Genomic DNA, 144179 nt, shown 5'->3' with positions numbered 1-144179 from the left:
CTACAGTGCCGTTTAGAACCGGTTCCGGCTCCCTCCCCCCGCCCATCCACACACCATCAAGATGAAGAGCGAGAGGAAGAACTCTGGGAGTTGAAATCCACAAGTCTTAAAGATGTCAAGTTTGAATACCCCTGGGGTTTTATTTCTAAAGGGTTAGGGAGCAAGGGTCTTGTAACTTGACAGCTTTAAGACTTTCATGCTTCAAATGCCAGAGTTTCTGAGCCAACATTTTGGTTGCTAAGCAAGAGCATTGTTAAGTGAGTTTCACCACATTTTAGAAGTTGGCCACGCCCACCCAGGCACATGATGGCCAAGCCATTCCCACTCGGTCACATGGCTGGCAAGCCACTCCCACCTGGTCACATGGCCAGCAAGCCACTCCCGCAAAGCAGGCCACACCTACAGAAAAGGTTCTAAAAAAAAATTGAAACCCACCACTGACATACACATACACATAAACAATGTGTGTGTGTGTATGTGTTTGTGTGTATCTCATCTCTATTTGCACTCTGATACAGGTGATCCTGAGGGCACAGATAAATCACCAAGTGGCCGGATGGTTGCAAAGAAATATGATCCTTCCAACCCCCACCCACCCACCCCGCCACCTCCATCCTGTTAGAACTAATTTCTTCATAGTCCTCACCATCCGGCCAAAACTGATGAAGCTTCTCAGATGATAAGCAAAGCATCTTCTTCTTCATATAATGATAAGAAAAAAGGTGCTTGAAAAAGTACCTGTAAGATATCTGGGCTAAGTTTTGCAAGACACAATTCAATCCACAGTTCCATGGGGATGTTCTAGATAACTTGCATTGAGATGCAAAACTACATAGCATTTTTGTTGTTGTTGGAACAATCACATAAGCAGCAGCAATACATTGCTTGTAGCTAACTATATGAGCCAGTGGTATATTTTGGCAAATGAAATCTTAGGTTACATTAATAGAAGTGCATTTTCATATCATGAGAAGTAAATGTTTGACTTATGCTGCTTTGATCAGACTTCACCTCATGTATTATGTCTTATTTTGAATACTATACTTTTCTGGTCACTGGTGAAATTGGAACAGGTTCAGGAAAGTTCAAGGAGGATGATCAAGAGATTAAAAACAAAGTCCTATAAAGAGAGATTGAAAGTGCTGATTACATATGGGTTTGAGAAATAAAAGAATGAGAGGGCAGAGGTATATGATAGCATTCTTCAAATATCTAAAAGGATGGCTACACAATAATGCCAAGACTTGTTATCTCTCATTCCAGAGTTCAAGATGCATAATAATTAATTTAAGTTACAAGAACACAGATGGCAACTGTTAGAATGTCAGCAAACAGTTCTTAACAATAAAGCAACTTGATACTTTGAGAGAATGTAATACATTGGAACCAGAGACAGAAATTTGCCATAGACACTTTGCATTCCTGTACTGAACTAAACTTAGATGACCTCTTCCGGGTCCATAACCCTATGATTTATCAACATACTTATATTAGTTGCATGTACTGTTATAATTATTTTTATCTATGGTTGAACAAGAAGGAGACACTTGATATGAAATGTTTCAAGTTCTTTGCTTTTGCACTGAGGTGTAGTTTTCGCCTCTGCAGACCCATATGGCAGTAGTCACCACCGCCATCATTATGGAGAAATTTGAAATAATTATCATAGTAATGCTTTTTTTCTATTTAAATGCAATTAATACATAAAAATTAAGGCAGTTTTAGTTAAAAAAACACAAAATGTATCATTAAAATACAAACTATAAATGTAGTTATCTGGGCCATTATGGAATGAAATCTGCACACAACTAATTTAAATTGCTTGAATGATGGAGGTATATTTCTTCCTTGAATAAAACAAATGACAAATGAATTACAGGTAGTCCTTGGCTTGCAACAGTTTATTTAGTGACCATTCAAAGTTACAACGGCTCTGAAAAATGTGACTTATGACCATTTTTCACAGTTACGTCTTTTGTAGCATCCCCATGATCATATGATCAAAATTCAGACACATGGAAGCTGGTTCATATTTATGACCACTGCTATGTCCCGAGTTCATGTGATCATGAACTGCGCTGAGGTGACACAGTTGGAGTGCAGTACTGCAGGCTACTTCAGCTGACTGCTAGCTGCAGTTTGGCAGTTCAAATCTCACCGGCTCAAGGTTGACTCAGCATTCCATTCTTCCAAGTGGGTAAAATGAAGATCCAAATTGTTGGTGGGGGGGCAATACACTGACTCTGTAAACTGCTTAGAGAGGGCTATAAAAGCAGTATGAAGTGGTATATAAGTCAATGCTTTTGCTATCACCTTTTGTGACCCTCAAGCAAAGTCAATGGAGAAGCCAGATTCACTTACCAACCATGGAACTAATTTATCAACTGCAGTGATTCACTTAACAACTGTGGCAAGAAAGGTAATAAAATGAGGGCAAAATGCACTTAACAAAAGTCTCAATTAACCACAGAAATGTTTGGGCTCCATTGTGATAGTAAGTCGAGGACTCCCTGTACTGGATGAATCTTATATTTCACTCCTTATTGAAAGTAGAACAATCGGTCTCCCAAGCAAATGTTTCCAAAAAGGTTCACTCATTCTGACTGGAAGAGAGAACAAAGATTTTGAGGGTGCTTTGACTTGAGGGAACATAACTATCATCAGTGTGCATGAGATGATGATCTCTGTTTGTGCCAAGAATCCAAAATATTCAGTCAGAATCAACTATCGCTAACTGAACTATAAAGCAAACTCACCCATAAGGCAAATGTATAGCAGGATTTTTTAAAAAATAAATTTTGATCACAATTTATGGGTTTGTACAAGATGCACAATATTCCTTCCTTCCTTCCTTCCTTCCTTCCTTCCTTCCTTCCTTCCTTCCTTCCTTCCTTCCTTCCTTCCTTCCTTCTTTCTTGTGGTAAACTGCTGAATTTGTGAAGCAAGGTTTTAAAAAAAAGGTCACCAGAGGATTCTACTGAAATAACTGAAGGAATTCTCAATAGTGAATTAACAATAGAAAGCCATCAAGGCCATCTGAAAGTCTTGTAATAGTGTGCTTGAAGAAATGTAATATTTGCATTTCTCTTACTGAGACAGATGGGTCTCTACAGATTTGTCAAGGATTCTAAAGGAAAAAAAATGAAACAATAACCTAAATGAAGTATTCATATCTTTCTCTGTTTGTCTTCAGTGTCTCTCTGGAATAAAATACAGTTTCAATTTTTCTGAAGCCAGGACTGGATTATTATGTGAAAAGGGAGGATTAGAATAGCAACAGATTGCTGCACAAGAATGCCTGAGGAGAGGGTACAGTTGCTTAACACATCAAAGTCTAGGGCGAGGGGGGGGCACAACTAGGGTTTTTAATGAATATACAGCAGGCCTGGGAGCAATTTCTGTTACAGATGCATAAAAACTCAGAAGGCAGAGAATAAAGAATATCTGGCTGAAATTAAAACCCTAGTTCTCCTACTGCAGACATGCCTGGAATTAAACACAAGTCCCAAGGTAAGACAGCTATACATGCTCAGGACATTATTTAACAAAAAGCTTGTGCCTGTCTCCATGATGTTATTAATCCACCTTCATGCTATCGGGGAACAATCATTGGAAAAATATGCAGGAAGAATGAAGAGTTCCAAGAAAAGTGCAAAGCTGCCTTGAATTTTGGCCAGGCAGTGTTGTCTAGTATAAGCTAAGGAACAGCAGGACTCCCATCTAGGCATACTTGAAAGATCTATCAACATTCTATTCATTTCAGCAGATTGTAAATAAAATAAAATCTGGCACACACTATTTTCTGCCCCAAGGATGCCTCCAAAGACCTGCTTTCCATTGGGAACAGTCTGCTTGCTGGCATTTTGATAAGCTCTTCCATATGGAGCAAAACCATAATAAAATGAATAAACTCAATCTTTTTCACGTTGCTCCATTTCAGATTTTTAGGAAAAACTCCATGGCTACATTCACATCATACAACTCACTTAGTGAAGATGTTCCTTCTGATCATAATGTGAGCATAGCTTGGTTATCCTAGGATAACCTTCATTAATATCCCACTCTTCATTAATATCCCACTCTTTTTAACATAGTCTAGTTGTTGTCTTCACCCTCCATTACCGCATAAAACAAACAATCACTCAGTTGAATTCAAAGGCACCATGGGCCTATTTTCACTTTTATGCCCTGTTTCATCCTCTACTGAGTTGGGTGGATGATTAAAAATTAAAACAAAACTAATGAGATGGAGTATCAATTTAAGAATTCTAAGTTCCCACTAATCGGAAAGCAGCCAGGACTGACTCTATCTTGTGTGTTTCCCTAACATCACCAGTCAGAATAAGGTACATTGTCAGTCTTTCAAGGTAATCCAGATTAGGAAGCAAATGACATATAAATCAGCACTATCTTTACTATAAAGCTATACTAAGAAAATCTTGCAAGTGTGCAGGGCTTCCCTCTCTTTATTTTTGTATGAACCAGAGAGGGGGTTATCTGAAATACTTATTCATGTTATTTTCTTGGCCTAGGTTCAGACCCCTTTTATCTAGTCCTAACAAAATTTGACATTGTTTGGTTTAAAGCTAAACCTTTTCTGCTGCAGTGCTGAGTAGGTTTTCTGTTTACATAATTCTATGTTAGACAGTTCAATTTTTCATGCAATCTTAATTGATGCATGATCACATGGACCGTCAAAGATAAAACATGCATGAGACATGTAGAAATGGCTGTGTTAAATATCCCATATCGAGGAGCTCATACCGCAGGGTAAACATAACTTGTTCCTGAAACTCTGTGATAAAACAAAGGACATTGTGTCAAAGTGACATACAATCTGACTTGAAAGTCTTTTCATTTATTACAGGACTTTTGTGAATAGTCTATTTTTGACACTTCATAACCTCTGCACAGGACTAAAGTAAGGTTCCTTTGACAACTGAGATGACTAATAAACTGAATAAATAAATACGATTGTGTGAACATTTACACTCTACAGCTTGTTTTACCTTATTTGGGGGCTGTAAGGCAACACATAGTGCTAGTATTTGTTGATTTGTTGTTACATGTGTCTTTACCACTCTAAAGTCTATTTGGCTACTCACATTTCTTGATCTGAAGGGGCCTCTTGGGAGGAATTTTTCCATGGTGTCTTCCTTTGAAAATGAGGAAATGCTACAGAGAGATGACTGCACAAGGAATAGAGCATTCACAGAATTCACAAAACAGCACAATAGATGGGATAAATTCCAGAATTCCTCATCTTATCTACCAGCATTTCACCATTTTTTCATAGGGAAATGGAGAAGAATCACTTTTCTGCCATTAAATGAAATGAGAATGATTAGAAGGAAAAAGGCATGGTACTTTTTAAGCACAATATAAATGTTTTTATGTGTGGAGCTGAATTATGAAAGCAAAAGAAGTTTCTACTTTCTGTTTCCTAAGGAATGAAGAATGTTCATTTTCATGTTTCTGTCAAATTATGATGAAGATGATGATGATCATCACCACCACCATCCTTCTTAAGTACCGTATTTTCACGACTATAAGCCGCACTTAAAATCCTAAAATTTTATCAAAAACCGGCAGTGCGGCTTATAACCCGGTGCGCTTTATGTGTGAAAAAAGATCGAAAATCTCTCCCTCCCGACGCTCAAACTTGAAGCTCGCAAGCATGCACACGTCCCTCGGGTCTCTCCCTTCAACCTCGCTACTTTCTGAGTTGGAGCAGAGAGCCACCCAGCTCCCAGCCCCTATGGACTGGGCTGTTCCGTCACCCCCGCCGCCGCAAGAAGGGACGGCAGACCGGCGCAGCCCTTCAGGATTTGCCGGCGCCGAGCACCCCATCCGCCCCGGCAGTCGCCCTGCCTAACTCCGCTCCGCGCCCCAGCCGGCTCTGCGCTGCCGGTCAAGGGCGTGCGGGTGGCCGGTGCGGCGCCGGTCTTCCCAGCACACCACGCTGGCCGGGCAAGAGCCGGGAGAGCAGCGGAGCCCGAAGCCTCCCGCGCCAGAAATGTCCCGCTAGCCGACGCCTGCCACGTGCGCCCACCCGCCCGCCTCGGGGACCGCAACCCGGGCGCCCTGCCCGCCCTCATCCCCCCCCCCCGCCTGGCTCACCGATGCGGATGACATGGGGCATGCCGCAGCAGGCGTGCAGCCAGAGGACTCCGAGCAGGGTGGCGGCGGCGGCAGCGGAGGCGCAGGAGCGGGCCAGTGGCGGGCGCGGGGCATGGCAGTAGGTCAGCATCCTGGGCGGGCGGGCGGCGGGCAAGGCGCGGGAGGCGGAGAGGACAGAGCGACCTGACCGCGGCGCCCCAGGCCCCCGCGCTGGCGATCTCCCGGGGTGGCGTGGCTGCGTGGGGCCGCTCAGCGGAGGAAGGCGGCCGCCTGGCGGGAGAGGCTCGGCCGAAAGGTGCCGGGGCTGGAGGCTGCCTCCCGAAGAAGCCGCCGGAGCGTCCCAAGCCAGAAAATGCCCCAACTCGGGCAGACGGAGTTCCAGTTGCAACCTGCGCACGTGATTCGATGAGGAACCAAGGGGAGCCGGGTCTCTGAGCGCGGCTTATAACCCAGTGCGCTTTATATGTGAAAAAAGTTTTAAAAATTAACATTAACTGATACTGCGGCTTACAATCCGGTGCGGCTTATGGTCGTGAAAATACGGTATATATTTTTTGTCTTCGATGTCTTGTGTTTTTCTGCTGGTTATCCATATGGTTCTTATGTGAACTTGCATTCCTTTGGTCATTGCCATGTTCCAAGACACAATAGGTTATATAAGTGGAAACCTGATTTATGACATCTAGTCATCCAACAGGCTTGTATACTGTATTGTACATCCTTGACAAGCAATTAGATGTTTATGAAGACACCGGTTGCTTATAATTATAATCCTGCTAATTTCCTTCAGTCCCCAAAGCAACATTAGTGTTTGCTAATGAACTGCAGATTAATTCACTTTGAATTAGTCTCCTTTTTTCCCTCCTGCACATACAAGACAGCACTAATTTTGCTTTGGGGACTTTAGGCTTCTTTGCTAGGAGGGGAAATTCATTCTGCCTATGCTAAAATTATTTAAGATTTTGATATACCTTAATTTAAAACCCATGGTTTTCTAATGTTTTTCTATACTTGGAATATGCATTAATAGATGAAAGTATGAATGGTAATAAATTCAGCCATAAGCAAGCTGAAAGTCAAGTAGTCAAATTTACAGGAATCAATCATTCCATCATTTTGCTGGTTCTCCTGCCACTTCTCCTTCTACCAGATAAGTCGTAGGTAAATAATCAATAGATGAAAATGTTCCTGAACAGGAAATTTTGATGGGAAAGATTTCATTCACAGAATATCTTTGTGCCATTCAGTCATTGCAGCTCTGTACATTAAAATGGCAGCTGTTCTATCAATAGGAATATTTGAATTTGTCTTATTATAATGGAAACTTCTTACATGAAACTACCTCCAATGACGTTTATAATACACCCATTTAATTATCCCAATGACAAATGAATATTGAATCCTAATCTTTAAAGAGCCTTCAGGACTGAATTTACTGTTACTGCTGCTTTCGTTTAGTGCTTGTCATGGTATCTTTGTTTCCTTCCATTATTTTGTAAAATAGTTTTGGGAACTGTTGTGGCCCAGCAGGAGCTGTTGGAGCTGCCGATAGACTCCGACAGCGAGGACCCCTATGAGTCTGCTATGGAAGATGTGGAGGACCCTGGGCAGGATTCTGACTCAGAGCAGGGACCAGAGAGGCTGGTTGGCCACCAGGAGGTACCTGAGGCATGGAGTAGTGGGGAAGATCAAAGGGAGTTTGTCTCTGATGCCAGGCAACAGAGGGCAGAGAAATGGAGGCAGCAGTTATGGAGACAGACTCATAAGAGATAATCAAGCCCAGGTGGTTGTGGCTTGGCCCTTCCCGAGAGAGTATATAAGAAGAGACTTTGGGAGGAGTCCTTTTGCAGGACACAACCATTCATACTAATCTGGAGAACTTCTTGTCTGGTCTGCCTTGTGTTCCAGTGTCTGTTGGAATCTGGATTGCTGCCAATTTATTGCCAGTGAGTCGTGTGTGGGCTTTCAGCCAACAGGATTATAATTGCTGTGAATAAAGAATGGCAAACAGCTAAGCCTGTGTCTGTGTTCATTATCGGATGGAAGGGGGGGCAGAACAGGGAACTATAGGTGGAAATAGTTTTGTGGACTTTTTCCTTCTCCTCTCTCTTTAAATGCATTAATATTAGCTGGATTGAAGGCCTTATAGCTCTTAAAAGATTTTAAAGGTGAGATCCAAGGGATGGATAGGAAAAGACAACATTGAAGTTCTTGAGGCACTTACAGTTATTTTTGTTCAATAATCACATATAAAGAATAGAACAAAACATAACACAATTGACTTACTTTCCAGGCTGCATGTCTGAATATATGTTATTTATAGCAGTTGGGTTAAAAAAAATGTGATTACGGTTATATTGATTGTGTGAATCCTTCCAGAGATGTGGTTATTAGAGATACAGGTGTTCCATCACATTACAAAAGAGGATCATTTAATTAAATGTTGATGTGATGCATGCCCACTTTATGCCCACAACATGTAAAGGCATGTATAATTGCCCTTCTGAGTCACTATTTTTGGCCCAGGCTTCTGGACTTCTGCCCTGGCATGAGATTTATGTATTTCTTTATGAAATTCAGCAAAAGGAAGTTATATTGCAGACCCCGCCCAATAACAGTTTTTTTCAGAATACATGGACTTCTAATCCCATTATTATTTATATCATTTTAGCAGTGCATTTCATATTAACCAGTTAAATATAATGTAACATATAAAACAAAGTCATTATCATCATCGTTGTCGTCTTCCTCCTCCTCCTCTTAACATCCCATTTCTGGATTTCCTCTAATGAAACCCTGGCCATTTTTTCTGCCCTCTTACTTATTCTTGCATTTGTAGATGTCTTGAATGGAACATTTCTATATCCCCCCACCAACCTTAGGTCTACACTCTGGCATGTAGACAGAACTCTTCTAAACACACCAGTAAACTTAATGAGAAAGAGAGATGGAGGAGGGAGGGAGGGAGGGAAGGAGGGAGAGAGAGAGAGAAAGAGAGAGAGAGAGAGAGAACATAAAGGGAGAAGAAGACAAATCTGAGATGTCGGTAAAAACATAAACTATAATCTCTGTGCCTGCTTCCTTCTCAACTTTTCTTTCATTATATGTATCCAGGCAGATTGTACCTATTGAGATGGTTCCCTTCTCCAAATTGATACGTGCCTATGTTTGTAACTGATTTTGATTCTCTTTAGTTAATGCAGTATAAATCTAGACAATTAGAAACACAAAGGTTAGACTAGGCAGAAATATAGGCAGAAATATATGCATTTGTCGGGCTGTGGGAGAAAGAGCTTGGAGTCAACAGCCACAGGTACATCATTTTCAATGGTTTCTGGAATTGAGACTGGCTGCTAAGAGAATTAACTTGGATATTGACTCCTGTGGGGACTTGTTAGGTTATACAGAAGAAATCCTGAAATGGCTCTGAATAGCAAATAAGCTTGATGGACAGAAATCATTATTATGTCTGTGGATGCTCTAGCTAGCATCTCCTTGCAAGGTCACTTGATGGGGTGGTGAAAAGAGCATGGCAAAGATTTAGAGGGCAATGTTGCTTAGAAACTGACAGAGCCTCTTCGGCGAACCGAATGTCGTCTCTTGGAGCCTTTCAAATCTTTTGTTTCTTTTCTGATATGCTTACGTCCTTTGTGAGTTCATGGCAATCTCAGGAGAAGAGCTGTTATTTATAAAGCAAGGGCACGATGCAAATTTCCTGAATGTAAAAATCCATTGATTGCAAAAGACCTACATGAAAGGCACAGAAGAAGCAACATTTTTACATGAGTTTTATGCTCTTCCTAAATCTGATTTGTGCTCTCTGTATCGTTTTCATCATTTGTCAATTTAAAGGCCTGCATCAATGATTCAGCCATTTGCAAGCTGACAGGAATGACACACAAATACATGAATATATTAAAGTTTAGGGAGCTTGCTAGATATAGATTAATGAGTGCTGTGTCTTTCCTAAATGTGCTCTTGACAAGATTTTTAGAGTACAGCCAGCAAAAAATATATGATTTGTAAACAGCATGGTAAGATACATTAAAAAGGTATGCTGAAAATAACACAACCTAGTTACAATATAAAGCATTTAACTGCTTCTTTAATTGCCTAGCTTCAATACACAGTTGATCAATAGGAGCCTGTAAAAATACCATTCAGTCAGTGCCAGGCCTCAATCTGCAATATATACATGAGAAACAAGTACCACAACTCCAACTCCATGCAAAAAGAAAATAACCTCCCCAACAACATATACATGCACACACACTGCAGTAAAATTACCACTGAGAATTGTGGAAGTACCATGATGTTATCTATTACCAAATCTGCAACCAACTGCTTTCCTTAAAGACTCAGCTGTGGTTATAAACTACCCTGGTAGAATAAGAGAAAGAAAGTAATACATTCCAAATAATGCCTTTGTCTGATAATTTGCAAAAGAAGCTGGGCTATTGTAATGTGCTGGTACTGCCAAGCTACAAAACCATTGTCCTGATGCCTTCCAAATCACCCAGGGGCTATCGAGGTGGAATGATTTCATGTCACCAGTTTTGCACCCTAACTCTTTTCTTGGATCTTCTAAGCTTGGTTGCAGTAGTAGCTGAAATAAAGGGAAAGGAATAATTATATTCTAAAACTAAACAAATACCTTCCAAGCTGCTGCAACTGAAACTCATGATAAGACACTTCAGCATTCCAACAGTTTCCTCCAACTACCTTATCTTACCACCCGTACCTCATAAAAGGGGAAATAAACACAATTTAAAATAAATAAATAAGAAACAAGCAGCTGTGTGTTTTGCAAGCTACCCAAACAGAACTCAGATTTATTCTGGCTAAATCACCGGCATTACTTTTAAAGCACCTGCCTGAACATTTGAAATTCAGAAGCTGCTAGGAGGTGAGACAACATTTCTCTCCAGCTGGGGAAATGGATCATCCATAAGCTCTGTAGAAAAAAGCTTCTGATTGTCTAACCTAACTTAGTACAGGCAATGTACTATTTAAAAACCTTTGGTTTCTCTCAACATTTACTGAGACTGCACCAAATGTTAAAATGTGCCAGTTCCTGTGCCAATTCAACATAAACAAGTGCCCTATCTGAAACCTTATTCATTGTTTAATGACCAGTGATCTTTCAAAGTGATATTGAACTAGTGGTCCTCAAAGTTCCAGATGTCTCAGGACCTTATGGTCACGTGATCAGGATCTGGGGACTTGGCAACCAGCTCACACTTAGGAGGGTTGCAGCATCCTACAGTCATGTGATCACCATTTGCAGTGTTCTCTGCCAGTTTCCCACTAGCAAAATCCATGGGACACGGCAGGAAAGGATGTCAATTGTTTTGATAAGTCTCTCGCATGCTTCCCTATCAGGTAGCATCCATCCCTAGCCTGGCTGCACTTGTGTCACATCTCATCGGGTACACATGCACTATTCCCACTCAGTAGCAACTATCCCTAACCCTGCCTTGCCAATCCTCTGCCCACTCCCCTCTACCTGCAGGAGCCATATATCTTTTCTGCCAATCTGCTTACAAGCCACCTGGAACTTGTGATTTTCTGTCTCTTTCACCATTGATTTTGCTTGTTGACCCACAATCTTCACTTAATGATACTAAGTAATGCAGTCACTATCATGTTGTACAAGTGTATTCTATCACTTTGTGATAGAAACTCTGTCCCCACTTATCATGGTTAAATGAGAACTACATGTAAATATATTAGCTCATTGCGAAACCATTATTTTGTATATTGTTGATGTTTTATTATGGATGGGCTGGTATATAATATTAGTATCAACTGATGGATTCATTACTGACAGAATCACATAGAAACTGCTGGCTTCAGGAAGGAAAAATAACTTCAAAAATGTATTTCCTCTAATGTCCTCCTCTATCCTCTACACCCTCTGATAGTTATGGCCTTATAGCTTTGGACGAGCATGGATGAGACTGGTTTTGACTGATTTTTATACCCTACAGGCAGTCCTTGAGTTATGACCCTAATGGAGCCTGTCCATTAGGGTTGAAACTCAGAACAAAGTTAAATGAATTATGTCAAGTAATGACCAGACATCCTTGTCCTCCCCAGTGTATTCATTAAATAAATGCACTGGTTGTTAAGTGGAGTTCAGGGATGGGGGAGATTTTGAAAGGCCTATTGCACCCTGAGCCTTCCAACATTTTAATGTTGGGGTGTGTGGCAGTGGTGGGTTTCAACTTATTTTACTACTGGTTTGCTTGAGCGCATGCGCAGAAGTGTCTGTGTGGGTGGGTGGAACCTCCCACCACTGCCACTACCGGTTCACCCAATCTGAGGCGAATTGGCAGAAACCAACCTCTGGTATGTGGCTATTTACCAAATTAGTTTAATGGGGTGCAGGTTGAACATTGTTGTTTTGCTAGGACTGTCAACAGTTTTGGAGGGGACACTAAGGAAATTATTTTTGGAAAGAAAAGTTCAGATTGGGCACACAAAAGAAGAGTACTGATTAGTTCATGTGGGTTTTTTTTCTGTGAATTCTTTACAAATGGGGATCAGCAACAGTAGAAATGATTAGAAATCTACATTCCATTTAACTAATAAATAACTGGAAATAGAAATGGGGGCTGTATGAAATTTAGTCTCCTGTGTCAAACTTCAAAGAGCTCTCCACTATTAATAAACTGCAAACTAAAGTACAGAACGAATGTATGCATGATTATAAAATGCCCAATAGGGTCTATAAATTATTAGTATCAAAATGCTCCGAGAATGTAATCAACTAAATTTCAAACCCAGATTCAAACTGAGCATTGAATCAAATTACCAGTTATAATATGGCAGCACAATCAAAGAAGGCATCCTATAAAATTACATCAAGAGTAATAATATAGATTAGATTAGAATAACAGTATTGGAAGAAACCTTGGAGATTTTCAAGTATAACCCCCGGCTTAGATAGGAAACCCTATACCATTTCAGACAACTGGTAGTCCAATCTCTTCTTAAAAACTTCCAGTGTAGGAGCATTTACAACTTCTGGAATTGAGTCGTTCCACTGATTAATTGTTCTAACTGTCAGGAAATTTCTCCTCAGCTCTAAGTTGCTTCTCTCCTTGATTAGATTCCATCCATTGCTTCTTGTTCCGCCCTCAGATGCCTTGGAAAATAGTTTGACTCTCTCTTCTTTGTGGCAACCCCTGAGATATTGGAACACTGCTATCATGTCTCTCTTAGTCCTTCTTTTCATTAAACCACACGTACCTAGTTCCTGCAATCATTCTTCATATGTTTTGGCCTCTAGTCCCCTAATCATGTTTGCTGCTCTTCTCTGCATTCTTTCTAGAGTCTCAACATCTTTTTTACATAGTGGCGACCAAATAAACAATCTAAGAAATTCTGCCCTCTTCCAGTCTTGCCTCTTTTTCTCTTTTCAGTTGGTTGTGTTGGCTATAAATGAGAAGAGGCTGTCTGAAGCAGTCCTAGCTTGCATGTCTCCTTTCACTCTACCTTTTACTTATGATCTCTTGTTTTAAGAGCCAATTTAATTAAAATGATGTAATCACTTTGATTAAGAATCCAATGCTGTCCTGAAATAATCAAAAACTTATAACTAAGTGGAAAGCTAACATAAATATTCAATTTTGACTGCAGAATGGACAAGATATAGGTCTGCCCCAAGTAAATTTGCTGAATGAAGCAGAATACAAATGGTGGTTCCAAATCAAAATGTATTAGAATAGTACCAAGGTGATTCTTTTTTTTTAACAAAAGAGATTATGTAATAGATATTATCTTTTAATGGTCTGTTTAAATAAATTGTTGTCAAATCAGGTTAGATAAATTTTGAGAAATGGCCGTATGATGCTTTGGAATAACAGCCTAAGGGATGAAAATTTGTGGCTTTTGTGCTTTGCACCAAACCAACATTGTTTGAACTCAGAAGCTAAGGACAGAATCTGGTTTTTACTGCTATGGGTGCCCACCAAGGAATTCCAGTGATATAGATTAACCTGGAAAGTTTGAAAATGCACCAACACTTTCATATTATTATAAAACAACAACACTCTAAATAGATGTGTTCATGTAGTCATCAAAAACCAACCTTAACTTTAAGGCATCTGTAGCATTGATGCATTTCTAGGCTGCATTAACAGAGGAGTAGAATCAAGATCATGTGAAGTGTTAATACCACTTTATAATGCTTTGGTATGGCAAAGCCACACTTGGAAAACTGTATCCAGTTTTGATCACCATAATATATAAAAAAAAGATATTGAGACTCTGGAAAGAATGCAGAGAAGAGCAATAAAGATGATTATGGTCTGGAAGCTAAACCATATGAAGAATGGTTGCAGGAATTGGCTCTGTCTAGTGAAAAGAAGGACTAGAGGAGACACGATAGCAGTGCTACAATATTTGGTGGGCTGCCAAGAAAGAGTCAAGCTGTTTTCCAAAGCACCAGAAGGCAAGACAAGAAGCAATGGATTAAAACTAATCAAGGAGAGAAGCAACCTAGAAATAAGGATAAATTTCCTGACAGTGAGAAGCAGTAGAAAGGCTTGCCTTCAAAAATTGTAGGACTTCATTACTGGAGGCTTTTCAGAGGAGATCAGAGAGCCATTTGTCTAAAATGATATAGTGCCTCCTGCCTTGACTAGAAAATCTTTAAGACCTCTTCTCATTTTGTTAGTCTATTCTGTTCGGTTCTGAATGTGCTTCTCATAAAAAAGCACAGCTTGGCATCTTTATTGTTCAGGTAACTAGTCTCAAAGTGCTTGGATTTATTTTTGACTGATTTAATAAGTATTGAAACTAGGCTCCCAACCATATTCTTCCTATTGTATATCTGAATCAGTGGGTGTATGAAAACATGACAAAATATGGCCCAAGGCTGTTTGCTTATATTCGAAAAAACAGAAAACATTTATAAGTTGTTGCCATCTAGGATTTTTAAAAGAAAATGTGCATTTTTCATAAACACTGTATTGACTAAGCAGGTGGGATAAGAAGGGAAAGGGATATGTCCCATTTTTTTTTTAAAGTCATAACAGTTTCTCTGAATACCACGATTCATCATTCAAATGTATGTAAATGCCAAAGACTTGGGAATAAGGTGGGTAGTGAAAGAAGAGAAAAAAGTTCTAGGAAGAAACCATATTTTCAGCACTTTGCCAAATTAAACTGTCTCCCAGAACTTTTGCAGCCTTAAAAAAGGTCCAGGTATTATAAACAACTAGTTCATTAACATGACAGTTATTACACCAAAGGCATTTCTGTATGTGGTGCCTGATGCTTAATTCTCATGAACTTGGATTCATACAAAAATGATTTCTGAAAAAAAAAATTATTCTATTGTTCTTTGTTGGAGGACACAGTGAGATTTTGCAAAGAAGAAATTTCAGGATGACCACAAGGGGGAACCTTATCTACATCAGCTTCCAGTTAAATTATTAACACTAATATCTTTCTAATTTCTAATGGGATAGCCAGAAGTTCACATGGATTACACCTTTTGAGACCAGAAATTTGATGGTAAACTCAGAAAGAATCCATCCTCTCTCGCTTCTTAGGTCCACATATCCACTGCTCACACCATGTCCCTAGAACACTGTGATGGCCTTTAATCATTATGAATTTTTCCTAATGTTCAGTGTGAAAATTCCTTTCTTCATTAAGCTGGTCCACATGGTATAGGATTTCCTTCATGAGCAGGGGGTTGGACTAGAAAACCTCCAGCGTCCCTTCCACACCTGTTATTCTGTTTTGTTATTTTCAGACAAGTTTTCTAAAATGTCAAGTAATTTTGAATGTTATTTCAACCTTTGGGTAAATTTTCTGTTTCACCCAATTTTTTTTTTTTTTTTTGCCATTTGTAAATTTATCAGGCACACCATCCTTCACTTTGTCCAATTTATAAGTAAAAATAACGAGTACAATGCCAAGAACTGAACCTTATATGACTTCACTCAGTTTTCTAGTTTATTTAAGAATCTTATTGAATGTTGAGTGGCATTGTCAAATCAGTTATGAAACTTGTTATCAAATCTAGACTGCACTTAATTTGCTTGCTAATCAAAATGTCACGCAGTACTTTGCCAAATCCTTTGCTCAAATCAAAATACGTTTCATCTATAGCATTTTTACAATTTATTAAACAGGTTAGCTGGGAAAAATACAAAATTGTTCATGATATATATGCTGAGAGATTACTGTATTATTTTCAAGGTGGTTGCAAATTGATCTCTTTATGATCTGCTTTAGTACAGATAGTTCGCAACTTTCAAAATTACAAGGACACTGAAAAAAGTTAATTTACAAGTGGTCCTTATGCTTACAACCATCATAGCATCCCTATGGTCACGTGATCAAAATTCAGGTGCCTGGTAACCAACATATATGTACTATCACTGCCGCATCCCAGGGACATGTGATACCATTTGCAACTTTCCCAGATGACTTCCAAAAGCAAAGTCAACGGGAGGAGCCAAACTTGCTTAATGACAATATGATTGAGTTAACAACTACAGTTTAACAACCATGGCAAAAAAAGTAAAAAAAAATAGAGTGCAGCTCACTTAGCAAGTGTATTGTTTAACAATTCTTATCCCAATTATGGTTGTAAGATGAGGGCTACCTATATTTCCCAGGTATGGCTGTCATTTATCTGTAGTTTTCAGCATCCTCCTTTCTCCCCTTTTTGCAGGTAGGCAGGTTTGCCCTTGTCTAACTATCATTCACCCAGGATTTCTCAAAAGTGTTTGGCTAGATAATCAGCAAATTCCTTCAGTATCCTAGGACTCAATCTATCTATAATGGAGACTTAAATACATTAAAATAAATCAGTATTGATGTATTTCTATCAACCTCAATCTTTTTCCTTTGTCCTGCTTTTTACAATTATCTGGTGTAATAATGTCCTCTGGTTACAAAAGCAGGTTAAAGCGAGAACTAGGTAAGTCACTTTATCTTATTTTTTGAGATAAAATAACGTATTTCCAAAGGAGCTTTTTTGTTCTCCCTCTGTGTGTTGTTTTTAGCATCCTTCAATAACCTCAGCTTACTTTGAGCTTTTAGTCTTTCTCATCCTGTTTCTACAGTTCCTGGCTATTTTTCTGTATCCTTTCTTGATTATTTGCTGCTCTGTCCACTTGCTATATGTATTATATTTTGTCCTCATATCTTGTTTGTTTTCAAAGAAAACTCAAAAATAATTTGATATACTATGGAACAATAAAAAGCTTTTGTGAACTATGGTCCACTTTGTTATAGCTATGTACCAGTCTGTCAGATATATGAATAGAAGACAAACCCAGACACAAACTTTCTCTTATGATGACTAGGAAAACCAAAAGGTAGGTTACAAAATAAGGAAGAGAAGAAGGAGTAGTACTTTGGGAAATACAGCTAATGATATTTATTTATTCATATTAGCCATTTTCAAAATTGACTTTTTAAAATATATTTGTTAGATTTATATATTGCTCTCTCCAGAATCCCATGTTTTATTGTTGCAACACCCTTGTGAAGTGGATTGGGCTGAGAGAGAACAATTGATATAAAAGGGGGTGAGAATGGAACTGAATCTGGAGATTCCTAATCCTAATTCTTGAGTGTGACAGATATTATTGAACTGAAATTCATTTTATCCAAAGCTCTACCTCCAGCTGAGCACTTACTAGATAGAAATTAAAAGGCTACATTTTTACACATACCCTATTGGGGATTGATATGGTGAGTTCCCCTTATCAACACTTATTGTTTTTGGAGTCATTCTCTTGGCTCTGAGGAACTAATTTTGAAATTGAACAGCTAGGCTTTTATTACATCTTACTCAGGATGCAACACACAACCGCAAACAAAACAGTCAGTTTTCAAATAATTTACTCAGTATTTATACCTCTATTGCACATGGTTTGATGAAACAGCTATTCCAGACTCATTCTCAGGCTAAACTTAAGAATTCAACATTGATTCACATATATCCTTGAATGGTCTTGGAAAGCTTAAGCAAAATATTAAGATGATGATGAAGCTAAATTTTCCATTTTTTTTTAAATCATCACATATACCTAATTCTCACTGATACCTGAAATATATGTCCTCAGAAAGGTGTATTTGATCTGTGTTTTATTTGCTAACTCTGATAATTTGGTTCCACCACAAAACCGCGGACGACAAAATCACGGTCGATGAAAGCGCGTATGTGACGTCATCACAGCGCGACGAAAAAGATCGAAAAATGTAAAAATAAAGCGAAAACCTTACCCTAACCCCCCAAACCTAACCCTAAACCTAACCCTAAACCTAACCCTTAACCTAACCCTAAACCTAACCCTAAACCTAACCCTTAACCTAACGAAAAACCTAACGCTAACCCTTAACCTAACGCTAACCCTAACCCTAAACCTAACCCTTACCTTTATGTGAATCGGCTTGCTGTAATTTAATTTTTATTTCAATTTTTCGATCTTTTTCGTCACGCTGTGATGATGTCACATACGCGCTTTTGTCGACCGCGCTTTTGTGGAACGCGGTTTTGATGGGTCACGGATAATTTATGTTTTTTCTATGATAGTTTTGCTTCTGCAAATTAAGAAATTAAGATGAATACATACATGGGACATTTTATTATGCCCAATACAATCATCCAGTACTTAAATATTGGATGTATCCAGTATTTTCTTACATTGTCCTGTTTGCAAAGTAATTGCTAATGACTACAGGAGGTAAAAGAAGATGGAAAGTATATTGAAAGAAAAAAAAACATTTTGTTTATTCCACAAAGTGCATTTATTAAACACCACTTTTCTATTTGAGGATATTGAAAGAAAGAATTGTACAACCTTCAAATTTAAAAAAAAAATCTGTCTCTTAATGTTGGTTTCTAGCTTTGTTCTTCATGTTTCTATAATTAAAGCCGCTTGCTTTACAAAGCTCATGCCTGATGCAAACTGGGCTGTTGCTAGGATTCCTGATTCAATAAAATGCAAGGCGTCTTCATAAAATCAGCTGAAAGAGGTTCCAGTTTTAATGAATGAATAGCAGATAATCAAAGTGGTTTAGCTCCCTTATAATAGACCTACCAGAATAACAACTGAAAATGCTTTAATTATGTTGACAAATAAAGAATCTTTGTCAGGCTTGACTTTATAAACATAATAGAATTTTTAATTATGATTTTTAACATCAACAATATGAACAACACAAGGATAAAAGCTTCTGAGTCTAAGCTGATAATATCAAATACGGCTTCCTCTCCAAAGTAATACTTCATTTAAAGCTATTTGGAAACAGGATGGACACAATATTCTAATAGTATTATAATATAAAATTAGAATAGCAAGGCAAATAGATATTCTGATAGTATATTTTCCCTGGAAATGACTTCATAGGTGCTCCTTGTGAATAAAGGACAAATGGAAGAAAGGGAAATCTAAAAAGAGTATTTGCCCTGAATCAAACTTATTAAGGAAGCTCAGGTTAGTATTCCTCACTCCCTGGTCTTAGATTAGTTGGTTTTCTCTAAATCACATGAAGTTAACAGAATGGTGGTCTTTTTATTTCAGAAGAACATCAGCCTTTTTGTGAAAATTGGATTTCCCAAGAACATCCTATGCTTGGAATTGTCTTGATGAGATCAGGATTTTAAGTCCACAAAATGAAGACAGCAAACAATTGCCTTATCATTAAATTGCTCCAGCAACCATTTTTATACATTGCTTTTACTTTATTCATGGCTTCAGCTAAAACAGAATGAATTAAACTTCAGTTAGTCCAGTTTTAAAGTTGCATTTTCCCTCTTGTCCAGATAATTATCTATGTACATAACATAGTATAGTAATAGTAGTAAATTATTATAAATTGATGATATAGTCAGTGACTGGAACTTCTAGGATTACTGAAGGACTTTTCCTCCCCTCCACTCTTCACTATGTCCCCCTCCTCTTAATCTTTTGGCTTCAGCCACCACAGAAAAACTGAATGCACAGCCTTGGCAAAGGCAGCTGCCTATATAATCTCTGACCAGAACTTTCCAAGACTTTGTCGAATCTTATGGGTTTCTTGTATACATTGAATTAGACCTAATGCAGAGAAGATCAGTTTGAGACAGACAAGAAAGGTAGATTTTGCTACTTATGCATTGCTACTTCTGTCATCAATGAGCTAATTCCAGTTTTGTTGTTGTTGTTGCTGCTACTGCTGCTGCTTGTGTCAACAAGTGGTTTCCTCTGGCTGTACTTTTTATTTGGTTAGCAAGCTCCAATTTTCCAAACTCCACAGGCTATTTTATGTAGGTGCTGCTGATCAATTCCAGATCACCCTAGCTACCATTCTCTTGCAGTACTAGTTGAAGGCACTCTTTATTCATTATTAATTGCTCCTTCCCCTTCCCATTTCATCTTCTGTCCTTTAGAAAGACTGTTAGCCCAAATAAGAACAATATCTCCAATTTTGACTAGGCAAGAAACTGAAAATTTAATATAAATTGTTGCAGGATGCCCCCCACCCCACCCCAGTAGGAAGTGGTTAGGATTACCAAACTAACATTGTATTTTGCAACATTGTTTAGCCTGGATGAAAGAGTGAATGACTTGAGAAATAGGAGATTATTGGAACTGGAAGGACACGATCTAAGATTTGACTAGTATAGCTATTTGTGGCACGATAGAGTTAAGGTCAATGTAGATATTAAAATCATGTTATTAGATGTGTCCTACTGGTAATTTGTAATAGGGATAAGGCAAGATTCTCTTCTAAAATCCCTTTATGGTTGTCACTTCAAGAAGCTTTTCTTAGAAGATAAATGATCATTAAACAGTGCAGGTTAGCCTACACTGATGTACTAATCTTTTGACAAAACAAAAGAAGAGAATACCTTGAATTGAAAAGTTTCATTTCATTGGGTTTCTTATGTACAACTAATGGAAAGATTTAAATTTGATTAAAACTATGAGTTTGAAAATGATAAGACTGAATTTCATGTGGAATTGGGTACAAAAGAGGATTATATAATTATGGCTATATATAAAGATGTACATTTTCTCCTGAAAATGGAAACAGTAGGTGTTTAGTTTAACCTGTCATGAAAATCCCAAGTGATATGAAGTCTCAAAACAACCTATATGAGTTTCATTGTGAGCAAATTTCTTTAACTGTAATCCAGTCATACTATTTGCTTGTGATCTTATCTGTTTGAGATGAAAAGCGAAGTTCCCAAATAAAAACAAAGAATCTTCCACGCAATGAAAATTGATGTGTAATGGTTTATAAAGGAAGGTTGATGCCAAATCTTGAAAGCCACCATACTTTTAGTTGATTTATACTAAACTACCTGTATAATATTTTAACACATTTAAAATGTTTTCATTTATTATTTGTAAATGGTTACAAGTTCTATAACTATTTTGGGGTCTTTGTTCATAGTGTGGTACCTGTACATGAATGATGCATAAGGTCCTATTTACTAACCACTCCCCAAATTTTCAGGCTTTACGACTACACAATTCTTTATCCCCGTGAAGGCCCCAGAGGCATGTAAAGATCCTATAGGCAACATCCATTCCTTATTGGAGAATTTTCAAGTGCCCAGAACTGTTTTTTTAAAAAAAAACTTGGCAACTTTAAGATGTACGGACTTAGAATACTTGCATTTAATGTATTTTTCATTCTATTTTCTTTTCTTTTCTTTTTAACCTGATGGTCATTGACCATATTTTTTATTATATAAATACAACTAGCTGAATTCCCATGCTCTGCTATGAAACTATGTGTTTGGGCTTGATAAATTGACACTTATAGCTTGAAAATTAATGAGTAGTTATGATCGGCCTTTCCTCTCCCCTTCTCTCCCTCAGGCTTGCCCCACAGAAGCCTCCCCTATCCTCTCCCCTTCTTTCTCTCAGCCTTGCCCCACAGAAACCTCTCCTATCTTCTCTGCCTCAGGCTCTTCTCCAAAGTCGCATCCAGCAGGCCAGATGAGTCATGTGCTGGCCATTTTTCTGTTCAAAGAAATCTTTCTTTGAACAGAAAGATTTCTGTTCAAAGTGGCAGTTTGAACAGAAATCTTTTCAGGTGGGGACAGGGGAGAAGAACTCCGTAGCATCAGAGCATGTTAATAATAATAATATAACAAATACTAATGATCTGATGGTCATTTCGAAAAATCCTTTCTAAGTGAGCACCTAGAAGCCAAGAGGAACATATGTGCCACATTTCAAGTTTGTAGGCTTTATGGTCCTGGAGATTTCATGATCTGTCGTGAGTGTTTTTTTTGCTTTTTATATATAGATAAATGAAATTGGCTTATTTAGACCAGTCATTCTCTCTCAACTTGATCCACCTAACAGGTTTATTATTGTGGGGAAAACAGGAGAAGAAAGGAGTATTGGATTTGTCCGCTTTCTTGAATTATTTATAAAATAATAAAAGTGGGATAAAAATGATTAACTAAATAATATTACACATTAGTAATGGTAATAAAGCTTTTTAAAACAATCCAGCATTTTTTAAAGCATCCCATACTAATAATTGTGTTTAATATCACTGTTTAACGGGGCACTTTTACACTTACCTAGGAATAAAGGTACTAAAAATTATTCAGCCAGTCATAAATCAAGCATGGCAGTCCATGTGAACTTTAACTTCCTAATGTTTTCATGAAAAATTGTCAGGGAAAGGTATTTTTCTATATGATTAAAATATTATATTTTTTACTTTAAAGCAATCTAAGTTTTAAATTTAAAATATAAAATTGTCATCCGAAATAAAAAGTAATAGTTTAGAAATCACTTAAACATCACTTTTAAATACTAAAAGGTAGATTACATCAATGACACATTATCTTACATTATATTGTATATGAAAATTTTCCTAGCAAATCAGCTCTCACTCTGTAATTTTAGTATTTGATTTTAGAGGAGACTTTTAACAGTGCATCAGAAGTGGATTGCTTGAGTAATAAATAAGTTATTAAAGAACTTTTATATTTTCCATTTTTCTCATGTGTATTGTCTACATCTTAATGAAGCAATAAACAAGAAAGATGATAAATTTGACTGCTTATTTTCCTTTTGTCTTTTGCTGTCTCTTCAGTTGTTCTTTTAGGAGTTTTTAAAATCAGCTTCTATTGAAAAGTTCCATAAGAAATACATTCTGATCATACTGTTATATGCCTTATGCACAGTACTAATGAATTTAATTATGAAAGCTGTGCCCAAACAGCTGTTGCTGTTTTGGTGTTGCTTTGGGGGTTTCTGAAAAGGCCAATTGAATATTTGTTTTTCTGCATTTATTCCCACAAAATCCCTATTCTTGTTTGTTTGTTTGTTTGTTTGTTAGAGCAGTGGTGGGTTGAATGGTCTTCTTACAAGCATTTGTGGATCAATTAACCTCTTAACATCTGTATGTGTGACAGGGAAAGGGAAATGTGGACAATGGATCTACCAACCATCAAAATTCCTCAAAACACCATGTTTTGCAAAGTGCCGTTGAGCTATGAAACTCTGAATCTGAAATAAATAAAGGAGATTTCTTTGAATTATTTCATGCTGGGCCTCTAAGGCTAAGTGTGTCTTTGACTTTTATTTCATCCACCCTCTTTTTTTCCTAGATGGTTTTATCTGAGTATTTTGATTTGATGATCATTTTTTTCAGCTGGGGAAATATGTCTTCTAGGAATGTGTTTTCTTGAAAAGTTATTTGAAAGACATATTTCAGACCAACCATCTCTTTGCTATTTATTAAAGCACCCTGACTTTTCATGGTCTGAGAATGAAAAAACATGATGGTGATGCTTTAAGGAATCAACTAATTAAGGTAACATGACTCCTAAAACAATAGGACTTTATCTTGGGATGAATTCTGAAAAATGGTTTGTCCTGATGAACTGAAAGATCTTTTGCATGCACGAGTTCCAAAGCATTTCTTCTGGATCATTTTCAAAGTATGTCCTTGCATAGTATCTTTCTCTTAGAGTTGGAAACATGATCTCTTCGCAGCCAATTAAACTCAAATACAACTTTATAATGATAAATTAATATTGTTGGCCAAATTCTGACTCCTTTCAGATTAGAACTGGCTATTACTTTTGCATTCAGGACATCAGGAGAGAATTATTAGCTTGATAATACTAGAAATAGAGCAAATACAGTTGTGAGTGAGCCTGACAATCTTTCATAAAATGTTAATGCATGCAAAATATGACACAAGTTGCCTGCTATTTTGTTAATTTTATAAGCCAAAAAATTAGAAGGAAGAGATGAAGATTTTTTTTCTTCTCCTCCTAGAAATGGCTATTAAATTGCAAATTTAAGTTTCTACATATACTATGTAAGTTTGTTTTAAAATTGTCCTTTTTAGAAAGTAAGCGTCTAACAACTTAATTGCATTGATATCTGAATAGGCACATATTGGATGGCACTATGCCAACAGCTATTTAATGGGCTAATTCAAGCTTGGAAAGCATGCTTTTCTTCAAAGTTTGTTTGAATGTAGCCTCTTTTCAGAGATACTTCATGAAGAAATTCTGTCAATGAAGCAAAATTCCCATGTTGCCTCCATGTTGGGCTTCCTCCAGCAATTAGGAAAGGCTTCTATATGTGGTGCACAGGGACTCTTACAAAACCAAGATGTTGAGCTTCTGGGCACACCACTTCAGATTCGGGTTAATGTCAGGGTTCCAAGTAACACCACTGACAAAAGAAGACTCCCAGGTTTGAAGTTCCTCAAAGTTCCATTTTATTAGAGATGTCATATTGGAACATCTGGGAAAACTGAAATCTGAAAGTTTCCAGGTTTTCCCCACCCAAAAGAAAGTTTAAGTCCCTGCCCAGCACCCACATGTCCATCACATGATCCAATCAAGCACTATCCAAGACAGGAGATGCCTCCCAGTCACCTCATCACAGCTGAAGGGCCAGATGACCTTGACTTTCTGAGAAAAATGTTATTATGGCTATTTATCACCCACACTCTGTATAATCTTCCCCTTCCATATTCCCACAGTAGAAAATGTGGCAGGCCTGATGTTCCAAAGGTAAAAAGATGGCTTCCAGGTCTGAGAGACTATGTATGTGTGTGTAATCTTGTATGTATGTGAGTTCATTTATAAATGATGATAAAAGGTGATTCAGTTGAACATCTTAACTCTGATTGGTTTTTAGAAGTAAGTTTAAAAAATTAAGCCAACGTTAAGTCACTAGTTTGGACAGTCATCATAGGCTGATGCTGATAACAATGACTGATTTATATCATTATTATTATGGGATTGTTTGCTTGCAAATGAATTGGGACAGCCTTTAAATATTTCAAATAAATAAACATATACCTGTTTGCATCAGGCTCTCATAAAGACTATCAGTTTAGAGTTTGAGCAAACTGCTGTTAAACCTGATTTTGAATATGAAAGTATAGTATCTCACTTTGGAAGGATTAGTTATGCGTTATGAAAGTGTTTGTGCCTCTATGAATGAGTGTGTGTTTGTGTGTGTATGTGAAACAGAGAGTAAAGCAATGAGAGTGAACTTTTCAAGATGAGCTTTTTAAAAACTTTTTTTCTGATAAAAACCATTGCTGTCACATTTAGCAGTGCCATTGCAATTTGAATGCTATGTTCATTTTGGATAGACAGTCTGATACCTGTCAACATCAGTTTGCCTTCATGCATATCTTTCAGTGCCCAGTGGTTTCCCTGTTTAATCTGAATACTTTAAGGAAGAAATATGAAAACTCCAGCCCCTAGCAGTTCCACTGGGGTTGTAACACAGTATTTTAGTGGCACAAGAAAATATATATTTAAAAGCATATATATTAAAGTAAGCAATTAGACACATTCTACAGTAAGATAAATGTAAATGTTCCCCTTGCACATATGTGCTAGTCATTCCTGACTCTAAGGAGCAGTGCTCACCTCCGTTTCAAATCTGAAGAGCCAGCACTGTCCGAAGACATCTCCATGGTCATGTGGCCGAATGACTAAATGCACGGTGCACTGTTACCTTCCCACAAAAGGTGGTTCCTATTTCTCTACTTGCATTTTTACATGCTTTTGAACTGCGGTTGGCAGAAGCTGGGTCAAGTAACAGAAGTTCACTCTGTTACACAGAGCTAGGAATGCAAAGTGCGTAACTGTTAACCTTTCTGATTGACAAGCTCAGAATCTTAACCACTGAGCCACCACATCTCCAGTAGAGAGCCACATTTAAGTCTTATTAGTTTCACTCAGTAATGTTAGCTATGAGCAAAACCAAAGAAAGTATTTTGCATGGCTAAATTGTTGCTCTTGTTCTCAAAGTAGTCAACTCCCAAATAATTCCACGCTCCCCTATATTTTAAGCTGCAAGTATTGAGAAAATGTTCCTTCATGCTCCTTGCTGTTTTTAGAGGCTCAAAGAATTAATGACTAAGATGCTAACCTTACCTTCACTTGGGAATAAGTGCTACTGAATACATTTTTTCTAAGTTAAATGTGTTTGATATAAACAAAAATAAAAGTCCCATACTATACAAAAATAAGTGCCATTATATTTAGAGAGATTCATTTTTATATAAATATCGGTAAAACTGTAGCATTTATTTTTTATTTCCAATTAGGTTTCACTTAAGATTAAAATAACTACTCCCATTAATCAGAATTGTTTTATTTATAGAAACATAATATACATATATGTATAATATAACACATATAAATAACACTGAAAAATACAAATGAAAGGGCATGATAATATTTTTTTTAAATGATTCGTACCTAAGTCAAACATAAAGTCACATTCTGCTAGAAATTGTAAATTATATTTGGAAATAAATCAATTATGACCTTGCTTCATGATAGTACCTTCTTTATATCGCTTAAATTAATTATATTTAAATTGTCTTCCTGAATTATTAAATGAAAACCAATGAATAATGAATACATTTGAGGAAAATGAGCCTCCAAAGATAGAAGTAGAAATATTATAAAAAGAGAGAGAGAGGGAGAGAGAGAGAGACTGACCATCTGTAATAATGGCTGATTTAGTGTTTAATTAGTTCAGTTCACAGAAGGAGGTTGCGTTTATGTAAACCCTTCAATGCTTGACTCTGCAGGCTTCAAGCGCTGCTCAAAATTGTGCCCAAATCCAGAGGAAGAAGAGGAACATACCACTTGGAAAATGTTCAGATGTTTATCTTACTACTATCAAGGAAATAGCGTTATTTAAGAGTATTTCACATATTCAGGCAAATTCAGCCACATATTTATCCTGACATATCCTCCCATACTTATAATGTAAAAACAAAACAAAACCTCCTGGTGTTTCAATGGTAAATGAAAATTTTGGGATCTGCCCTACATTAAGCTTAGTGAAACACATATTTTAAAATGATCTATGATGGAAATCATCAGAGATTTCAGTAATGAAGGATGGCTTTATTAAATGGTTTAACTGGAGGTCCATTCATCATTAATTCCCTTTTGCTCTTTCCACCATTGGATGCTGCTGTCCCATTTATGATCTTTCCTTCCATTTCCTTTTGTCATCATTAGATCAGCAAATATGCTTGCTGTCTGTAATGCCTCTTGACCTTTTGTTCATAAATGAATGATTGGTTGATTAAATAAATAAGCAGCCTTAAATTAAAAAGTGGAGCTTCTCTTTTTCCTCCTGCCTCCCCTCCTTCTTTTTGACTTTCTTGCCATCTACATAATGTCAGAAAAACTTTTCTATGGGAAAAAAATCATTTATATTGTTGCTTGCCTTATCCACAGTCATTTTAAAACAGAATATTTTGTAACCTGAAACAATGTATCCCACTTCAAATACTTTGGGGATGGGAAAAAAGCCAAGGGAAAAAAACCTAACATAACAGCAGTAGTATTTAGACTTACATATCACTCCATAAAGTAAGGATGCAGTGTAGGGACATTGTGGCTCCGTGGGTAAGATGCTGAGCTTGTCAATCGAAAGGTCACCAGTTTAGTGGGTTGAATCCCTAGTGCTGCGTAACGAGGTGAGCTCCCATTACTTGTCCCAGCTTCTGCCAACCTAGGAGTTAGAAAGCATGTAAAAATGCAAATAGAAAAATAAGAACCACCTTTGGTGGGAAAGTAACAGCATTCCATGTGCCTTTGGCATTTAGTCATGCCAGCCACAAGACCATGAAGACATCTTCAGACAGCACTGGCTCTTCGGCTTTGAAATGGAGATGGACACCTCCCTCTAGAGTCAGGAACAACTAACACATATGTGCAAGGGGAACCTTTACCTTTTCACCACCCCATAATGCTTTACAACTCTTTTCTGAATGCTTTATAATGTTAGTATATTGTCCCCCCCACACACACAATCTGGGCCCTCATTTTACTGACTTTGGAAGGATGGAATGCTTAGTCAACCTTGAGCCCGTCAGAATTGAACTCCTGGCACCACCATATTCAACAAACACAACCCTTCTGCTCCTAGTCCTACATGTTAACAAATCCTGCATAGTAAAAAATAATAATAATACAATTTCTGATTCATGAATGGAAAGTCCAGACCATTGTGGGACATTCTGCTCTTTCTTAGCACCATGCCTAACCACTTCTAATTCATACCATTTTGAAGGTGGTTCTGTGTTTTCTGGAATAAACAGGAAAATCCCTAAACTGACTTATTTCTTTTAGAATACCATTTGGAGGATACCTTGAACTGCTTTTACTTTCATGATTTTTTACTTGCAGAAATTACTATGTTATCCCCAAAATGGCATGGAATTAGTAGGATAGGGAATGTTTCTGAATTCTCTGGAACATTCTATACCTCAAGCTTTGAACATACCAATGCAAAATCTCTCTCTCTCTCTCTCCCTCCCTCCCTCTCTCTCTCTCTCTCTCTCTCTCTGTTTGTGTGTTTGTGTGTTTGTGTTGTTTGTGAAAATTCAAAACTGAGGGGCAATGGTCTATTTGGACTGATTTAATGCCACTTGTTTATTTTCACCCAAAATCAAAGAGAATCATGCTTCCCATCTATCCAAACCAGGGCTACAAGCAGTGGGAATGTGACTAACATAAAATGTCCTCTCATATTGATTGCACAGAAACAAGAAGATTTCAGCTTTCTGCAATAGCAATAGCAATAGCAATAGCAATAGCAGTAGACTTATATACCGCTTCATAGGCCTTTCAGGCCTCTCTAAGCGGTTTACAGAGAGTCAGCATATTGCCCCCAACAATCTGGGTCCTCATTTTACCCACCTCGGAAGGATGGAAGGCTGAGTCAACCCTGAGCCGGTGAGATTTGAACCGCTGACCTGCTGATCTAGCAGTAGCCTGCAGTGCTGCTTTTAACCACTGCGCCACCTTGGCCCCAAGCTGTACCACCATGACCCTGCCTTAATAGAAGGATTGTCTATCATCAGCCAGTGATGCTTAGAAGGATGGAGGATAACAAAATTGGAGAAATTGCTTACCACCCATTACACATCACAAAATTGGAACACCTTTACCCATTTATAAGCTAGAATAGAGACAATCTGGGCTGAAAATGGAGACAGAAAAATGCATGTTCACTTAAACCATGAGATGGGCACCATATAAAAATAAATAAATAAACAAACAAACAAGTTGGTTGAGGTTTTGGTCAGTTCAAGAACAATTAGGAGAAATGAGGGCAGACTCTTGGTAATGACAGAGACAACTTTACATGAAACCGCTGGGTGAGATCATTCGCAGGCACGGGATAAGATACCATCAATATGCGGACGATACCCAGTTGTATCTGTCCGCCCCATGCCAACTCAATGAAGCGGTGGACGTGATGAACCGAGGTCTCGAGGCCGTTATGGACTGGATGAGGGCTAACAAGCTTGTACTCAACCCGGAAAAGACCGAGTGGCTGTTGTGCTTTCCTCCCAATAATTCGACCAGTATTCCATCGCTCAGGCTGGGGGGGTCAAATTTTACACCCCTCAGAGAGGGTTCGCAACTTGGGAGTCCTCCTGGACCCACAGCTGTCCTTTGACCATCATTTGACGGCTGTGACCAGGGGGGCATTTGCCCAGGTTCGCCTGGTGCGCCAGTTGCGACCCTACCTGAATTGGGAGGCTCTCACAACAGTCACTCGGGCCCTTGTGACCTCTAGGCTGGAATACTGCAATGTGCTCTACATGGGGCTGCCCTTGAAGAGCATCCGGAGACTTCAGCTAGTCCAGAACGCAGCCGCGCGAGTGATTGTGGGTGCACATCGGTTCACCCACATAACACCTATCCTCCGCGAGCTGCACTGGCTACCTGTCGATCTCCGGGTGCGCTTCAAGGTGCTACTTGTCACCCATAAAGCCCTCCATGGTAGTGGGTCTGCATACTTGAGAGACCGCCTTCTGCCAATTACCTCCCTGCGACCAATTAGATCTCATAGATTGGGCCTCCTCCGAGTTCCATCTGCCAGCCAGTGCCGGCTGGCAATTACAAGGAGGAGAGCCTTCTCAGTAGTAGCTCCGACCCTTTGGAACGATCTCCCCGTGGAGATTCGTACCCTCACCACCGTCCAGGCCTTCTGCACAGCCCTTAAGACCTGGCTAGCCCGTCAGGCCTGGGGACAAAGATAATTGCCCCCTCCCGAATGATGAATGAATGTTGCTCATTATTTTATTCTATGTTTGTCTGCGTTACTGTTTGTATATCCCCCCCCTTGATTTTATGTAAGCCGCCCTGAGTCCCCTCAGGGAAAAGGGCGGCCTATAAATGTTAATAAAACCTCTAAACCTCTAAACTTTAATCATTAATACTGGTAATCTTGGTAGCAGTTATCAAGAGACCTGGGGTAGAATCAAAATCATACTGAATAAAATTACAAAAAGTTACACAGACACAGTTACACAGATTGAAAATCCTCCTAGGCCCAGATTTATCTATAGAAGCATAGGTATTTGTAGTGGCTAGGCACACCTTTTAAAATCTATGTATTTCATCAACCTACTGGATCTGGTTAATATTAGTTGTATTCATATCAGACTATTGCTATGCTTTCTATGTAGCACTGTACAAGTGCTGTTACCTTCCCACCAAGGTGGTTCCTATTTTTCTACTTGCATTATTACATGCTTTCGAACTGCTAGGTTGGCAAAAGCTGGGACAAGTAACGGGAGCTCCCTCCGTTAGGTGATACTAGGGATTCGAACCACTGAACTGCCCACATTTCTGATCAACAAGCTCAGTATCCTAGCCACTGAGCCACCATGTCCCTCTTAGGACTGCACTAATCTGATATAAAAACAAAAAACAAAAAAAGAATCACAATATGAATCACAAGCCAATCGCATGCCAACTGACCAAGACATTTATAAGCTAAAGAGAACAGGACAAGAAAATCCTGCAGATGATGTTACCTAGTATGGTAACGAAACGTGCAGAAACTAAATTGAAACAAGTTTGGAGTGAAAACCACCACCAAAATCTAAAACCCCGAGCTACAAGTATTTTTGATTTTTTTTAAAAAACGAAGAATACCTGTGGAGCTAGTTTGTGAGAATCAAAATTTGTATTACTTCAAGTGGTTATTGAACACCTCTCATAATTCTATTGTAATGTATTTTTACTAAATTTTAAAATTGTAAACAGCCCAGGATCAAACTTTTTGAATAATAACTTCTGCTATTAGGAATTTATTCAGGTCCTAAGATCAGGTTCTCAGATTTTCAGCTCATGTGGAAGTTTTTGGGTTGACTGAAAGCCTCCTTGCTGCACATACTAATGACGACCAGCAATTCCTGATATCTCTAGCATGATAAACAGAATTTTAGTTAAATATGTATTGATTCAGAACTTTGGTTAAATATTTATTGATTCAATTATGAGACATAATGAGTAGTAGATCACCAATTCTCTTAGCCAACATATTAAATTTCCATTTCTTGGACCTACATTGAGGTTTGATTTTTAAAAATCCAGATGCACCAACTGAGTCTAAATTACTGAAAAAGTCCAATTGCTTCCATGTGTTTGGAACAGAATTCTCCTAAATAACTGAAGTTATATGGGATATATTCAGTATCTCTGAGACCGTGATGTTGGGGACAGTTGATATAAGCTACAATAGCTTCACCATTTGTTTAAGAGTAGTTATTTTAAGATATGTGCTTAGAAATGCATATATTGAGTAGAATATTTTATGGCAATCTTTAACATGGGAAGAAATGGGATTGAACAGATCTGTGGGAAACACATCTCACAAGCAACATAGATTTGGAGTCATCATTTTTCTAATCCTTTTACAAGACCCAGGATACCTGCACCTAAATTTTATTTACTATTTCTGCATTTTTTTTATTTTTAAAGGGACAACCCAAAGTCTCCCCACCCCACATCCCACACCCACCCCACACCATTCAGAAGGTTCTGACCAGTTCTGGAGAACTGGTAGCGGAAATTTTGAGTTCAGAGAAATGTTGAGTAGTTCAGAGAATCAGTAAATACCACCTCTGACTGGCCCCATGACAGCCGAGGTGGCGCAGTGGTTAAATGCAGCACTGCAGGCTCCTTCAGCTGACTACAGTTATGCAGTTTGGCTGTTCAAATCTCACCGGCTCAGGGTTGACTCAGCCTTCCATCCTTCTGAGGTGGGTAAAATGAGGACCCGGATTGTTGTTCGGGGCAATATGCTGACTCTGTAAACCGCTTAGAGAGGGCTGAAAGCCCTATGAAGCGGTATATAAGTCTAACTGCTATTGCTATTGCTATTCTCTGCCTCCCAAGTCCCAGCTGATTGAGAGGGAATTGGGGATTTCGCAGTATCCTTCACCTGCCATGCCTACCAAGCCACACCCACCAAGCCATGTCCACCAAACCACTCCCACAGAACCAGTAGCAATTTTTTGGAATCCCACCACTGCCCCACACACACTTGGTCAAATAGGTCTCTCCTCTTCACTGCCTGTTACATTCTCCATACTCTTTTTTGCACTTGATTGATGAAATGTAGCCTTGCCCACTGAAAATCAAAGGGTGATTATGTTGGTCTGTCTCAAGAAAAAGAAAGGATCAATGAGCAATATGCTTCTTCATGAGTCCCAAATTTGTCAATTCTGTAACCAGAAAACCAGGAACAAAAACAGCCACTCACTTTCAAAGTACAAGTGTTTGTCTGAATAATGATATAACAGGGCCTGTAATTCAGAATGTATAATGGCATATACTTACCACTCTTTTATGTGTAAATGTGCATAGTTTCCTCACTTTCTTCTCTTTGCATAGCCCTCTAGTGCTTACAATGTTATTTTTCTTTGGTTTCTGAACTCATCCTACTAATGCTGCAAATTTATCTATTTATCTTTGACAAATAATTAGCATTTGCATAACTGCTGGTAATTTGATGTTTTATCCACAGTGACTTCAAAATGTTGCCCTGATGGAATACCGCTTTTATGAATTTCAAAAAAGGTCGCTTTTCAAAAATAAAAAAAGAAAACTGCTCCATTTTGTTGCATGTATAATACTATAATTGCTCAAAAGTGTGTCAGAATTAGCCCCCAAATCAGTCGTGAACTACTTTCTTTAATAATGAAAGGAAAATGTACAGGTGTATCTGCATTTTGCAATGGAAATATTTATTTTTCCTTATCCTTTAACCTAGATTTCTGTTCTGAGAATATAGTGAAAAATTAGTATACTTTAAATCCAGCTGGCTTCCTGTTAAACAGAAAATGAGATAGCAGGATTGGTCAACTTCCGCTTCAGAAAAGAAAAGAAAAAGTAATGTGGACTATAATGGACAAAATTATTTTGTTTTAGAATTGTTGGGAATGTTTATTGCACAGGAGATTTCCTTTGATATCTTCTGTGCAATAAACATATCCAATCATTTTTAAACAAAATAAATTTAAAAAAAATTAAACATGAATGTAAAATTAAATGAAGTAGCCTAAACATAGATTTTTAAGGAACCCAAATTTAGGTCACAGGAAGTAAAAAAAAACCATCGAGATAAAATGAATTAATAACATTGAATTTATTATTTTTATAATTCACGCAATAACAGAATTCTGGGATAGAAGTTGTTACTGTTCTTGTGTGAATCACTCAAATTAGATTTCTGAAGGTAAGAAACATTGATACCTATCCTAGTAGTCTGCAGACTAATTAAACTTAATGTGTTAAAATGATGATGATGAATCTTCTTTTTTCTATCAGTTCCAGAGAAATTAAACAACCTTAATCGGCCGTATGCACTTTTTTGTGTTGAATCATCAAACACCATTGCTTATGTAGCATCTTCAGCACAGAAAGTGTTGTTCCTTTCATACAAAATGATGGCATTAATGCCCAGGGTAAAACTTCTTGTGTTGCCTAGTACCTAATTATCTTCTTGTGCCACTTTAGGAATAGATTCTCAGTATCAGGTTCCTATATCCTGGACTGAAAACATCATGTTTTTCTGTCATCCCTCCACTTTCTAGCAAGAAGAATAATTTTGCCCAGCAGGAAGTCAGAACTGAACAAGTGAACAGTTAGTAATGGTGGATTAAAAATGGCAGTACCTCTGAAATGTTGAAATGGTGAGGCTCTTTGCTACAAAAATGAAATCTGGGCTTAGAGTTGTTTCACTTCTGTTCTCTGCACAAGCCCTGAAAATTATATTTCAGTATTATATTTGTCACTGGTTTTCCAGGTTCTATAGTCAATTTCTTAGGATTCTATTTTGACCAAATAGATCAGGGTATAGAAATAGATGTCAAAATTTGGTGGTTCTACTCACAATTTAAGGAAAGATAAATAAATAAAATAAAGTAAATAAAAGATGGATACCTGTTGTGGCTCGGTAGGAGCCTTTGGAGCTGCTATCAGACTCTGACACAGAAACCTCCTGTGAGTGGTTTCAGGATGCTCACAGGAGACGATAACAAGCAGCTGTGGCTCGTTAAGGATCTCCTCCTGCGGATAAAAAACTGATGGTGCCATGCCCTAGTTGCAGAAGTCAATGTTCGTTCCATTCCGTTCCTGTTCTAGTCAAGGTTCCCTGTTCGTGTTCATGATTCAAAGAAACCAACTTGGAAAAGTGGTTTGCTGTAAGAGTTTGTTTTTGCATTTGCTGTTTAACTTTTTGCCAGAGAATTTATCTATGTTTATTTTGGGCTCACAGCCAGCAAAAGCCGGGACTGATAAAGACATTCCTTTGCAAGCTTCATTTGGCTTTCATTTCTGAACGAACAAGGTGGGGGTCAGAACAGATAGCTATTAAAGATTAGATCACTTTTAGATTCCCCCACCCAAATACTGTTGTTTGAGCTATGATGGCAGTCTCTTGATTAATTTTCAATCATTAAATTGTGTGATGACAAATGGAAGCTGTCCTACTTCAACCTTATATTTATATTTTCAATGTAGTTTAATTTAATTTAGTTTAGTTTAGTTTTATTGATTTTGTATGCCGCCCACTCCCGAAGGACTCTGGGCGGCTTACAATAAAACAAGGGAAGGGGATAATACACAAAACAACATATTAAAATATACAACAGTCACAATTTCTGAGGGGCTGGATATTTCGAGAGCCCCCCGGCCTGCTGGAGTAGCAAGGACTTAACGGCTTTGCGGAAGGCTGGTAGGGTAATAAGGGTCCGGATCTCCATGGGGAGATCGTTCCAGAGAGCTGGAGCTGCGACAGAGAAGGCTCTCCCCCGGGGAGTCGCCAGCCGACATTGGCTGACAGATGGAATCCGGAGGAGACCTAACCTGTGTGATCTAATCGGTCTATGGGAGGTGATCAACAGGAGGCGGTCTCTCAGGTACCCAGGTCCGATGCCATGAAGGGCTTTATAGGTAATGACCAGTGCCTTGAAGTGGATCCGGAGACTAATGGGTAACCAGTGCAGCTCGCGGAGGATAGGTGTGACGTGGGTGTACCTGGGTGCACCCACGATCGCTCGCGCGGCTGCGTTCTGAACCAGCTGGAGTCTTTGAACACTCTTCAAGGGCAGCCCCATGTAGAGCGCGTTACAGTAATCCAGTCTTGAGGTCACAAGGGCGTGAGTGACTGTCTGAAGGGCCTTCCGATACAGGTAGGGTCGCAATTGGTGCACGAGGCGATACCATCGAAGGCCGCTGAGAGGTCAAGGAGCACAAAGATAGAGGGGTGACCCCTATTCCTGGCTCGCCAGAGATCATCGATCAGCGCGACCAAAGCAGTTTCTGTGCTGTAACCAGGCCTGAAACCCGACTGAAAGGAGTCGAGATAATCGGTTTCATCCAAGGACCGTCGGAGTTGAGAGGCCACCACTTTCTCAACAACCTTCCCAACAAAGGGCAGGTTGGAGACTGGACAATAGTTGCTCAAATGGCTGGGTCCAGAGATGGTTTCTTCAGGACGGGTCTCACCACCGCATCCTTTAGGAGGAGCAGGAAAGTTCCCTCCCGGAGAGAGGTGTTAACTATCATCCGGATCCAGCCGTGTGTCACCTCCCTGCTGGTCAAGACCAGCCAGGAGGGGCACGGGTCCAGTATACAAGTGAAGGCACTCACCGCTCCCATGGATTAATGTATTAATTCAAAGTACTTTTACCATCAGTTCTAGTCTTTTACTCCCTCAGTCATTCAAAGTTAAGAATATTTCTTGCCACACAATTTTCTCCTTTTCAATTCATCACATCTTTCTCCTCAAAACTTCATCTTTGTCTTAACTGCTCTTACACTCCTGCTAAAATTTGATGATTGAATAATTGCACCTTCAATCTTTTCCAAGTGCAATCATGTAGAACTGAATCTGTTGCCCTTATAGTAATTATTAAGTACAATGGCAGAGAATATCCCTATTCTGATGGATTTCATATCCTGTGCCTTTTTACTGACTATGCACATATTTCTTTCCAAAATTTAGCTCTGGAGAACTGTAAAGTTGAACAGGATTTTAGGTGCAATTTAAATATAAAATAATACACATTTACTTTTATGTGAGTCCCAAAGTGAGAACTATGACCAAATATATACTTTGCTTTGTTCTTACAACTTTTATTCATAAAATAGTGCCTTAACCAAGGATAATTTTCAAATTCTCTACTTTATCTGAATTTTAAGTATTAACTAACTAAATTGGAATGAAATAAACAAATGGAAAGCAAAGATATCACAAAGCCTAAAGCACCAACATTACCTTTATGCTGAAGAAAGATTTGAGTTTCCACATGAGTATTTTCAGAAAATCAAAATGGACACCATTGCTTTACAGAATAGAATAACAGAATGACAGAGTGGGAAGGGACCTTGGAGGTCTCCTAATCCAACTCCTTCCTCAGGCAGGAAATCCTATAGCATTTTAGACAAATGGTTGTCCAATCTCTTTTTGAAAACTTTTATATTGAAGCATCCACAATTTCTGGGGGCAAGTCATTCTACTGATTAATTCTTCTAACTGTCAGAAAATTTCTCCTTAGTTCTAGATTGTTTCTCTCCTTGATTAGTTTCCACCTATTGCTTCTTGTTCTGCCTTCATATGTGCTTTGTTTGCAAGTATGTTCCTCTTACTCAGAGAAAACAAAACAAAACAAAAGCTATGAGAATGGTAAGTATAGTACTATGGAATATCTTTACCAGTTTGTCTTTTAGTGTCTTGTGACCAGGTACGTTCACTCAGATAATTATTTAATGAGAATACTCAATATGTGCTCTCTAAATTCCAGATATGCCCCTCAACCCCTAACATTTAAATGCTGCTAATTCTAACCTTTATCTCATGAAAGAAAGCAAAAAGTACAGTACATCAGGGAATCACTAATAAAACTAATATGAGAGACCTAAGAAAACAGAAAAGACAGGTTGAACAAAAGATGTTTTATTAGAAGAAGTTATGGGGATGCAGCTGCTACCTCTGACCAATGACTTGATACAATAAGACGCCCGTTATGATCTGTTTATATAGATCATGTGATCTGTTTATGTAGTTTGTGGATGTGATCTGTCTATGTAGTCCATGGATTATTATCTGAATTCATGCTTGAAATTATTTATTTGATTTTTTTAATCCTGCCTTTATTGCTTTATAATTAACTCAAAGTGGCAAATATACCTAACAGTCCTTCCTCCTATTTTCTCCACAACAACTCTGTGAATTGGGTTGGTTTGAAAGAGAGTGACTGGCCCAAAGTCACCCAGCCAGATTTCATTGAAAAGGCAGAACCAGAACTCATAGTCTCCTAGTTTCTAAGTCAGCCCCCTAACCATTATAACAAACAGATTCTTACATGATCTTGTCTGTACCTAGTGCATACTGATTACAGGCTAAATCAACTCCATTGTCAGTCTTCTCAAGGGAGTGGCCAAGGGTATTTGCTTTGTTCATACCAATATTTGTCTGTTAGATTATATGCCTCACTCTGCTCAGTTTTTATTACAAGATCCACTATGGATTCTACCCAGCCAGTGGTCACTCACTTCATTAAGTCTTCACATCTTTATAGGCAGAATTCCTTGTTTTGATCTAGAGAGAGTCGTTGCTTAAGAAGCTATAACTGCTGTCAATTAATTCTAGCAACTATTGGAGTGCAGTATTCCATAATTAATCAAGCTGCTGAAGAAGACATAGGTGCATCTTCAGGAATTCTTAAATTTAACGTATTCATTTGATCTTTTCCAAAATAGATTTACACCTGGATTCAGCATACAGGCAACCTTGATATACTTGTTGCATTGGGTATATAAGGAAATTGATAGAAGGATCATAATGCTGTTGTTACATCAGTTTGGCTTTTTAATCTTAACATTTTGTTTGATAATTTAGAGAAGCTAGAGGTTACAATGCCACTCTGCAGTTCTTCTGTTTCTATATCTCAAGATATAAGATATAGAACCGAGGTGGCGCAGTGGTTAGGGTGCAGTACTGCAGGCCACTTCAGCTGACTGTTATCTGCAGTTCAGCAGTTCAAATCTCACCGGCTCAAGGTTGACTCAGCCTTCCATCCTTCCGAAGTGGGTGAAATGAGGACCCAGACTATGGGGGCAATATGCTAACTCTGTAAACCGCTTAGAGAGGGCTGAAAGCCCTATGAAGCAGTATATAAGTCTAACTGCTATTGCTATTGCTATATAATCATAAATAATATTGGGAGGCTTTCGCTTAACATCTTGGGACCTGCATGGGAGATCGTGGAATCTATAACGTTTTTAATAACTAGTAGGTATACTATGCTTAACATTCAAGTCTAACAAAAGTACTTGTGGCTGTAACACTATTGCAACTTCTTAAAATCTCTGAGATTATATAGTAGCTATGGAAAGTAATATAGTCTTATTAAAGACCCTACAGAGTAACTTGTAGTTATGGTCTTACAATTAGCCGCCCGGAGTCCTATGGGATTGGGCAGCATATAAATTTATTAAATTACAAATTATTAAATTAATTATTATTGATCCAGAATATAGCAGCATGAGTGGTAAATGGGGTCTACATGGCTTCCCATCTTTCTGGTTGTTAATTGAATCCTGAACTAAATTTTAAACTGCATACTATGATGTACAAAGTTTATGCTGCTTAGACTCAAATTATTTAGTGGACCAGTGATTTGTGTATAATCCATCTAGAATTTTGGGGTCATCAAGGGACTTTTTTTTTCTGTGGGACTACTATAGACAGATTTGGCATCAATTAATTTACTTTTCTCAATGGAAAGGGCCATTCCATTGACTGGAATGAAATTGCCACTGGAGTTGAAGCAAAAGCCTTATTTTCTTGTGCTCATCATTCCAGTTTAAACTAATAAGGATAATAATGTGGCAAGCAATTATTTCTGTTCTTCCTTTTCAATTTTTCATTACATTAGTTTTCATTTTCTGTTGAAAATCCTTAAAATTATTATTTTTAAATCAACTATTGAGAACTTATCTGTTAAAAGGTTATACTACTCATTTTTGGTCCTTGGTTAAAAATGTGTAATATATGGGCAGCAAGCAGGTATTTCTACTCAGAGAACATTTTTCCACACCGTAAGGAATTTAACAGTTACTTAATCCTTAGTCAAATGAAATTTATTTTGGGATCTACCAGTAAAATAGTATTAATTTTCAGAATCTTTAGAGCTGCTATTAAAGAATTGTCAAAATGGTTGCTGCTGCTATCAAATTTAACATCTCTTTTTAAAAGATCCAAAAATTAACATGTAGCTTTTTCTTCCAATTTGAAGGTTTCTGTTCATTTCAAACATTTAAAGAAAACATATGGAAATCAGCTGTTTGTATTTAGCAAACATTTTTATTACGCATCCTACTCAAAATATTGAGTGTGCTAAAATCTTATGAAAAAAGCTTTGTTCTCATTCAATAAAAGAAACACAAAGGGGAACCTCTTCTCACTTTGTCATCTATGTCACAACTTAAATCCCAGCTGTTGCCTTTAACTGTGCAAGACAGCAAGACAGCACATTTTGTAGATTAAACCAATAAACTTTCAAACATAAAAGAAGCAAATTTCATAATTGTGGATTTCAATTAAAGGAAGAGGATCAAAGCAAACATTCTGCTTGAAATTGCACAGCTGCTGTCTACACCAAACTAAAAAAGAACATTTGTGGCTGGAAAAGAAAGAGAAAGAAAGAGCTGAAAAGCCTGCAGTGAGTCGAATTGGGAATGCACCTCACGTTCAATCAGTAATACAGAAATAATGAGTAATAAATCCCCTACCTCTCCTGTTCCCAACATCTGTGAAAGACAATTTGTAACAGCCTCGGCGTTAACACTGTGTAACACTCAGAAATTTGGTGACAAATAGGAACTATGTTTAGAAACAAAGGCTCAACCATGGTTAGTAGGAGAAGTGAACCCTTTCTTTTAGTTGGAAGATTTTCAAGAAAGCCAATGAGCTTGTTTAGTTTGCTTCCCCCTCACTCACCACTCACACGTGCATGCACATGCTTTGTTTTTCAAACCTGAGCGGCATTCTGGAGATTTCACACCGTTGGCTACGTCGGTGGGCTATGGGTGTAGGCCTCATCCAAATGTGTTGAATTATTATTGATGGCTGAGGCAGTTCTGCTCTGCTAGTGAACCAATAATGTCAAGGCAGTACCTGCAAGATTAATTACAGGAGAGACTAGGCTGCAGTTTCCAGGGACTGAGACATTAATAGAGACTGAGCATTAGTTTCAGTGGTTCAAGATGGAGAGGAACAAATGCCTCAGACAATGTTATACATGCGAAAGTCTGACACTTACTGTTGAACAGCAATGAAAACTTTAGGACAATGTTGTTTCACTTGGAAGTGTGAAGCCTCACAAAACGGGAACAACAAAAGGGAAACAACATAAAGAAAGATGGCAAGGCAAGCTTACCTCTTTTGAATTGCAACAGGCTAAATAAAGAGATGGGAAATGGTTCCATCTTGTATATGGAGTGCAGGCAGAGGGAGGGACCAGACCCACTTTCCTGGATTTATTAATATAACTACAAATCTGTCTGGAGTGCGTTCTTTATGAATTACCTACCTTTGTAAACAATGGCGTCTGAAAAGCAATACTAAACATGAGGGTGGAAATCAGATTACGACTTGAAAGGATTTGAGGCAGTTTTGTTACACTATTACCTGACTTCTGCTGCAGTGGAAATTTATATTCCACAAAGAGTTTAGCTATAGAAAACTGAAGTGATGCAGTGGATGGAATTGCAGCCATAGCAACAGCAGCTTACAGTTTAGCCTCACACTATGAAATATAGGCACCACAATTCCCACGTTGACATCACACTTAAAACCAGATGCAGTAATACAAAACCACGTCGAATGCTGTTGGTTGCTCTACATGGAAGTTTTATTTTACCCAACATAATATTGAAGACCCTGATTTTGAATTTTGTTAGCCACTTCGTATTTAACAATATGTCAAGTTTCTGTAAAATTAAAAATATATTATTTTGTATGCTTTCTTTTTGCCTTTCAACATGGCTGCTTATGAGGCAAGCTCATTTACACTCTGTGTAGTTGAATGTTCAATGTCTGATTTTCCTTTTAGATATTTCTAAAGAAGGTTTTGCAAAGCATTTTTCCTTTAATCTGTGTTAGGATAGGATAACTTGAGGACAAATCCCAGGAATCTGCTCTGCTATTATTAAATAGACTTGGCTGCTATATACATTTCCATGACAAACTTCTTTGTTGTGCAGTGGTGGAATTCAAATTATTTTACTACATGTTCTGTGGGTGTGGCTTGGTGGGTGTGGCTTGGTGGGCATGGACTGGTGGGCGTGGCAGAGGAAGGTTACTGCAAAATCCCCATTCTCTCCTGATCAGCTGGGACTCGGGAGGCACAGAATAGATGGGGGCGGGGCCAGTCAGAGGTGGTATTTACCAGTACTCCAAACTTCAAAATTTCCATTACTGGTTCTCTGGAAATAGTCAGAACCTGCTGAATACCACTTCTGGGGTGGATGTGTATCTCTGTGTTGTGCAACACTATCCAGGTAAAGAAGTTAACCCAAATCAGCTCACACAACCAAAACCAATGTTTTTATCATGCACAAGGAGACACCTTCGGTTTCAATGATTCACATTCAGGATGCTGAAATATGCAACATTAACTGTCTACTGGAACTCACACATTTTTATGATATTGGTGACAGGATTCCCTACACACATATACATCCTTCCTCTACCACTTTCTGACTCAGGAATTTCCTTTCCTTTCAGCCATAGTGCAGAGACTTGCAATTCTTTTGCATAGCAAAAATAGTTCACTGCTTTCACTATGCCTGTAGAACAGATTCGATTCAGTGCTTCCTGTTCTGTTTTGTAGTATCTCAATTCATTTCAACATTTGTGAGTCAATGTTATTTTGATCTATTTGCAGTCCTATTTATATTCATTGAGAAGTTCTACTTTGCTCAACAGGAATAGTGCAGGTTGTGTTGTGGCTTCCCTTCGAGTATTTTGCTGCCTGAGGTCAAGCAAAACTGAAATCTTAGGCAGCCATCAAGGTGTATAGTTCAAGGAAAGTCAAACTATTTTATCACTTAGGCAGAATAACCAGCAAGTACCTCCCTCTATCCCTGATAATAAGAATACAAAAATAGAAAATCCAATAAAGGACAAGTTGTGGCCTTTTCTTAACATCCAAGATTTGTTATTTGAGGCAATCTCCTCATTCTTCTTAAAAGTAATCAGCCCTAGCTATAGTCTGCATGATCTGAGCGCAAAACAGGTAGTCCTCAATTTGCAACCACAGTGGAGAACAGAATTTCCATTGCTAAGCAAGGCAGATATTAAATGAGTTATGCCTGATATTTTTTACTCATTTATTAATTTTCTGCACTGCCCATCTCTCTAGTGCAGTGACTCCAGATGGCTTTTTATTACCTTCTTGCCATGGTTGTTAAGCAAATTATTGCAGTGAAGTGAATCCTTCAGTTGTTAAGCAAATCCAACTTCCCCCAATGACTTTTTTGTTGGAAGCTGGCTGAAAAGGTTGCAAATGGCAATCACATGACCACTGCATGCTGCAGCCATAGTAAACGCATGACCTTTACTGCATTTTGATCATGTGACCTGGGGATCATGTGACCTGGGGAATTCAATGGTTTGCCAATACAGTATTTAGGGCAGAATCCATGGTTCTTCTCAAAGAGTAAGAAGCAGAACTCCAAGATACATACCATAAATTTCTTTCATATAAGTATACATGTCAGGACTGCAATCATCTTTTGCATTGGGTCTTCAGGCCTGCCAAATTTAATGCTGTGGGAAACTAGGAGAGGGGATTATATGTATGGGAGATCTATATAGTCATAATAACATTCCTTTCTCAGAGAGTCAAGGACATCTTGTCTTCCACCCGGAGGGGTATGACTAGCAGGCATCTCCAGTTGGGACGGCGCCTGATGGGGCCATGTGATGAACATGTGGGTGTTGGGCAGGGGTTTGGACTTTCATTTGGGTGGGGAAAACCTGGAAGCTTTCATATTCAGGTTTTCCCAGATATGCCAATATGACATTTCTAATAAAATGGAACTTTGAAGAACTTCAAGCCTCGGAATCTTCTTTCGTTGGGGGTGTTACTTGGAACTCTGACAGCACCGTTTTCTCACTACCAAGAAAACCTGTCCATGGTGCATTATGTTCCCTTATATTCTTCCCTTCACTTTTCAATGAGCAGTGTTATGTTTTGAAAACTTCTCTGATTTTATGCTGCAATGAGCTAGTTTTGGTCTTGCACAGAAATATTTCTTTATGAATGATAATCTGAGACACATTTTCTTCAAATTATTTTACTAATTAACTTGGTGTTTCCTATATGTATTTTATCCAGGTAGCAAGAAAAAGATGGATATGTTTACTAAATACTTTCACGATGGAAATAGTCCGGTCTAATGTACATTATTTCAGTGCTTCGCTACATTTCCATTTTCTCATTTCCATGTTGAATTCGAACATTCAAGAAATAGTTTTATACTTGTCAATTCTACAAAACTTTACTTTAGGACTTATGTTGCTTCTATTATGCAGACTGTCAGATATTTTTTAACATGCCATCTTAAAATCCTTTTTCTGAATGTAGGCATAAATGTTTAAAAGAAATAACGCATAAATAACATCAAAGTGAAAATATATGCATTTTTCATTACAGTAATTTGAATCTATTCCCCCTTTGCTCCACAAAATATTTGTCACTTGCTGTTGTTCTGTTGTTTTTATTAAATATTCTGCAATATTTAAAGTGCTTCATGATTTGGGACCTTAAATATTAAAGAGCGCATCCCAATGTATGAATAATTTTTATTAAGCCATCATCCAATTCCATATGGATATTTGCAAATGGCAGAAGTGGGTGTTTTTTTTACTCCAGGTTGTTTCAATACAACAAGGAATGGGGTAGCCAGTGCAATAGGGTCATACTAAATGATGTTTGTTTCCTCTGCTGTGCTATTTACACATACACACATAACACACACACACACACACACACACACACACACACACACACATGAAAGTAACAGAGAAAGGAACATTTTTAACCCGCAGTCCATTAACATTGGTGGATATAAAAATGTTCTTCAGTGATAAAAATCATCCGAATTTATTATATATTTTTAAATTTTTTCCTCATATAAGAAAACTTTATATGGACATTTGTGCATTATTGATTATATTGGATAAAGGAAAGGAGGGTTGAATTTTTGGTTTAGGTCAACATATTCTCTTGGCTGAGACAACCATCATGAAAAAATATAGGTATTTAGGTATTTATTATACATTTATAGGCCGCCCTTTTCCCTGAGGGGACTCAGGGCAGATTACAATAAAAGGGGGAAGGGAGTGTAGGACAAATACAAAAAGAAATGTGAACGAGAATAAATTAAACAGTAAAACACAACATTCACTCGACATTCGGGAGGGGCGAAAGTAAAAACTTATCCCCAGGCCTGCCGGGCTAGCCAGATCTTGAGGGCTGTACGGAAGGCCTGGACGGTGGTGAGGGTACGGATCTCCACGGGGAGATTATTCCATAGCGTCGGAGCCGCAACAGAGAAGGCTCTCCTCTGAGTAGTCGCCAGTCGGCACTGACTGGCGGATGGAATACGGAGGAGGCCAGCTCTATGCGATCTGATGGGACGCAGGGAGGTAATTGAAAACAAATCCTTTCCTTTGGATCAACTCCATGTCCACCATCATCATTATCTTCATCATCAATCATCAACATTGTCATAATGCTAAAGGTAATCAGAGAAATAATAAAAGTATTGCTTATGGCTTTGCAAGTGAAAATCTAAAATGATTGCACTGATTTTTTTTAATTAATCAAAAGTACTTTGGCAGTACTTTTCATTAATGTCTTTTGCTGCATTGTTTTAATTGCTTTAAATTAAAATAGCTTTAATGATTAATGATTATTGATTAGTTGTATTAGGTTCCTTGTACAATCCTGAGAATCACTTTGAAATGATTTAAACAAAGAGAAAAAAACATGAGTCTGGGCTTTCATTTTTAAAAATCATTTTATATGATATTTGACACGTCTTTAGGATAATCAGCTTATTGTTTTTGCATTATAAATGAGAGCATCTATATCTTTACAATAATAATTTCTGCAGATCTCTTTGAGCTATAGTGAATAGTTACTGAAGCCCTAAAGTTAAAAGTAGATCTAATTCTTCAACTGCAGTTTAACATAGGAAACGAAAGTGCACAAAATTATTTTAAGGATGAAAGAAATGAGATTTTCCTAGCATAAAGTCAGTTTCTAGGAAGAGATATGGTAGAAACGTTCACTACAAAACGGATTAACTGAGTAAAATAATCTTTAATCTCTATACACTTTTTCTTCCCCTAGGGAATATTTGAAAACTCTTGCCAACTCAATCTGGCATACTAAATACAATAATATGGCCCAGATTCTGGGTGTGTTATAATTGTTGTTTATAATGGACTACTCAAAGCTACCTGACTACATCTCATCATCCATGGTAGATTAGGTGCACTCATCCTGTCTTTATCTCTTCCCCCCTCCTCCGTACCTCCAGCTAATTAAGAAAGAAGGAAAAATTGTACTGCTCAGATTAAAAATAGGAGAGAAAGCTATTAAAATTGTAGATTTAAAATACAGCGAAAGCTTTCCTTTCCCTAGTGCCATATTTAAATCAGGTCAAACAAGTAGATATTTTGTTGCATAAACATATATCCAAAGTGATGCAATTAGCATGTCGGTATATCAGACAAAGCTATGCTATAAATAATACAATAGATTGGTTATTTGTGTCATTCTTTCACTATAGCAACTGGTGTTTGATATTCAGGTTCTTAAGAGAATTCTCTCCTTCATGTGTTTCTGACACCAATTAAAATAATTTAGAATTACAAAAGCCAATAAGAATGATTTTTAGATATTTAAATGTTGTAGTAAAGATTATTTTCTAAGAAATGCTGGTATAATTTTGGTTTTTAAAGTTTTCACTTCTTGAAGTTGAAGAAGTGAAAAGAGAGACATACCAAAGTAAGGGTATAAATATTTTAGACAATTTTTTTGCCAATCAAGTTTCTGAACCATTTGGATTAGGTATCTCTTAGGTATTGGTTTAGTTGCCCAGAAATGAGAATTTAATAATGTGGCTACATCGTGTGTAACATCTATGTTCTCTGTAACCTTTTGAGTTGTTTATTATAATAAAAATTACAATATTTTTGTGTTTTTATGGTATTATTGTATGCCAGCCAGATTCATGTTGGATGAGTGGCATATAGCTATCATAAAGAGATAAACAAACATGGGGCTGAGGAATAGCTAAGATGTTTAGAATACTATTAGTGTTTATCATCTAGCTAAATTAAATCCTTTGGGATGTCTAGTTGCTTGTATTGCCATATCAAAAAAGAAAACTGTAGCTGAAAATGTAGAATTACAGTAGAACCATGGACTGTAACAAGGAAACACTAAGGAGAAGGAAGATGTTATAGTGTAGGAAACCAAAGTGAAACAGGAGCATCAGTTTGGTCCAGTCTCGGGATTTTCTTGTTTCTAACATAGTCTTCAAAAATTAAAAAGATGCTGATATACTGTAAATGGACATCATATGGAATGTACAGAAATCACATTGATCATGTTGCCAGGACAGCAAAGATGTGAGATAAGGGTGTATATTTTCTTCATATTGAGTCAACCTATATGTTAAAATATATATTAGAAAAATCTGGATTAAAAGATTAGTGTGGTTTCAAATTTGAATAAAGAAACATCAGCAAACTATGTTATGCTGATGACATTACACAGATAGACAAAAATGCAAAATATCTGTAAGGTCCAGTAATATAAATAAAGGAATACAGTAAAAATGAGACTACAGTTAAATAGATGGATGGCTAAATAAGTTTGATTAATAAATACATATCATAACTTTTCATATTGTACATTTTTTTCTTTTATTTATTGTTCTTATTGTTTGCCACCCAGAACTGCCTTTGGTGAGATTGGTAACTATAATTGATTAATAAATAAATATAAATAAGACCAAACTAATGGCAACAGTTTTTGACACTTTTAACCTTTAATGTTCCAGAAGACTCATGAGAATACAATGATAGCTAAGAAAACAATCAGATGGATCATTGAACAAATCAATCAAGAGTTCTCATTTGAGGTCGAAATGAGCAGATCACAATTATCAAATGTTGAGTATATTATTAAATTTTGGATATATTATGTGATTATTCTGGATAAATCTGCAGTGCTGTGGAAGGAAAGAGGATAACTAGCAGCAAATGAACTCATCAGCAATGGATACACCATGAAAGATTTGAAGGTCCTGGAGAAGATATTTGCGATTAATAAGAGTTGGTCCTCTTATTATGTGTCATTAAGTTGGACTTGATGACACATAACCAATCCAGAGAGACTTGGATTGCCTAAAATTTTAAAGGACAATATATTCCATTAAAACAAATCTTTATTGCACAATTTGGTCCAGATGACTTAGCAGAAGCTAAAACCCTCCATTGATTGTGTATGGAATGTATTTTGGTTAATTTTAAGAATTTTAATAAACAAAAGTTATCACTAAGGCAAGGATTAATTATGCGAAAGAACTCTAGAAAAGTTGTTTTAATGGAATTGAGTTGCAATATGACCTACCGACAAATGAATGTCAAGTGATTTTAAGGAATATCAAGCATGCTTCTTATTTATATATTTATTTGTTTGATCAAATTATAAGCAAACTCAATTGTTGCAGCATCTCTAGGCAATGCAAAGGAATAAATGAATGGGACTTAAACCAGAAATAGATAGGAAAAATGTAATAATGAAAGTATGAAGAACTCATATTAGGAAATAATATGATTGCACAATACACCCAAGCAATATCAGTCAAATCAATTTGATAAGAGAATCGGCTCTCAAAGGATTCTTTCCTGAGACCTGCTGTAACAGCCAAAACTTCAGGCTTTCCTAAAAGATAGCATGATTAGGGGGATATAAATAGGCAGCACTAGATAAAACAAGACCAACCCATCACAATCCATATGCCTTACTTTGAACTAGTTGTAGCTTCAGCATGATCTTCAACAGCAGACAACAGTCTTTATGTAGAAAGACCACAGTCTTTATGTAGAATTCATTTTATTATCTTAAAATGAATCTATTATAAAGGTTGGGTTTTTTTCCACATTACAGGTAATCTTCAAGGTACAACAGATAATTTAATGATCTGTTACTAGTCAAAGTTACAACAGACCAAGGGTGGGTTCCAGCTGCCACTTCTGCCTGTTCACTTAGGGACATGCTCCTCATGTGCGTGCGCTTGATGTGCGCTGTGCCCACCTGTTCAGTGCAACAAAAATTTCTCTGCGCATGCATAGAAGGCAAAAACTAGATGAGAGATCCAGTTCGGGGCATGGCAGGTCTGGGTCGCTGCCGGTTCCAGTGACCGAAGGCCACCAAGTTACTACTCATTTGGCTGAACCAGTCTGAGACAATAGGAACTCACCTCTTTAACAGACCTCACAAAAGCCATGATTTGGAGATAAGAATTTTACAAAAGTTATTTGTTTATTTGCACTTACAGATGACTGGACAATTTCATAACTTTGCAGAGATGCTGAAGGATGCCCCTCATCTCTTCTCCCCCAATCATTGGCCTTCTGGGTCCATGGGAGACTGGGCCGGCTTTGCCTTCCTGTTCTACCCCTTAAAATGTCTTGCTTATCTTCCAGAGATCTGCAGAATTCAGTATTATACATAGGCCATTCTTACTGGTCCATTTGCAAACTGACCTCGGCAAAGCAGCATTTTCCCCACCTTCTGCCTTTATTCATGGCCCCTTTAACTCAAAACAAGATAATGAGCTACAAGTTGTGCTTTGCAGTTTCTATATTTATCTGTGAAAAAAGTTTTAAAGGGAAGGGGAGAAACAAGAGCAGTTAATGGACAACAGACAATGAAGGTGTTAAGAAGAGCGATGCAGAGGGAGGTGAAAGAACAGCTTTGTCTTCCAGATGAGGTTTCAAACAAGCATCTCCCTCTGTATCACTCTTTTAGCACTTAACCCTTCATTGTCTGTTCTGTTTTGAGTTAGAGGTCATGCAGAAAAGCAGAAGTTGGCCTATAATATGGAGTTCTACAGACCTCCGGAAGATAAGCAAGGCATAATATGAGGGCGGAGGTGGCTGTGGAAACCACAAGGAAAGAAAGAAGAACATGGGGGTATCTCAGGGGTTGGAGAGGCAACCTTGAGGCATCTCATGCACATTTAATGATCCCTACATTTAACCCTATATTAATTTAACATATTCATTGGGATGATCCCGGATGAGAGTTCTTTCACTTAATGAGTTTCAGTTAACATTTTCCCACCTTACTACCAAAATGAGCAGATTCTATTACTGTCATAAGTCGAGAATTACCAGTAACTGGAAACATCACTATATGTTTTTTTTTTTTTAAAAAAATGGTGGTTAATCTCTGTGAAATCTGTTGTGCTAATGATGTGTGTATGTATGTATGTATGTATGTATGTATGTGTGTATGTGTGTATGTGTGTATGTGTGTATGTGTGTATGTGTGTATGTGTGTATGTGTGTATGTGTGTATGTGTGTATGTGTGTATGTGTGTATGTGTGTATGTGTGTATGTGTGTATATGTGTATATATGTGTATATATGTATATATGTATATATGTATATATGTATATATGTATATATGTATATATGTATATATGTATATATGTATATATGTATATATGTATATATGTATATATGTATATATGTATATATGCATATATGCATATATGCATATATGCATATATGTATAAGGTATAGATACCTTTCACCCTGGCTTCGCTGATAACGGATAAGAGCCTAATGGCTAAGATGTCTGCCTAGTATGTAATATAGCCCAGGTTCAAATCCCAGTAAGGGTATGGCTAGCTAATGAGAGCTAAATAGCTTGAAATAGATCTATACTAGTCTCCCTTTATTTATTTATCAGCACAAATTTTTAAAAAAACACAAATATAACAAAGGCAACAGTAAAAATATTGGGTTTCTGTCGTGATGGACTCTTGTGATGAGCCGATTGACAGATAATGGAAGCAGTTAGCTTCCTCCCATAATTGGGGCTTACCAGGGGTTGTAAAAATCTAATAGATATATGTATATATGTATATGTGTATATGTGTATATGTGTATATGTGTATATGTGTATATGTGTATATGTGTATATGTGTATATGTGTATATGTGTATATGTGTATATGTGTATATGTGTATATGTGTATATCTGTATATGTGTATATGTGTATATGTGTATATATGTATATATGTATATATGTATATATGTATATATGTATATATGTATATATGTATATATGTATATATGTATATATGTATATATGTATACATGTATATGTAATAATATTTAAACATGTAATGTAATTTGACTTCTATGCCAACATTTAGAATTTTTCACTTTATGAACAAGTATGGAATTATTGACCATAGCACAAGCAAAAAAGATTTTTTTAACACCTGAGAGCTAGATTTATGTCCTAGGACTGGTGTTTATTTTCTTTGTGTTTATTAATTTGCTTTGTGATTATTAATTGGATTTCTACTAATATAGTGACAAATTGAACAAAATTATTATATTTTTATGACATGTTTAAAAATCTGTGTGAGTGGTTTATATATAATTTATTCTATTTTTGTTATTTCCATTTCCTTTTACTGTTTAATCTTCCTTCCTTCCCTCCCTCCCTTTCTTTGTTTATTAAAGAAATATATATATTATAGGTTGAATAAACATACACACCTTTATGAATCATTATTATAAGCAATTTGGAGGTCATTGTATACTTGCAGCTGATGAATTAAATAAATAAAATGCAACGTTCTCTGATGTCGGTATACTAAATTAAAATTTCCCTTTTGAGATGAAGTCTAGGAAACTTATTTTCTTTGATTTTAAGTATATCAAACTTAAAGCAGAACTAACTTTTAGTTTAGAAGGAGATTTTATTTGGCAGAGTAATTTTAACATTTCTACCATTAGGTATCTTTTTCAAAGCTGGCCTTCCAGCTTCAACGGTCCTTGAAGGAAGCCAGTTACCTTGACCCCTTCCAGTCGGGCTTCAGACCTGGTTACAGCACAGAAACCGCTTTGGTCGCATTGACCGATGATCTCTGGAGAGCCAGGGATGGAGGCCATGCCTCCATCTTGGTTCTCCTTGACCTCTCGGCGGCTTTCGATACCATCGACCATGGTATCCTTCTGCGACGACTGCGGGAGGTGGGGGTGGGAGGCACTGTCTTGCAGTGGTTCTCCTCCTACCTCTCGGACAGGTCGCAGTCGGTTTTGGTTGGGGGACAGAGATCGACCCCTAGGCCCCTAACATATGGGGTGCCGCAGGGGTTGGTCTTGTCCCCCTTACTATTTAACATCTACATGAAACCGCTGGGCGAGATCATTCGGAGGCATGGGATAAGATACCATCAATATGCGGACGATACGCAGCTGTATCTGTCCGCCCCGTGCCAACTCAATGAAGCGGTGGACGTGATGAACCAGGGTCTTGAGGCCGTTAGGGACTGGATGAGGGCAAACAAGCTTGTACTCAACCCCGAAAAGACCGAGTGGCTGTTGTGTTTCCCTCCCAATAATTTGGCTTGTGTTCCATCGCTCAGGCTGGGGGGCCAAATATTACACCCCTCAGACAGGGTTCGCAACTTGGGAGTCCTCCTGGACCCACAGCTGACCTTTGATTACCATCTGTCGGCTGTGACCAGGGGGGCATTTGCCCAGGTTCGCCTGGTGTGCCAGTTGCGACCCTACCAGAACCGGGAGGCTCTCACAACAGTCACTCGTGCCCTTGTGACCTCTAGGCTGGAATACTGCAACGTGCTCTACATGGGGCTGCCCTTGAAGAGCATCCGGCGACTTCAGCTAGTTCAGAATGCGGCCGCGCGAGTGATCATGCGCGCACCTTGGTTCGCCCGCATAACACCTATCCTCCGCGAGCTGCACTGGCTACTGCTTGATCTCCGGGTGCGCTTCAAGGTGCTTCTCACCACCTATAAAGCCCTTCATGGTAGTGGATCTGCATACTTGAGAGACCGCTTCCTGCCAATTACCTCCTCTCGACCCATCAGATCTCACAGATTAGGCCTCCTCCGAGTGCCATCTGCCAGCCAGTGCCGGCTGGCAACTACGCGGAGGAGAGCCTTTTCAGTAGCAGCTCCGACCCTCTGGAACGATCTCCCCGTGGAGATTCGTACCTTCACCACCCTTCACACCTTCCGCACAGCCCTCAAGATCTGGCTATCCCACCAGGCCTGGGGGTAAAGAGTATAATCCGCCCCCACCCGAATGTTGAATGAATGTTGCTCGATTTTTAATTATATATTGTTATATGTCATTGTATGTTCCCCCTCCCATATAAGTTGTTAGCCGCCCTGAGTCCCCTCAGGGAAAAGGGCGGCCTATAAATAAACTTATTCTATTCTATTTTATTCAAAGCAATTTATTCACTAAGAAAAGTTTGAATTTCTAATGGAAGTATAGCCCATCAAAAAGTATTCTGTAATAATTTCTAGGATTTACAATAAAGATACATCATAAATAAGCATCTTTACCTCCAGATATTATTTTTATGCACAATAAAAGATTCATATTTTGAAGCATTCTTATAATAACCACAATTTCAGAGAAGTCAAAACAGGAAGTCTATACCCAAACAATAAGCATTTATTGTATATATAAGATAGTGAAGCATATTGACTAGGCTATACATGAACACAGCATTCTTCTGTAGTCCAGTACAATTTTGCAAGGAAAAGTGTGATGGATAAGTTAGTTTTTTTGGAAAGTTTTCCTTTCATAACTAAACTTTACAGAAATATTTGCTAAGCTGTTCAGGACATCCACTGATTTGTCCAAGACAGAACTTTCAAATAACTCTTTTAGGAAATAGAACTTATTTTTGCTGGTTCACTGGCTATCTTCAAAGGTCTTGGATCATGAAAAACATAAAATGGCAAAAGCATCAAAAGCATATATATTATTGACCTATATTTTGACCCCAAATATACTATGAGGTATGAAAAATGACTTCAGCTGGACATGTGCCTTGAACTATAGAAAAGCACATAATAATTTTAAAAAGCCATTTGAATGGAAATTCTGAAAGACAAAGAAAAGTTAAAAGTCCCTGAAATTGTAATATTCAGAATACACCCTCAGATTATTCTCATGAGCAGAAAAAGAAATAGGAAAATTTAACTGAGAAACAAGACAATAAAATATTCTGAAAATATAAAAAGGTTGTCAGGACGATGAAGGACAGGATTTAATGGAAGGGGCATTGGGAAGGGCATTGCAAAGAACACAATGGGTATATTTGGTGATCTGGCACATTTCATGAAAGGCCATAGAAATCAACAATATTTTTCAACATATATACATGAGCTACTTTTCATAAGAAGGAAGTTAAGGGTGAATTAGCTGGTGTAAGAGACCAACAGTAATTAATATACAGTAAACAATTCAAAACAAGTGAAGATAATTTTAACTGATTATGCATGCAAAAAAAGGCTATGCATTTTTAGCATGTGTTATCTGAGCAGTTCTTAACAATAGCTAAACATTTTTAATTTTAATCTGCATTAATGTTTATATCAAAACTGAATGAATGTGAAGAGGACAACATAGATGTGTGAACAACATGAGATTTTTCTTTTTTTTAATGTATATGCCAGATACACCAACTAAATGCCTTTCACTTAGTTAAATAATTGCTGCATTAACAGCTCTTTTAGTGTAGATTGCCTGAATCTACTGGATACATTTCCTTCCTGAATTGGCTTCTTTTCATAAAATGTAGCAGGTTTTCATAAAATGTAAAAGATTCAAAGACATCTAGTCCTCCTCTGTGTCCCTATTTTCTACAGTATTTTCAGTATGTCATCCAGCCTCTGTTAAACATCTTCAGCAGAGAGAAGTCCACCAACCTCCCAAGGCAGTCTTAGTTGAATAGATCTTACTGTAGGGATTATTTTTTCCAATCAAAATCTACTTTATTGTAATTTAGCATGCTGTTTTTTGTCCTGTTTTCTGGAGCAATTTTGAACAATTCTGTCCCGTCTTCTACATGTCAGAAGACACTTGAAGATAGCTATCATATATTGCTACAGGCCAAAAAATACAGCAACCTCAATTTTCCTTCCAGACTCTTCTCATACTGTTTTGTTCTCCTTTGGGATATTGTACTCTGCCAGTATTTTACTTAAAATGTGATTCCAGAACAATCTAGAGTCTGCAAAAGTCTAGATGTAGCTAATATAAATGTGGCTAACATAGTGTAAAGAAGAAAATTGACTGTTTCATCCTAACACTATAGGTTTTTTTTGTGCTTCCTATGGCTAAATTTGCATTTTTGTTGATGTTTTATCTGGTTGGATCATATTCATTACATGATTCACAAGCCATACATCATTTCTGAGTGTACTTATGGACAGTGTAACACATACCAATGTATTATCCTGCTAGGTTTACCTCGGTGCTCAAGCTTGTCAAAGTACTCCTAAATCTTAATGCTATTCTCTGAAGTGTTTGTTATCTCTTTGTGTCATCTGCAAATTTGATAATCATATTTTCTAACCCCTCATCGATGTCACTTATAAATATGCTGAACAGCAGGGTCTAGAACAGTCTCTAGCAATACATCATTCAATGCTTCTGTCCTGCTTGATATAGAGCAACTGATGTACGCTCATTGGGTACAATTGTTCAGTGAACTTTGTACCCATTAATGTTGGCATAGTGTAGCTGCATTTTGACATCTTTTGTAATTGAAATTCATGGGAGACTTGGTTAAATGCTTTGCTGAAGTCATGGTATACTATGTTAGCTTATTGCAATTTATTCTTCTGAAACCCATTCTAGCTCCTGCCAAGAAATTTCTTGGCAGAATGACTAGACTGGAGACCCTGTGGCTCTCCAGATGTTTCTTTAATAATTGTCATTACCCTTAACTATGGGTTTATCACAGTGCTTGGTATTGATGAAAATTTGAAATTCAACAGCATTGGAAAACCACAGGCTCTTCCTGGTGAATATAAGAACTTGGAATAATATTCTGTCTTTTGCAAGTGGAATAAAAAGTACAGAGACATTCTGTTTCTATGGATTAATGCAACATGATGGTCCCATGAATTTGGGATAAGTTGGAAGACCAAGATTGGAAAGATTTAATTTAGTGAAAAAAATAGAATTCTAGAGATTTAGAATTCTTTAGAATTGCTATTTACTTCTATTTACTAATTTCGAATTTTATTCTAACACTTTAATAATTGTAATGTGCTATCAACAAAGATACTTAAAGTACAGTAAGTATAATAAAGATTAGTTTACTTTGAAAGTGTATTTCATTATTCATTAATGTAATTTACTGTTACTTTGAAAAATGAGATTTTGTGCAATTTCTAGTACCTGCTTTAATAGTTATAAAACTATTTTACTAAGTGATAACGTTATCTTCCAATAACTTTGGTTTATTTTTTTCATGTTAATGAATAGAGTATGGGTTTTGTTTTTGGAGTTTGTTTGCTCTTTGCCCTATTTATTTTAATGTGTATTAGATGTTAGGTGATTTAAAAAATGATACAATTGTTCCATATTTACTATCCATTATATTATTAAAATTGTTATTTCAAAAAAGGTTTTCCTTCCTTGTCTCTTTATCATGGATCCCAAATCAAAGCATTGTTTTCTATTATTGCTTTTAAAAGCTGGATTGCTTTCAGTTAAAGTAATAATTTATTATTTCATAGGAAAACAGATTGTACTTCAACTGTTTGTACTTGAATGAAACAGCTTTGATGATTAAAAAAATAAATGACTGCCAACTCTTACATACAGTATCTTACAAAGATTTACAGATTTTGGTTCTTATGCTTAAAATTTGTTTCGGAGTATGATCCTCAAAATCTATCCATGAATTTACAGAATAAGATATCAAGATAGATATAAATGGAAGATTTTGTAACTTGATTTGTAACTAACTTCCTACTAATCAACCCATAGTTTTAATATGGAAAATCAATGAGATTTTCATATTTTAAGATGAAAATCAGGATATGTTGACTTCTGCAAACTGAAAAATTAACCACAATGCATCTTAATAAAATGGCACAGTACTTGTATTAAGTCTAGCTAGAAATAGTGTCTTTACTCCATTGCAAATATCATTAGTACAAATCCCTTGATGAGTTACACTGATGAAGAAGTTTTAAAAAGTTTTTTATATTTCAGTAGGTACCAATGTTCTGTGTGTATTTCAAAAGTCCAGACATTCAAGGAATATACGTACGTACATACATACATACATACATACATACATACATACATACATACATATATTAGGCCCATGCACTTTTTAAAAGTAAAGCAGAAGTACTCAGATTTTTCATGAAAATAGAAACATTTGGCTATTCTATTTTAAAAAACCTTTTTTTTTCAAGAAAGCTGGGGAAAAAAGCTTAGAAAGTACTTTCAAATAATTTTGAAGCTTTCACTACCCTAATAAATGTTTAAGGAATGGATGATTACTTAAAATCTTCTCCTCAAATGGAAACTCTCTCAAGTCTTTTCAGAAAGAGCTCACCTGGTTTAGAAAATTAATATGTTTATATTGGTCCAAAAATCAAGGAGGAAGATCTTGCATATCCATGAGGAAGCAAGTCTCAAAGCCCAATTTACACTTAGAGATCTTAACTAAGTCATGCATATATATATATATATATATATATATATATATATATATATATATATATATATATATATATGTGTGTGTGTGTGTGTGTGTGTGTGTGTGTGTGTGTGTGTGTGTGTGTGTGTGTGTGTGTGTGTGTGTGTGTGTACGATATGTATGTATGTATGATATGTATATATGCATGCATGCATGCATGCATATATACATATCATACATACATACGCAGGATCTAACTAAAAATGCTATTGAGTTCTCTAGTAATACATTTTCAGCTGAATATGAAATTATACTTTCAGTCTTTTTGTATTTCTTGAATATCTACTTTCTGAATGAAGATGCTGAAATAAACCAATCATAAAGATATGAACTGATGCACTTGTGCTTTACGCATAGCAACTGGGGCATACAGCCAATCCATGCACCTGTGTCAATGTGCTTAAAGCAGATCCTATAACTTTTCTTTAACATGAAGGCCTGAACTGCATAAAACCGTGGGTTATTATTATGCCTGTCATGTCAGAACTTTTCAGGACTATTCAGAGTGAGGTGAAAGCATATTATGTAGCACTGTAGCATCTGGCCTCCCCTGATATTCTGATTTGCCAAACACCATTTGCCTGAATAAAAAACCTCAGACAGCAATCTGTAGCCTTAGAAACACCCATTCACACTCATATCTCAAAGGAAGGATCCTTTCAAATTGAGGGCCTGTTATTTCAGGTGCTATAAACCTTTTCTCCTCAGTCCTAGCAATTCTCTGGGCAATAACAAATCTGATCCAGGATAATAGAAATTCAGAATGCCATGAAAGATGGGAGATGTGAGATATTGCCTCCTTTAAGAAACAAGTTTGGTGTAAGACTTTCTTTAAACTCTGAAAAGATTAAACTAAATGCTCCAAGGTGTCCTTTTTTCATTTCATTCAATTCACCTACTACATAATATGGACTCAACCATTTTTTAAAACTTTTAGTCCAAGAACACTTGATTCTTACAGTGTGAATGAGGCTAGCAGGCACTGTTACCTATATAAATGCACATAAACCTACTTTGCATTTGTTTGTTTGTTTGTTTGTTTGTTTGTTTGAAATTCAGTGCTGTCCAGTTTGTCAGCCAATTTTGGTGTCTCTGGAATCCAGCAGCCCAGGCAGTGAGGCTGCAGAACAGGCAATGACTACTGTTCCCTAGAGCACAATTTCAACTAGAAAGTCTCATATGGTGTTTGTGGAGCAGGGTTCCTGAAAACACTCTACAACATGGAGATAACATGTCACTTCCCTTCCCCTTCCTAGTCAAAACAAAGGAGGAGAAAACCCCTCTCTTGGTCCATTCCGATTTTCAGTAATGCAAGCCACATTGACTATGTCAAACAATGGAGCCTGGAATTAGCCTGGAATTCAATGGCAGCAGTCAGAGGCCAGGCCATGAATCATTTGGTAAGCTTCAGTTTTGGATATTAGAATCACTTCCAGCCAGTGAAGCAAATGTTTCCAGGTACAGCCAACCCTTAGGATCCTGTCATATTTTGGTTGTGATGTTCTTGTCCCCTCTCTTCAATATCTCAATCCAAGGTACCACTCCACCCACCGATTGTATTCACCCAAACAACTATCATAATCATTCTTCTAAACTGTGGCTAATTTAACCCTTCCCCCAGTACAAACACAAGTACCCCAGGCAAAGCAAAAAGCATTTTATCAAAATTGGTGTGTGTGTGTGTGTGTGTGTGTGTGTGTGTGTGTGTGTGTGTGTGTGTGAGAGAAGCCTTTACATAGGGTACAGAAACAAATGATGCATACATTTGCTATATGTGATGTGTCAAAAAGCAATATATCGAACAATGAAATACATTTATTAGAGGGGATATGTTGCATCTCCTCCTTTCCCACCCAGATTTATTTACTTAGCACCTAAAGGATTTTAGAACACAGACCTGTTATTTGATTGACTGTCCCTGAAAGAGCTATTTTTTGCACATCAAAGGAAATGGCTTTGACTCAAAGATTCACAAAGGAGCATGGATGCCATGCTAAAATGCTAATATAACCTTTATTAAAATACTAATAACAAAAGCCTAAAATTCTACATACAACTCCTAGCTTTCCCTCCACAGGACATATCTGCCCCTGCACTCAGTAGACCTTGGTAGGGTCTTGCTGCCATTGTAGATCCTAATATACATTGTCAATTGAAATGCAAATCATGGAACACAGAGTAAATGGTATTGCCCAATACCTCAAATCCCTACAAGTCACCCCAAGTCAAAAAGACCTCAAGGAACCAGAGCACCAACACCAACAGTTCATGAAATTGTTCCTAATAGGAGATAGACCAGATATGTGGTATCTCAGATAGCAGAAGTAAAGCATAAAGGGTGACACTGGGATGACCAAAGCAGATCTGACAGTCAAGCATGGAAAGTGCTGATCCATAGAGTGGTCAAGAACTGGACATGATTGAATGGCTGAGTATGACGATGATGTATTCTAGTCTTAATTTCAGTTGGTCACATATTTTATTTCCTTCTCAGTAGTGGTTTATTTTATTTGGCATCTCATTTTACATCCCCCCCCCCAATATTCTTATATAAAAAGTACAAATGTAGCACCTCCTCTTCATATCCAGTGTTTCTACTTTTCTCAAAAAGCTTAGGGCAAAGGATTTTTGGGAGCAAAAATCTCAGAACCTTTTAAAGTTATCTTTCTCAGAAGAAGAGTAAATATTTTCTTCTCTTCTTTTTTCCTTTGTAAGGGATTTTGATTTTCTAATCTAAGTCTCACTACAGTATTCAGCTGCTCCTTTGACTTTTTCTTGAAAATCCAGAGAGAAAGATAACTACAATACATAACATGTAATGCTTTGTTTGTTTGTTTGTTTTTGCCAAAATAGCAAACAAGAAGGACCTGGGTCTTTTTTGAAACAATATAAAACAAAGCTACCTAGAAACAGAAAAAGATATGAGATATCAGGATCATAATCCCTACTGCTTAAGTAGATTCTCTAGCCAATATAAACGGGTGAAAACAGCTGTTGTGAGCATACCAGCCTGTAGCATCAAACAGAAGAGTCCCAGTCGGATACAAGAGCACAGCTGTTGCTCTCTTTCCAATGCTGGGAGGGACCTGACCAAATGCCAGCTAGAGATGTTTCCGAAATACTCTTCAACTGAAATTCTCCATGGATTTGGAGTCCTAAATTACCTTGTCTTGTTTTTTGAAGTAGAAACAATGCATTAGGAATTTTCCATTGTTTACTGGGGGATGGGAAAGAGGATATTTTTTTGCATAAAATAGGTCAGTTTATTTCCTAAGATCTCTAAGTAGAATTGAAAATGGTACCTCAAACCCTGAAATCCATTGCAAACAGAGCTACAGTAAGATTGCAAAAGGCAATAATCTGTTTCTTCCCTTAGTGGTGAAATGGGCATCTTGTCTACCATACTTGAGAAGGTTTTGAAGGCTGTGGCTCTTGGACCTCCTCCCTAGTATTGTCTCAGGATGAAAATAAATAAAGACTTTCCTTCCTTCCTTCCTTCCTTCCTTCCTTCCTTCCTTCCTTCCTTCCTTCCTCCCTCCCTCCCTCCCTCCCTCCCTCCCTCCCTGCTTGTCTGCCTCCCTTCCAGCCTCCCTCCCTCTGCCATCCAAGAATTAAATAACTTCTTGTTATTGAATACTTGGACATTAATGCAAGTCAAAAATTCTGCCTGGCATTTTGATATTATCAATAATTTTTAACAGCAATTATCTAGGCTTGTTTTAGAGGAAGAGAGGGATTTCCCCACTAGGAGAAGAAACAGATTACTGCTTTTAGCAATCTTACTGTATCTCTGTTGGAAATGGGTTTCAGGGTTTGAGATACCATTTTCAATTCTACCTAGGTAGGGATGGATGGATGGATGGATGGATGGATGGATGGATGGAAGGAAGGAAGGAAGGAAGGAAGGAAGGAAGGAAGGAAGGAAGGAAATAATATTATTAAAAATATTATCCTATCCTGAAGATTGTTAAAGGTACCACCTTTTTATTTCTATTCAAATTTCAGTTTTCTTTTCAAGTGAAAAGCCTGATAATATACCTTTAATCACCCCTTAATAATAAAAAAGTAAATTGACCTTTCTTGTATATTTCTTACTAAAGTTTTATTCAAATATCAGAAGTAGCCATAATAATGTATGTGGGTAGATACTCTGGTGAAAATGGGAAATTGATATTTTGTTTCACCAACTTAAGAGTTTTGTAGGCCAATGATATTTAATCAGTCAAAGACCATCTATATGATACTTGTGTACTTATTTTATGGAACAATTTCATAAATTTGGATATAAGTATTCAAAATCTGTTATTTGTGTTATCAGCATAAAATGAACCAAAGTTGCACAGTATTTGCTGCTGTACATCCTTGCCCCTTTTCTTTTCTAAGCTCTTCTTCCTTTCAAACCAAGAATGGGACCAAATTCAATAAGTTATTCTTTCTTTACTGTCCTTTGGGAATCTTCCATACTTACTTTTTGTTTTAAGCTGATTCACATTACACCATTAACTGGGATTTGTGTACATGCTTCTCTGATTTCAATCTGTGGAAAAAAGTTAAGATCTATTAAGAGGAATACAAGGAGAGGAAAGGTTGTAATTAATAAATGAATGCAAGAAACGGTGGTTATTTGCATTAATGAAGGCAGCTGAGACAGTTATAGTGCTTTCACTTAAATTATTGAAAATCTGATGATAGAGTAATATTTCATCTCTGTTTTTAGGTTCTACTCAATAGTAAAAAAAGAGTTAAAGATTCTATTTTGCTCTCATTGTATAAAAGCAACTATTACTAATAAGAAAAATAAGCATCTCCCAAATAAATTGAATTCCACTATGCTGCAGCACAGTTTAGCTATATAATGTTTAAGGCACTTTCCACAGCTATGCCCATCTCTCTTTATTCCTACCTAGGGAAATTACGTTTTCAAAGGATAAGACAGTAAATCTCTAAATCTCCATATTTACTCAAGTCTTTGCCTCTGCAGGGCAAAAGCTGCCAGACCTATGAATTTACAATGTTTTTATGTTAATGATATCCTCCAAGGAGTAACTCAAGATGAAAAGACAAATTAATTTATCCAGTTTTATCTGCCCACTAAAGTTTATACTTTGTTCCAGGAAGCAAATTCAAGGAATGAAGATTATATAATTCAACTAGAGTGACTAAAATTTGATCAATGATACACAATATTCTTGAAGCAAGCCCATTTGCTATGAGGTTGAGGAGACATATTGAACTTCTCAAAATAGTCCTTCTTAGGCCTTCAAAAAGCACCGACTGAGTTGCATCATTTCCATTTTGAATGTTTTGTATTGAGAGAAACTATTTCAATGCAATGATATGAAATAACATATTGCTGCATTAACTTCAGATAGAGTGATCTGTTGATATTTCACCAAGAGGCAACTGCAGAGCATCAGGGAGGACTAGGGGAGACATGATAGCAGTGTTCCAATACCTCAGGGGTTGCCACAAAGAAGAGGGAGTCAAACTATTTTCCAAGGCACCTGAGGGTAGAACAAGAAGCAATGGGTAGAAACTAATTAAGGAGAGAAGCAACTTAGAACTGAGGAGAAATTTCCTGCCAGGTAGAACAATCAATCAGTGGAACAGCTTGCCTCCAGAAGTTGTGAATGCTCCAACACTGGAAGTCTTTAAGAAGAAGTTGGATAGCCATTTGTCTGAAATGGTATAGGGTTTCCAGCCTAGGCAGGGGGTTGGACTAGAAGACCTCCAAGGTCCCTTCCAACTCTGCTATTGTATTGTATTGAGCCGAGGTGGCACAGTGGTTAAATTCAGCACTGCAGGCTACTTCAGCTGACTGCAGTTCTGCAGTTCGGCTGTTCAAATCTCACTGGCTCAGGGTTGACTCAGCCTTCCATCCTTCCAAGGTGGGTAAAATGAGGACCCGGATTGTTGTTGGGAGCAATATGCTGACTCTGTAAACCGCTTAGAGAGGGCTGAAAGCCCCATGAAGCGGTATATAAGTCTAACTGCTATTGCTATTGCTATTGTACTGAATTGTATTGTATTTCAATGAGTGGCAAAGGAATGGAAAGTGAGAGGGAAATGCTAAGAAGAAACAAATAGATTCAGTGCTTGTTGACAAGGTAAGACCACTACATGTTGGAAAGAACTTTTACAATAATGGCTTAGCAAGGTCCATATAATACATCAAGAAGAAGGAAAGATATAAACATCAAACATTTGCATAAAAGCTTCTGCTTTGAAGATTTAGCACTCTGTACCAAATTAAGACAAAAATAAGCACTACCATAACAGTAGCACTTTAATATAGGTATCCATTATCTAATGCTTAGATAATGGAAGCTAAATGACTTCATTATTATCAGGGCTATCATACTGAATACCAAATTAACTTATGATAGAAACCCACTTGCTTTAAAAAGTGTCACTGCAACAATAATGCGGGTGGCAAAGCGAAAGACAGGGGAGAAAGACTCATGTGAAGATGGCTAATTTGATCTCAGCATTAACAAGTAATCTATTATTAATCAACTGTTCATTATACTTTTAGATTATAATGTTTATTTGGACTTTATTTGTACACAATTCATTTCTATAATCTCTTGCTTTATTGTATTTCATTCAGATGTAAACAGCTCTGTTTTGCTGGTAAGCACCTACAGTAAAAGTTGAAGTTTTGGGTTGGACACATTTACATCACAGTGTGTGATTTAGAGAGAAAAAAATCTGAAGATACAAATGTAAACAAAACAAAAAATAATAATTAATGGAATTGAAGGCATCCAGAAAATGAACTGAATGTTGTCTATGATTATTAAAAACTGAGAACATCAACAAATATAGAATAAAAAAAAATATCCATGTCTATCTCTCTCTCTTTCCTCTATTTTAACATTCTTCAGCCAACCTTTTGGATTTTGATTATTTGTTTTAAGTTAACTTGGATAATGGCAATTCAGTGTTCTTGTAGCAAACAAAACAAAAATCTATCAAAGCAGCCACTGCAATTTGTGAGTTCATACATACAAAATGCACAGATCAGGTTCAGGTGAGACAGGATCTGGAAAATCAATAGGCAGTGAAATGTTGTCATGAAGTAGCAGAATGAACTATGATATTATATCTTTGGCATTTGGGGCAGGGAGCTTCTTTAGATAAGGAAGCAGAATGCTCACACAGCAAGCAACTAGAAATTATAGCTGACAGTGTGATTGTTATGGATAGCTAAAGCCAAAATGTTAGTGAAGGAATGCTGATCAATGTTGTTGGCCCTTCACAAAGGTAATCACTGATACCAGCTCATTAGTTACTGCACACACTTGTGTATAAAGCCTGTCCACTTAGATTCCTGTAGTAAATGGGAAGCCGCTGGAACATCATTTTGTTATGCCATAAGCCATTAGGCCTACCTAGCAACATGAAGGATTGCTGACATTTTATATTATTGGTCTTTCTAATGGTGCTTCTACCAATATAAATGCAGTTTATGCTTCTAGCATTCTTATGGGCTGTTTCTTCTTTCTAAAAGGAATTTCTTATAAGGCACATTAGAGAATGCTCTCACAGCTTAAATACAGCAAAGATAGTTGTACTTACATGTTTAAGACACTGGTGAGCAAGCATCTATTCTTATCAAGGATGGAGGGATTACTAGGAAGGCCAGATGCTACTGTTGTCACTAGGAGATACAAGCAGAATCAATAAAGATATGAGATCTTTCTTTAGCAGCTTCCTCGTGTATCACTAACTTCACTGAAAGGACTTAAGGTTTTGGTTTAGAAATCATATGCCAAATTATTGTTTAACTTTTTTAAAATCACAGATTTGGAAAACAAAGGGGGTGGAATGTTGGCAAATTTACAGATAACAAATTGGTGTGACAGACTTGGAAGCAGAAATAGATTGGGTTAGGAAAAATTGAGTGAAACATACCTAATGAAATCAAATGCATAGATGTAAGGTTTATGGGTCGGTGTGTGGACATAGGGAAGGGGATAACTTCCAGTTTGGTAATTATGCTTGTAAAAATATCTTGAATCTGAATATATGTCAATATTACAAGTGCTAAACATAATTTTAGGTGGCATGAATACAGGTTCCAAATTATTACAGTTGATATTGTACTTTTATGTTGTGCTTCATTATTCAGACTTCAGCTTATATGTACTTTGTATGTACATACTATGCTGGTACATACTTCAGCTGTACATACTATACTGACTCTGTAAACGGCATAGGGAGGGCTGTAAAAGCACTATGAAGCAGTATAAGTCTAAGTGCTATTACTATTGCTATTTTCCTGTTCAAGACATCACAATTTTAAAACAATTGAGAAACAGTGGAAAAAGATTTAGAGAGAGGTGAGAAGAATGTCTATTTACAAGAGTAAAATTTCAGTCTTACAATGAGTGATCAAAGAAACTGGGTAGGTTCAGCCTTGTAGAAAGAAGACTGACAGGATTATGAAAGCATTTTTTCAAATGTCTGGGGGAAAAAAAACCTGACTTCTGCTGTTTAAAGATATTAGACATAGGATTATGGTATTAAATTGTAAGAAGACAAATTCCAATTGAATGTTTCAAAAAGTCCCTAATGTTAAGAAAAGTTTATTATTTCAAGGATGGTGGACTTTCCATCGAAGAATATGCTCAAGGAAGACCAGTTCAAGCACTAAGTATGGAATACAACTCAATGGCCTATGATTTTATGATTATTGAGGACAGTATTACTATAAAGAATTCAAAATATCGGCATAAATGGCTTTGTTCATTCAAAGTAATGGTAGTAAGTACCACATAGCACAAAGAATTCCTTCATTACACCAAAAGGAACAAAGGCATCTTGATTCAGGTGATGAATTGCCAGCCAGGCAATTTTGAGAACTGAGCCACACATACACACACAAACACACACACAAACACACACACACACACACTTTCTATTGATGTGCTATTTGTAGTCCTTCGGGATTGGGCGGCATATAAATTCCATTAAACTTAAACTTAAACTTGTATTTCATCAACACTCATGGTTGGATTTTAGGCAATATGGTAGACATTTTGAAGGTCTACAACCTGAAAAGTAAAAAAATGTATCAGCAAAAAAACCTATGTAAAAACTCGAGGCTGGCCCAAGGAGGTAACTCAAACTTTTTAGAGGCAACTTTGTAGAAAAGATAACTGTGAAAAAAATTAAATCACAGCATTGCTTTGATGCCAATCTCTCAAGAATTTTTTTTTAATATACAATTTGTCAAAGAGTTATAGCCACGGAATCATATAAAGAAACAGTTTCTAGATTGTATCTATAAAATAATATATGCAGAATAAGCACACAAACACTAGTTTCTATAAAATATCCTTCCTTAACATCTGCATAGCAAGCTAGATTTCAGCAGTATCACTTCCCCTCTTAATATATCAGTGGCAAAAAAAGTCATCTCTTGTCAGGTATTTCTATAAGCAAGGGGCGGGAATAAATGGCAATTCCAAAGTCCCAAACTTATTTAAATTCAGAGACGACTTTCCCCCACCCTGGTTTTATATTGCAAGTCAACAACCTTAAAAGAAAAGTATTTGAAGCCCACATACAGTCTGTACCCTGATTTGAAAAGCCTATTCCAAACATTCAATTCAAACAACTGATAAAAGTGAAATATTTCATTCTGACAGTTTATTATGTATCAGAAAGGAAAAACCAGAAAAGGGTCTGAATGACTTAAAAAAAAGGGTAGCAGAAAGGAAAATGGAGAATGGAGAATGGAGCATTCTTACGTTTGCTTATGGTTTCAACTGTTGTTTGCTAAAGCTGTCCTCACTTGGGTTTTTCTAAGAAGTAGACCCACCAGTAGATTTATTTCCTTAGAGAAAAATAGAATAAATTGTCCACCAAATTCTATTACAGCAGCTGTGTTTGACTGATGCCATGCACACATAAACAATTTGAATAGGAGAGTCTACAAGTTCCAAAATTGTTTTAGAACCCTGACTTTTTTGTTTGTTTTATGCCTTTGAATCAGTGATGGATTCTGATGCAAGTCTTGGAATGCCACCCAATGTCGCACAGTGGGAAGAATCTATAAATATTTTATAAATAACTAAGCAATCAGAAGCTGTTAGCACTGTTGGCAGACTTTTTCAGTATACTTTTTCTCTGCTAGATGTCTTGCGGACTTGATTGATGGAGTTGAGGATTGAATTCTCCTTCTTTTGAATTTGGAGTTGAACTAAATGGCCTGTGGTTCTTTTCAGTTCTAATGCACCAAACCAATTTAGGATTTAGTATTCATAGAGAGTTAGGACTCCATGTGTAGCTCTACTGGTGTAGTAAATTGTAAGCACAAGTGGCTGTAGAACATATATATTCATTCCATCATCATCATCATCATCATCATCATCATCATCATCATCATCATCGATTCCATTTGTTATGACCATCCATTCCAGTATACTCTGAGGTTATCTTGGAATAGTGTGTAAAAATCCACAAAAACTTTGCAATAATTCTGAGAATTGATTCTTCCTTCTGCCATGATCATGGCTAAATTGATCATTTATTAGGCAAATCACATCATACATCTTAAAATAATTATTTGAGGGGCTAGAATAACCACCAGGTAACACTCCTGAATTTTATGGAATAAAAAGAAATGGAAAGATTGATGAATATATCACATGCAGTGACTCCCAGACATGATTTGTCAGGATTCATATTATACAATGATGAGGATATGTCCCAGTGGATGTTTTAGGCACTTTTCCCAAGTTTATTGTTAATTACTGAACAATCAGTTCAGCTGATTCTTAAAGTACAGCTATGAAATACTGTAACATGCACCTTTATATAGCTATGATTCTGTCCATTCAAAGCAGGCTAAAATCTATAAGGAATGGGTGTGAAATATCTTTTTACTGACTTCTAGCCTGTTTGCAAAGTTTGCAAATAAGACCAAAGAGGTTCCACTCACCACAAAACTATGCAAATTCATAATAAACAAAAAGCAACCACCCATGGAACTGGAGAACAACAACAAAACATCTTGCCATCTCCCCTATGGGATAAATTATTATGAGCAAATGGATTTTCAGAATCTGGGTGAAATATATATGAAAGCTATAGATTGAAATGGTGAGGAGAAGATTTGAAATTAGTTACCTCTAGTTATATTGTTGAGGGTTCAGTTCCTTCCTGTGGCATATACAATTTAAAGTTTCCAAATTCTTCCTTCTCACAATTCCAATATCTTAGTTCATACTACATTTTTGACTTCTGCTGCAGATTACTCTGCCAAAGATTTTACAACTAAATGCCTACCAGGTACATGGACAAGATTATCTCAGATTATCATTACTTATCTTCATTCCACAATTATTTATTGCTCTCATTATGATTACAATAGAATTTAATTCCCCCATATTCTGGGATTATGTGATTTCTGTTTATGCCATAATGTAATCATTCTTTTTAGCAAGACTTTGACAAATCTTTATCAAACTTTGAGAAAGATAATTGATGGGGACTCCCACGTCCTAGTCATCTCAAAATTGGATTGTTGCAAATTGTTCTCTATGGGGATGCCCTTGAATACCACTTGGAAGCTAGAGCTGGTTCAAATGCAGTGGCACAAGCATTAAGGGTGTGTCCACATGTCATCACTGCTATGTGAATTGCATGAACTACTAATTGGCTTCTTAGTGCAATGCAAGGTCCTGGTTATGACCTGGAAAGTCCTATGTGGCATAGGGGTTAGATATCTGATACACTGCTTATCTACAATTTTTCTGTTTATCCAGTATCCAGCTGGATACATTATCATCCAGCAAAGTGGGTATGGTCCAGGTTCCCTCCATTAAACATTGCCACCTTGGGGAACCTAGGAAGTGGGGCATCTCTCTTGTGTCCTCCCCTCCCCTCCCGTGGACCATCATTGCCCCAGAAATAAAGTTGGCCTCTAACCTGGAGTTCTGAAAAGTTCTAAAAACCTGGCTTTGGTCCCATGCCTGAGGTTGATGTTTATTGTTTGTTCAATGTCCCCTGTTTTGTGTTGTTTTGCCATCTATGAGATTATTTAGTCTGGGCAACCTCTGTGAGTCTATGTTTTTAACTGTTTTTATATTTATTTTAGTTTTCCACACTGAATTCATTGGGCAGTTCCAGCTAATACATTTAAATAACTAAATGATTAAGCTTTTCAATTAAAACAAATATGGTCCATGAATAAGTCATAAGCAATAGAAATGAAAAAGCAATTGTAATAATAACAATAATAATAATTATTATTATCAATACAAGTTAGACACTTGATTATTGCTTTGGCAGCCTTCTTAAATGTATTTACTACACATTACTATACTATTAAGACCCAAGAGATATTTCAAAAACATTACTGCCAGAAATTGTGAAATTAACTGTGTATATCGAAAGCAATTTTTCCCCTTCCTCTCAACAGTACATTAATTTTTCACCTTCTCCTTCTGAAACCAACAGACTTTTGTACATTAATATTCTCAGTGCAACAAATCAGGTTCTAATGCATGCTCCCTGTGTTGCCTTTGATCACAAGCAGTAACCAGACTTTTAGATCAGAATATTTTGACAACTTCACACTTACTTTTTTCATTGTTTTTCCTCAATAGCAAGGATGTCATCACTGAGGAAGTTACCTAAAAGTTATGAAAGTATTAGATGTCCATTGTCAGTTGTCCTTGTTTGGGATTTGAATTTTAGGTAGAGAAGCAACTCTCTTCCTAAAAGTAATGCATTCATGAGATCATTTTATGACATGGACTAAGTGAAATAGCTGCAACAAAGTTCTATACTATGTTTATGGAAAGAAGCTTCAGGACAGCTCAGACATCAAATATTGTCTTCACGCATGACATTCTCCAACATTTACTGTCTCATAGAAAGACCAAATTCATAGAGAATTGTAGAACGGAAACATTGGAAGGGACATTAGAGATCATGTAGTCTGTACCAAGTGATTAAGGCATAAAATAACAGAGTTGGAAGAGACCTTTATTATTAGGTCATTGATGATGATGATGATGATGATGATGATGATTCATTACCACAATATTCCCAATGGATAGTCATCACATTCTTTAAGCCACTTTTAGTGAAGATACACTACCATTTCCAATGGCAGTATGTTCTATTATGCTAAATTAAACTAGTGTAAGTAAAGCCCCTCCCAATGTCCAGACCAACATTGAGCCAATCCCAGGTGGTGAAGATGTTTTGAGAACCTCAGGCACAGAAGGTGATATCTGTCCTTCTCTCAACTGCTTTGGTTTCGCACAGGTTGCTCCTACCGTATTCTGTATCTCCTCCTAGGATGACCCGAGGCACATTCCTTCCTCCCCATTATTTCCCTCAAGGTCCCATACAACAAAGCAAGTGAAAGCCCATGAAAAATTCCCCTCAAGCGTCCCCTCTCCCAACAGAATGGCAGCATCCCAATAGCTTTCTATAGGGCCTGACACATTTTTTACTATGCTGTGCATATTTTGTTCTGAGGTTTTCAATAATTAACAGTTGAACAACTTGACATCCCAATTCTTTAGAAATCATCTTGTCAGTGTCTATCTGCAGCCCTTACATAGGGTCTAAAGGCAAAGTATTAATCTCAAGATGTTCAGTGCTGCCCAGTGTTTCTTCCTCTTCCTCCGTCTTGATCTTGGCTAAATGGCAAAGTTATTATGTGAAGCATAGGCGGCTCAAACATTGTATTCAAGAAACAGTTTATCTATTGAAAAATGGAATAAAGTATTTGTGGCAATAATTTAATCCTACATCCAATAACCTCTTATATTTTCATTAATAATTTGGATTAGGATTTGGAGAAAGGGTTTATAACATTTTAAGATAACATAGCATTTGGGGATATTACAGTTAATATTATAAAAGGCAGAAATAAAATTCAGAATGTAAAATGAGTTGAAAATTCCAGAATATGGAGAGAAATTTGCAAAACATTAAAAATAATAATAAATTAAAACTATATTATTATTGTTGTTGTTATTATTGTTATTATTATTGTTGTTGTTATTGTTGTTATTGCTGTTATTGCTGTTATTGCTGCTATTGCTGCTATTGCTGTTATTGTTATTGTTAGGTTGCCCAGAGTTACCCTGTGGTAAAATGGACAGCCAATATATTTAATAGATAGATGGATAGATAGATATGATAGGGAGATATACAGACAGACAGACAAGACTCAGCAGTTTAAAGTGACTTCAAATAATGGAAATGCAATTTTAAACTACATCAAAAAGGATACTTTGTAAATTACTATAAGAAAACAGGTCTCTTTATTTCCTATGGATTAGACTTCACCTTGAATATTATTATTTTGTAAGTCATCCAAAGACCCCATGAACTGTGAGATACAACCACAAAGTAATATTTAGCATTTAAAAATAAAATGAGAGAGATATGATAATATCTTAAAAAACCCTAAAAGGATGTTGGGACAAAGAATAATGAATACTCTTAAAGTAAAGCAGAATCTGATTGAGTTTTAGGAAAGGGTTTGAACAATGATAACAATAGCAATAGCACTTAGATTTATATACCCCTTCACAGTGCTCCCCCCTCTTTGGGGGGAGTTAGCAATAACACTAACACATAGACATATACCACTTCATAGTGCTTTATAGCCCTCTCTAAGCAGTTTACAGAGACAGCATATTGATCCCAACAAACTTGGTCCTCATTTTACCAACCTCAGAAGGATGGAAGACTGAGTCAACCTTGAGCCAGTGAGATTTGAATTAACAAACTTCTGGCAGCTGGCGGTTAGCAGAAGTAGCCTGCAGTATTGCATTCTAACCCTGTGCTACTATGGCTCACTATGCAACTATAGAAGAAATCACCAATGGGACTGGTATTCTTTTTACTGAATGTGTTGAAATAGAAGCTGGGCAGCTATGGTTTTTTTATGGTTTTATGGTTTTATTTGTATTTGTAGGCCGCCCTTTTCCCTGAGGGGACTCAGGGCGGCTCACAGAAAACCAAGGGAGGGGGGAATACAACATTGAGATTACAACACATAATAAAATAGCAAACAACATGCATACTACATTCGGGCGGGGTAACAGTCCTTATCCCCAGGCCTGACGGGCGAGCCAGTTCTTCAAGGCTATGCGGAAGGCCTGGACGGTGGAGAGAGTACGAATCTCTACGGGGAGCTCGTTCCAAAGGGTCGGGGCCACTGCTGAGAAGGCCCTCCTCCTTGTGGTTGCCAGCCGACACTGGCTGGCCGATGGAATACGGAGGAGGCCTAATCTATGAGATCTTATAGGTCGTAGGGAGGTAATTGGCAGAAGGCGGTCTCTCAAGTATCCAGATCCACTGCCATGTAGGGCTTTATGGGTGATCAATAGCACCTTGAAGCGCATCCGGAGATCGACAGGTAGCCAGCGCAGCTCGCGGAGGATAGGTGTAATGCGGGTGAATCGAGGTACACCCGCAATCACTCGCGCGGCTGCGTTCTGCACTAACTGAGCTATTCTTGTGAATGACACAAGCTATTCTTGTGAATGACTATATAGGACCATGGACTGTCTTGACTGAGAGGGAGGCCAGGCTCACTAAATTACACATTGCTTCCAAATCTATTGTTTTTATGTCATATTATGACAAAGCCATCATTTGACAGGTGTTTAAAATGTACTTTAAAAAGTTCAAAACTCATAGCAAAAGTTTAAGCCTTAAGAAGTCTATGTTAAAATTAATGTACAAATGTATCAGAATTCCATGATATATGTCTTCTCAGATACAGTATTAGGTATTTATAAGATTCTCCACAGTGGTGGGATCCTCCCGGTTTAACAACCGGTTCGGTGATTGTACATGTGCATGCACAGTTTGAAAAAAACATCACTTCTGGAATTCTTCGGAGAGTAACACATCTGATTTGTGTGGCAAACTGCTCTGTCACACAAATCAGCTGAGAAGATAAAGGTAGGAAAATAGCATGGGTGGGCAGGTGGACCCATCTGATCGTTGGGACGAACCAGTTCACTCCCAGATGATCATCAGAGCTACCAATTTGCCCAAACCTGTCCAAACTGGTAGAATCCCATCCCTGGTTCACTGTATATCAACAACCTCTGAAATGCAGATGATACCACTCTGAAGATAGAAAGTGAAGAGGAACTAAAGAGCTTTTTGATGAGGGTGAAGTCCCACCTTAGTCACTAAGTCAACTTGGGGATTTGGGGACAAGCAGTGTCTCTCAGCCCTAAGAAACAGGCAAAGGCTACAGGGACGTGTCCAGTCACCAGGAGTCAAAAAGAGACTCAAAGACATTCCTTACAGAGTACACTCGCTAATGGCCCATCTTTAGGACAGATATTTATTCTCCTCAGATCAGTGGCAGAATAACTCAAGTGCACCAGGTGGCTTAATTTTAATCAAGTAAAGAACTGAATTCTTCCCATGAATGCCTTTAATTAAGTGACTCAATCTAAAACTTTTTTCACTGTTCAGAAAAATCAAGTCTTTCACATTCTTTTCTGAGTGCCAACTTTGGTCTATTTAAGTGCTGTCCAAAATGTAATCTTATTTCATTTCATAGTTAAATGGGAAATATCATAACAGCCCTTCAAGCTTTTCCAATATGTGACTTACTTAGGGCTTTTATTTATTCATCAGTGTTATGTTGACTAATCTCTAAAATCAATGTTTTAATCAAGTGTATAAACAGTAACACTATTATCAGTTGTGACATGAAAATGAAATTTGTGTGTGTGTAAGACAAATGGAAAATACCTATGTGGCTTCAGCAGAATTCCAAGCTTCCACTACTCTTTCTGTGAATCTGGACAGCCATTATAAAGTGGTGCTAACACTTGATTCTATCACTCTGTTAATGCAATTTAGGATAGCTTTTTTGGCAGCTGCAGTACACTGCTGGCTCTTATTTAATTAGTTGTCTACAAGGAGTCTTAGAACCCTGCTATTGAGCCAGGTTCTACCTATTCTACACCTGTACATTTGTTTTTTCTTGCTTAAATTTAAAACCTTACTATTCTCAGCATTGAATTTTGTTTTGTTAGATAGGATTCAGTGTTGAAGTCTGTCAAGATCCCCCCTTCTATTTCTTCATCTAAATTGTTTACGAAGATATTCAAGAGTTTCATATTACATATTGTTACCTTTTCATGTTTCCCACAAATAAAACGATGGTAACTCCCAATGGTCTCATTGCTAATAATTTGCATTGCTTCACAAATGGAGATACAAACTCCTCCCTTCCTCTACATCCAAGATCTAAAATAATCTGGTTCTACTAATGGATCTATAATCAATGTTAGCCTCTATAATGAATGGCAAGAGATAAATATCAGTGATATCATAGATATCATAATCTCTGTTTCTCAACATGCAAGCTAAAATAAGAGTTTGACCATTTTTGCATTTCTCATAATATTGTAATGCATGCTCTTGATTAAGTTATACAGTAATAATGAATGTAGCAAGAAAATACATCATATAAAATGTGTAAAGTTGTGAAATGCCAAACATACATGTTATTTTATTATTATCTTTAACCAGAACTCAATAAAAGTATGACATCTTAACAAAGCAAAAATAATAAATTATCAGCATACACCAAACAGAACTCTGGGCCAAATCCCAAAGCTTCATTTGGCAGACATCACCATGCACAGAATAAAGTTGGCACATCCAAATCTGCAACTGCCAAAAGTAAAGAAATTTAAAATAGGCTAATAGGTTAATCAAAAGCAGATACACTGATAACTCCACAATGCAATAAATCACGAGTTAACAACTCAATCTCTCCTGAGACGTAACTGTGGTTCTCCACAGGAATTTTAGATCTGTTTTTCAAGACTGATGATGGTAAAACATTGGGCAGGGTTACATAAATGTTCTTCATTGTTTTGGAGTGGACAAATAGATAGTTGGAAAAAAAACCAGAGAAAAATGCAACAGAATAACTGCTCCTTATAAATTTAAGCAAATCCAGTTTATAATCAGAATCAACATTATTCTTCTGGTGCTTTGTGAAGCTTTTTCAATGCCAGAGATTATTAGGCTTTAAGTGAAAAACCAAATGAAGACATTTTACATTTTAAAATTGTACAATTACAGCGAGAGGTGCTAATATTGGGGGGTGGGAAACCTAACTAAAATTGGTGATTAGGAAGAGACAAGCTATTTCCAATCATATTCTTTTATTAGGACACATGAAGTATTGAAAAAAATAACCCACAGAGGTTTTTGGTTGGACTATTTCCAGTTTAATAAAAATACAGATAAAACAAGCTTTGAAGCTGTACGACAGCTAGAGAACTTTAGCTCACAACTTTCATAGCTGCTGGAATATTGATAGACTAATTATTCAAAGCAGATTTCTTTATTATTCCACACCTATAAATGGAATCATGACAAACTAAAATGTTCTACTATCTACACAAAGTGTATATTCTGAGAATTATTATGGAGGGTCTGTCTTTACCATCTTTCTTTCACACAAAATATCTCTTCTGAGTTGCCTCTTATTCATCTGAAATGTACTCCCTCCTCCTATAAATCTAGCCTACTAATTCCATCTCAGTATATTATCCACATTTGTTAATTTATTACTAGAAGAGAATAGCTGAGGCACATGTGTGAGAATGACTATTGGCATGACATCTTTGTAATCAATCAATATCAATCAGAATAGAGATGGAAGGGACCTTGGATGTCTTCTAGTCTGATCCCCTGCTCAAGCAGGAGACCTTATACCATTTCAGATAGATGACTGTCCAGTGTTTTCTTAAAAACCTACAATGATGAAGCACCCACAATTTCTGAAGGCAAGCTGTTCCACTGGTTAATTGTCCTCATTGTTAGTAAGTTTCTCCTTAATTCCAGATTACTTCTACTCTTGATTAGTTTTCATCTATTGTTTCTTGTCTTGACTTCTGATGCTTTCAAAAACAAGTTGACCCCTTCTTTTTTGTGGCAGCCCCTCAAATACAGGTAATCCTCGGGTTATGAGCATTCCCTTAGCAAATGTTCGAAGTTACATGGTAAACTCCCTCTAGTGGTTATGAACAAGTCCTGAAACTATGAATCTTGCAGCATCATGGCAGTTGTTCACCCTTATGAACAACCGCAGAGTCTGTGCAACATTCATCCTGCATGTTGCCAGCTAAAATGGAGCTTCTGAGGGGCAGCTCTTCCTTTCAGAAGCTCCGTTCAGGCATCCAGAGACATTGCCTGGCATGTTGCTGGCCAAAATATAGTTTATGAGGGGTGGATTTGTCCCCCAGAAGCTTGGTTCAGGTGTCTCAAGGCCTTGCCTGACATGTATTGGAGAAAATACAACTTCTGAGGGGGGGATCTTCCCCTCAGAAGCTCCATTTCGGCCAGAAACATGCCAACTGAGACTTGTGGAGGCCCAAATGGAGCATCAGAAGCAGGGGTGGGTTTCAACCGGTTTGTGGGGGTCCCCGCAAACCGGTTGGTCAGCGAACCCAGAAGTAAGTAACTTCCGGGAACGGCGAAGGGCCCACCCGTGCGCCCACGCTCCTTACCCGGTTTTGACGAGTTCTGCGCTTCCACGCATGCGCAGGATGCATACAGCGCCTGCGTGATCCTCCAGGAGCAACTGGAGCATCGCACAGACGCTAGTACGCATGCGTGCACTGCGCGCGTGCATGAGGATGCCGCCGGCTCTCTTCTAACCAAACCGGTTGGAACGTGGTGAGAAACCCACCCCTGATCAGAAGGGTGCACATGGCTGAAGGGCTGGAGATGAGACTGCTTCCTAGTTCTTCACAAGATAACTGACCTGGTGTGGCAGGTTTGTAATTGAGATGAGCATGAGATATTTGAGATATTTCAGTGGGTCAGGGAAGCCTTTGGTGGTCTTAGGCACCACCATCATTAGCCCCCCACCCCATTGCCTTCCCCATCCAGAAATACCTCATGTTAACTTAAGAAGCCTTGCATTCAATTAGCAAATGCATGGGCAAAAGGAGGTAGTGATCCCATTCAAGATATGAGACTCACTCCCACAAATCATAGGATTATAAATTGTCTTTTGTCTTGTCTGTGAGCCGCCCAGAGTCCCAAGGGAGTGGGCGGCATACAAATGTTGATAAACTCAAACTCAAACTCAAACTATAAATGGAATGGGCAGGTTCCTTTACATTTGTAAATCAAGGACTACCTGTATTGGAATACTGCTTTCATATCACCCCTAGTCCTTCTTTTCTCTAGACTGTCCATACCCAATTCCTGCAACTGTTCTTCATATGTTTTTGTCTCCAGGCCTTTAATCATCTTAAATGCTCTTCTTTGCACTTTTTCTCAACATCTTTTTAGCAATGTGGTGACCAAAACTGAATGCTATATTCCAGGTGTTGTCTTAGTAAGGATTTATAAATTGATATTAATACTTCATGTGATTTTGATTCTATGGTCTGTTTATACAGCTAAGGATTGTATTAGCTTTTTTTTTATAATCCAAACAAATTTGCACAGATATTCTCAGTAAATAGTTCTGTGGATAGCTCAATGTAAAAAATGTTGTGTGTATATATACACACACACCAAACACACCAAACCCATCAGCAAATATTAATGTAGCACAGCTGAAAGTAGTAACATGTCTTTAAAATTCAAATGATGATTAAGAGGCATTCCTTTGTTGCCAACCCCAAGAAAGATCAGAGTAAGAAGGAACATATCCATGCAACCATCAAACCCAACACAGAAAATTACACAGACACAAATGACACAGACAACATAGACAGATAGACACACAGGGAGAAATTCTTGAATGTGTAGTAGAAGTGTTGTGTCTAAAAATACTTTTTCCAATCTGATCTGTTGACCTTCCTTCTTATCTCTTTCAGGGTTTTTAAATACTGCCCTGTTGGACACTTGTTCCTAATAGCAGCTCCATCTTCTCTACCTTGAATTTAATGGCATTAGTTATCATTTGACTGTTACTATATACATGCACTGGTCAAAACACAGGGAAGAAAAGGCAAAGTAGCCATAGATATGGCACCAGAGCTGGCAAATTTATGCTGTTTTTATAGGGAATTAGAGTTCCAATTCATAAAAATGTTCTGAAAGAATAGAGGCTGGACCAACATTTAAAGTTTTCAATGGACTGATGAATATTGGTGGTATTTATCTGTCTGTATATAAGACACATGGGATGCAATGGCTCAGTGGTGAAGACGCTGAGCTTGTGAAACAGAAGGTCGTCAGTTCAGCACTTCAAATCCCTAGCACCAGGTAACAGAATGAGCTCCTGTTATTTGTCCCAGCTTCTGCCAACCTAGCAGTTCAAAAGCACATAAAAATGCAAGTAGAAAAATAGGGACCACCTTGGTGGTAAGGTAATAGCATTATGTGCCCCCTTGATGCTTAGTTATGCTGGCCACATGACCATGGAAATGTCTTCGGATAGCGCTGGCTCTTCAGCTTTGAAATGGAGATGAGCACTGTCCCTAGAATCGGGAATGACTAGCATGCATGTGCAAGGGGAACCTTTACCTTTACATAAGACACATTCAACATCCAGCTTTCTTTCCTTATACAGAACAAATGGTGAGAATTGTATTTATTAAATCAAAGTGAATGAAAAGCATTTGTTACTATGTATCAAATTCAAAAAGTAATTGTTTATTACTTCCATTCATGGTCCATTGTATTCTTCTTCTAGATTATAGCAATGGAAAGACTATTCCACACTGAACAACAGAAAAAAAATCTGCTTTAGCTATAGTTACATTTATACAGTATAAGGGTAGAAATCAGTTATATATATATATATCTGTGTGTGTGAATTTTGGGATGAACAATGAATTATGAGCTTTGCCTGTTTAGGATAGTTTTTGAAATTGCAGGAAAGGATTACGCTTCACTTTTAGTTTTGATATAGCATTTAATTTTCACGTTTTTCTAATTCTTTTCTTTTTAGAAAAACTTTCTGAAATCAGATGCATTCCAATTTTGGGAAGATTTATAACTATTCCTCCTCTCTGCCGCACCACCTTAATTATGAGAGTTGGAATCTAATATAGCCAAAGGGTGTCTGGGAAAACTTTGAATAAGCCCGTCATTTTATCTGGAAAATTCATCTTTTCCCCCCATATTTGGAGAGTGCTTAGATACAGTAATGGATGGCACTAAAAATGAGTAGTTTGTGGGTAACATAGTTAGATAATTATGCAACTGACCCATTTTAAAAATTCATGGATAATATACACATTTTCCACACTAAACAGATGAACAAGTTCTTACTGGGTTGCAAAATCAGCAACCAACTTATTTTTCCCTGGTTTATAATTCCTATGAGGTTTCTTAAATATATTTGCAAACATTTAAAGATTTTGCAGGTGGAAATCAATGTTATATTTGTTATGCTGCTTCTTTCTCTCTTTCTTATCTCCTCCACCTGTATAGGCAGTATTACTTTTAGGAAGTGAATAAAATATAAGTTCCCATATAAAATCAATATTAAACTTGTTTTAAAATAACAACAGTAAAAACAGTATACAAGCCTAGCAAAATCAATTTCCCTTCTGAACCAAAGTTCAAATACATTTTTTTTCCTTTTCATTTATGTCGTCTTTTTTTTTTTTTTGCACATAGCACAAAAGTAGTCCTACCATCAATTGAGCTATAAAAAATAAAATTGAAGTCATTTCAGTTCCAGTCTCATTACCTTTAGCTGGATACCTAGGAAGATAAACAATGTTTTTAAAATGGCATTTTTAGACTAATGAAAGTTTCTAGGCAGATTACAGCACTGAAATGATTTCAGCAAAATACTATTGAAAAACTTTCTCTCCCAGATATGGAAATGCAGATTATCAGATCTAAAGCTTGCAGTTTCAATCCACAGATATAGACCTTACTGAGGAATTATAATAGTCAAGTATCAAGTACTGCAGAAATACAACTTTCTGGCTTTCCTCTGCCTGGATCAAGAGTGATATGAATTACAGTCAAATTCATTTGATTCAGAACTGCCAACTCATATCAGTTGGGAGCATGCTTCTTTAGGAGCACAGGTCTCACTTAATGCAAAGTTCATGGATTCAAAAGCTAGCTGAACACTGAGGAAGAGAAATCACTATTCACTCAGCCACCAGCTATCACGGTGATAATAGAAAATTTGCCTGAACCAGAAGGATGGCTAGGAAATATTACAAACTGTGGCAGATTCTCTGGCAGAGTTCATACATTGGGTTAAGTTATAATTTGAGAAAATGAGAAAGAAAAATTAAAACCATTCTTCTTCTCTTGGACCAGTAAACCCTAAATATAACACAATTACTTTTTTTAAAAAAATGTTCTTTGATCTGGTCACTTCAGAATTTGCCTAAAGAGCCTTTAAAAAGCTTTAAAAAGCCAATTAAAAAATGAACAATGAAGTTTTATATTTTTGAGCCTTATTTTTTTTCCAGTAGAGGAGGGTTGAGGTAATAGGCCCTAAATGCTGGAATTTTCTTCAGAGGATCAAGTTTGCCTTCTTCATTGGAGAAGTACTATCATGAAGGAGCAAGTTCATGATTTTGGTGTCCTTCAGGACTCATGGTTCCTGCAGGAACTTGCTAGAGAGACTCATGAATTTATCACGATTAGTTTAGGCTACTGTAACCTGCACTATATCAGACTGCCTTTAAATGCTACTCATAAGCTCCATTAAGCTTCAAAATAGCCCATATATTAGCCAGCACTTAACAATGAGAGCACATTATGCTTTTGTTACAAGGCCTGCACTTTTTACAATAGATGTATGATTAACTTATGGTCTTGGCCTTATAAAGCTCTTTATTGTTTAGTGCCAAATTACCTCTACAACCATATTCTTCTATTTCTTTCTATTCTTCTATTTGGTTGGACCAATTCAATCTTACTAAGAAAGTTGGAGGCGGGGTTTTAGTAGCAGTGTCTGCCCTTTGGAATGGCTTCTCAATAGAAATTAGTCAACTCTCATTTAAACTATCTTTGGAAACAGCCATACTGAGTAGGGCAGATGACCTTGATGAAGATAGTGGAGATCCATTATCAAAGCAATGAAGGAGAAAACCCATAATTCCAAGAAGCAGCAGAAGAGGAGAATCAGGAAATATGTAGATGTCATCTCTCTAATACATATAAAAAGTGAAGCAGGTACAGCATAATCAAACTTGCAAGAATGTTGTCAGAGTCACCCAGTAGACCAGATCAAGAATCAGCTTAGTAGGAAGGTTAAAATTAATTTTATTAGGAATGACTATAACAACAGAATTTTGCAAGTCAAGGTGGGTGATTTTCATGCTAGAATAGGGGGATGATAAGCATAAAATAAGAGAATGGCATAAAACTTGACAGTGATGAATTTTGTCTTACTTTCCCTTCTGCTTTGAATGACAATCCTTAAATTCCTGAATCTACTTTACAAATAGAATTTTCAAATTTTGAGTGGCCCTCCCACTCCCACCCCTGAGTTTCTTCTGATATTTATACATATCTACTGACAAATAGAACACCAATGTTTAACTAGTCCTTCCTAAAGGTGAAGAGATAGAGAAATGTCCTTTCAGCCTTGCAAGGTTTTGTGCATTAATCCATGTTTGTGTGTTCCTTATCTAGACTACTTTGCAAGGCTGGCATCAATCTTTCAATCTGAAAGTAGCTTTCTTCCCCTCATATTTACAGCTCAAGAAATTAGGGGGAGACCTTCTGAGATGTACGCCATAGCCTCATACTCAGCCACCTCTTAACTGACCACTACATACTCTATAGCTCTTCCTCCCATACCCCAAATTTAGTCCCATGCCATTTACAGCTAGAGTGTGCAAAGACAAATGAGAGAACTATCCTACTAGACTGTCTGCTCTCTATCCAACACCTGCTAATTTTCTAGTTAATCTGAATCTCAGTAATGTTAAAAGAAATCAAATGTCTGATCCTGGCTTTCTCCTCAGGCAAAACCCCCTGAAAGAATATCCTTGGAGATTTATTAAAAGCTTTTTTTTTTTGGTGGAAGCCTATTTTGGTTTAACATATTAATAATGTTAACTCCTCAGGTCAGCTCCCACAGGGAAGAACACAAGCATAGTGATCCCAATATACAAAAAAGGTGATTGCAGCCAGTCACAGAATTATAGACCAATTAGCCTGATTAACATTCTGGCCAACATTTATGCAAACAATCAAGCTAATAAATTGGAGGACTGGAACATTGATAACAATGTGCTTGCAGAGGAACAGGCAGAATTTAGAAGAGAATATTCAACAATTGATTATGGTTTTGTAATGGATTATTTGATTTAAAAATGTAAAACAATCCCACAGGAAGCTGTGTGTTATTTTTGTGGATTTCCATGCAGAAACCAACAATGGATTAAGTTAGACCAGTTGAATTTGAATAAAAGGGTTTTGACTTTAATCATGGCATCAGGCAAACAATAAAATTCAGGTTACATTCAGCACAATAGGCGAATTGACAGATAATTTCAAGACTTCTCGAGGATTGAATAAGGAAGTACCACTCCTATTTAATCAATGTATTAATTATATTATTCCAGCTCTGAGAAGAATTTCTGTTCCAGTGAAAATGAAAAATAAGAACTTGTCCATATTGCTTTATGCAGATGACTTATTGTTTATAACTTATTCTCAAATAGGCTTGTGTAGACAGTTAAGGGCACTGGATATTGTTCCTCAAATTGTCTAATCCTAAATGTTGAGGGTATTGTGGAGAATGGAAGGAGAATGGAGAATGAAAGGAAAAATGTGGTACATAATATAGATCAAATTTCTTCCTATAGATAGTTAACATTTTTTATTATTTGACACAAAAAAATAAAAACAGAGAAAGCTTTGGCAGAAATAATAAAGTTCTGATATAGGAGTGGTAGCCTTCAAATTTTTGCAGTCTTAAAAATTAGTCCTTTATTTTTTATATGCAGTAGATTTATGGAAAATATCCCCCTCTTATTATATGAAATTCTTTTAAAATAAGCTCTTTAGAACTATATTGGATGTATGTACCCCATAGTAGTTCTATCTCCTTTCTCTATGTAGAAACATACTCAACTAAAGCTAAAATACAATTTGGGTATTTAACTACTGGGTTAGAATCCTTTTGTAACCTAATGCTCAACTTATCAAGTGATGCTTCCAGAAGCCAATGAATTTCTCTATTTTTCTCACCAGTTGATTTACATTCTTATCCAATCATATGCATACATTTGATTTTTCTCTAGATTTCTTTTAAATTTAAATAATGCAAGTGGTAATAGGCTGTTTTTCAGTGGATCTATGGGGCTCATTTATCTTTTATCATTGTGTAGAAGAGAAGACAGTAAAAACATAAAAAATACATACAGAAAACAGTAAACCAATAATAGTAAAGCCAATAAATGGGGGCCTTAACACATTTTGAGCCTCACATCTGGATACATAGCAGAGGTGGGTTTCTGCTGGTTCTGGTATTTGTATGCCGCCCAGAGTCCCCTGGAGTGGGCGGCATACAAATACCAATAAACTTCAAACTAACCAGTACAGTAGAAGAGGTTACACAAATCTATGATGCCGGTTAGAACCCGTTCCAGCTGTGGAAGGAAGGAAGGAAGGAAGGAAGGAAGGAAGGAAGGAAGGAAGGAAGGAAGGAAGGAAGGAAGGGGCTTCTTCAGAAGACCCGAGGCAAGAGAATCATTGAAGGCCTTTCTGAAGCAGCTGGAAAAGGTACATGTGGGTCGAAGTGAGGGGGAGGAATTCAAACTTCATCCTCCTGGTGTTGTGCGGGGCTTTGCCCAAAAGCTGGAGGGAAGGACCCTGGCTTGCTTGTTCTCTCCCTCCCCAAGTGTAGTTTAACTGCAGGTGGAGCCACGTTGCCTTTTCAAACCTGTAATCAGTGAAGCTGGGCTGGATTTTTACATAGCCAATCCAGGGAAAGTGTGTGTTACAGCATGGCTCTTTGCCTGGCTTCCTGCCTACCCCAGTGGTCTCCTCAGTGATCGCTCCTGTTCTCCCTCCCCAAGTGTAGTGACTTCCTCCCCAGGCCCCCATCCATTCTCTCTCTCTCTCTCTCTCTCTCTCTCTCTCTCTCTCTCTCTCTCTCTCTCTCTCCCTCTCCCTCTCCCTCTCCCTCTCCCTCTCCCTCTCCCTCTCCCTCTTTCCCTCTCTCCCTCCCCCCCTCTCTCTCACACACACACACACCTGAATAAAGCTATGTAAAAATGCAGCCCAGGTTTGATTACAGGTTTGAAAAGGTAATGTGGCTCTGCCTGCCATCAAACTACACTTGAGGAGGGAGACAAGTGAGCACTGAGGAGACCATAGGAAGAGGCAGGAAGCCAGGCAAAGAGCCATGCTGTAGCACACACACTTTCCTCCAGCCTCTTTCTTTCGAAAGGCTCGGATCTGCTCCACTCTGGCTTCTCTGTATTTGTATTTGTATTTTTTGTATTTGTATTTGTTTATTACTTATAGGTCGCCCTTTTCCCTGAGGGGACTCAGGGCGGCTCACAATTTATGGGGAGGGGAATACAAGACGAGACATGAGACAGTACATAAGTAAAAGTAGAACACAACATTCATTCATCATTCGGGTGGGGACGGATTAGAATCTTTATCCCCAGGCCTGACGGGATAGCCAGGTCTTGAGGGCTGTGCGGAAGGTCTGGACGGTGGTGAGGGTGCGAATCTCCATGGGGAGATCGTTCCAAAGGGTCGGAGCTACTACTGAGAAGGCTCTCCTCCACGTAGTTGCCAGTCAACACTGACTGGCGGATGGAACTCGGAGGAGGCCTAATCTGTGCGATCTGATAGGTCGTAGGGAGGTAATTGGCAGGAGGCGGCCTCTCAAGTACGAAGATCCACTACCATGGAGGGCTTTATGGGTGGTAAGTAGCACCTTGAAGCGCACTCGGAGGTCAACAGGTAGCCAGCGCAGCTCGCGGAGGATAGGTGTTATGTGGGCGAACCGCGGCCGCATTCTGGACTAGCTGAAGCCGCCGGATGCTCTTCAAGGGCAGCCCCATGTAGAGCACATTGCAGTATTCCAGCCTAGAGGTCACAAGGGCCTGAGTGACCGTTGTGAGAGCCTCCCGGTTCAGGTAGGGTCACAACTGGCGCACCAGGCGAACCTGGGCAAATGCCCCCCTGGTCACAGCCGACAGGTGGTGGTCAAAGGTCAGCTGTGGGTCCAGGAGGACTCCCAAGTTGCGAACCCTGTCTGAGGGGTGTAAAATTTGGCCCCCCAGCCTGAGTGATGGAACACTAGCCAAATTATTGGGAGGGAAACACAACAGCCACTCGGTCTTGTCCGGGTTGAGTACCAGTTTGTTAGCTCTCATCCAGTCCCTAACGGCTTCGAGGCACCGGTTCATCACGTCCACCGCTTCATTGAGTTGGCATGGGGCGGACAGATACAACTGGGTATCGTCCGCGTATTGATGGTATCTTATCCCGTGCCTCTGAATGATCTCACCCAGCGGTTTCATGTAGATGTTAAATAGTAGGGGGGATAAGACCGAACCCTGCGGCACCCCATATGTTAGGGGCCTAGGGGTCGATCTCTGCCCCCCAACCAACACCGACTGCGACCTGTCCAAGAGGTAGGAGGAGAACCACTGCAAAACAGTGCCTCCCACCCCCACCGCCCGCAGTCATCGCAGAAGTGCCTCCCACCCCCACCTCCCGCAGTCGTCTGCCTCTCCTCTCACCCCAGCCTGCCAGCAAGAGGTGAGTGGGTGGGCTTTACTGTGTTCCAGGCATTTCCCACCCAGAGAGCAGGCTGCATTTGCAATGGGGGAGGCGTTTAGGGAAGGCAGCGGGGGAATGGGGGGGATGGCAGAGGAGCTGCTCTCAAGCCATTGGAAAAGATATCCAATCCAACTTGTAATCAGTGAAGCTGTGTGTGTGTGTGTGTGTGTGTGTGTGTGTGTGTGTGTGTTTGAGAGAGAGTGAGTGAGTGAGAGAGGGAAGGGGGTAGGAGAGGTAATCCAATCCAACTTCTCTTTGTGTGTGTTTGAGAGGGGGAGAGAGAGAGGGAGAAAGGAGGGGAAGGGAGAAGAAAAAGAAAGAAGGAAACTTCTTTTGCAAAGGAGAAAAACAAATGCTCTAGCTTTAAATCGGAACTGAGCATGCCTGCCTGGCGAATTCTAGGAGTTGAAGTCAACGAATCTTAATAACTTTAAATTGAAAAGCTGCAGGAAAGAACAAATTGGTTATAGGGTTATATATGGTTATATGTTATATGATTTTATGTTTTTGAAGTTTTGGGGTTTGGCAATATGAGCATTGTGTTTCTAAAAGGGTTTGGAACTTTGGATGATTCCCTACTTGTGAATGGAGCCAAACTTTCTCTAGGGTCATTATCTCATTATTTCTATCTGGCAGGCATGTGGAATAAATCTCAGGCAGGTTTCTTTGTTAGCAGAAAGAAAGAAAAACAGCACAGTAATTTAGGTCTAGAAGGCTACTGGGAGGTCATCTAGTCCAACCCCCTGCTGCAGCAGGAAACCTTACATTATATGGATTATTTTGGTGCCTCTAACAGAGATGAAAATTGCCAGAAAGGAGAAATAGTTTACTAGGACAAGGCTGCCATGCAGAGGAAGATAGATAGTCCTTTACTTATGACTACAATTGTGCCCAAAATTTTGGTTGCTAAGCAAGAGCATTGTTAAGTGAGCTTCACCACATTTTACCCAATCCATGATATCCCCTGGTGAGTGACATCAAGTTGGCCACTCCCACCCGGTCACATGACTGCCAAGCCATTCTCACAAAACAAGCCACACCTGAGCAGTAGGGTTGGGGCCTCTCCAATCTTGCTAAAAGATAATCCCTCAGGTAACCCAGTTCCAAGCCATTTAGGGATTTAAAGCTAGCAACCAGCACCTTGAATTTTATCCAGGACCATACTGGCAACCAGTGCAGCTCATGTAATGGTGGTGTTACATGTGTCTTGCATCTAGCATCCTTTACTAACTTGCAGCCACATTTTGCACTAGTTGAAATTTCCAAATGCTCTTCAAGCCCATCTCCATGTAGAATGCATTGCAGTAATCTAAATTGACAGGTTACAACAGCATGGGTAATGGTAAGCAGCACCTCCTAGTCCAGGAATGGGCGCTCCAGTATATTTCCCAGAGGTGTGCAAAGAGTCTCCTAGTTATTGTTACTGCCTGCTCTTCAAGCAAGTGAGTTTAGGAGGACCCTTAGGGTTGTGATGCCACACAATCCAGAGCTAGAGATGAAAATAATACTTGATGCCACAAGATTCACCCACAACCACTCAGTTTTGCTAGAGTCAGAGGTTATTTGGCTTGGCTCCATTCAGACCTGAACAGCCTGCAGACCCTGTGGAATAGAACAGTGTTTTTCAACCACTGTGCCGCGGCACACTAGTGTGCCGTGACATAGTGTAAGGTATGCCGTGGGAAAAACACCCGCCGGGTGTTTTTGCCTCAGGACATCTCTGTGTCCACTGTCCCCTCTAAGGTGCGCGGCTCCTCCAACAGCACTGCCGGATTTGCCGCCAACGCTGCAGCCAAGGTGAAGCCTCCAAAGCTCCCGCAGGCGCCCCTGCCCATGGCAGCGGCGGCGGGAGCTTTGGAGGCTTCACCTCGGCTGCAGCGCTGGGCAGCAAATATGTTGGTGCTGTTGGAGGAGGAGGAGGAGGAGGAGGAGGAGGCGGCAGCAGCTATTCTAGTGGCGGCGGGGGCTCGTTGGCATCTTCAGCGGCAGCCCTGCCCCCTGTGAAAAAAAACGAAGATAGAGCAGATCCACGCAGATGACGTTGCTGCAACATGACTGGAGGAGGAATTCTGGGAGTTGAAGTCCACAAGGCTTAAAGCTGTCAGGTTTGAAGACCCCTGGGTTTTTTTTTTCTAAAGGGTGTGCAAAGGTCTTGTAACTTGACAGCTTTAAGACTTGCATGCTTCAATGCCAGAGTTCCTGAGCCAACATGACTGGAGGAGGAATTCTGGGAGTTGAAGTCCACAAGGCTTAAAGCTGTCAGGTTTGAAGACCCTTGGGATTTTTTTTTCTAAAGGGTTAGGGGTGAAAAGGTCTTGTAACTTGACAGCTTTAAGACTTGCATGCTTCAATGCCAGAGTTTCTGAGACAACATTTTGGTTGCTAAGCAGGACCGTTGTTACGTGATACTGATATTATATAACACTTTTAATTAAGTGGGTACCTTGAATAAACATAACTTTGAGTTTCAAATAATACTGATTTCGTTATTGTCTTAGGTGACATCTGTGAAAAAAATTCAGGTGCTCAGGCATGAAAATATGCCGCTCAAACACTATACTTTTCTGCTCACACTGAAAAAAAATTAGAAGGAACATTATGTGTGTCCCGAAAGTTGCTTTTGGGACACAGGGATGCCTCTATTAAGTCCCTGCGGCCCCGCGTTTACTTTAAAAATGCGGGGACCGCCGGGAGGTAGCGCATGCAGGGACGTCACTGACGTCCCATGCGTGCGCCCATAGCAACAATCACGGAGGATTCAAGAGAATTACTTTATATATAGTCAATATAGGCACAGAGTTAAAAATTTTTAACATTTTCTAATGGTGGTGTGCCTCGTGATTTTTTTCATGAAAAAAGTGTGCCTTTGCACAAAAAAGGTTGAAAAACACTGGAATAGAACATCCACAAATATTGTATGACTGATACATTATAGCTCTCAAAATCTTCTACAACACAAATATTACAAGAGCTTCAGTTGACATTCACATTTGACCAGCTAGAATAGATTCCATAAAATTACCCATAACAGAGGACTGGAAAGAAATGATTTTGTGACAGCTGTTCTTGTCCTCCTGATCCCTTAGATTTCAACTCCCATACTCACTAGAAAGTCTTAGGCCAATACATCTGGAAGACAGTGGATTTGGAGGGCTTCTCAGGAATTCACTAATGGAACACTGAAGTCATGGCTATTCACTAGCTTTTGTGTAAAAAAAAAAAGAAGAAGAAGCCTGACACCATCATTGTTCCTTCTTATGTTTCAGACATAATTGACAGAAAAGTTTTGCCTTGACACCACACACAATCCATGTGCAATATATTCTGGAAGCAGAGTTTACACTGATTAATAAAAAGCTCCCCGAATTCATAAGAATTATCATTCTGCAATAAAAACAGCATTATCAAGTGTCAACTCTTAGGTAACTTTATTTACTGCCATAGCAGTAAATAAAGGAGGTAAATTCTACCGTATATTGATTCAGTCAAATAACATGTCTATAAGGATTAGGCTTACATAAAACAAAAAAGAAAGATATATTCTACATGTGAATGTAAATAGAATTCAGAGTACCAATGAGATACTTTTAATTCTAAACTACATATGCTCCATTTGCATTACTGCGTCTATTAATCCCTTTAAAAGGCACTTAAGAGTTTTTATATACAGGGGATATTCAAGATACCTTTTTTCCTGATTGTGCATGGCTATAACCCTTCAGTTCGTATCCTGGTAATTTATGTGAAAAGTCTTTCTGTTCTTATGTCCCATATCTTTTACAGTTATTCATTTGCCATTAGGTTTCTTTTTTTTAAGACACAAATGTCTTTCAGCAATTTTTCTAAACAGAAGTAGTCATTTGGAAACTCTACACGAATAAATTGGAAAAAAAAACTAATATAAAGCATAGAGATAGTAAGACATATTACTGAGACTTCTGAGGAAAACTATGAATAGATAGGAGCAGTAAAATACAGCATTTCTGATATAGCCATAACTACCATCAAAGTTCCACAAAAGAAATCTGATAGCTGCCACCTGTTTGGTTGAATGAAACTTTTTCCCCAGGAGAAATACTGAAAGTTTATAAGTAAAGTTTGATTGGGATTAGAGATCACAGGCAGAGCATGTAATGGGAAAACAACCAGAGGAACTTAGATGACAAATCTTTTCTCTGTTCAACTAAAATAAAAGATAAGAAAAATAAAATTGGACTTAAAGTCATTGGCTAACTTTCTGATTCCCCTGAAGTCTGTGATCTTCATCTGCTTTTCGCCAAAACTCTACAAACTGTGAATGGAAGTGGAAAGTGAAGAAAAAAAGGGAGGAGAACAGAAATTGATAGAGTGAACCAGTTCTCAATGTAATATATGCATTTAGCCTAATATGCTTATAGCACCTTTTCAGATATTTAAACTAAAAATGCAATCATTTCACAACAGATCAAGATACACAGGATGTTGGAAATGCTCATGTATGTCTACATGTCCCTCTACAATTGAGCTGTATCAGTACTGCAGATCTACATAGAACTTTGGATATCATATTTGTACTTTGCTGGTCCAACATTCAAAGTGTAGGCCCATATACTGCATGAACAGGTGGAAATGTTATTGTTATTGTACATACTTAACATATTATATGGATAAAAAAGATACAAACACATAACCAGTTATACATTTGATGTGTGAAAATCATGGCACATATTTAGAGACAAGCATGATCATCCTTTCAACATGCATAGAATAATAGATTTGCTTTGCAAAACAACAACAACCCTGCATTGCTTTGTATTCAAGCATGATAGCAATAGCAATAGCAGTAGACTTATATACCGCTTCATAGGCCTTTCAGGCCTCTCTAAGCGGTTTACAGAGAGTCAGCATATTGCCCCCAACAATCTGGGTCCTCATTTTACCCACCTCAGAAGGATGGAAGGCTGAGTCAACCCTGAGCCGGTGAGATTTGAACCGCTGACCTGCTGATCTAGCAGTAGCCTGCAGTGCTGCATTTAACCACTGCGCCACCTTGGCTCCACATGATGACGTTCAACATTTTGGGCATGAAATAAAGACCATGTTCTGCATAACGCAGTCATGAAATCACAGTTAAATCCTCCTGCATGTATACTCTGATATGATAAACTGATATTTTATTTGTCAAGACCTGCCTAGTGCCATGTATTCAAGGAACACTAAAATATTGAATGCAAAATGCAGAAATCAATTCAAGAACTCTTCTATGAATTGTCTGGTGATGCTCTGATAAGATTGAGATGGGCAAAATCTAGTTGTCACAAAGGCCACTCTCATTTCTTTATGGGCTGCAATATTATTTTCTCTTTGCCCCATTTCTCTGCCTGTAAACTAATGTAACCACAGTGACTAGTTTTAGTAACATCATCACATTTTGTTGTAACATATGAACAAGACATTCAGCTATATGTTCGGCATTGGGGTCCAGGGACCTGGGTAATTCTTTTTTTTGTAACCAACACTACTGTAGAGTTTGATTAGTGATGAAGAGGAATGTTTTTAAGGGGGCAGTTTTATGATCACATTGTTCCATATTTGCCCATCTGTACACTTAGACTGACAGGAAATGTGCCTCCTGTGTAGTTTTTCCTTTCCTCTCTTGTTTTTAATGTCAACAAGATTATTACCAAGTTCTGCAATGATTTACTACACGTTGCTAACAAAATAGCAGGAAGCTTTTTCAGCATTTTCATAGCTCTGAGTTGTACAGTAGGAATATTTATGAAAAGAATGTTTGAATTCTCCAAGTTTGCATGCAGTGAGTCTTTACAGACAAATTTAATATCGAGGCTTCATATTTCCATTTGTCACCAAGTTAAAAAACAATAGTATGGGGTCCTCCATACTGGCAACATAGAACTTACTTACTTCTCCTAGTCTTACAAGCTGACCTTAAAAATGTGCCTTAAAAGCAAAGTGGCATGACAACATTACAGTGGGTTCAAATGTGGAGTGCCTTTATCAATTGATAGATTGATCCATCCATTTATATATGTTTTATAATCTATTCTGCTGCCAAAGCTCTGAAAATGTATACATGTATACAAGATTTTATACTTAGAGAGAAAATAGACCAGGTATATGTTCAGTGTATATACATAACACTATTCAGCAGAATAATAATAAACTGAGATGGGAAAACTTTGGCTAGAAATAAATATTTAGTGAAGATACTAAATAAAGCACTTTCTTGTCAAGCCCTTATCAGATTGGCACAATGTTTAGCTATTTCATATTATTCAGTTCTTTCAAATTATAATTTGAAATACTCCAGAATGGAAAAGTGTCTTTGCTTGTTGTTTTTTGGAATGCTTTTGTTGTGGTTAGTTTTGACTTCTGGTGACTATTTTGAGAAGCAGGTTGTTTGGCAGCCTTCTTCTTGGGGTTGAAAAAACAATGACTGGTCCAACGTCATCTAGCTAGTTTCAATACTTAAGGAAGAACCGGAACTCAGGTTTCCTAAATCCTAGTTCAGTGTGTAGACCAAACTGTCTCTCTCCTTTAGGCCTATTCATTTTTTTTTTCCAAATTATACATCAAAAGGCTAAAAGGGGGAAGTAGCAACAAGATTTCCCAAGTAAGATTTATCCCATATGTTCTGGTCATAGTCCCATGACCATAGTCCCATAGTCCCATGCTATTCTTACAATAAATAAATATTGAGGGAGATACAGGAAAGACATTTGAACTCTAAGAAATATATGGATATGCAGAGGAAGGCACAAAGTAAGGAAACTACCAGACTAGCTCTCGATATTAACTATCAAAAATAATAACTTTCATGGTAATCCACCAAGACCAGATAGGGACTGAAGGATAGCAACAAAATTTAACATGGTGTGATTATCTGCAGCAAATCATATTTGATCAAATAATGTAATCTGACAATGAAAGGTAAGGTGATATGAAAAGGAATGTGTGATTATTACTGCTAACAAAAGATAAATGAACATGTTTTACAAACTATATTGCACGATTGCACTGTCCAGAGCTCCTACCTATGCTTTGCCAAAGATTGGTAATTTGCCCACTGCATTATTGCACTCCAAAATATTAACCTAAACCATCAGAAAACAAGGGTCATCTCCTTAGAGCAGGGGTGTCAAATGCAAGGCCTGCAGGCCAGATTTGGCACACAGGGTTCTTAAACCTGGCCCATGGGTCAGCCTAGAAATAGCAAAGGACTGGGCTGCAGTTCCTCTGGCAGCCAAAATGGGGCACGAGGGGGGCATGCAAAACCCCCTGTGCTCCATTTTCAGCCTGGACAGCCTCCTGCAGCACTCTGCTGGCCAAAAGATTTGGGTTGGCAGGGTGCTGCAAGAGTCTGTCCAAGGGGCTATAGGATGCATCCATCCTGTCCCCCTCCTCTCTCCACCCTAGCTGGCCCATGGAGGAGAACTACAATGCTGATGCAGTCCTCGAAGAAATCCAGTTTGACACTTAGAGAAAAATGTCTAGCTATGTTGAGGAGGTTTGGATGCAAATGAAATAATTTGTTTATTGCAAACCCAAGATTCCTATCTAGAAGAATTCTGGAGTTTATGCCAACTCAAATGGACTGGGCAATATGACAGCATTGCTGCGCTCTAAAACAACAACAAGAATTCTTGAAGGGAAGAATAGAATATGTCTCTCAAGCATTCTTTCATTAATGAAAGTTAATGAAAGTTGAATCTTGTTGATAATTAACAGTTACGGGATGCAAACAAGTAACAAAACATGCATAAATTTGAATTCCAATATCTCAGGAACTGCCACCTTGTTTCACTTTGTGTAGTGATAGAGCTGGTTTTCATCATAACAAGGACAAAGAGGTTTCTCTTCACCCACCATTATTCTACTGCTCCGTCACCCCTTTCGACTAGTTCACACCACAAAACCATTTCTATAACTAACTTTATTGAGATAGAATAACCTAATCTTGCAATCCTGCTTATATTTTAATCTTCATTCCCTCTTATGTCCCAGGGAACCAGGCAAGAACCAGCCTGAATCTCTTTCTAATATTGTCTCTTTTCCCAGGATGCAAACAACGCTTCTGTCTTTGTTCTTTCTGTAAAGGCCCCTGAATATTCCCTTCACAGCTATCTCCATGGCTCTCTGCCTCTTCCAGAATGAGGATTCAAAGTAAAAAGAAACATAGCTACCAATAAGCATTGTCTAAAGTCACCAAATATAATTGAACAAAAATCTGAATTTATAGTTGTCACCTACATTAAAGAGTTGCAAAACAGCTTTTAAATGAACACCTGAGGATTAGCTGACTTTTTCAAGACACATCCAGTTCAGTATGACTCATCCATTTCAAATGAATTAATAAACATTCCATATTTCAAAAAGGAGGACAGAAATGTATTATTTAGACAAAGATACTACTGAGAGACAATAAAACCAATTAAAAGCATCATTAAAAAAAGTCTTGGCCCATTTAGAGAAGCAATTAAGACTTTTTTAAATAGACAAAACATAATTGGATTTTATTTTTTTTAAAAAAATCTATATTTCTCTCATAGAATCTTCCAGTCACAATATATGGATGTTTTTTGTGATTTTTGTATTTTAACAACTTTATTGCATTACACTGTGTTGTGGTCCTTTATTTTGATAAACTATAATATTTGAAAATCAGAGTGTATTTTTTTCAACCAAATGAATTTTGAAAAATCCACTCACAACTCCGATATAGGTTATGACAGAGGGGGGGAGGGAGAGGGAGGCAGGGAGATGGATTCATCTTCGCCACTGAATGAATGGAATGGTTCCTGTTCCTTTGATTTTGGAAATGATTTTTTTTTTCTGGTGGAAATTCTGTTGGAAGAAAAGTTAGGGAATTTTGCAAATATTGTCTTCGCCATGGCTCTTCTACATGAATCAGTATTCTAAGATTATTCATAATGAAATCTGCAATTAAGTACAATTTCTAGATTTTCTTAAGCAAACAACACAATTGGAAAAGGCATCCTTTGTCTTCATAATATTTAAGGTTTAAAGGATAATATCACTTTGGCTGAACAGTGAGATGAATTCAGCAGTTAATCACTGCCTATTACTGCGTGATTATCCTAAGGATCAGACAAGGAGACCTTTTGCTGCTCAGACCCAACTGCTGCTAATAATCAGTGAAAAAGAACAAAAAAAGCTCTATAAGACAAAAGACACCCCTTGAATTGGCAAATGAAAGGTACATTGAGTCACCATTACTTCATCATTTAGATGTTTCAGTCTACTCATTGGATATGATTTTAACTAAAGAAAAGGGGGGAAAAACCTACCTGCATCTTATAATTGCACTGATAGACATGCATGTATACATATACCATACATTTTATATAATAAAATATTTTATACAGTTTTAATTTATTGTTAGTAATTTACATCTGAATTTTATTTTACTTATGTATTCAAAACATTTATAAAGCCACCCATCATATGATTGGGGATGGCTCCCAATCAACAGTTAAAACAGCATCAGTAAAAACATCATAACATAAAACTATTAAAACCATAAACGTTTAAAAACCTGGCAGTGAAGTTAAATGTCCAACATCCTAATTAATTCCTCTCATATGCCTCATCTTCTCTCAGCACTTGGGAGAAAAGCTAGGTCATCAGGGCTTTTTTGAAGGCTAGGAGATTGGAGGCCTGCTGAACCTCAAGGGGGAGGATGTTCTATTGGGCAGGGAATGCCATGGAAAAGGCACTCTTCCTAGATCAGTGGTCACCAACTGGTGGTCCATGGACCACTGGTAGTCTGTGAGAAAATTTTGGTGGTTAGGGTCTTTTTGTGTGGCTCAGATGGGGTAAGACATTTTGACTTGGGTGTGCTTCAGGCTCCTGGTGTGGGGCTTTGGACGAATGCTGGAGGGAAGTTCAGCTGGTGACAAAGAGCTGGAAGACCTTGTTCCAATGAGACTGCATCATGGCCTGGAACTAGCTGACCATCTCAGCTCACTGAGCCTCAAGATGCTGGTACCTGGCCTTGCACTCCTGCAGGTCTTTCCTCTACTTGGAAAGCCTATGCTTGTAGACCTCAGTGAGGTGCTTCTGCTGAGCCTCCTTCTTGGTCAGAATTTGAACTGAGCCAGTTGTTTTGCTGACTTTTTCTCATGGTGGCTGTTTAGATGCAACAACTGCTTCCTGTTGGTGCCCTAAGGAGCCCAGGATGGGAGGCAAGGAGTGGCTGGGAGGGGAGGGGCAAGTAGAATCTGGCAAGGTGCTCCTCGATGTGAGTAATATCAAGTTGGCTAAGTCCACCCAACTGGTCATTAGGCAGATCATATTAGTGGTGCACGGGATTTAAAATTATGAATTTACTGGTCCTTGAGGTCCAAAAAGTTGGAGACCCCTGTCCTAGATCCCATGAAATGGCAATGTTTAAGAGAAGAGACTAAGAGCACGCCCACCCTATCTGATCAGTGAATGTCCTTAGAGAGAGGTAGTCCTACAGATAACTTGTCCTGTACTATATAGGGATTGAATTGAGCCTCGGTGTTGCAGTGGTTAGAGTGCAGTACTGCAGGCTACTTCTGCTGACTGCTGGCTGCCTGCAATTTGGCAGTTCAAATCTGACCAGGGTCAAGATTCCTGAGGTGGGTAAAATGAGGATCCAGATTGTTCTGGGAAATATGCTGACTCTGCAAACTGCTTAGAGAGGAGCTACAAAACACTGTAAAGTGGTATATAAGTCTAAGACTAAAGTGGTATATAAGTCTACTTGAGAGACCGCCTGCTGCCAATTACCTCTCAAAAACCCGTCAGATCACACAGGGTCGGCCTCCTCCGGGTTCCGTCCACCAGCCAATGCCATCTGGCTACTACCCGGGGGAGGGCCTTCTCTGTAGCAGCTCCGGCCCTTTGGAATGAACTCCCCGCAGAGATCCGGATCCTCACCTCTCTCCAGGCCTTCCAGAAAGCTGTCAAAACCTGGCTGTGCTGGCAGGCCTGGGGTTGATGAGTTCCCCTCCCCTCTCAACTGGTATGGCTGTGTGATTTTCGTGTATTTTAATTATGTGTACTGTTGTTTATGTTCCCTTTCCCCTTTGAGTTGTTCGCTGCCCCGAGTCCCTCCTGGAGAAGGGCGGCATACAAATAAACCAAAACTAAACTAAACTAAACTAAGTGTTATTAATATTGTAATATAGTAAAAAAAAAAAAAAACTTATCCAGAGTCAGTACAGTGAACATAATTTCTAGATGGTAAGATTTAGGCAACAGGATGTTGGCTCTCCAGGAAGAAATCTGAATTTACACAGAATGCACATGCTTTAGGAAAAACTAGGCTTTTGATTGTATTTGTTATATTTGTTATATTACTCTTACAATATGTTTCTTCTGAATTTGTACTTGTGTTTTCATTCTTCTACTATTATTGTGCTCACTTGTCCACACTCTCTCACTTTATAAAACTACTTTACCCAATTACTCTGGGGCAATCTGGGTTGGGAAATCCCTTCCATAATACATTAATTATGTTATTTTTCTAATCTATATCAAGGAGGCAGAAAAAAAAATATGAAAAAAAAAGCAAGCAAGAAAGAAAGAAGGATGTTGTATTGGTCTCAGTGCTAGTGTAATTTAATTTCTGCTCAATGTGGTCACAATAAACTCAATAATAAGTCTCAAGAGAACTCCCAAATTCACTGGAGCTTTTGTACAACAGCACAAGCACACATAACTCTAATGTGAAAGATGCCGTCAGAGATCATGGTGCCAAATTATGTGTCAGAGGCATGACACAGCCAGATTTGTCTCTTTGCTGCAAACAAGAATGAACCCATGTACGTAGAGCAAATTTTTCCACTGTAGTGCACAGTAATTAAAGCCTATATATAGGTTGATATTCTAATGGCAAATTCTAGGTTTTTTTCTAGAATTTCTAATTATTCCACATGGCAGTTCATGCCAAGGTCACGTGACACAATGGTGTTTTTTTGAGGTTAGGAACCACTGATTCCTGTTTGGCAATGTCATTCCTGATAGACATGAGAAAATCAGCCAAAACAATGACAGGTTTCTTGCCAGAAGTCACAAATATTAGCTTAACAGGGAGTCCTTCCAAATCCTAAAAATATGACATGTTTCCCAAGCCTAAAGTTTCAAAAGAAACATCCTCGAAAATAAAAGTTTGGAGCTGACATTTGTTTACTTCATGAACAACTGTGTGAGCATGCATTAAATACTAAACAAGCCTTCATTTATCCAGTAATAATAGACTAACATGTGGCATTGTCTCTTACCTCATATTGGTCTGTTGTTTATTGTTCCACACTATCAAAGCCATCATGCAAGTTTGATCAGTCTGCCTGCCTGTGAATAAAATAGATGGCCAAAATTGCATATATTATAATATCAACCTTTCCCCAAACAGCACTTTGTGATCCATAAAGCTTCTTGTGGGATGATGTGCTACATTAAGTATCAACATAAGGTCTGATTCAGCAGGGGCCTGTACTTTTATCGCTTTCCTTAGTCCAAAAGGCTCAACATTTAGGCCTGTACAAGGCTGTGAGTGAAAATAATAGAAATAAGGGGGAAAGAACAGGTTAGGACCTAAGGACATATAGGCAACTATGATTTATGCTGACATTAATTAGTATTGCTCAATTGATTTGAGAAGAGGCATGATAATTTTCTTTAGCAATGATCTAGTTTTCCTTAGTGAGAGGAATTCTTTTCCTATGAATAACTAAACCATCTTCAATTATTCATCTGCTTTCCTCTTTTCCCTTCTTCCCTACATATTTCCAGGGTATAACGTGTCATATATGCATCTGAAGACAAAAAGCAATCTGCATATAAATGAAACCATCTACTTTTTTTCTACTCTACTTGGATTTATTGGAGGTTAAATCCTTTCTATACATTTTCTAGGAACAATTTCAACTATTTAGTGAAAACCATAAATCTATAGGTCAGCTTTCTCCAACTTGGTGCTCTCTAGATATACTGGATTGCAATTCCCATTATCCCCATCCAATATGGCCATGCTGGGTGGCAATTTACCTTAATGGGATTAAAACTTTACCACAACTGTGTACTGTGTGAACAGAGCATTTTGTCTTCTTTTCTTCAAAATGAAAGATCTGAAAATTTTCTCTTGCTGTATTCGCAAGAAATTATTTAATTAGTTTAATTTAATTTATAAGAGCATGTTCTTTATAAAACAATAAAGAATAAACAATAAAACAATAGAAAGGCCTTGCTGAAATAAGCTGAAGCCATTTAATCTAACATTCTTCCCGACTGTGTTTGGGAAGCTTATAAGCATTTTTACAAAGCTACTATTCAAAACATATTGTTATGATTGATAGCCATTCATACATTGAGCCATTTTTCTGCCACCACATCTGATAACTATATGTTGTATGAAGAAATTCTTCCCTCAGAGATAAGGAACGCCTCCGCAAAGGGGTCAACACTTAGCTGTACAACCTTGGGTGGGGTGGGGACACACACAGAGGACCACACAATAATTGATGTTTAATTGTCATTATTCTATACTGTTAAAAATGTTAACCCTAATTTATTTATTTTTTAATTTTAATGTTTATTTTTCTATGTTGTTTTACTTTCTGGCTATATTATATTGGACACTGCCAGAGCCCCTCTTTGAGGGATATGGGTAGTTTAATTTAAGTCCTTTGAGTACAATCTTAAGGCAAGGATGGTATCCAAAATTGCAAACATTGTTAATTTATGGTCTTAATAACAAGGGGAAAAAGTCCATTAAAATCTGCATATTGTATAGATGTGTGTGTATTGTATAATATAACACACACTACATTAATGATATGCATATGTGTAGGAACTTAATATTTCAGAACACATTCAAAATTTATATTTTATACTGTTAAGTTTGAAATGTTAAATAGTTACCTTGATTTTCCAATTGACTTGCTTGGGGAACAAGAGTTGTCGCTATTCTCATGAGTGAAATATTGAATAAATGTTGATCATTTATTCTCAAATCTGAAAAAAAAAAGTATAATGTCAAGTTTCCAACTGACAAACCCAACCCAGGAAGCACTGATGGATGATCCAACCTCTTAATGCAAAGCTTTATTGAGTACATTATTTCAACGCGGCATGAAAGCAAGACCAGCGCTGGCTACTTCCTGGGTACTTCAGTATAGGCCCCACATTGTTTATTCATCATGACTACAGGTCAATGCTTTGGAAGCACATTGTAGAGTTTTCAGGCAACCTGAGCAATTGTGAGATTTCCCTTCCCAATCTCAAACTACAACTTTCAAAGTCTTGAAAAGGCCAAAATGTCCCCCGCCAGATTGTCAGGACACTGGGAGAGAATAAGTCCCCGGAGGGGCCATGCGGGCACATAGAGCCAGTCCCGGTAGCTCAAGATGTCATTGTTGAAGATCCATGGGGAGACTGGCCCTACCTCTGCCCTTTGTTGCTCCACCAACCTGTCGTACTACTGCGCATCCCGTATCTGAAACCGTAAGTCCACGGGCTCGTGAACTGCAGTGAAGGATTTGATGGGCAAAACTGTCCAGGGTAGAAGTGAGTCTGCAGTGTCAGAGTACTCCAGTTTTCAGGACAGGGCATCCACCCTTTGGTTTTGTGCACTTGGAATGTAGGTCACTCTGAAGTTGCACCGGGCAAAGAACAGAGACCACCGGATTTGGCACTGGTTCAACTTGTATGCTGTTGTCAGGAACTCTAGATTCCTATGGTCCATCCGGACCTCGACAATGCCTGGCCCCTTCCAGGTGATGCCTCCAGGCCTCAAATGCCAATTTAATGGCCAGTAACTCCTTCTCCCAGATGGTGTAATTGCACTCGGAAGGATTGAGTTTCCACCAGAAGAAAGTGCAAGGGAAAAGGATACTGCCAGGGGCATGAGCCTGCAGTAACACCACGCCCACCATGATGTCAGACACATCCGCCTCCACCACAAAAGGACGATTGGGATCAGGGTGCTTTAGGATCGGCTTCTTCATGAAGGCGTGCTTCAGGGCCTTCAATGCATGTTGCTCCATGGGCCCCCAGTGAAACGGCACTTTCTTCTACAGGAGCCGAGTGATGGGTGCGGTCAGGAAAGTAAAGCTGGGGATGAAGGTCCGGTAGTAGTTGGCAAAATCGAGGAGTCGCTGGACATCCTTCACTCGCCAAGGAGGTTGCTAAGTGTGCAACGCCTCTACCTTGCCTGGCTCATCACAATTCCTTCAGGGGAGATACGGTGCCCCAGGAATTCGATAGTAGTCTGCCAGAACTGACACTTCTCCAGCTTTGCAAACAAATGATGCTCCCGGAGTCGTTGCAGGACCAGACGTAGGTGCTGCAGATGATCTTTCCGAGAAGACGAGTAAATCAAAATGTCATCCAGGTAAATGATGACAAACTGATCCAAGAGGTCCTGGAAGATATCATTCATAAAGTGCTGGAAAACTACCGGGGAGCTGGTCAAGCCGATCAGCATGACTGTGTACTCAAAATGTCCGTACTGGGTGCCGAAGGTCATCTTCCATTTGCCCCCTACCCGAACTTGGACCAAGTTATAAGCGCTGTGCAAGTCCAGTTTCATGAACACCATTGCCTCCCAGAGCCGCTCCAACAAGTCAGGAATCAGGGGCAGTGGGTAATGGTTGCGCACTGTGATGGCATTCAAGCGACGATAATTGCAGCAGAGTCTCAGATCCCCGGTCTTCTTTTTGATGAACAAGACCAGGGCAGACAGTGGCAAAGACGAGGGCCGGATAAAACCCCGGGCGAGGTTCTTGACCAGAAAGTACCACAATGTGGCTAACTCTGGCTCGGACATGGAGTACAGGTGACCCACAGGGAGCTTTGGGTCTGGTACCAAGTCAATGGGGCAGTCATAAGGCCGGTGCACCGGCATTTGGTCTGCCTCCTGCTCACTGAAGATGTCCGTGAACTCCACTAAGTCCGGATGCAAGGAGACCTCGGGGAAAACTGAGCACCAGGCCTGCACAGATGTGATGGGTGTGGTCAACACATTGCAGGGACGGGAATGTGACCAGGTTTTGGGACCAATAAATCTGATGGTCATGCGCCTGCAGCCAAGCCAAGCTCAGGACCATGGGGAAATGCAGGCCCGAAGCAATGTAAAACTGGATGGCCTCTTCGTGATCCCTGAGGACCATGTGCATGGATTGCGTGGCAGCCTTGATAGGCCCAGACAGGAGCACCCAGCCATCAATGGTCTTGAACAGCATTGGTGGGTCCACAGGACAAAGAAGGATGGCGTACTTGGTCACAAACGCCTCATCCATGAAGTTCGTGGTAGCCCCGGAATTGACCAGGGTGTGGGCTGGAATCCCCAGTAGACTACCAGACAGGAGAATGCATGCTGCTAAGATCATGTGCTGGGGAGAGCGGTCCATCTCTGTTTCAGTGTGCAACCGACCTAAGGTCTCCCTCAGATCACGCTCTGCCCATTTCCCGACAAGTTGTTCTGAAGTTGAGGGATAGGCCCCAGACCCCGCAACCCCCCTACTCTTTTTGGGGCAAGCTGTGGCCACGTAATAAAGATCCCCACAATAGAAGCACAACCCCCCCCCCGCACGCCATCTGTCCATCTCTGTTCGTGACAAGAGGGGTTTGGCAGTGCCCAAATCCATGGGCTCCTCCTGTGGAGCTAGGGTCTCCTGAGGGATTGGCACCCCCCTGATCTCCTGGGATGCGTGGCAAGGCCCCAGCATCTGCAACCAGGCATCTATCCGGAGGTACAGGTGGATCAACACCTTGAACGTTGGTGGCCTGTCCACCCGCACCAGCTCATCCTGCAGGTTGTCTGACAGCCCGTCTTGAAAGGTGTCCATGAGAGCTGCCTCATTCCAGACTGAATCTTGACTAAGGAGCCTGAATTCATTGACATAATCCTGCAAGGAGCCCTGGCCCTACTGCAGCATCTTGAGCAGTCTGGTGGCTGTTTTCACCTTAATGGGGTCCTTGTACATGAGTCTGAGGTGATCACAAAAACCTCCTGAAATCATCCCGCAAAGGGCTAGCCTGGGACAACAAAGGAGTAGCTCAATGAGCTGTGGTGCCTGAGAGCAAGATGATAATAAATCCCACCTTAGCCCGGTCAGTGGGAAAGTCATCCGCTCTCAGACTGATAAAAAAGCTGGCATTGTTCCAAGAAATCTGGAAACATGGCTTGGGTGCTGTCAAACTTGTCAGGCACAGCAACCAGGTATTTCCTCTGAGGCTGGGGAGGGGGAATAACAGGCCCCTGCAGCTGAGCTATCTGGCCAGCTAGCAAGGCCACCTGTTGTGCCAATTGGGTGTTCTTAGCATGGAGTTGCTCTGTAGTGGCTTAGCTTTGTTTGTTTGGGGCAGGACACAAACTGTTCTGACTCCCCCTCCGGCCTGTGAGTAACGCAAACACAGGCTTGGCTATTTGCCACTCTTTAATCACAGGAATTACAACTCCGTTGGCTGAAAGCCCAGGCAACACTCTCATGCAAGAAGGGTTGGCAGCAACCCAAACCAAACAGAACGGAAATACAAAAGAGACCAGACAAGAGTTCCTCAAGACTGTTATGAACGGTTGTGTCCTGCAAAAGGACCCCTCCCAATTTCTCACTTATATACTCTCTTGGGAGGGGCCAAGCCACACCACCTGGGCTTGATTATCTTTTATGAGTCTGCCTCCGTAGCTGCTGTTTCTATTTCTCCTCCCTTCTTTGCCTGGCATCAGTAACAAACTGCCTTGAGTCCACCCCACTGATCCATGCCTCAGGTGCCTCCTGGTGGCCAACCAGCTTCTCTGGTCCCTGCCCTGAGTCTGTACCCTGCCCAGGGTCCTCCACATCTTTCCTGGCAGATTCATAGGGTTCCTCACTATCTGAGTCCAGCAGCAGCTCAAACGGATCCTGCTGGGCCACATCAGTTCTCAATATCAGGATGAAAAGTGGTAGACTTTTAATCCTGATTTACAAATATCATAATAAAACATACTGAAAGAGGTGGCAACTTTTATGTACTATTGAAAAAGTGCATGAAGGCATAATTTCAGACACAATGTTCATATTCAATTAGAAATATATAGTGATGCAAATAGAATAAGACTTGACTGGGTAATATTTCAGAACAAGCACTCTGCTCTGTAAAATAGAGAACATGTCTATAATAGTAACGGATCACCTATGTTTGTTTCTTTGTTTCTTTGTTTGTTGCTTGGCCTCAGTGAATTCCAATCTTCTAGATAAAATTAGCCAGAGTTTAGGAACAAAAGGTGAAGAAAATAGTGTCAGTTTTAAAGGCTCAGAAAATGAAGTTGTAGAAGGAATTGGCAGACAAGGATCAAATGTTCACAATCTTTTAGGAAGGAAAATAAGAATGGCAGTACATTCAATGCATGAAAAGCAGATGATCGAACAAACATTATTGAAAGTTCAATGAGGGATGGGACTCACTCGATGATCAGCATTGGAGAAAAATGAAGTTCAACATTACAAAGAAGAAAAAGTAATGCTATAATGCTGATAGGTTACATTGGAAGGTCCAAAAATAAATTCACTTACCCCTCTTTTCTCTGTCAATGATCCCTTATGTAATTTTGAAAAACCTGTGAACACACTGGTGTTCTTTTGAATTTTATTAGTTCTTATTTAAATTCCTAGCATTTTTGATGCCTTAATCTGTACTTACACTTCAACTTGTTAAGATGATATGCATACAAGAGATCCCTGTGAAAATGTTGCATAGAGCTGTTCTTTATGCCTGAGGGGTCTGTTTTTCTGTGACTTTTGGAGACCTGGGTCCAAAGATATTCCCTTACATGATGTTCTGGGTAGTCTGCCAAATTTCACTTGGTTCTTCATTTTTAGGCAAAAGTTTATCCTGTTTCTGCATCAATTATGATTACATTCAAGGAAGCCTTCAAGAAAATGAATATAAGGGAATGGAATAGAAATATCTCTCTGTGTGTTTCTGTGTTTGTGTTTTGTGTGCATGTGAATGTGCATCCCTCATACTTCATATTTTTGTCTTCATTCTTCTTGTATCCACCATTTTGTAGATTGTACAATTGAAGTTTGCATCTTACACATCGTACAAATGTGGATTTGATCTTAACTTGTTTTCTAATTTGTGTATTGATTCAAGAAATGTGAATTAGGTAACTCATGTTAACAGGTGAACACATTTCTTTCTCATCTTTCTTCCTGAAGTCTATAAATCATGTCAGTATACTGACTTCAACTGACAAATTGACACAGGCCTTTTAAATATTCCTTCTCTTTCTTTGGAGGCTGAGTTACTGCTAATTCGCTCTATCTCCCTTTCTCCCTGCCATGATTCTTTTATTCTTTGTAGTCTGCACAAGAAATGCTAGCATAGCAGTTTTGTACTTCTGAAAAGAAGAAGATCAAATCTACCCATCTCTCTCCCTTTATCCTGCATCTTCTTTTTCTAGGCTCTGATAAGAGCCCCCCTTCACTGATCAGACTATTGGTTGTTTTGACTCTCAGTTAAATATACCCTAAATACATTTCATTTTTGTAAAAGAAAAAAGCCCCTCACAATATCTGTCTTAAAATTTTCAGGCCAGGTAAGAGGATAAAATAATAATTAATAAAAGCGATGAATATCAAAAGGCAACTAGAAGTCATGAGCCTAGGATGGGTTAAACTTACAATAACAAAAGAATAAATGGGTTTGGAGACATCTGGAGTATGCCCATATACCAGCCTATATACATTCAAAAAAAATTTAATCCGGGTCTGTGGGCGTGGCTTGGTAGGTGTAGCAGGAGAAAGATACAGCAAAATCTCATTCCCTCCCCACTCCTGGGGGAAGGATATTGCAAAATCCGCATTCCCACCCTCTGTAGCCAGCCATAGGTGGTATTTGCCAGTTCTCCAAACTACTCAAAATTTCTGCTACCAATTCTCCAGAACGTGCTGAATTTCATCCCTGCTATATACATACAATATACATTAAAACTATGTTGCAAAGCAGAGCAAATTGGATGCCTTTTCCTCATGCAGAACCCCGCTTTTGTTAGTATGGTGAGGTACCTAACAAAAGGTAACACTGCTTCTGAATAGCTCAATGAATTCCACAGGATCGATCAGACTTTCAGTACAGATCAACCAAGAAACACAAACCATAAGTGCTGAATTTTTACTTTCCAAAGTAGGAGGGTGCCTTCTGAGATACTTCCATCATCCTTTTCTTCATGTGGGCTGAGATACCTTTAGCATGGTAGTTGCCTAAATTCTGGATCTTCCTCCTGCCTCCTAAAGTCATTCCCACATACCATTGATAGGATTTTTTCCCCGAAACCTAAGCAGCCAAGAACAATGTACAATTTAATCTTCTCTCCTCCACCTTGCGTGTTCCAGATATGGGGTAATATATCCTTTCCATTTACTCCCATTCATCAGCTCTACAATCGAAAACAATTTATATTTTCCCAAGAAATGTCTAGGACATTTGTTCAGTGCTTCTCTGAACTACTGTAGATGAGCACATATCTTGGGCTATGAAAAGAGATTGTCGTAGATGCCCTGGAGATTCTTTTTCAACTTTTCTGGGATAGGAAAAAACAGGAAAGCAAGTCCAAGTCAGTGTCTCTAAACTAACTTCCATCATTTCTTGTGAGAATCAGCACATTCTTCCCAAGAAACTGAAAGGCAAGTAAAAAAAGAAAAGAAATCATTAAAATACTGCTGAGCCGGTTTCAGAAGAGCAGGTTTTTTTAGAGATAGCAAATGATGGTGGAAATAAGTATTTTTTTACATTTTTTACTATTTTTTTTGGGGGGGGGGAACAAATGAGTACTATCTCATCTGTAGTTGTTTATAATAACAAATGATCCCTACCCATGGCTGGTTATAGGATAACACCTTGTCCATAGAGTCTGATGCTATGAAAAAACAGTTTCTTAAATATGAAATTTCTTAAAATACTATGAATAATATGAATACTTGTTAAAATAATACAAATTTAATATTTCTGGCACTTTGACATAAGTCCTTACTGAACTGCATTGTTTGACAAGTGAGAGCAAAGGCTTTTTAAAAAATCAAAACAATAAACTACCATGCCAACACAGACAATACACTAATTATAAAATACTTAGCTGCACAAAGTGGTAAGAGAAAGAATCTCCTGCCTATTCAAATGCATAGTTGTGAAGGAACATTGCAGTATCTAATTTGATTTCCCCCAGAGCAGTACATGATGTGTTATTTGATGCCCTTCAAAGGACACTATTAACCAAGCTATAAAGTGTCTGATTTTATTAGCTTTGCTGGGTTTTATCAGTTTGTAAATGTGTTATTTTCTCCATTTATTGTGCCTATGGGATCCTGAGATAAAGTGAGCTTCAACTTAATATGTTTTGGGAAGCAAACAGTGGCCTTACTTTTAAGACTCTATGCTATGTTTGTGGTGACATTGAAGGTGGAGTCATGAAAACTTTAATGTCAGGGCCATTTATCAAAGCAATTCTTCACTGCTATAAAATTCAGTTGTGACATTGGATTTAACAGTAGGGTTTTGTCTTAAATAGAACTGAGTGTTCCTGAGCTGTACAGCTAACAACCCTTGGTAACTGAATAACATGTAGTCAATAATGAGAAAATAGGTCAGACAAATGTTCAAAAAGTGAAGAATGGCTGTATGTTTTCTCCACTGCAGTGAAAGGATGTTTTGTATATTTTGCTGTTTTGTGGGTTACTTCCTTCTTAAATTTGGATTTTTTTTAAAAAAAAGCACAATGATAGAGTTCAACTTAATTAGCATTTATCCTAAAAGGCTAGGAGAAAGCATTCCAATTAGGAAGATAAACAAGAAGTGTATATTCTCCTAGGAAACAGTGGAAAGAAAGAAAAAGATAACAGGCATAAATATTGACTCCACCCAGTTATAATGTAGTGCCACCTAGTAGGTAAACTATATAATGGTATTATCTACCCAGCATGTCCGTTAGAGTGGGATGGTCAGCAGGGGATCAATTTTTTTGCAGTGCATTACCCTTGACAGAAGATAGGGTAACAGTAGTCCAAACAGCCCACCATGATACATTTTAATAGAATGCCTGGTGTTCTTGAAAGCCTTTTCAGAGTAACTAACAGGTGTGAAACAGTGTTTGTAGTGTAAATGTCCTGCTGGGTGCTCCTATTTTCACATCAGGTTGCTTTCCTGCTACATTACAGCTGCTAAATGAATCATTCATTTATATAGTAAATATGTAAGTATGTTCAGATATATTGTATTTTAATCCAGCATTTGATCTGCAAACACATATTAACATGAAACAGCAAGAAAGAAATCACTTCCAAATGCCAATGAACATTTCTTTTCTTTTAAGCACACACAGACACAAATGTTGCACCTTTCTACCACTAATGCTAATTTATAGAAGAAAACAAAATAATGAAGAGTAAACCTTTAAGGAAATAAGGATGCAAATTACTCACATAAAATATTTACAGCAAATGGGACGCTAGTTATCGCTATGAAAGCATAATCCAAAAAGAAATTACACATGAATAAGAATACATTAAATTTTGTTCAAAGCTATAACATTAATGCAACATCAGGATAGTATAATCTTCCATTTAAATAGTTGTTTAGATCTAAACATGGTAGAAGAGAAGGGTCATTTATTCTCATATTGCTTCATATTTATCTATCATCTATCAATCTATCTATCATCCTTATCATTTCACAAAGGAGCTTTCTAAGCAGTCAGCTAGGAAAGAGGAAGGTCATTCAACTCCCACATTATATTTGCATGTATCTTATTACTTTATAATATTATATCTCTGTAGTTTTCTGTCATTAAGGTTTTTTTTTTAACTCTAACCCTTCATAAGACTGAAATATAAAATAATTTCTAGTTAAGCACCACAAGGGCTTTAGAACAACGAAACAATCACTAGGACAACAATAACAACTGATATGAATTATAATTGTATGGAACAAACAAACCTTGCATGGCAAATGATTGATTATGTAACACAGAGGTAACTTTTAGTTAGGGATCTGTCCCTAATTAACCTGGTCCTTCAGCTGTTCCAATAGTGTGCCCATCACCATTGTAATTGAATACATATAACTTGCTTATGGCCCTCAACTTATTTTTCTTTCCAACATCAGTATCTTTTCCAGAGAACTAGATTTTCAGATAACATGTTCAAAGTTGGATCATTTGACCATGGTTATTTGTACCTTGAATGATAACTCAATGCTGATTTTTCTAATGATCCATTTCTTTGTTTACTTGGCTTCCCACAATATTCTCAGGAGTTTTCTCCATTACCAAAGTTCAAAATTGTCAACACTTTTATTATTCTGCATTATTCAAAGTTCTACTTTTGCTTCCTTGGAGAATATAATATAGAATATAATTGCTTATACGATTCTTTTGTTTATAAATATAGATAAATAGAATCACTGCTTTTGAATATCTTTTCCAAGGCCTTCATGGTTACTCTATGAAGTACTAGTTTGTAGCATATTTCTTGATTGTTCCTTTATTGTTGATAGTTGATCCTGTAAGGCAATTGCTATCTACCTACTTCACGGTTGAGTATAAGGCTGGTTGCTGTATTTGTTGTCATTAGTTTGGTCTTCTTTATATTTAATTTAATACCATTTTTTTCACTGTGCTTTTTAACTTTTGATACTAGAGTTACAATTTAACTTTACAGAGTAGTGTCATCAACAATATGCAGATCTTTGACTAGTTTTAAAATCATGGTCATCTTCTTCCAGTGCAGCTTCTCTTATTAAATATTTAGCATATAAATTGCATAAATGAGAAGTGATTAAACAACTTTGTCTCTTTTACCAAACTGAGTCTGTCTGTTTTACATGTTCTGTCAATAGTGTGGCTTCCCGGTCTATACTGAGTTCTTTTTGTATTCCTTGGCATTCTCTGTAGCTGTGAAGTTAACCTGGTTAACCCTTATTACATTGTAACAGCTAAGTAAAGTGTCCATTGACCTGAGTGACATTGAGTTGGCCACACCCACATGGTCAGATGACCACAGATCCACACCTACCCAGCGGGTCATTAGGGCAGAGAACCGATTGTTAAATTATTTGAATCGCACCACTGGAATGGGCTACTTGGAGAGTACAAAGATTTTGGCTCGTTCCCAGAGAAGGAAGAGAAAATAGAGATTTCACTATTGAGGAGGTCAACAAAATTTGCCTGGGAATTAATCATGACTTGGTTTTTAACAAGTTAAATGTATTTTAACATGTTTCCAGAAGAATACATTAAAATATCAGCTTAATGCAAATCACCTAAGAACCAATTCAGATTCGAGATTTCAATCTAAATTCAATTTAGAACTATAATTCAAGATTAAATATAATAAAAGATTTTCACCGTAGGCAAACAAAGAGCCTGTGGCGGTTTCACATTTTGCAGAATTGTGATGAAAGTAAAAAGGAAGGTACTTTGTTTGGAATACATTAATTCTGCAAGTGTTGAGCTGGCTACCTTCAAGGAATTCATTGCAATATATTTGAAATATGTCTTTACAGCTTTTTAAAGATGTAGAAAGCAGGAGTGAGGGGGGGGGGGACCTTGAAACTGCCCAGTGAAGTTGCTATAGAAAAATTACACTAATGCTAAATCACCCTTCAACTTGAAATAAAAAAACTTCCAAATTCTGGTTAAAAGCTAAGCTTTCACTAATGTATGAGGAATCTTCTTTTTCTGGGATACCAAGATTTTTGACATGCATCATTAGCAAGATGAGCCATTTTATGACATTTTCAAAGGAGCAGCTACTTTTAAAAATATCATTAATAAACTCTATACAGAAATCTGCCTAGTTTAGAAAATTCAGTTCATACAGAAATCTGGAGACAAGCTGGTCTCTGGAAGAACTCAAAGTAATTATATTTGCATTACACAGATGCCATCACTCTGCTAAACAACTAATTCCCACAATAAGTTAAATTATTTACTAAGACTATTACTATTATTCTTCTCATTCTTCTTAGTACCTATCTCTTCCCACTTATGACTATAACCATGACACTTGTATCTTTACAATTTATATTGTTTTATTTGCTTCCTAGTATAATTTGATTGCTTAAAGTAATCTATGACTATCAATAAGTGTTGTATCTTATGATTCTTGATTAAAGTATTCTATTTTATTTTTCTTTATGTACACTGAGAGCATATGCACCAAAGACAAATTCCTTGTGTGTCCAATCACACTTGACCAATAAAGAATTCTCTTCTCTTCTCTTCTCTTCTCTTCTCTTCTCTTCTCTTCTCTGCTCTGCTCTGCTCTGCTCTGCTCTGCTCTGCTCTGCTCTCCTCTCCTCTCCTCTCCTCTCCTATCCAAAATACAGAGTGTTGACTATTATCATACTTACAACAAGTACTGTGAATTATATGACCCTTTATATACGAACATATGAACTTGATGCAGGAGAGATGAATATACTAATTATGTACTATCAAGTTATCAAATTGCTGATGACTTGGAAACATATGGATAGATTTTAGTACATAGAAGAAACTCAAAAGTCTTTTAGTCCAACCCCCTACTTGATCAGAAAACCATGTATCATTTCAAACAAGTGGCTATCCAGGAGTGGTGGATTACCGTTCCGGTATGGTGCTCTGGAGGGCCCACCCGCCCACCTGCACTCCTTACCGGTATTTCCAGTTTTGGGGGCTTCCGTGCACATGCACGGAGTGTACAGTGCCTGCACAATGCTCCACCGAGCAGATGGAGCATCGCGGAGGCATCACAAGTGGTAAGTATGCATAAGCGCACTGCGCACGTGTGCACACACACTGTGCATATTCATATGGTGGGCCCCTAGCCCCATTGCACTGTACAGGTTTCAAAAGGATCCAGCACCCCACTGCTATCCAGTCTCTTTTTGAAAGCCTTCAGTGATGGAGCAGCCACAACTACTAAAGGCAAGCTACTCCATTGGTTAATTGCTCTCAGTGTTGTGGAAATTTCTCCTATATATATATATATATATGTTTTTTTTATTTGTGCTGATAAATAAATAAAGGAAGACTAGTATAGATCTATTTCAAGCACTTGGGCATACCAGGGGTTGTGACTTTAAGTATATATATATATATATATATATATATATATATATATATATATATATATATATATATATATATATATATATATATATATATATATATATATATATATATATATATATATATATATATATATATATATATATATATATATATATATATATATATATATATATATATATATATATATATATATATATATATATATATATATATATATACTTAAAGTCACAACCCCTGGTATGCCCAAGTGCTTGAAATAGATCTATACTAGTCTTCCTTTATTTATTTATCAGCACAAATAAAAAAAACACAAATATAACAAAGGCAACAGTAAAAATATTGGGTTTCTGTCGTGATGGACTCTTGTGACGAGCCGAATGACAGATGATGGAAGCAGTTAGCTTCCTCCCATAATTGGGGCTTACCAGGGGTTGTAAAAATCTAATAGATACCTTTCACCCTGGCTTCGCTGATAACGGATAAGAGCCTGTGGCCTAATGGCTAAGATCTCTGCCTAGTATGCCTAGTATGCAATATAGCCCAGGTTCAAATCCCAGTAAGGGTATGGCTAGCTGATGAGAGCTAAATAGCTTGAAATAGATCTATACTAGTCTCCCTTTATTTATTTATCAGCACAAATAAAAACACACACACACACACACACACACACACATATATGTGTGTGTGTGTGTGTATGTGTATATATGTGTATATATGTGTATATATATATATATATATATGTATATATGTGTGTGTGTATGTGTGTGTGTATGTGTGTGTGTATGTGTGTGTGTATGTGTGTATATTTATGTATATATGTATATATGTATATATGTATATATGTATATATGTATATATGTATATATGTATATATGTATATATGTATATATGTATATATGTATATATGTATATATGTATATATGTATATATGTATATATGTATATATGTATATATGTATATATGTATATATGTATATATGTATATATGTATATATGTATATATGTATATATGTATATATGTATATATGTATATATGTATATATGTATATATGTATATATGTATGTTCGATACCGTCGACCATGGTATCCTTCTGCGACGACTGCGGGAGGTGGGGGTGGGAGGCACCGTGCTACGGTGGTTCTCCTCCTACCTCTCGGACAGGTCGCAGTCGGTGTTAGTGGGGGGGCAGAGATCGTCCCCTAGGCCCCTAAATTATGGGGTGCCTCAGGGTTCGGTCTTATCCCCCCTACTATTCAACATCTACATGAAACCGCTGGGAGAGATCATCCGCAGGCACGGGATTAGATACCATCAATATGCGGACGATACTCAATTGTATCTGTCCGCCCCGTGCCAACTCAATGAAGCGGTAGATGTGATGGGCCGGGGTCTTGAGGCCGTTATGGACTGGATGAGGGTTAACAAGCTTGTGCTCAACCCAGAAAAGACCGAGTGGCTGTTGTGCTTTCCTCCCAAAGATTTGGCTAACATTCCATCACTCAGGCTGGGGGGTCAAATTTTACACCCCTCAGAGAGGGTTCGCAACTTGGGAGTCCTCCTGGATCCGCAGCTGTCATTTGACCACCACCTAACGGCTGTGACCAGGGGGGCATTCGCCCAGGTTCGCCTGGTGCGCCAGTTGCGACCCTACCTGAATCGGGAGGCTCTCACAACAGTCACTCGGGCCCTTGTGATCTCCAGGCTGGAATACTGCAATGTGCTCTACATGGGGCTGCCCTTGAGGAGCATCCGGCGACTTCAGCTAGTGCAGAACGCAGCCGCGCGAGTGATCGCGGGTGCACCTCGGTTCACCCGCATAACACCTATCCTCCGCGAGCTGCGCTGGCTACCTGTCGATCTCCGGATGCGCTTCAAGGTGCTACTAATCACCCATAAAGCCCTACATGGCAGTGGATCTGGATACTTGAGAGACCGCCTTCTGCCAATTACATCCCTGCGACCAATAAGATCTCATAGATTAGGCCTCCTCCGTATCCCATCGGCCAGCCAGTGTCGGCTGGCAACCACAAGGAGGAGGGCCTTCTCAGCAGTAGCCCCGGCCCTTTGGAACGAGCTCCCTGTGGAGATTCGTACCCTCTCCACCGTCCAAGCCTTCCGCACAGCCCTGAAGAACTGGCTCGCCCGTCAGGCCTGGGGATAAGGATAGTTACCCCTCCCGAATGATGAATGTATGTTGCTTACCATTTTTAGTATATGTCTCTATTTTGTTGTCTGTACCCCCCCCTTCCTAGTTTTATGTGAGCCGCCCTGAGTCCCCTCAGGGAAAAGGGCGGCCTACAAATTCTAATAAAACTATAAACTATAAAACTAAACTATAAACTATATATGTATATATGTATATATGTATATATGTATATATGTATATATGTATATATGTATATATGTATATATGTATATATGTATATATGTATATATGTATATATGTATATATGTATATATGTATATATGTATATATGTATATATGTATATATGTATATATGTATATATGTATATATGTATATATGTATATATGTATATATGTATATATGTATATATGTATATATGTATATGTTCTTCTCTGCATTCTTTCCAGAGTCTCAACATCCTTTTTGTATTATAGTGGCGAAAACTGGATGCTGTGTTCCAAGTGTGATCTTACTAAGACTTTGTAAAGAGTTTTTGTAAAGACTTTCTCCATGACAATCTGTTCCTGACCTGGTCTTTCAGGTCGTCCAATGATGTGTTCATTGCCACAATAATTGAACTCTTTATCTTACTGTGGAGGCTTACTTCTTACTTTCCTTCCACCTGTCTTAGCATTAGAGCTTTTTCCAGAGAGCTAGGTCTTTACATAATGCGTCCATGGATGGGTAATTTAAGCCTCGTCATTTATATTTCAGGCAAAAATTCATTTTTATGATTTTTAAACATTTTTTTAAATATTAAAAGCTGCTGTAAACTAATATAAGGTAAGAGAAAGAAAAGAGAAAGAGATCAAAAAGAAAACTAAAAGTGCAAGAAAGGGGGGGGGGGGTATAAGAAAAAAAGATACAAAGATGTATAGCTTCCAGGCTTGTTTACAGCAATTATAAATAAAATTAATTTATGGTTACAACATAATTCTCATCTTTCTATAATCTATTCTGTCTAAGCATCAGAACCATAAATCATAAATTCATTTTTTATGCTTCACATAAAAAGTCTATAAGGAGTTCTCAGTCAGCAATAAAAGTTGATATTGTCTTTTCTCTGATCAAAGAAGTCAATATAGCTAGTTCTATTACCTTTAATAACCACCCTTCCATTGTGGATATTGCTGAAACTTTCCAAATTTGTGCATACAATAATATTGCTTTATATTATATTAAAAAACAAAATTGAATTCCTTTTTTCCAACCCTTTGCCCAGTGGTGGGATTCAAATAATTTAACAACTGGTTCTCTGCCCTAATGACCAGTTGGGTAAGTGGGGCTTGGTGGTCATGTGACTGGATGGGTGTGGCCAACTCAACATCACTCATGTTTGTGGGTGTTTTACCTTAGTTGTTACAATGTAATAAGGGTTAACCAGAGAGGCAGTTTCTGTAATCAGGGCAATACAGATTAGGTTAGAAACAACACTAGAATGTTTCCTTCCTGCCTTCCTTACAGGATTAGCCCTGTAAAGTAGAAAAAAAAAGAAATGAGATTTATTCCAACAACTGGTTCTCCGAATTACTTAGTAAGTTAACCATCGGTTCTCCCAACTGGCTGAATCCCACCACTGCCTTTGCCTATCAATTACAAAAGAAATGTCTCTAGTTCCAGTTGTATATTAACTTTTATAATTATCTGAATCAATATATGCATTTGAATCCAGAGTTTTCTAGGGTTTTTTTTTAATGTATCTAGTAAACATGATGAAATTTTCCCTCTTTAAATTTCCAAACTAAATTTGAACTGCCTTATGCATTCTAGACCATTTTATTTTAAAAAAATCTCCTTTTGATTGTAACATAATCTAAATGTCAAATCTTTTCAGCTATTTACTTTCCCATTCTTCCATTTCAAAACCAAAAGAAGACCATTCAGTCTGAGCTGAAGAAGCTTCTTGGATGAGAAGCAAAACATGTTCTAAGAAAAACAAAAAAGTACCATTGTCTCTTGAAAAAAAAGGACCTTTATGACAACCACTACCTGGAGGTTTGAGAATCTCCCTAGACAATAAAACCATAAGTTTTAGCCCAGTTTTTCATATAGCTTTCCATGTCAGGAGTCTTTTCCAATGCCAAAGTTCAAAAGTATCAATACTTTTTTTTAATTCTGCTTCTTTAGCCTTTACTCTTATTAAGCGTCAAAGGAATACTATTGCTTTCTATTCTGTCAGTTATCTGAGGAGAACAGCTGCAATTATCAAAGGTTCAACTACTGTTCTTGGATGCATTGGTGCTGATCTCCTTGTAGATTTTTTGAAAACCACATCTTTTAGAACAAGTTTTGAAGTGATGTTCTCAATTATTTTTAATATTTTGAATTTTCTTTTTTTCTTTTTGGAAATCATTAAGATACCTCAATCACTAGATGTATTAATAAATAAGTATGAATAAATGAATACATGATAATTTAAATCATCTGTTTCTATCATGCACAATAGTTTCATATGCGCATACTAGAATAAGCCCACTTGGGCAATGAAGAAAGTTTACTCTGTAAAAGTTAAGATGGAGAGCAACAAATTAATTAATTGGAAGAGTGAGAAGGAAAGGAAATTGTGAAAGAGGAGACTGAATAATTTGAAAAACTCAAGATTGAAGAGAATCACTAGAAGGGATTATATTACAAATTAAGGAAATATATTAAATATTAAGGAAGAACACAAAATATTTTGGATTTGAGGAAAGGCAAATAATTGCACAAGAAAGAGCAGATTCTAAAAAGAGTAGCTGAATACATTTGAATTTAACATCTCTCTTTTACTTTATATCACTCAGTTTTCACCTATATAAACTGCTTGTAGCCAAAGAATGAGATTGCAAAACAGTATTTCTCCAAATATGATAAAAGGCCACTTTAGAGAAAGTGATAAAATGTATGTTGTCAACATACCATTCAATCCTTATACAGTACTCATACAGTACTTATTTACCTAAAATATTTATATTCACATAGTATGTTTAGATAATACATGTGTGTGTGTGAATCAGTCTCCATAGTGACAGCAATGTTCAACGCTGAAATAGCACAGAAAAAATGTACTGTATATGCATAGACTTAGAATAAAAAAAATAATGCATGTACAGATGAGAATAAATATGTAAACCAACATACATCATATTCCAAGCGTGAAGAAGTTATTGTTCATACCAGGTTAGATGGAAAGCCAAGTTTTTAAAGACCTTTTGAACAAGGTCAGAATAAAAGTTATACAGCCATGTATGAAAGCAAAAGTGCAACAGCATTTGAAGTTATGTAAATCTGAGAGTTTATTGAAACTGAATCATAGAACTGTGTTCAGCTGTGAAGTAAAGCTTTGATTTGACAAAGTTTTGATCAAAGTATCCCTGCAGAATTCCAAATCAAAGTTGTGTTTCCCTTCAAAATGGCGGATCAGAGCCACTAACCAATCTGGATGCTGAAGGGACTTCTGCATTTGCACAGCTCATAAGCAGAGGGTAAATCAAGTTAACTCATTGTGACATTTTTATTCAAGGTATCAAGGTGGAATACTTCTTTTTTTTCCAAGTTGAGTCTCTGCTTCAAAAGAGATCTTTGTGATAGAGGCAAAATGTCAAGGTAGAGCAGAGCTGTTTCACATAGGTCTACAGAATCTCTATGAAGTGATTCAAAGGCATTCCGTTCAGTTTCAAAGGGTGTTTTGCCTTCATCTCCTTTGAATGGATGTCTCCCTTTGAAGGTTTATACATCTCTCACTTCAAGTCTCTGGAACATGTAAACTCTATGTGTTTAGTGTGTGGATCTCTCAGTTGGGAAAGACTGTATCCATAGACCTCTCTGTGTGAAGACTTTTCAGTTAGTTGAAATATGTTCAGGTGTTGTATTAAGGATGTTTGCATTATTCTGCATATCAAGTATAGATGAGAGTCAGTTAAGGCATGGAATGTTTGGCTGTTACTTTTGTTTCCTTTTGCTTTTATGGAAATAGAAGGTAAAGTTAGAAAAAAAAAATTGGTTTCGTAAATCCATGCTGGAAAGAGATTTGTGTTAGAGGAGAAATACATATCAGATTAAGAATTTTTAGGTTAAAAATTTTTCTCATTGTTGTAAGGAAGATACACATATGCATGAAAAATGGACCTCTAAGGTCTTCTACTCCACACCCTGATCTGGGAGGCAAGAAATTCCATAGTGTTTGATCGGGTAAAGGAGGCACAAAAGGCTTCAGTAAACAACAGCTCTTTATTGCAAGATAAGTAAACATCCGGCTGAGGAATGGTCGGACAGCATCCCCTTTTAAAGGGATCTGTCGGACCTCTTAGCCAATGAGATTCAACCTCGGTTCCCGCTGAAACAGAGGACCTTGGTGGAAACCTCTTGCAGTCTGTCAGCGGGGGGAAATATCCCTCCCCTCTAGGATGGAACAATCTAACTAGTGACATAGTCACTCAGATAGGCGGGCTTTTGCGTAGTTCTGCCTGACCTGTGCAGTTCAGTCTTGGTGTTTACTTTGCACAGACCTGTTGCTCCTGCAGATCCACCTGGTGGAACCTCCTGGAACCTTTCACAGGCCGCGGCTGGAGCTTCTGGTGTTGACTCGCTAAGAGCTCGCTGTGGGCCTGCATGGCAGTCAGATAAGTCATCCAACATTCTCGGGTTTTTATCAGAACTGTTATTTTGTGTGAACCTTCTTTCAGTTTGTGCAGGAGTTATGTTTGGCTGTCTAAGTGTTGAGTTAGACAGGCGGCTACGGAGTTGGTCAATATGCTTTCTCCAGTTTCTACCGTCCTTGAGTTTTACTGTGTACGATCGAGGACCAGTTATGCCAATTACAGTTGCGGGAATCCATAACATTCCCCCGGTATGCATATACCAAATCTCCTATATTGAAGGACCTGATTTTGCTAGTGGAGTCAGGGGGCGTTGAGGTGGCATAGTTTGGGTTTACCCAGTCTAGGTGAGACCTAAGGCAGTGGCCCATGAGAAGTTCAGCTGGGCTTCTCCCAGTGGTAGCACTGGATGTGATGTGTTGTATGAGTAAGCAATGATCAATTTGTGTCTAGCAATCGCCTGGGCCCATCCTATTGATGGCTTCCTTTGAAGATCTTACCATCCATTCTGCCTGGCCATTGGAAGCCAGATGGAACGGTGCAACCAGAATATGTCTGATTCCCTGAGCTGCTAAGAATGTTTCAAATGTCATGATCGTGAATTGGGGGTCGTTGTCGGAGACTAATACATTGGGGAAAGCATGTGTGGCAAAAAGTTTCCGTAGTAACTTGATGACCTATTCTGCTGTAGTGGAACTCATCAGGACTACTTCTAACCACTTAGAAAATGTGTCCACGACTATGAAGAAGGTTTGGCCATGGACTGGCCCAGTGAAATCAATGTGTATTCTGGACCATGGTGCTTGCGGGCGTTCCCATTCCTTGGTGGGTGCTTCTGGGGGAGCCAGTCTGGACTCCTGACAGGGTGTGCATGTGGCTACCCATTCTTGTATGTCCCTGTCCGTGTTAGGCCACCAAACATAACTCCTTGCTAGAGACTTCATTTTAACAATCCCCGGGTGCCCTAAGTGCAGTGCTTCTAGGATTGCTATGCACAATTTTTGGGGAATGACTACCCTGTCCCCCCACAACAAACAACGGTTAATAACCGACAATTCATCCCACTTGGAAAAATACATTTTGAATTAAGCCCAAACCGGCCCCTTGGGCCAGCCCCTCCACACCCAGTTCAACATTTGCTTTATTATGGGGTCCTTTGCGGAGTGGCATGCAACATCACTGGAAGAAACAGGTCAGGTTTCCAGGCAATCAATGAGGAGGACCAATGTCTCAGGGGTGGGGTCAGCAATGGGCAATGGCTCAAGGCATCCACGTGCCCTAATGTGGTGCCCGGTCAGTGGATGAGGCGGTAAGAATATGCTGCCAGAAATATTGTCCATCTGGTCATTCGGGGAGATAGTGAAACAAGGGTGGGGCGGTCCCCATACAGCAACCCTAGCAATAGTTTGTGGTCTGTAATCAGTTCGAAATCCTGGCCATAGAGATACTCGTGGAATCTTTTTACTCTGGCTACTGCAGCCAAAGCCTCACAGTCCAGTTGGCTGTAGTTCCACTCAGTGGCGGATAATGTCCTGGAGTAAAATGCAATGGGGGCTTCGGCACCGTTTGGCATGCAGTGGCTGAGGACTGCACCAACACCGAAAGGGGAAGCATCACAGGTTAACACCAAAGGCAGGGTTTGGCTGTATTGAACTAGGAACGAGTCTGCTGATAATAGTCTTTTTTACAGTGGCAAATGCAGTGGCCTCAGTTTTGCCACTGGACCACTTCGCGTTCTTGGCTAGGATCTGATGTAGTGGTTCAGCAACTGTCAATTTCTGTTTGAGAAAGACGCTGTAGAAGTTAAGGATCCCGAGGAAATCCTGTAGCTCAGTCCGATTGCGAGGTGTGGGGGCTTCCTTAATGGCTTTTATTTTTTGTGAGTTAGGGTGAATCCCAGACCCATCGATCATGTACCCAAGAAATTTGACATTTGGTACATTGATTTTACATTTTTCTTTTTTAAGGCGGAGGCTCTTGTCTCTGATTCTAGTCAAAACTGTTTGTACCTGTTTTAAAAGTTGTGCTTTGTTTGTGGCCGATACCAAGATGTTATCGAAATAGAGGGCGACTCCTGGAATCCCCTACAAAAGTTGTTCCATTACACTTTGGAACAGTCCGGGGTCGATACTAACACCGAATAGCTGGTGGTTGCATTTGAATGCACCCCTGTGGTTTGGGCCTCCATGGTAGTGCCATCTATTGCCAATTGTTGGTATGCCTGTGCCATATCTAATTTTGCAAAGATTTTTCCCGGACCGAGGGAATGCAATAGGTGTTGTACAACAGGTACAGGATAAGCGCTTTGTTGTAATGCTTTATTAATTGTACATTTATAGTCTGTGCAGATCCGTATAGACCCGTCAGGTTTGACAGGTGTCACAATTGGCGTCTCCCAGTTTGCATAATCGGCTGGTTCTAAAATGCCCTGGCTCAGGAGCTTATCAATTTCTTTGTCGATTTTTGGCTGGAGAGCAAAAGGTACTCTCCTGGGCTTAAGCCTGATTGGGGCTATTGTGGGGTCTAAGCTAAAGGAAATGGGGGTTCCTTTGTACTCACCTAGACCAGTGCCGAAGACATCCTTGAACTCCTTAAAAATGGTTTCAGCGGCGGCTTTACCAGCAGCTTTAGCATCATCATCCTCCACGGTCACTTCCATTCCCAGAGCTTGGAACCAATCAAGCCCCAGCAGGCTCTCAAAGTCATCTCTGACCACCGTCACAAGGACATTTTTGCAGAATTTCTTGTGGTTTACCCGGAAGGTGCCTTGGCCAACGATGGGGACCTGGTTCCCCTGGTAGTCACATAGGCAGACGTCAGGGCTTCTGAGGTCTCCCTTTTGTATCTTGGGGATTGTTTACTTCAGGACTGACCATGAGATTATGGTCAGTGATGACCCAGTGTCAATCTCCATTTCGCATGGAGAGTTCTTGATGAGGACAGTGACTTTCAGCTTTTTTGGGCAAATGGTCTGGATATGTCCGACTGGAACACTGACATTCAGCTTTTTTGAGTGCCCAGGTGGCTTCTTATGGCAGAAGTAAGGTTGGCGATTCTATCATCTCCATTTGAACCCTGTGGGTACTTTTGCCAAGCCCATGACTTGTGTCGCTGTTTGCGGGGTTGGCCCCCTTTGGGTTGTCCTGCAGTTGCAGGATAATCATTGTGGCACACCTTGGTGATGTGACCTTTCCGCTTGCATCGCTGGCAAATGGCATCGCGGAAATGGCAGGATGATCAAACATGATCTCCTCCACAGCTGGCGCAGGATGAATTTTGGGAATTGAATTTCTGCACCGGCTTTGTTCGGCTACTGCGCATGCAGTAGCTGTCTTCCTCCTTGCTCTCAGAACTCTCGGCTCTGTGGTTTCGCAGTGGGTGCGGGTACTTTTACACGTGTCTAGAGGTGCGCTGTAGCACTGGAGGGTCTCCACTGATTGGGTTGCGGACTCAGATGCTCTTGCTTCATCTAGTGTGATCTGCAGAGAGAGGTTGGATCTTGCCAGGAGCCTTCTCTGCAGATTGAGATCTCGCACCCCCAAAATTATGCAATCTAGAATTAAGTCATCCAGTTCACGGAACTAACAGTGGACTGCGGCTTTTCGGAGAGCCACCACATATTTGTTGATCGATTCACCCTCCTTCTGGTTCCATATATTGAACTGGCACCTGCGAACGTACTTAGATGGCTTTGGCGCGTAGTTGGTCTTCAGCATTTGTTGTAGTGCAGACCAGGGTACTGCTTCTAGAGGGGTCGGCTCTGAAAGATTTTTTGCCATCTCGAAAACTTCCCAGCCGTAGTGTCCTAAGAACAAATTCTTTTTCTGGGCTTCTGGAAAGCCCGTGAGGTTGTTCACTTCCAGGAAACACTCGAATCACAGCATGTACAATTCCCAGTGTTCTGTAGCTGGATTATACGGAGTTGGTGGGGTGTGCATGGCCATTATGATTCTCTCTGGGTGTTCAGGGATGGCTAGCTCGATGCCTCATGGAATGCTCTGGGCTGGATGTACTTGCAAGGCTTCGCTCTCTTTGTTTGCCTAATTGCCTTCCAATCCCACCTTAATCGCCAGTGTTAGATCAGGTAAAGGAGGCACAAAAGGCTTCAGTAAACAACAGCTCTTTATTGCAAATTAAGTAAACATCCAGCTAAGGAATGGTCGGACAGCATCCCCTTTTAAAGGGATCTGTCGGACCTCTTAGCCAATGAGATTCAACCTCTGTTCCCGCTGGAACAGGGGATCTTGGTGGAAACCTCTTGCAGTCTGTCAGTGGGGGGGGGGATATCTAACACACAGAGTAGTTGTTCCCACTGTCAGAAAATTTATACTTACTTCTAGATTGGATCTCTCTTTAACAGACTTTCACCCATTACTTCTTGCTTTTTGACAAGTAAGTCAATCGTTTCTTCTCTGTGACAATCCCTCAAGTACTGATAAACAGTTATCATGTCCTCCCTAATTCTTGTGTCTGATAGGCTAGACATATAGAATAACAAAGTTGAAAGGGACTTCAGGGGTATTTTAGTCCAACACCCTGCTCAGGGATGAAACCCTATACTATTTCAGACAAATGTTTGCCCAAACTCTTCTTAAAAACCTCCAGTGTTGGAACATCTACATCCTCTTAGGACAAGTTGTACCTAGGACCCTCATTCAATTCCTAGGTCTCTTATTCAATTTAGCTTCCAGATCCTTTGTCATTCTTGTTACTCAATTCCCAAGAGCTTAACATCTTTTTTGTATCAAGGTGAGTAGAACTGGACGCAGTATTCCAAGTGTGGTCTCATCATTGTGGTATAAAATGGTACTACCACTTTTTGTGATATTGATGCTATCCCCAGAATTGTGTTGCATTCCATTTTAAAAAGTTCCAGCATATTTTCTCTGCTTACATTATCCCCATATTTTCTTAGAAGATGACTGCAGCCCAATATGATCTCCAAAAATGAGGTCAACATCCTGAGCACCCTGAGCAAATGAAAACTAGGCTGACAAAAAAAAACCCATTTGGGGGCAATTAAAGAAATTAAGTAGGTAGCTGCCTCATCAATTACCTTGGGTGGGTGATTGTGACTGTCTTCTTATCAGCCTTTTGTCAATAGGCAAATCCCTTATCTTACCTGTGAGTTCCTACACTGAAGGCAGTGTAGCATATTGATTAGGATGTTAAAATAGGAATATGGAAAACCAGATCTAAGTCTCTCATCATGCATGTAAATTCACTACAAAATAAACCAGGTACTCTTAATTAACTCAACCTAGCTCACTGATTTTCTGTTGTAGTGGAGGGTTGTAAAAAAGGGTAATGTATGTCACCTTTACATGGGGGGGGGGCAGTGGTGGGATTCAGCCAGTTCACATCACTTTGGGAGAATCGGTTGTTAACTTTCTGAGCAGTTTGGTGAACTGGTTATTGGAAAAAATCATTAGGGCAGAGAACCAGTTGCTAAATTTTTTGAATACCACCACTGGGGTGAGAAACATAGTGATCCAAACAACATCATCACAAGTCCATGGGTGCTCACATATCCAAAAGATTGCTTAAGCAATGCTTCCTATGAGGATGGCTACAAGAGTTACTCCTGTAATATATGTCAAATATATAAAAACAATACTGTATAAGTTCATTGTCTTCATTTAGAATTCTGACACATTTGCATTTCTTATTGAGATTGGATTTACAATTGCTGTTTGTAAGTAGAAATTTGCCTGAAAGAAAACACCAAGACCAAGATTCTTTTCTCTAGCTTTGTGTTTATTATAATACCAATAATAAGGAAGTTTCTGTTTGATTTGATTAATATTGGAGAAAAATTGGGGAACACCCTGAAAATGGTAACTTAACCCTTTTTTTAATCAATTTCAGACCAAAGAAGCTCAAATGTATTTTTGTTAATCTTCAAACAAGTTTATATGAAGTTTGCAGCAGTACTACTGTAGAGTCTGTATTTACTGGAAATACATATATTGAAAGCAATTCCTTAAGATGGTTATGATATATAGTATATTTATTTGATGCTGTAAATATTAAGTAAAGTTTGGCCAACTATTGTATGATAACTCTACCAAAAATATAATCTAAGAAAAAATATACCTTGTAAAAAAAATAATTTTCTACTAACTGATAACCCGGCATTGCAAGGGTATTTATATACGTCAAAGTATTTGTCTGACAGGGAGCCATTGAGAGGGGCCTTTCTTCCCCCTACTCCCATGCCCATCATCTCTGCTCTCTCCCTTCCCACTCTCATGCACTGCTCTTTCCTGCCCTGTCTACGATCCTGGCACTTTGCCCCAAAGCGTTTGTCTGACAGGGAGCCATTGAGACGTATACATGTACACATTTGGTACATTTATATTCAACCAAGCTTTAACAAAAGTTGATATAAAATTACAAACAGATTGTGTGTGTGTGTGTGTGTATGTGTGTGTGTATGTGTTTGTTTGTAGTGTGTGTTTCACAGGTGTAGGAAACCAGTCCTAATCAAAAACGAGCCCCACCCATCACCCAGGCCGTCACAACACAAAACAACAATATTTGTGTGAGCGGTATATACACATGCCCACTGCTGGCACAAATGGACACATGTGCTCACATGCACATCTGCCACTAAGATGGAACCATCCCCTCTTAACCCCCCCTTTTTTTGCTAGTCTGCCAAGGTGGAAAGGTTGGAGACCACTGGCCTAGCCCAGGATGCCCCAATCTGCAGGCTGCTGCTCATTACTGATATTTATGAATGGGCCACAGCCCATTCAGAACCAAACCGCCCAAATGGGAGGCAAACATATATGCATACATAGCTCCAGTTCCGTGAGCAGTATGTGAAGCTTCATTTGCACAAATGGAGTTGTGCACATGTCTGCCACTCACACAGACCAACCCTCTCCCCCCCCCCCTGCCAATCTGCCAAGCCAGAAAGGTTGGGGACCGTTGATCTAGCTCTCTGCTATTAATTGCTTTGGTATATGAATCATATATATGTAAATCATATGTTATTCCATATCATTGTTTCATTGTTTCTCTAACCTGCTCTTTGTACAATTATTTTTAATTCCAAGAAAATTTTTAAAGTTAATTCCAGAATTTTGGCCTTTTGCTTGCTTCTGATCCTTTTTCAAAGAAGGCAGGATATGGACCATAGTTTCCAAGGAAGTTGGAAGCATCAACTAAAGTGAGCTATAATAAAGGCTGTTTAATAAATTTATCCTCAGCAGCTTTTGAGTGTTTTCTGAGCATCCATTATATAGCTCTTTCTAAAGCATAACATGTTTTGAAAAGCCAAGGGGGAATCTTGGAGTGGAAGGTCACAGATTGATTTTACAGAACCTCTTTCTTTGCCTATTTGTGGCAGCTAGGACGTAAATTAGAAGGCAATAAATCTGCCATAGCCAGAACTAAGCACACTTGGGCTATTTCACAGTTGGTAGAAAATAAGCAGCCTTTGAAAAAGTCCTTCCATGGTACTTTGAAGTTGGACTGTACTCCCAGTCAAATAGGTCAGGCATGGCTAGAGACTAGTAAACAAACAATCAGGGTGAATCCAGAGGAGACATAAGAGGCAAAGTGAGGCAAAACCCCAGGTCCAAAATACGACAAAGCAACATAAGTTCTTCTTAGCACTTTTTACAGGAAGGAAATGTAATAAATAAGCCACATTGAGCATCCACACAATGCACAGCTGAGACACACCACAAAATAACTGTAGAGTCTGTTCCATTAGTACTCCCATGTCTTTTGCTAGCCTCTCAGATCTGTGGAGAAGATTCTGCTCGTGAAACTTCACTAGACGACTCTGCCCAGGATTAAAGAACTGAAATCCTAAGTCTGCTAGACTTATCTGTGTTTGTGTGTGTGTTTGTTTGTCTGTGTGTGTGAGTGTGTGTGAGTGTGTGTGAGTGTGTGTGATGTGTGTGTGTGTGTGTGTGTGTGTGAGAGAGAGAGAGAGAGAGAGAGAGAGAAGAGAAGAGAAGAGAAGAGAAGAGAAGAGAATTGAATTGAATTGAATTGAATTGAATTGAATTATTGGCTATATTTTTGTACCTTCAAGTCAGTGTTGGATCTTAATGCCTGCCTGGACTGGTCCCTACAGTTTTCTTGGCAATGTTTTGAAAATGGTTTGCCATTGCCTGCTCCAAAATAGACTCCAAACATTTTTTCTGGGGTTGAGGAACAGTGACTGGCTCCAGGTCGCCCAGCTAGCTTTGTGCCTCAGGTGGGATTAGAATTGATGGGCTCCTAGTTAGTGGTCTGGTACTTTAATCACTATATCAAACTTGGTTCCATTACTGCTGGAATATTTTTTTTAAAAAAAATCTGTTGTTCAATTACACTATCTACTTCTCCTGTTTTCATAAGGAAAAACATGGGATCATGTATTGGCAAAGAAAAGGTGAACTCTGGTTTCAATCAGCTAAATGGATGAAAACATTTGAATTCTTCTTCCCTATCCTTTGTCTTGAGTCAATGGCTTGCAGAAGCAGCAGCTGATCTTCTTCATTGTAGGTCATATTATACATCCCTTGAGGAAGAAGTTGGCAGTAAAGAACTGCATCTCCACTTGTCCCTTTTCCAGCTAGGTTGGAGATTCTCCTCCTATCCCAGAAAAGCCATTAAGAGTCCCTTATGAAAAAGAGCAGCAGCAGCAGTTCTTCTTCATCAGCTCTGGAAACCAAGATGTTTCCAACTAACCCCACTGGGGGAAGGGGGTTCAGGGTGGACAGGGTGGACTCTAGGATTCTTTTTACTCCATTTTGAGAACCCCTAAACCAATGTGATTGAACTGTAAAATGATAAACATTAGTAACACCCTATTTCTGTGACACAGTACCAGATATAGAATAGAATAGAATAACAGAGTTGGAAGGGCCCTCGGAGGTCTTCTAGTGTACCCCTGCCTAAGTAGGAAACCCTGTAGCATTTCAGACAAATGGTTATCCAACATCTTTTTAAAAACTTCCATTGTTGGAGCATTCACAACTTCTGGAGGCAAGTTGTTCCACTGATTAATTGTTCTAACTGTCAGGAAATTTCTCCTCAGTTCTAAGTTGTTTCTCTCCTTGATTAGTTTCCACCCATTGTTTTTTCTCCTACCCTCAGGTGCTTTGCAGAATAGTTTGACTCCCTCTTCTTTGTGGCAACCCCTGAGATATTGGAACCCTGCTATCATCTCTCCCCTAGTCCTTCTTTTCATTATACTAGACATACCCAGTTCCTGCAACCGTTCCTCATATGTTTTAGTCTCCTAATCATCTTTGTTGCTCTTCTCTGCACTCTTTCTAGAGTCTCCACATCTTTTTTACATTGTGGTGACCAAAATTGAATGCAGTATTCCAAGTGTGGCCTTACCAAGGCATTATAAAGTGGTATTAATATTTCACTTCATATAAACTGGTAGTCCTCACTTTCATTTAGTGACAATTTGAAGTTACAAGTTGTGCTGCCCCACTCACTCACGCATACACACCAGTGTGGTTTATGGAGAGTTTGATTGGTATTCTCCAGCAGTTCTCTTCACACAGCTTGAGAATTGTTCCAAACAATGTCAACCACAAGCAAGCCCAGATTAATCCCTGAGGCAATGGCCAATTAGCCCAGGAAACAATTGGAAGCAGCCCAAACAAGTGAATCCCATAAGTAAACACAAAGCCTCCAGGCAAAAACTGAAAGCCCATCCATGTTCGCTCTGTGGTTATAGAAGTTCAGAATCTCAAAAGTCAAGTAGGAAATTCGAAACAAACACATGGTCATGACACACATACTTTGTTCCCAACAATGTCTCCCTCTGCCTGCTGTGCTAAATAGCTTACTGGTACAGTCCATCAACAGGGGCAGGACCTTCACCTGAGCAACCTGGCAGACCTGCATTTCTCTGCCCTGTGTGCTCTGAATCCACCACTGCAGGCAGCCCCTCCCCCTACTCTTCACTGGCCTACAAGCTGCCCCAGTCGAAGCCTGTAATTCTCTTTCTGCTGGCTGTTCAGGTTCAGTAATTAACTCTGTTCCATACCAGGAATGAGCTCGTTCTCCTTTGAGCCGGCCTCTGAGGAAGAGTCAGAGGAGTCATCCTAGGAGGACATCACACAAGTACACTGAAAAAAAGTGACTTATGACAATTTTTCACACTTACAATGGTTGCAGCATCCCCATGGTCATATGATCAAAGTTCAGGTGTTTGGCAACTGGCATGTATTTATGACAATTGCATCATCTTGGGGGTCACATGATCACCTATTGTCACAATATAGCAAGCAAAGTCAATGGGGAAGCCACATTCACTTTACAACCATGTTACTAACTTAACAACTGCAATGATTCACTTAACAACTATGTCAAGAAAGTTGTAAAATGGGGCAAAACTAAATTAACATCTGTCTAGCTTAGCAACAGAACTTTTGGGCTCAATTGGGCCTGTAAGTCAAGGACTACATGTACTAACAAATTTAGTGCTGAAATAAAATGAAATACATGGTGTTGTTTTTAGGATGATATTGATGGTAAGAGGAAAAGGAATTTATTCCTCAAATTGTTTGCCGCCCATGCCACCACAAGATATCTCTAGGCAGCTTACAAGGTTAATAATACTGGAATAAAGCCGATGTTAACAGTTTTAATTTTCTTCCCTGCCTTGTTTCACTGTTTCTCAGTTATGATGCTAAATTTCTCTGGAGATTGAGCTCAGGTTCTTTGAGCCTTTCCTCATTCCCAACATTTGATAGTTTTTCCCTTGGACTTGTGCCTCAAACATTTTCCAATTTGCAATGCAAATTAAAATCATGTATAGCTAAAGATAAATTGAGCTTTTTTCCCCATATTGCTGTACCATATTCTGTCTTGTTGCACTGTGTAATATTTTATTAGTGATAGTAAATATAGACTAAATGGCAGAACAATTATTGGGGATATGTAGTTGGCTCAGAAATCAGTGTTAAAAAGTGATCATCAATGTTTTCTCATTAAACTGAAGAAAGGTATTAAGTGGTACGCTGGCTATGTTCTGAACTTTATCCTGTTCAACATTTTTATGAATAACAGGAATGAAGTTGTAGACAGAATACTTCTCAAATCTGCAAATGACAATTTTTAATTTCCTGAAAGACAGAAATAATATACAAAACGGATTAGAAAAAAAATAGGTCTGCTTCAAATAAAACATTTAAGAAGCTGTAACCTTTACATAATAAAATATTTGAATAGGAACAAAGCCTTTTAATAAAGGGCAGATACAACAGCAAATTTGTGACCAATTATCATGAGTTTTTTTTAAGTGCCATTTTTTTAAAGTACCAAGTTAAATCACTATTGGCTACCAGGGATATTAGAACTTCTGCAAATAGCCCATATAGAAAATTTGATTATTTATTATTATTTGGGACAATCAAAATAACAAAGTAAAAAAATATTACAACTGAAATTAGTAGCTCCTACTTTGAAAACCCTTGGGATACTAATGTTGATACAGCTATAGAAAAGATAAAATGGCAGCTATTATGAAAGCCACAGGGATTCACCTCAGCTTCTCAGAAAACAAACCAGTACAAGATCTTACAGGATTGGTATCTGACCCTGATTAGATTTGCATACATCTAAATGACTATTCTAAAACCTAGAGAGGTTATTCAGGAAAGAGACACTTTTTCATATGTGGTTGTCATTAAGTTATATGAAGTTAATTTTCAGTGAGATAATTACTAAATGAATTGAATGTACTCCAGAGTTATTTATTTATGTAATCACATTTTAGCTTAAAAATAGGACACAATATTGTGTACTTAATAATTAAAATTATAATCAGGGAACATTAATTACACAATTGTGATGTGGATCAGTATTGCTTCTTCAACTGCCATGCTAGAAAAAAATTACACATACAGTCAGAAAGTTAAATCATCAGACACAGGAATTAAAATTTTACAATTCTGAATTGATTTTATGCACTATTTTCACAACAGACCTACTAGTAATACTATTGACATAATAGTAAATATAAAGAGATTTATTTCTGTTTTCTCTCTAGTTTTTATTTTCTAGCATAAGTCCTTTTCTCCTTTTGATGCATTATGAAAGTTATTCAGTTATTTACACATGTTTGCTAACTACTGTGGGGAAAAAATAGAATGAAACGTAACAGAAATAAATGCAAATCTATGCAGGTAGGAAACAGAAATAAAATGCATTTGTAGAGAATAAGAAATATATCTTGTTTGAGCATAGTTCTTATGAAAGAGGTTGGCATGGTAGTTGATTAAAAACAAAATGAGTGAGCACTGTGGAAAATAGAAATATGAAAGTATCATTTCAAAATTGCAGGAATCGTTTCATTTTCTTCTGCATTGGTCAGATCCTATCTGAAGTACGACACCAGCACGAGGCATTGCAGTTTAAGAAGAATTCAGAGATATTAGAATAGGTTCTCAGAAGGAAACTGGATTATCAGAGGACCAGAAATCAATTCTTATGAAAAGATATTGAATAAACTGAAGAAGTGTAACTCTGAGAAGAGAAAACTGAGGGGAGATAAAAGCAGCATAGAAAAAGTCTTTCTAAAAGAGCAAGACAGATACCAGTAGGGCATAACAGATTTAAGTTATAAAGAAATAGATTCCAACCAAACATTAGGTGAAGGAGGGAAAAAATCCTTTCTAACAGTCAGAACAGTTCAACAATGGAGCCAATTACTCTGAAGGGTTGTGGGATCCTTTTCACTGAAGGTCTTCAAGCAGAGGCTGTCAGAGATGCTTTAATTTGAATTTTTGCATTGCTACTATTATCCTATGATTTTCTGCTGCTTAAAACTGTCAGCCTTTTAATGCCCTAATACCCAGCATGTTCCAAAGACAGCATGAAATATCCTGAACTAGATGGTAAATATTTTAAATATAATTAAAACAACCATATCCCTCTATACATTTCCTTACCTCCAAAAATAATGGAACGTGTGCTATAAATTTCATAAATAAATTTATTTAATTTGCACACACACACACACACACACACACATGTAATCTCCAACCACTTGTCCAGTCACCCATCCTCCCATCTATCTACAGTACACAAAAATAATATAATTGTGCCTTATATTCTCTTGCTTTCAATTTCCCAACAAAGAAAAGCCAAGCTTCAAAGGCCAAGGAAGGAAGTTTTATCTGCCTAAATTATTTGTCCAGTTATTACTGTGCAAAATGTTTGCCATATTTTCCATTTTAGTAATTGAGTCACAAACATAAGGCAGAATTTTTAGAGTTAAGCATGATACAACCACAGAATAATAAATTTATGAAGATTGAATTATGCGTGAGTTATAGCAATAATATACTTTTCTACTGAGAAATTAATTTTGCATGGTGCTTCTATTAGTGTTCTCTAAGACACAGATTATATTTTACCAAAATAGGAAATAAGCATCATATTGATTATTAAAAATCTTGCTCGTTTTTAATTGTAAAAGGCTCTTAATTCTTAGGTTCTCAATTCCTCCTGACTATACAGCCCAAATTCCTTGGGACCAAGTTGCTTGAAACTTCATTTCCTGCAGTGCGTTCCACTTCAAAGCTTGATTTCATCTTTAGAGACTTGTTTTCAGCTGTACTTAACAAGCAAGAAGCAATGAAGTGTGCTTTTTTATTATTATTAATATGGGCAACATGATTGTAGAATGTCCTTCGAAGAAAAGACTAGGAAACGTGTTTATGCATATTTTGTCATCTTGGTCCTAGATGGAGTTCTTTTTATTCTTCTGGGTTCAAAGAAAACCTTATTTGAAAATATGTATTTTTAAACAAGATAAGAAAGATATTCAGAATGTTCTGAAATTCTTTCTGTGCCTCTCAATAGCAACTCCATCCTCCGTCACTTGACCATGACTGGAAGACAAGAGGACATAAAATTAGGAATGGAGCTTTCAGAAATATTTCCATTCCTTCCTAGCAACTTTTCCCATAATGGAAGGCATTCCTTTCTCTGTACCCCAGTGTCTATACCCCACCAATTTTCCAACTCATCTCTTTTGCTGGCTTTTGTTCCTGTGCAACCCTAATACTAAAACAAATGTAGAACAGTTTCAGGAACTGAGGATGGCTGGTCTAGTAAAGACAAGGACCAGGGGAGACATGATAGCATTGTTCCAATACTTGAAGGGCTGTCACAGAGAGAAGGGGTTAACCTATTTTCCAAAGCACCTGAAGGCCAGACAAAGAATAATGGATGGAAACTCTCTCCATCAAGGAGAGAAACAATCTAGAAATAAGGATAAGTTTTCTGACCATGAGATCAATCAAACAATGGAACAGCTTTCCTTTAGAAGTGGAAGCTTCATCAGCAAAGGCTTTCAAGAAGAGATTGGACTGCCATTCGTCAGAAATGGTGTAGGGTCTCCTGCTTGGGCAGGGGTGGACTAGATGACCTACAAGGTTCCTTCCAACTCTTTTAGTCTGTTATTCTGTTGATTTACTGTGCTTCTAATTAGATAAGTGTATACTGTAAATAGTAATATAGAAATAATAAACACTATCCAGTGACTTTAATACATACAAAAAAGTTGATGCACATTCATTTTCACATGCATGGATGTAAATATAGCTGCTTGGAAAGTATGAAAAATATACATATTTCTAATGGTTGGTCCTTTATACAGATAGAAATACAGAATAATACAGAATAACAGAACTGTAATTGGAGGATTCCAGTAAGGATTTTAAATGTTATGCCATATAATTGTTATATATACATACAAACAGACACAAACAACACTTATAAGTTCATGCTTGTAGGAGATGACCAAGCTGAGCCCAAGGGAGGAGTCAAGCATGTCATCAGTCTTAAGTCGCTTAAGACTGTCTTAAGTGTACCCACAAGAGATCTAACTCCACATTGAATTGTCCGTAGATAATAGATTCTTATCTACGGCCAATTTGCTTTTAGTGTCAATAATTCAGATTCTTGTAGAGACTGTTAGCATGCAATAAATCTTTTCATTCATTCATTCATTCATTCATTCATTCATTCATTCATTCATTTATCCACTTTGGCTCCTGATTTTCTTGACAATGCTTGGAATAAACACATGTCCATCAATTTTTTTAAAAAAAAAATTAAAACACAATAACATAAAAACAAAACTAAACTAAAAAAAACCTCAAAGGGTAGACACGATGGATCACTAGGACTTTCTCTGTTTTCTGTGTTTCTATATTTCTATAAAAATATACAACCAAAGTTAACTAGTCTGCTCAGCAAGCTTCCCTTTCATTAATCCTGTTCATCACAAAGTGGCATAATAATACTGGGTTATTCTGGAGAATTGGCATTTGATGGATCTATCTTTATGTGCTCTATCACTGTCTCCCTAAAACCTTCTGTATTTCTTCCAAGCTTTTGTTTGGATTTCTGAATGATTCTTTGGAAACAGCAATCACTTTCCACTGGGAAGATTATATTAACAACAGCAAAACTCTTTCTTTTGATTGTGTATGTTCATTGTTGGAACTGTTTTAACTGAGGTTAAAAACACTAAAAGGCAGCACTACTTTTCTCCCATTCTGTACATCTCTTCTAAAAGCTGTTTGTTTGGGGTTGTTTTTTTTTTTACTTTTTGGTTAAAACTTTTCTGCCTTTTGGATGCCTATGTTCAGTACACCTGTGAAAAGCTTGAACACTACTATTATATGTTGTTGAAAATTGTTTACTAGCAAGGGATGTAAGATTAAACTGTAAATAAAGAAAGGAAAATGGCAGTAAGAATGCTGGTATTATTGGAAGTAAAATCTTAATAGCAGTAATAGCAGTAGACTTATATACCGCTTCATAGGCCTTCAGGTCTCTCTAAGCGGTTTACAGAGAGTCAGCATATTGCCCCCAACAATCTGGGTCCTCATTTTACCCACCTCGGAAGGATGGAAGGCTGAGTCAACCCTGAGCCGGTGAGATTTGAACCGCTGACCTGCTGATCTAGCAGTAGCCTGCAGTGCTGCATTTAACCACTGCGCCACCTTGGCTCTTGAGAAAACTCAGAAGAAATTGGAGAACTTTACCTTTGAGAAGGCATTTTTCAAATACCTTAAAGAGAGTTTCACAGACTTTTTGGTTTGGTCAAAATCCACAAATGTAGGACTACCAGATTCTATAACAGTTTTGTTCTCTATGCCATCTGTCTGGTAAACTTGAAAGATTCATTTTTCTTGCCATGTACATGCCAACACATCTGAAATAGACTGTGTTGTTTATCTGTGTCACATAATATATATGAGTATGTGGCAATGGTGAGTTCCAGCAGTCACTACTGCTGGTTTGCTCATGGGCATGTGTGGGCATGCTCAGTGCAGTTAAAATTGTTCTGTTCATGCGCAGAACTCAAAAGCAAGATAGAGGTGCAGAGGGCACCACCTGGATAACTGGTTAGGTTGTGTGGCAGCTCTGGGTCACTGCCGGCTCAGCGACCCAGGGCACCAAACCACTACGGTTCAGCTAAACTGGTTTGAACCAGTAGAAACCCACCATGGTATGTGGTTATATGCATACTATTTACTTACTTACACTCTTACTTACTAACTTACTGACTTGTTTATTTGTTTATTTGTCATGTTTATGTAGTGTATATTGGAGGTGATGATCCTTTGAGAGCTGTATGCAATGAAATTTTATTTTAATCTATGCCAGTTAGTGTACATTTAAAAGTTATTCTAAGTCTAAGCCTAAATTAAATTAAATTGCTAGTGTAATTTTAGGGAAAAAATAGTCACCAAGCTAAGGGGTGAACTGCCCTTTACTGAGTATCTTCACACAGGCTATGTTCTATGGATGGCTTGATTTGGTCCCTTCACTCACCAAGGATTGGATGTAATAAGTTATGTGGCACTTTCAAATCTATGTGTATGAAGAGAAGTTGTTTATTTAGGAGTGTCAGACCCATGTTTCCAAGAAGCTGAACATCTTTGGTGAGCCTCTTCCAAAGGTCCTGCTAAATGCTATAGAAGGGTGGTTGCAAGAAGGAATGCTGCATAGCAATGGCACCAATGGCGCTTTTCCCCAAAAGGCAACTGGACTTTCTTGGGTTTTTTTTTTAACATTTTGCTTTTCATCCAAGAAGCTTCTTCAGTTTGGAGAACCTTCCTGAATGAGACACAATGCACTTTCAAGAGAAATAAAATCAAGAAAGTCCAGCACCTTTGGTGCAACCATGATAGAAGTGGTATTCAGCAGGATCTGACTCATTCTGGAGAACCAGTAGTGGAAATTTTCAGTAATTTGGAGAACCAGTAAATACCCACCCTGACTTGCCCTGCCCCCATTTATTCTCTGCCTCCTGAGTCTTAGCTGATTGGGAAGAAATTGGGATTTTCCAGTAACCTTCCCCTGGAGTGGGGAGGGAATGGAGGTTTTACAGTATCCTTCCCTTGTCATGCCCACCAAGACACACCCACCAAGTCATGCCATGACCACCAAGACACACCCACAGAACCAGTAGTAAAAAAAATTTGAATCCCACCACTGAACCATGACCTGGATGATTGAAAATCTCCATATGTAGGGCAATGACATTTTGACTGTAAAAAGTAAAAGGATCTTACTCAGAATTCTTTCTGGCAATCGTTGTTGCCATTCAGGTACCAGCTCTACCCCTTTCTATTCTAGTAGGAATTTTAAATTCTAGTAGGTGAATGATTGCATTACGCTTAAAAGGATGCCTCTTCTGTTTATGTGTTTTCTATTCTATTTCTTTTTGCACTTTAGTGTAAATAATTTAATTTAAAATTAGAAATTAGAAATAACTGAGTTATTTAAATAACATATAAGCCACTCACTCTATCCAGAAGAACATCTCTGAAAGTGGGTTCATGTGTGTGTAGCTTTGTTGTCTTCCCGGGAATAAAATAAATAACAAATAAAAAAGCAATAAAGAAAAGAATAAACGATAAGGAAGAAAAAATGTTTCCTCTGTTGGTTTTAGCTTCCTTTTAACAGATAATCTGCCTTTGTGTTCTGTTTATTTCTATCAGCCAGCTCGATCTGTTCCCCATTAACTGAAAAAGATTGAAACTGGGCACCTGGACTGTACAAGATTAATTTTTTGAACGCTAAATTGGAGACTAGGTTGTGCTTTTTAACAATCCTGAGAAAAATACGGTATGGTCTACTAGCTACATTTCCAAATGGATTTAATCCATTAAACACCGGAAACCTCCTCTAAATCATTATTTTATAAAATCTGGAAATGGATATTCAACAGAAGGCTAACCAAGATTAGGAACAGACAAGTGTTTGGCTCATTATAAAGTCAGATGTGTTCTATGGCATTTGAGTGGACAACAGAGACACTGACATTAATGCATGGCTCATTAGAAATGAATTTGAGTTTGGCCTTTTATTCTACTTACTTCACTTAAAACAAAGCACTTAATATATACTGGAATCTCCTTCAAAATGCCAATGATGTGTCTTTTTATGCATACTGCTGCACTTTAAGGTAGTATATCCATGCTACTTTTGAACTAATAAGAACTTGGCTTCCTTTCAGGCATGAATCTATTACCTAACAAATGAGAAGATCAAATTCATTTTAATTTCTTCTGTCCCTGATGCCAAAAAAAATGTGGAATGTTTCAGATTCCTCTTTGCCCTTGGCACTTATCACATTACAAAACTGACAGCAAGGGCAATGATTTTTATCCTGTCAAATTTAAAATTATTACATAGTATTTTTAGAATCGGCTACCAACTTTATAATAAACAATCAGAGGACTTTTTATAAAAACATCCCATTTTTCTATGGTTTTTGTTCATCCTAAATAGCAATTCCTGTTGAGTTCCCTGTACAGTTCAACATTTGGAAATTATTACTATATCAATGAGTCAGAAGTATACCTGTTTTTTTTTTTCATTTCAGCCAATGAAATAATAGTTGTTATGAATGCAGCCGCTGGATTGTGTCTCTAGCCTGAATGGTTTTTTCAGGCTCAAGAGAGATTGTTCATATAGAGATTGCTGATTGTTTCAATACAATATGCATGCCTCTACATCAAAATGGGGCATTGGAAAAGGACAATTTATCACTGTAATTTCTATGGTCACCCACTTATTATTTGCACTTTATTCCCAGGACAGTAGCTCTTCCTTGATTAGACTATGGAGGTCTTAGGCTAGAATGTTTAGAGAAATTCTGCCTAGGAAGGAGAAAATTGAAAAATTACCTCTTGGGAACCAAACTATTTTCTTAGGCAATGAATATTTGAAAACAACACACACGTTTTACCATTATAGGAAAATACTCTAAGCAAATATAAAGCTCTGTTGTTCCTGAATTGTGTTCCCAAACTGGGAATAAGTCAGGATGAACTTTTGCTGAATTGTGCTGGGACATGTTATTTCTGCAATATCGAACCTTGATGTAGGAAAGATCTGTTCTTTGTTCTGTTAGGACTTCTTTTATTTTGGCAAACCTCTTTGGGTAGAAATGGATAGGGAAGCAATGTTTTGTTACCATTAAGCCTTAATTCATCAAACCTTTGTCTTGACTATACCATTTTGGTCTGCAGCTCTCCTAACAGAAGATAATGAACTCTTCTTGACATCTGGAGTTTCATGCAGACTCTGTGGAGATTTAATTCATTTGAACTAATTTACATTAGTCATTTACTTAGAGGCAGGAGGCTGTGACTCTGGAATGGAGACAGATATGGAAACTGGATAGCTGCCTTTCTTAACAATGTGAAAAAGAATGGTGTGAAATGATGCAGTATATGGGCACAATAAGCCATTGTTTATAAAACTAAATGTTACAATTCAGCAATGTAGGATTTGAATGGTGCCATAGTGAGATCATCCCCCAAGGTTTCATCAAAGGCATTCCAGTTTAGAGGTCACACTGTAATCTGCAGTATTGTCTTTCATTGTTCCTGCGTAACAAACCAACAATATAACAATATCACTTTGCTATATTTTGGGATTTGATTGTTGTATTTGTGCATGCAATAAAAGATTTTACCTATCTCCAATTACTTTGGTCCTCATTTAAAGTGGGCAATCTTTTGACATGAATAGTCAACACATGAGTCTCATTTACAAACAGAAGACATAGAATTTGGACTTTATGAGAGGCTCAATTGTTTGGAAGAATTTGCTTCACTTTTTCTATTTTCCCAACAATAGGTGGAGGAAAAAAGAAGAGCTAAATACTCTTCTCAGTATTGAACATTAACTCATTCGATATCTATATCAAATCATTGTTTGCAATGTTCCACTATTTACATTGTTGGATATGCTTCATTGGATAGTGTGTTAGCATGGAGACACAAATTGATACATCTCATTCACATTTAACTTTGAGAAACCTTGGGTTCAGGAAAGATACATAAGTATGAAATATGAATGAAATATTACACTTTACATTCAATAGTCTTGAAAAGAGCCCTGCTCTAGGGCTTAGAATAATATCCTTTGGTTTTTGCAATAGAATCTCAGTCATTTTATATGAAGGAAAAGTAGCAAGCAAATCTAGATACAAAAATATTAAGCAACCAATTTGATATACCTTACATTGGGAAAACATTGCAAGTTGGACTTTTGCAAAAAGTATTTTAATCTAGTGGTGCTACTCCCTCCTATTCCTTCACCCCAGAAAAATTTAAAAGACAGTAAACTGACTTTTGGGATAGGACAGGTGCAAACTATAAGTTTTAACTGAAATACAGTATGCTTTAGTTTAATGCATAGGGTTTATAATTAAGTTTGGCAAATACTTGCCTTTTGTATGAAATAGAGATTTTCTTCATTTACTGCAGAACAATTTTAAGCCCCATTTTTTTCCTGACAATTTTAATACATAATAAAATCAGAAAAGTTGATAAAGTTGAACAGAATCAATATTTATTTTAGATAGATAGGTAGGTAGTAGGTAGGTAGGTAGGTAGGTAGGTAGGTAGGTAGGTAGGTAGGTAGGTAGGTAGGTAGATAGATAGATAGATAGATAGATAGATAGATAGATAGATAGATAGATAGATAGATAGTGTGTGTGTATGTATGTATGTATGTATGTATGAATTAATTAATTAATTAATTAATTAAGGGGTCAAGAGAGATTTTCCAGCTTTGTTTAATCTTTAAAAACCTGGGAAGCTTACAGATATCAGCCTCTTTTTTAAAAAGTTTCTTTCCTTTTCTAGCACTTACTCAATTATTTCTTTTTCTAGTACCTACTCAATTAATATTATGATATGCAAATTTGCTTTGTCACATGGCCATTCCAATGTCCAGGGCTGCTGTATCTGCACCATACTTTTAAAATATTAAACAGAACTGAAATACCTACCATAGTTACAATGTACTTAAAAAAAACCTTTAACCTTTTCTTAGACCACATAGTATGTAACAACTGCTTTAATGGAGAGCCAGCCTACTTTCCAAAGTATCTGAATGCAGGACAAGAAGCAATGGATGAAAACTAATCAAGGAAAGAAGCAACCTAGAATTAAGGAGACATTTCCTGACAGTTAGAACAATGAATCAATGGAATGACTTACCTCTAGACGTTGTGGATGCTCCAACACTGGAAGAGTGTATTTTAAGAAGAAATTGGATAACCATTTGTGTGAAATAGTTTAGGGTTTTCTGCCATTTTAGGGAGTTGAACTGGAAGACCTCCAAGGTCCCTTCCAACTCTGTTATTCTGGGTATACAGTAGATGAGTGCCCTTACCTGATGTCTAATTATTTCTGAATAAGAAAATCTCTCTTGTTTTTACATTGAGATCTTGTCTGGTGTGTCCTTTTTTATTTGGTCATCTTTTTATAATTTCCATTCTTCAGATTTTCATCATTTTGTTCTACTTTTGTTAAGCTTACACATTTTGGGGGTGGGGGATATGTGCTGATGGTGGTAGCCAGTACTGTATTCTCCATATACAATCATGTACATGCAGCTTCCCATTATCTATTTAAATTTTCTTTGAGGAATGGTTTCTGACCCACCCCGTCAATCATACCTAAAGAAGTCTTTATGCAATTCTGTAAATCCAATACATACAAAAGAAGCTTCCTTGCTGCTACTTGAAAGTATCAAGGTCCTTATGTGCCTTGTATAAAACCATCAAGTTTGAAACTCTGTTTAAATTTCTACCCATTCTGAAAATTCAGTGTGTGACTTCAGGCAAGGTAGTAAATTGTGTTCTAATCCTCCCAGAGGAATTGGTTGTAAAGATAAAAACAGATAGCATTATTTTTTACAATGTGCAATAGAATTGGTTCACCAAGCAATCACATCAAAAATTTGCCATATGATTTTAAAAATGTCACATTCTCCCACTCAATCCCCCTTAAATGTAAAAGTCATGAAAAAGGGCTCACATTTCAGACTTTTTTCTTAGATACGCTGGGTAGTGGTAATTCAGAGTAATAAAATGTCTTTTTTTGAGAGAGAGGAAGAGATGAGGTCCATAAAATGTCTCCAAGATTAGTTCAACAAATGGGCCATATATTGATTTTTTGTTATAAAAGTGAGCTGTCACTTTTCCTATAACATAACAATGTAAAGCACAAATGGGGACAATAAAAGAGTACAGGTCAGAAGTTTGACAGCACAGCCATCTTAATAGCTCATGTTCTATTCCTTCACTGGTAGCCATTTTGGTAGAAGACATAGTTTCAATTCATTCAAAACTGATTCTAGAAAGCACCTCTTGTTATATCAAAGTAGTCATCCTTGAGACATTGGTCTGAGAATACTTTCTCAGCAGTATTTTTGCTGAGAAAGGCACGAATACTAGTTGAAATAGATACTTCTTCCCATTCGATGTTAATCCAATATACAGGCCAGAAGTGGGTAATGTGTGGCTTTAGGCCATGCTCAACTTTTTACACCCTTTGGTGTGGTCCATGGAGCCTTCCTATTCACACTATCACATTTCCCATATAATATCAGTTCTTCTTTTCAAGAAATAAAACAGCAGTTAATATAGTTTGGTCTGAAGAGATACAGCTTCTATTGGGGATTCAGTCATTCAATAATTTTGGCTTAATTACTCTCTCTCAGCCAAACTTGTTTTCTTGTTATGAGGATAGAAAGGAGATTTCCCTTTAAGCTTCTTTGCATGTTCAAAGAAAAGTTGAAAATGCAGTAAATGAGTAAATAAAACAGAATTGTTAAAACAAACAAACAAAATCATACAATCCAATCACTAACAATTCTGAAATAAAGAAAATTGACTCCTACGGCCACACCTGTGCCATCTTCTTGTTCATTTTGCATCACCTCTTCCCAAAATGTGCACCAAACTCTGTCTGGCTCAGACATGAAATTATCTTACCTTCGCTACCAGTTCAGAACTGGGAGCGCTTGCAGGCGGCCCTTCTGCACATGTGCAGAATCTTCTGCGCATGTGCAGAACATCCATGATAACATCTGAGCAGGTGGGCAGAGCCTCCCAGGGCGAACCAGCAGAATACCACCTCTGGTCTGGCTCCTTAATGTGTTCAAACATCATCTTAATTCTTATTCTTATAACTGTTATCACAACCACTTATCACAGAAATACTTTTGTTGGCAATACATATAAAATATTGATGAGTCCATTGGGGTTCCTAGGATTTTATTTTATTTTTTTAATATATATATATATATATATTACAATAGAACACCTGCAATACGGTATGGATAGATTGTTTGTTTAACATCAACTGCCAACAACTTCCAGTTCATTAACACAGCAGTCCTATGGGAGAGAACCAATAAAATTGGAAGACTTTTGTTTTCTATTTTTTGGGGAGGCAGGGAAAGTAAAGGTCATTTTCTTCTCTTCTTGCTATTTATCTGTCTTCCTTTCTTCTTTCTCCCTTTAATTCTAGCAGAAAATAAGTGAACAATGCTCAATTAAATATGATCTAGTTTTTTTTCTCTCTTTCATTCTAGCATCCACTGGAATTATGGCACCAGAAAAGTTTACTTGCCTTTGGGGAGGGAGTTTTAAAATAACCCGAAGAGTTGTCCTCCTAAAGGTCATAGGAACTTATTTTGCATTGTTCCTATATCCATTATTTGCAGTTTCCAACAACTGTCAAGTTCTAGTGCCAGTCAAAATTTCTGCAGCTTTCCTAAAGAGTGGCATATAAATAAATAATATATAAGAGATTTACCTTGTGCAATTTGTAGCCTTCTTCCTCCTGAATATATTGCTCAAATTGGACAAGTTTTTAAATGTTTATCTAATTTTTAAATAATGCCCTGACAAATTCTTTCTTTCATAACCATTGCATTTGGACACTAGCAAAGGTGTTTTTTAAGACAATAAATAGTCTATAATCTGATAGTTGTAGTACAGATCCTCTGCAGTATTATCGTTTTATGAGAAACAAATCTTTAATGATGTAAAAAACAGTAGGATTGATCATGAGCTAGTCTATACTGCATAAGAGCCAAGGTGGCGCAGTGGTTAAATGCAGCACTGCAGGCTACTGCTAGATCAGCAGTTCAGCAGTTCAAATCCCACCAGCTCAGGGTTGACTCAGCCTTCCATCCTTCCGAGGTGGGTAAAATGAGGACCCAGATTGTTGGGGGCAATATGCTGACTCTCTGTAAACCGCTTAGAGAGGGCTGAAAGCCCTATGAAGCGGTATATAAGTCTACTGCTATTGCTATTGCTATATGAAGTATGTCTGGGAGGTCTTCAGTAAAGTCTGAAAGAGGGACCCAAAAGTAATAACATATTTGTGAACAAATAAACTAGGGCAACAAAACTTATTCCAATTAGAATCTTCTTACCGTAAGTGTAAAAATAACATAACATAAAATATTCTAGCT

Source organism: Thamnophis sirtalis, unplaced genomic scaffold, assembly GCF_051295495.1.
Source record: "Thamnophis sirtalis isolate CommonGarterSnake01/CBP01778 unplaced genomic scaffold, rThaSir2_p1.2 scaffold_1, whole genome shotgun sequence".
Lineage (NCBI taxonomy): Eukaryota > Metazoa > Chordata > Lepidosauria > Squamata > Natricidae > Thamnophis > Thamnophis sirtalis.
The sequence above is the reverse complement of the archived record's forward strand: the minus strand, read 5'-3'. Positions refer to the sequence as shown.